This window comes from Heterodontus francisci, chromosome 2, assembly GCF_036365525.1.
Source record: "Heterodontus francisci isolate sHetFra1 chromosome 2, sHetFra1.hap1, whole genome shotgun sequence".
Lineage (NCBI taxonomy): Eukaryota > Metazoa > Chordata > Chondrichthyes > Heterodontiformes > Heterodontidae > Heterodontus > Heterodontus francisci.
Window position 1 is genome coordinate 15144871 of NC_090372.1, and position 144179 is coordinate 15289049.

General features: G+C 44.7%; 1 protein-coding gene and 1 long non-coding RNA gene across 2 annotated transcripts in view; one reads left to right on the forward strand and one right to left on the reverse strand.

Annotated features, from left to right (window-relative positions):
- The first annotated feature begins 8507 nt into the window (after positions 1-8507).
- pxdc1b (PX domain containing 1b) lies at positions 8508-70403 on the forward strand. Its single transcript, XM_068049953.1, has 5 exons — positions 8508-9167; positions 34737-34828; positions 37323-37440; positions 52083-52194; positions 69282-70403. Exons 1-5 carry the CDS (start codon positions 8918-8920, stop codon positions 69394-69396), a joined length of 687 nt encoding a protein of 228 aa, XP_067906054.1. The 5' UTR covers positions 8508-8917; the 3' UTR covers positions 69397-70403.
- Positions 70404-136020: 65617 nt separating this feature from the next.
- The window catches only part of LOC137382560 (uncharacterized), a 10464-nt gene continuing 2305 nt past the window's right edge, over positions 136021-144179 (reverse strand). Inside the window, exon 3 of the long non-coding RNA XR_010977220.1 lies at positions 136021-137458. This is a non-coding gene — a long non-coding RNA (uncharacterized lncRNA). The remainder of the gene's footprint in view (positions 137459-144179) is intronic.

The window sequence follows — 144179 nt, forward strand, 5'->3', positions numbered from 1 at the left end:
TTCAGTATCTGAGGAGTCACAAATGGTGCTGAACATTGTGCAATCATCAGCGAACATCCCCACTTCTGACCTTATGATTGAAGGAAGGTCATTGATGAAGCAGCTGAAGATGGTTGGGCCTAGGACACTACCCTGAGGAACTCCTGCAGTGATGTCCTGGAGCTCAGATGATTGACCTCCAATAACCACAACCATCTTCCTTTGCGCTAGGTATGACTCCAGCCAGCGGAGGGTTTTCCCCCTGATTCCCACTGACCTCAGTTTTGCTGGGGCTCCTTGATGCCATACGTGGTCAAATGCTGCCTTGATGTCAAGGGCAGTCACTCACACCTCACCTCTTGAGTTCAGCTCTTTTGTCCATGTTTGAAACAAGGTTGTAATGAGGTCAGGAGCTGAGTGGCCCTGGCGGAACCCAAACTGAGCGTCACTGAGCTAAGCAAGTGCTGCTTGATGGCACTGTTGATGACACCTTCCATTACTTTACTGATGATTGAGAGTAGGCTGATGGGGTGGTAATTGGCCGGGTTGGACTTGTCCTGCTTTTTGTGTACAGGACATACCTGGGCAATTTTCCACATTGCAGGCTAGATGCCAGTGTTGTAGCTATACTGGAACAGCTTGGCTGGGGGCACGGCAAGTTCTGGAGCACAGATCTTCAGTACTATTGCTGGAATATTGTCAGAGCCCATAGCCTTTGCAGTATCCAGTGCCTTCAGTCGTTTCTTGATATCACACGGATAGTCATCAGAAGGGTTACATTTTGAGGTCAGGATGCTTGAGCCTCCCTTGTGCTTCCTTAAATTTGGACGGTTGTAGTGCGTGGATGGGGGGGGGGACGGTTGGGGGGGGGGGTTGTTGGTGGTTGCTGGTGATCTGATCAAGGTGCTTAAAACGATAAGCAGATTCCATAGGGTAGATAGAGAGAAACTTTTTCCTTTGATGGGGGAATCCAGAACAAGTGGCCATCATTTTAACATTAGAACTAGGCCATTCAGGAGTGTAGATGAAAAGTAGTGGAAATTTGGAGTTCTCCCACCTCCCACCCAACACAAAAGGCTGTGGTAGCTGAGACAATTGAAAGTGAAAGCCTGAAATCAATAGATTTTTGTTAAGTGAGGATATGGAGAGATATGGAGCAAAGGTAGGAGAATGGAGCTGAGGCACATATCTGCCATGATCCAATAGAATGGATCTTTACTTAAAGACTGGAGGGAATCTATTTGAGGCTAAGTAGTTTGCCAACTTATATCCATGATGTAAATGTACTGAAGACTGAAGCGTTCCATCTGGCTCAAGGGGCTGAATGGCCTACTGTTCCTATATATGATTCTACCAATATCCTGATTGCAGTAGAAAATGCCACACGTGAAAGAATTGGCAAGGCACCTTTGTCTCATACACACCATGTTGTCCGTGTTCAGTGTTTGGGTTCAGGTCTCATACAGCATATGTGGCTGTATTGTAAAAGCTAATGAGGAAATTATATTCCTTTAGAGTTTGAAGATCATTCCTGAGGTAGTGAATTAGTTGGATCTGTGTTCAAATTGTCCCAGATTGTTACGTGACTTAAACAAGGTAATCGTGAAAAATTGCCCCAATGTTTTCAAACCTCTGGTCTCACGAGGAACTGCCTTGGTTCATACTGACCTTAGTCAGGACGGAATCTTTTTGAGGATAGATATTTTGTATACCTATCCCTACGATCTAAATGTACAGAAGACTAAAGTGTTTCATCTCAGATTAATATCTATTCTGTGTAGTTTGTGTTGAATGTGTGTGTTTGTAGGGCCCATTCTTCTAGCCTATGTCTATTCAGACTCAAATACTGGTATTATGCAGTGTTATTTTCAATAATGCATGCGTCACTGTGCCAACTTCACAAGCTTACAACATGAACACAGGTTAGGAAGGCCATTCAGACCATCTTAGCTCACTTGTTCAAATAGCTCTTTTAAGCCTGTAAGGATTTTGCCTCCAAATTAATTTTGGAACACCAATTTGAGCCTATACCCCTTCATCCTGCTGTCATGGTTTACTTTAAAGTAATAGTCTGGGTTTACCTTTTGGAAGCTACTTACAATACCTCTTAAGCCTAAAACAGAACAGTTGCCCTAACTTTTCCTTAGAGGTCAATCATCTGATGCTTTGTTCTTTTTTCTTCCGAAAAGCAGTCAGTAGATTCAAGCCTTGTTCATTTTGAAGTTTTCTATTTCTTGTAAACTCTGTATTTACCTGGCGAGGGCCTTTCTTGATTAACCTTTCTGTCTCTGGAATTCACTGTAGCTGGTATCCTGCTTAGTCCTGCCAGCGGAGGTGGTAGACGCGGGCACGATAGCGTCTTTTAAGATGTATCTAGACAGATACATGAATGGGCAGGAAGCAAAGAGATACAGAGCCTTAGAAAATAGGCGACATGTTTAGATAGAGGATCTGGATCGGCGCAGGCTTGGAGGGCCGAAGGGCCTGTTCCTGTGCTGTAATTTTCTTTGTTCTTTGTTCTTTGTAGTCTAGCCAGTGGCATGTTTCCCACCAGGTCTGGACAGTATTCCTGGCTCTGGCAACAGAGTCAAGAAAAAGAACAAGTGAGCCGAAAGTGTGATTAGAAAATGGCAGATCTATTAAATGTTGAAAAATATAACTGTTAGCTTAGTGTTGGGGGAGGGGATTGGGGAGCAAGATTCAAAATGCAGGTAATTGCATGACAAACTAAAAATGATTTCCATATATCTAAGAACCATATGGAAGCAAACTAGCTTAAAGAATGTTCTGGTAGCAATTAATGACAACTTACTGCATTGTATGATGGCAGGGATCCAGACAGAAATGGAGCCTGACATGCACCCTGTACAATGTGGTAATCTCCTGAAGCAACAGCTGATTTGCTGTTCAAAGGAATCTGGCCAGGAAGTCACTGTCCCATCATTCCTTAATGATCTTCTCACTGCTGATCGTCACACCAGTACATACCTGTTCACTGTGGCTGCAAGTGGGAATTTCTGGTCTTGTCATAGGATTGGAATTTCCACCCACAGCACAGAGTCTGCTCTCAGAGTGAAACAAGATCATTAGGGTAGGAGGTGTAGCTGGGACTGGCAGAGAGATCAAGGAGGAAGTGAGCTTCTGCACTAGGAGCGTTCAGAAGGGGGAAGGGCGCCTGTGTAAACTGGGACGCTACAGGGAGTGAAGCGTCCCTGTGAACTGTGGTGGTGGGTGGTGGGGTGGTTGGCAAAGGGCAGAGTAGAGATTGTTCCTGTGAACCAGAGGCTTGGATGGGGAAAGTGCCTCTGTGAAATGGAGGGGGGTAGCATGGAAGGAACAGGTTAGCCACTGTAAATGGGAAGGTGGCTGTTCAGATAGCTTTTAGGGAAGCAGTGGTCTTGTTTGTCTACTGGATTAGAATAAACCCAAATGCCATTGATTTTTCCTATCATTTTAATTTTAAAATCTATCAATTGTGAAGTTAAAAAAGTATTAAATTAATGAGAATGCACCATTTTTACAGTAAAAAAAAACCTCCATTTCTGCAGTCCATGCCCCTGACACCACCTCCATCCCAGAAATTCATGCATCAGCGGGCATGGGAGAAGGGTTTAGAAGGAAGGCGTCAAATTTTCAATTTGCTCGCATATGACCCTGAATCCAACTACAATGTGAGTGTAATTTCAAGCTCATTTCTCTTTGATCCTGGTGGATTCAGCAACAGCAGTCATGAGAAACACAATTGGTGAGAAAAGTTCTCCATTGGCATGACTAGGGGAAGCTAGGTTGAAAGGCAAAGGAACACGATGAGACGCACCTTCCACAATATTACAGCCCTTGCTGTCATTACTTGCAAGAGGGATTTGCAGACTCTGGCTTACCCAGCAGATTGTTATCTGGGCTGTTACAGTCTGTATATCATTTAGTGGGTGATACTGTTTAGATTTGGTTGGATTCTAAAGATAACTGGCTTGTTTACATAATTTTAAGCACTAACATGTTTAATTATTGGAGACTGTGGATATCACTTCTATCTGTGCTCTCTGTGGCCAGTTTCATCCATTTAAAGCTGTGGTTATAATGCTGTACTGGTAGCTAGAAATTGCACTTGATAACCAGCTGGATTTATATTCAGGCAAACAGGCCAGAGTTCTGTACTTATGTACAAACAGACCAGCTAGAGTTCTGTACTCATGTACAAACACACCGGAGAGAGTTCTGTACTTGTGTACAAACACACCAGCTAGAGTTCTGTACTCATGTACAAACACACCAGCTAGAGTTCTGTACTCATGTACAAACACACCGGAGAGAGTTCTGTACTCATGTACAAACACACCGGAGAGAGTTCTGTACTTGTGTACAAACACACCAGCTAGAGTTCTGTACTCATGTACAAACACACCAGCTAGAGTTCTGTACTCATGTACAAACACACCAGCTAGAGTTCTGTACTCATGTACAAACACACCGGAGAGAGTTCTGTACTCATGTACAAACACACCGGAGAGAGTTCTGTACTTGTGTACAAACACACCAGCTAGAGTTCTGTACTCATGTACAAACACACCAGCTAGAGTTCTGTACTCATGCACAAACACACCAGCTAGAGTTCTGTACTCATGTACAAACACACCAGCTAGAGTTCTGTACTCATGTACAAACACACCGGAGAGAGTTCTGTACTTGTGTACAAACACACCGGAGAGAGTTCTGTACTTGTGTACAAACACACCAGCTAGAATTCTGTACTTGTGTACAAACACACCGGAGAGAGTTCTGTACTTGTGTACAAACACACCAGCTAGAATTCTGTACTTGTGTACAAACACACCGGAGAGAGTTCTGTACTCATGTACAAACACACCAGCTAGAATTCTGTACTTGTGTACAAACACACCGGAGAGAGTTCTGTACTTGTGTACAAACACACCGGAGAGAGTTCTGTACTTGTGTACAAACACACCAGCTAGAATTCTGTACTTGTGTACAAACACACCGGAGAGAGTTCTGTACTTGTGTACAAACACACCAGCTAGAATTCTGTACTTGTGTACAAACACACCGGAGAGAGTTCTGTACTCATGTACAAACACACCAGCTAGAATTCTGTACTTGTGTACAAACACACCGGAGAGAGTTCTGTACTTGTGTACAAACACACCAGCTAGAATTCTGTACTTGTGTACAAACACACCGGAGAGAGTTCTGTACTTGTGTACAAACACACCAGCTAGAATTCTGTACTTGTGTACAAACACACCAGAGAGAGTTCTGTACTTGTGTACAAACACACCAGCTAGAGTTCTGTACTTGTGTACAAACACACCAGCTAGAGTTCTGTACTCATGTACAAACACACCGGAGAGAGTTCTGTACTCATGCACAAACACACCAGCTAGAATTCTGTACTTGTGTACAAATACACCGGTGAGAGTTCTGTACTTGTGTACAAACACACCAGCTAGAGTTCTGTACTCATGCACAAACACACCAGCTAGAGTTCTGTACTCGTGTACAAACACACCAGCTAGCGCCCTGTACTCGTGTACAAACACACCAGCTAGCATCCTGTACTTGTGTACAAACACACCAGCTAGAGTTCTGTACTCATCTACAAACACACCGGAGAGAGTTCTGTACTTGTGTACAAACACACCGGAGAGAGTTCTGTACTTGTGTACAAACACACCAGCTAGCTTCCTGTACTTGTGTACAAACACACCAGCTAGAGTTCTGTACTCATCTACAAACACACCGGAGAGAGTTCTGTACTTGTGTACAAACACACCAGCTAGCATCCTGTACTTGTGTACAAACACACCGGAGAGAGTTCTGTACTCATGCACAAACACACCAGCTAGCGTCCTGTACTTGTGTACAAACACACCAGCTAGAGTTTTGTACTCATCTACAAACACACCGGAGAGAGTTCTGTACTTGTGTACAAACACACCAGCTAGCATCCTGTACTTGTGTACAAACACACCGGAGAGAGTTCTGTACTCATGCACAAACACACCAGCTAGAGTTCTGTACTCGTGTACAAACACACCAGCTAGCGCCCTGTACTCGTGTACAAACACACCAGCTAGCATCCTGTACTTGTGTACAAACACACCAGCTAGAGTTCTGTACTCATCTACAAACACACCGGAGAGAGTTCTGTACTTGTGTACAAACACACCGGAGAGAGTTCTGTACTTGTGTACAAACACACCAGCTAGCTTCCTGTACTTGTGTACAAACACACCAGCTAGAGTTCTGTACTCATCTACAAACACACCGGAGAGAGTTCTGTACTTGTGTACAAACACACCAGCTAGCATCCTGTACTTGTGTACAAACACACCGGAGAGAGTTCTGTACTCATGCACAAACACACCAGCTAGCGTCCTGTACTTGTGTACAAACACACCAGCTAGAGTTTTGTACTCATCTACAAACACACCGGAGAGAGTTCTGTACTTGTGCACAAACACACCAGCTAGCGTCCTGTACTTGTGTACAAACACACCAGCTAGCGTCCTGTACTCATATGCAAGCAATTCTAATTCAAATTTCCGTTTCCAGCCAGTTTTTCTTTTCAATGTTTTCAGATTATGGGTAATGCCTCAGTTTGTAAAATACCTAAAAGGTCCAGTGAAACCTCGGAGCTTTTTTTTTTACAAAAAGTACCTTGATATCACACTGGAATTACACGCCATGTCATTCCACGTGGAGGCCTCCTGCCCTTGGAGTTTCACCCTGATGAATTCTGAGGTCAGATTCCAGAGTTATACTGCCGGTTGTTTTGTGACTCTGTGAAGTGGAAGTAAATATTTAACTGTACTAGGCGATAGAAAATGAAGTATTGGCCACACTCAACCATTACTTTAACCTTTTCTAAATTGCTGTTTGTCTTTCCAATAATGAATGGGGGAGGGGTGTGAAACTGGTAATTGAAGGCTTTAATACAAACATACTTTATCTTTTTCATTGGAACCATTTTAAAATGTCATTTTTCTTCCACCCAGCAATATCACTGTAACCCCGGTCAGAATTACTTCACTGGCCTATTATGGGTATTCCCCATCATTGGGTTGTGTACACAAATCTCCTCTCCTACTTTTGTCTTTTTCCAAAACATCCAAAACTGCTGATTTCATAATGTAACTTGTTTAAAGGGATTCAAGTATAACTTCTCTCTCCATGTCACAACTAAAGATATCAACATCCTGGGGGTCACCATTGACCAGAAACCGAACGGACCAGCCATATATAAACTACGGCTACAAGTGCAGGTCAGAGGCTAGGAATTCTGTGGCGGGTAACCCACCCCCGACTCCCCAAAGCCAGTCCACCATCTACAAGGCACAAGTCAGGAGGAGTGTGATGGAATACTCTCCCCTTGCCTGTTGTTTGGGGCTTCAACAACACTCAAGAAGCTCGACACCATCCAGGACAGAGCAGCCCGCTTGATCGGCGCCACCTTCAACATTCACTCTCTCCACCACCGACGCACAGTGGCAGCAGTGTGTACCATCTACAAGATGCACTGCTGCAACTCTCCATGGCTCCTTCGACAACACCTTCCAAACCCATGACCTCGACCACCTGGAAGGACAAGGGCAGCAAATGCATGGAAACACCACCACCTCCAAGTTTCCCTCCAAGCCACACAGCATCCTGACTTGGAACTATATCGCCGTTCCTTCACTGTCACTGGGTCAAAATCCTGGAACGTCCTCCCTAACAGCACTGTGGGTGTACCTACCCCACATGGACTGCAGCGGTTCAAGAAGGCAGCTCACCACCACCTTCTCAATGGCAATTGGGGATGGACAATAAATGCTGGCCTGGCCAGCGACGCCTACATCCCATGAAAAGATTTTTTTAAATTCTCTCTCCCTTATACGCCAGGGTTCCAGACTACTCTTTTTATTCGAATTATTCCCAGTGTGAAATGGGAATCCCTTTAAGCTGGAATTCTATGGTTAAGAAATTTGCAACAAAAAAAAAATGCTTTTAAAAGGCGGACGGGAGGATATCATTCACTTCTGGATTTCAGTTTGTTTACATCGGTCCACGTGTACATTTCCCACCTTCCAGAAAAATGATTCAGGTTTTGAAAATAACAGAATCTTTCTCCCGGGACGATTACATCGGATTCAAGACTGAGCGTTACCTGGGTAACCTGATATAAACAAGTAACAATTCATTCCCAAAACTGCTTTTTTGGTGTTTCCAGTTGAAATGAATGAAGAGGTGTTGCGACGAAGACTGGGGGGGGGGGGGGGTTGTCCACTTTCGGGAGAAAGCAGGAGCCTGGATTTATTTGCAGGATATTTTGTGGGGATTGTTATTCCCTTTGCTGCATTTATTGTGCATTAGTTCTGATTGGCAACCGCACAGGCACAGCATTCATAAAGAGAAAGAGAAAGCTGGGGGAGGGAGGGAGGGGAACATTCTTGGGAATGATGTCAGGGATCCTGCGGAAGGTAACTCACTTCCCTGGAAGTACGTGCTGGAGGAAAAGTTGAAGCACTCGGGACGGGGAGGGGAGAGAGATCTGAAAGGGGCTGGACGTTGTTCCAACCGACAGCAGCACCTTGTGACAGGCAGGGCAGTGTTGACAGCTCGACTGGGTTGCTGGACGTGAACAGGGCTTCCCATTCTTAACAGTGAATTAAAGGAGTGTGACAGAGACAGAGAGAGAGAGAGAAGCGAGGGGAAACAAGGAGCTTTTTCTTTGCAGAAAGTCTTCGGGAGCAGTGCCTGATTTGGACAATCTCCGGAGTGTTGGACACTCAGTGCTCCCACCAGACCAGCACTGGGGATCTATTAAAGAACAGGGGCTTGCAGGGGTTTATCCCCCCGCCATTCTCTCTCTCTCTCTCTCTACAATAGAAGTTGCCTCTGTCTCCCTCTCCCTCCAAACATGCTGGGTTGATGTAGCATGGCGTCAGCTGTGTTTGAAGGGACCTCTTTGGTGAATATGTTCGTGAAGGATTGCTGGGTGAACGGAGTCAGGAAGCTCATTATCAACCGGAGGGAGGAAGAGTTTTTCGAGATCAGGACGGAGTGGTCAGACAGGAACGTGTTATATTTACACCGGAGCTACAGCGACCTGGCCAGGGTTTTTAAGAGGTTAATCGACGCTTTTCCCGAAGATCAGGCGGAACTCTCCCGGTCTTCTCTAGTCGAAGGTTTGCTAACTTTACACATCTTATATTCCAAACAGTTATAAAAGCGACAGACCCTGCTGTCTGTAATAGCTGAAACACACAAACTACTGGGCGGGGTGATCCACAAAGTGCAACGTTTTGATATAATAATGTTACTTGCCTAATAGAAACTGGATAGAATAGAAACAGAAATTTGATATGAATTCACTAATAAATTTACCCCCTTTCCTTCCCGGTATTCATAAATTTTATGTAAGTTAAGTTTGAAAATCTATTACTGAATGAGAAAAAAATAGATGAAGCGCCCAGGGTGAATAGATTTTAAAGACTAATAATTCCTTTTTTTTAAAAATACTAAAATGGCTTGCTTCGATTTAAAGAACCGTGCTGAGAAGGTCAGTATATATAGAGTCAGATAGTTGTCACTGTGTGGGTGAAGCTATGATTAACTTTAATCTGGGTCTTTTTTTAGCAACCCACAGTCAGCTGAGTTTCTGTTACGAAAGGTTAAAGAATTCGCAAACTCCAACTCAACTTTTTAAATGCAACTTTTTATTAAACAAACGGGCCCATTTCTAATCCTTCAAGCAAGAAAGTACTGGTCGCATGAAACAACCCGACTCTCCGATTCGGGCTCGACCTTTAAAAAAACATTTAGAAAAGTACAAATTAATTCTGAAATGATTATATGATTGTTTTAACAGTGGGGGAGCAAAACGCGGTGTAAAACTGGCGGTGCTGTTGCAGAAACTGTCCTGAAGATTCTGCACTCTGGCTGAAGTTGCTGTTTATTTAGATTGGGATAAGGAATACGGATTTTCGAGCTGGCGGGGTTTTTTCCTCCCTCTGGAAAGGAAATAGGGCTGCGTGGCAGAATAGCTTTTCCGGTATAAAGTTACCAATTAGGCCAGCCTTCTAGTATTGATATGTGCACATGCTAGGCTGGGAGGAAGACGATCCCTTGTCTTCATTTTCTGGTCCTCTGCTTGCTAATCGTTCACTATTGCATTTCAGTCTGGTCCAAATGTCACCTCTGTCATTTATGAACATTTGAAGGGAGCTTTGTGCGGCTGCCACACACACACAAGCCTTTCTGCTGATCCCCGCCTATCTATTTTACTCATCTTCTCCTGTTGCGAAAGTTGAGTTGCTTTGGTGCGATTTTGTCCCCTTGTTCTCTCCCCCCCTCTGATTGAGGCTTGCCGCCCCTGCCAGGCTGCTGGGAGAATTACATCAAAAAACAGTCATATTTTAAAACGTCACCCTGCCCTCTACAACAGCCCACTTTTTTTTTTAAAACCTCAGATCCAAAAATAGCTTTCCCTAAAATCTGTGTGTGTTGAGGAAGGGGTGAGGGAGAGGAGTGGGTTATTCCATATTAGTTCACGGATATTAAAAGGGCACTGTCTTGATGGAAAAGTAATTAACAAACTTTTTATAGTTTGGAGAGGGAGAGAGGAGCCAATGCCATTAATCATTTTTATCATGATCACACACACAAGGGATGCAGTGATGCCTTGATTTATGACAGTCTATTGAGGGTTTGAAGGCAAACGCTTCTTCCTAAAGGACGTTGCCCCTTCAGTAGAATTGTAGGATAGCACAGACAGCAATACTGTTCCCCCATCCCGCACATCAGCTGGTGTTCACAGACATTTAAAAAAAAAACATCTTTGTGGTTTTTGCCCCGACAGCACTATTACTAATATAAAAAGAGTGCTGGAAATATTCAGCAGGTCTGGCAGCATCGGTGAAGAGAGAAATAGAGTTAATGTTTCGAGTCGGTTATGACTCTTCATTTCAGATTTCCAGCATCCACGGTATTTTGCTTTTATTTGAGCACTATTGCTCGGCTTGGAGAGGGCCAAGTTGATGGGACTGTCACCTGCCATCTCCAACTAGCTCCTGCACAGTCAGTCTTGCCTTTAGCTGCTCTTCGTGTGGCAACTACCCCCCCACCACCCCCCCCCCCCCCTCCACAAAACCCTACCCATCGCACACTCCAACCTCTTCAGCACTCCCATAGAGTTTTCTTTGTTTCAGCCCCAAGCCTTTGTCAAAAAAAGTCTTGATAAGGTTGTCCACAGTTGAAAGAGAACATCCAAGAATAAATCTGTTAGCCTCTTATTTGTGTCAGCCATGGTTTTTGACAAATTTTAATTTGGCAATGATCCTGAAACTTGAGTCAGGATATTGAAAGATTCTGGAGGCTTTTCCAGGCAGCAGTCATGAGGAGATGAGAACCCAATAGATTCCAGGAACGATCATTGATCAAAGTCATTGGTGCAGCATTCATTGTCCTTCAGTGAGTTGTTTTTAATTTGAGTTCTAATGCACAAGACAAGGCAAATTAATAAAACATTGAGGTAAATGAATAGAAAGCTGACAAAGATACAGCTCACTGGAAAAAAAATTCATGGCACTATATTTTGTCTAATGTAACAAAACAGCTTAATATATTGTATATCTATTGTTTTCTTTCTCTCCTTTTCTCCTGAAGATGTTGATTGCTTATTTGGGTGTAATTTCAAAGGCACTGAATGCTCTCTGCTCCCTTATCCAAATGGCTGGAATTCAAGTTGGAGTCTTGTCAGTCAGTGACTGCTGGCAGGCTGACTGCTGGAATAAAGCTGATCTTATCCTCACCTCCGTCCCTCTAACCTTTTCTCTCCATTGGCGGCAGGGCCATCAGCTGCTTGGTAGCCATTCTCTGGAACTCCAGCCCCAAAGCCCCTCCGCCTCTCGTGTTCTCTCCTCCTTTAAAAGCCTCTCAAACCTGTCTTTTCAATCCAGGCTTTTGGTCGTCCTTCATAATCCCTTTTTGCACAATTTGCCAGCCTATTTTCATTTGTGAGATTTCATAGTATTTTCTTTGTTGCATTAAGTTGCTATATCAGTGCAAAATGTTGCTATTGTTGAAGTCCACACATTTCCAGTAGGGGGTCTCTGATAGCAATGACAAATGGGAACACTGCCATGATTTCTCATTAACCCAGGTCAATAGTAGCACCTTTGGCATTACTCTATCTGATATTGACCAATTAAGGTCAGACTGGGGATTAAACATGGGACTTTCTTAGTTTGAATGGCTCAGCTGCTCACTGAATAAACTCAATAAGCCACCAGGTGAGCAACTCGAACCTTTTCATATATCTCCTTATCGACATCCCCTAAATTCCTCAACATTCCAGCATTGAAATTCTGATCTCTGAAGATAACATACAAAGGTTTAATGCATTCGTACTACATTCGTACTACATTCCTGTGCATTACTGCTACACAGGCGCTAACCCATTTAAAGAAACAGGCTACCGACTGGAGATTAATAGCAGAGACAGGAATTCAGTAGGAGCACGCTAAGCATTAGTACATGAACTTTGTCGACCGGAAGTTCTACCCTTCCACCACCACATTTTTACCTTACATTCCAACTCTATATATTTCAGCATGCAAATCCTCAAATCTCATTTCCTAAGGAACCACCACCAGTCTTCATCTGCCCTGACCAGAGCTTCATATATGTCCTCAGTCTCGTACCAACTATCTGCACTGGAAGGCCTGCTGCCAGCTTGCAATCTTTTGAGCTACTTAACAATCCAACTTCGCACTCTGCTTCTGCTGCCTCTCCAATTACCTGCTGCCCTTCCTGGTCCCCTATTTGTGCTCCATCTGCTACAGCAGCACATTCTTAACTATCTTCGATACCTAGAATGCAATAATGAAAGGTGTTAAGAAAAATCAGAGCAGAAAAGTAAAGAATGAAATAAAGAAATCATTAGATTTCATTCTCTAGATTGCAGTCCCTTATACAAAGGAAGAGGAGTGAAATCTGTGCTGTGTTGTGAAACAAAGGCAAGGGTTGTAGAGAGATAAAAGGAGGCTAAGGCTAATCCTACTTTCCGGCTCTTGGTCCGTAGCCTTGTAGGTTACAGCACTTTGTGCATATCCTAGTACTTTTTAAATGTTATGAGGGTTTCTGCCTCTCTCACCCTTTCAGGCAGTGAATTCCAAATCCCCACCACCCTCTAGGTGAAAAGATTTCCCCTTGAATCCCCTCTAAATCTCCTACCTCTTACCCTAACTCTATGCCCCCTCATTATGGACCCCTCAACTGAGGGAAATTGGGCCACTCTATCTAGACCCCTCATAATTTTATACATTTCAATTAGGTCTCCCCTCAGCCTCCTCTTAGCCAAAGAAAACAACCCTAGCCTATTCAGTATTTCCTCACAACTAAAATTTTCCAGTTCCAGCATCATCCTCATAAATCTCCTCTGTACCCTCTTTAGTGCAATCACATATTTCCTATAGTGTGGTGACCAGAACTGCACACAGTACTCCAGCTGTGGACTAACTAATGTCTTATCCAGTTCCAGCAGAACCTCCCAGCTCTTACATTCTATGCCTCAGCTAATAAAGGCAAGCATCCTGTATGTCTTCTTGACCATCTTATCCGCCTGTTCAGCCACTTTCAGGAGTCTGTGGACATACACTCCAAGGTCCCCCTGTTCCTCTACACATCTAAATATCCTACCATTTATTGTGTATTCTCTTGCCTTATTAACCCTCCCCAAATGCATTATCTCACACTTCTCTAGATTGAACTCCAACCTACGTAGCAATGGTTTACTAAGAAGAAGCCAGCATGGATTTAGAGAAATCTCTTGAATTCTTTGATGATATAAATAAAATAGTGGTGGAGCTCCCGATGATATAGTTTGCTTGATACTTTGAAAGCCTCAAGGGAGTTCAGAATAGAGCATGGGACTGGAGAAATTGTTGAACAAAAATAAGAACAGCGTACTCACAAGAGATTCGCGGGGTAAATGATGGATGAAATACCAAAGATGTCAGTGTTTGGAACCCTGTTCCTTCTTAGACACTTCTATTACCTGGATGCAGATAATTATTTTAAGCATTTAAATTGCCAATGGACACTGACATAGGGAAAAGAATGGGGATTGAGAAGGATGCAGTTAACGAGAAGAGATTTAGATCACATGCAGCCTGACAGACAAATAGCAAATGAAATTTATAAAAATATTTCTGGAATATTGGTCAAGAAATGAGTGATATAGAAGTAATTAGCATACAGAGACGAATGCTGCATTTATAGTGCAACTGTCAACGTCAGAGTACTGCTGCAGTATGGGTGCCTGATTGGTACTCCAATCCTCATACAGTCATAGAGTCATAGAGTTATACAGCACAAAAACAGGCCCTTCGGCCCATCGTGTCCATGCTGGTCATCAAGCACCTATCTATTCTAATCCCATTTTCCATTCTCTCCTGTGCAGGAGAGAGCTCAGTGCACGTGTGATTGCACACACTCATAGACCTCTGTTCCCAGCAATTATAATTGAAATGTTTAGAGAATGCAGGCATGTCCACTCTGTCTGAACATATAAATTAGCTTCAGCTAGATTTACAAAGTGTTCAGGAGGGCTAATGTGACACGGCACTGGAATTAGACTCCATGTGATGCCAAACCTAAGTAATGTGATGCTACCTTCCACAGCCAGTGTCGCTTTTCTCAAGTCAGGTTGAACCCTGACTGTGGATTTATACAATAAACTTACAGCAACACTGAAGTTCCCTGGTAACTACATCATTAAATACATTAGACTGGTCACTGATTGTTTGAGATAATGTGGAGAAGCAATCAAAAGAGTGTTGAGTTATATCGCCAGAACAATAGAGTCGAAATCTGCAGAGGTTATGATGACCCCACTTGGAATGCTGTGTACAATTTCAAAAATACATGTTTTGAAAAGGGTACAACAAGAACAAAGGATAATTGCTAATGTAAAGGGAGTGTGCAATGAGTAACAAATAGACAATTTCTACAGTCTAGAAAGAAGGGTTCTGAAATTCCTTGGGCTGTAATCCCAGCTTAGTTTCATGCATGTTAGGCACTGCCCACCTGTCCCATGCACTTGCAAAATGGACAGTCACTCACCCATGGAAGGGGTTGCCCAGGTACCAAAACCCACACCTCACCCCCCCCCTGCCCCCACCGTAACATGCTACAACTGCCACCACTCCTCATAGCCACTGAGCAAGAGGATCAATCCACAATGTGCCTTTTCTTTACATGTTGCCTTCTTTGGAGGTACAGGCCCTTTGCCAGGCCTGTTTTCCACTGTTGCGGTCCACTTGTGTGCTTGTGGAAGCCAATATGTTTCATCTTTCTTGCCATGCCAACCACCACTCATGCATCAGGACTCCATTCAGTGCCAGGAGCATGAACTCTCGGCCCCACCTTCAACCCATCATTTGCTACGTGAGGGGTGGGTGGAAGCTCTGTCCCTTACAAGTCAAAGTGGAAACTGGCAGAAATGTCATAACCAGTCAGTTTCATTTCCCGGGGGTTTCCGCCTGTCACCCAGTATAGTTACGGCAGGACAGCAGTAAAACCTCCAGGGAATTTTGGGTCTATGAAACTTAAAGTAGGAACAGAAACAAAAAATGCTAAACACACAGAGCAGAAACGAGAGAAAGGATAAGTTAACATTTTTGAGCAGGCAAATATATGAATAGAATTAGAAAAAAAAGCTCTAATGGAGCAAGTAAGACTCTAGAGCAAAGTCTGTGCCTTCACAAGGTCTGTAAGGAAAACCTCCATGTGTGGGGGGCGTGGGATCAAGTGAAGGATCCACTCACTCACACCCTGCTGGAATTTAAATGGATACTTTGGTTGGCACAGAATCATGATGAAACTCGATTCTGCCCCAAATTTCTTACCGTCCACCAACCACCCCACCCCCAACCCCGCCTGGACCCCACACCACCACCCCCCAGGGTGGAAATTTTCTTTTCCAGTTTCCCTGAATCCAGAAATTTTGGGATGCTGGAATTCATCGGGATATTCCCAGTTGCCATGAGTCTGCAATCTTTTAGGGAGTGTGTTTACCCACAAAGCCATTTTGGAAACTTAATTAAAGCTTCTCATAGGAACACTGGGAATAGATTGCTCTGGGAAGCCCAGTCCTCAGTGCATAAATCAAAATTCACAAGACAACATTGATGCAAGTGCAGATACTCTCTTGAAATGTACTTTCATATAATTTGAGTTTTCCTTTTTGAAAGTTGGCTTCTGTCTGTTACCATCTCAGAAACAATAGATGGGATGGAGCAGTTATCCACGGTCACTGTTAGTTACCTCAGGTATATTTATTTATTCTTGCTTTTGTACCTTCTTTACTGGTTCAGTCTATCAGTGTAGAGGAGCCTATTCAATCACTTCTGATAATAAAAACTAGTCATTTTTTTAAGCAGTTTCCAGTGTTATGAAAGTCAGTTTGAATCATTAGGCAGAATTACATTTATCCATGTATAAGTTTTCAAAAAAATGATTAGTGCATCTTGTGGTGAAAATGTAAAACTTATTTAAAATAGTTTCTCACTTAAAGATTGTTCACTTCAAAATAATTTGTACCTTGATAGAATGTCCCCACATTGTTACTTGTTTACTTTCACACTTCCAGCTTCCTCTTCATTCCAAGCAATGGCCTTAGCACTTTGAAGTACAGTAGACTGGCAATGATATTTTCATTTAGAACCATGCGAAGAACTAGTTATAGAAATAACACTTTCTGTGATTTCTTTATTGCGTTTCTTTCCCCTGAAAAGTGATCCAAACTCTACTATCCATGTCCTAACGCACCAAGTCCCATTCACCCATCACCCCTGTGCTCACTGACCTACACTGGACCCCGGTTAAGCAACACTTCAAATTTAAAATTCTCATCCTTGTTTTCAAATCGCTCCATGGCCTCACCCCTCCCTATCTCGGTAATCTCCTTCAGCCCTCGTCCCCTCAGATATCGGCACTCCTCTAATTCTGGCCTCCTGACATCCCTGATTTTAATCCCTCCACCATTGGCTGCCTTCCCCTTCAGCTGTCATGATCCAAAGCTCTGGAATTCCCTCCCTAAACCTCTCCACCTCTCTTCCCTTCTTTAAGACACTTCTTAAAACCTACCTCTTTGTCCAAGCTTTTGGTCATCTGTCCTAGTATCTCCTTATCTGGCCTGGTGTCCCATTTTGTTTGATAATTGCTCCTGTGATACACCTTGGACTATCTGACAATGTTGAAGACCCTATATAAATACAAGCTCTGATTGTTGCTGTTATGGCCATATGCCATTTCACCATAAAGAGGATTTAAATATAAATCCAGCCGTTATGAGTGTCACTCATTTTGCTTGCAAGTAAATGCAGGAAAGCAGCATTAGGTGATCCACTCTCCAATTTCCCCTTTCCATTCCCGGAGGAGGAAGCCCGAGCCTCTGCTTAGTACCTTCCAAATTGTGCAGCCACAAGCCTTAGAACTTTAGTACAAGAGCTTCAGTACAAAGCATTGCAGTGCCAGTGTCCACCAATGTTCAGGCAAAAGGAGGGAATGCATAAGGGACAAGTGCAAATGGAACAGAGCGTTTGAAGGAAGTCACAGAGTTAGGGAGGAGCTCGGGCTAACAAGTGATTTAAACGTGAGGATGAGATTTTTCACTTGGAGCCATTGTGAGTTAATATGTCAGTCACAATCCCATACCTGATCTACCATCTTGTGCCAAAAACATAATGCAGTTAAAAGTGGCAAGCTGCATCTGTCACATGGGATGCAGGGGATGGTCAAGTGGTATTAATGTATTCTCTCATTCATTTTTCTTTCTTGCCCTATCTATCTATCTGATCAAAGCCAGAGCATCTCTATCTGGCATGGCTTCTCTTCCCACCCCTGCATCATTACCTCAGGAGGATCAAAGCATCAAATCCTTATCATCCTCTTCCTTATCTACAAATTTTCTTTTGGTAAGTTATTTTCTTATTCCACCCCATTTCCATTGTGTCTCTGTGCCATACTATGCAATGCTCCAAGCTTTCACCTTTGCTGCTCAGTAGTTAACGTCTGGCACATGAAGAGGAAAAGGCTGGGCTGACTAATCCTATAGTTTACCCCCACCCCTATCTCCCCTTAGCAGAAAGGCTGGGTTACTGAACAATGCACAGGGAAACAAAGAAGCATTTTTTTTTATATATGTTTCTTAGTTGAACCACAGCTTAACTTGCTGTGATTAAACAAAAACATTGTTTACTTTTTCGAGATTTCTATTTGACCTTACTGCTGCAGTTAGGGTAGAAACATTCCCAGTTAAAACGGCCACTTGACTACGTTCTTATTTAGAAAAAGAACAGACTTCTAAACAGAGCCATTTTCCTTCTTAATTCACCATGTTTGTTACATTTTCTACGCTAGAATTAGCTGTTATTGTGTTACAGCCCTAAAACATGTCAAATTCTGATGTGTATCACTGAGAGCTCCTGCATATAAACACGTACTTTACATTCCTTTTATTGTAAAATATTTATTATTTTCACCCTCCTCTGTAGTCTCCTCACCATATGCCAGCACAGACTAAGAGAAAAAGCAGGTGGAGTCTCCCAGACCGGTTGCAAAGTTGTAGTTTAACCAGCTACTATTCGGGGAAGGGAATGTTAGGTTGGAGCAGTGTTCCCTCTCATTTACCTCCCCTTTCTGCAGAACAGTGCCCGACTTCTAATGAGTGACTGCCCATGATGACACAGTTGAAAATGGTAGTTTGCCACATGGGGAGATGTTGGACTCTCTGACATTGGAGCACAGGCTGTCTAGACCATAATACCATCCTACAACCACAATCTTTATTTTTTGCTCACCACTTTTCTGCGTCGACGGGAACATCAACAAGTTATTTAGGGACATAGATAGACTAAACAAATGGTCAAAGTGATGGCAGATGAAGTTCAGTGTGGGGAAATGTGAGGCCATCCACCTGGGATCTGTGAAAGACAAATTGGACTATTTTCTTAATGCTGAGAGACTAGGAGCTGTGAAGGAGCAGAGGATTTAGGTGTCCTTGTACACAAATCACTAAAAGTTAGTGCACAGGTTCAAAAGTAATCAAAAAGGCTAATGGAATGTTGGTCTTTATCTTATATAGTTTAGGGGGGTTAGAATTCAAAAGTGAGGAAGTGATGTGTCAGTTGTACAGAATTTTGGTCGGGGCCATCTGGAATATTGTGCTCAGTTTGGGACACCTGATCTCAGGAAAGGTGCACTGGCTTTGGAGGAGGTACAGTGCAGATTCACCAGACGTTACCGGGGCTTAATGGGTTAAATTATGATGTCAGGTTGCACGCACATCAGTTGTATTCTCTTCCGTTTAGAAGTTTGAAGGATGATCTCACTGAGCCATTTAAAATGATAAGGGGATTTGTTACAGATACAGAGAAACTTAGATGGAGAAATCCAGATCAAGGGGGAACGATTTTAAAATTCGAGCTAGGCCATTCAGGAGTGGAAACAGGAAGCACCTTTTCACAACAAAGGATAGTGGAAAACTGAAATTCTCTCTCCCCCCCCACCCCCCACCCCCCCAATAGGTTGTGGATGCTGGGTCAACTGAAATTTTCAATACTGAGATTGATAAATATTTGTTAGTGAAGGGTATTCACCTGTGAGAAGTGTACCCAACTCCAGCTCCTCACAGACCGCGTTAGGGAACTGGAGCTGGAACTGGATGAACTTCGGATCATTCAGGATGCTGAGGGGGTGTTAGAGAGCAGTTATAGGGAAGTAGTGACACCTAAGTCACAGGATAAAGGTAGCTGGGTGACCGTCAGGGGAGGGAAAGGGAATAGGCGCAAAGTGCAGGGATCCCCTGTGGCCATTCCCCTCAATAATAAGTATACCGTTTTGGATACGGTTGGGGGGAACGACCTACCAGGGGAAAGCCACAGCGGCCAGGTCTCTGGCACTGAGCCTGGCTCTGTGGCTCAGAAGGGAAGGGGGGAGAATAGGAGAGCGATAGTGATAGGAGATTCAATGGTTAGAGGAACAGACAGGAGATTCTGTGGTCGCGAACGAGACTCCCGGATGGTATGTTGCCTCCCGGGTGCCAGGGTCAGGGATGTCTTGGATCGAGTCTACGGGATTCTTAAGGGGGAGGGGGAGCAGCCTGAAGTCGTGGTACACATCGGTACCAATGACATAGCTAGGAAAAGGGATGAGGACCTGAAATGCGAATATAGGGAGTTAGGTTGGAAGCTAAAAGGCAGGATGAGCAGAGTAGTAATCTCAGGATTGATACCGGTGCCACGTGCTAGTGAGGCTAGAAACAGAGAGCGAGTGCAGCTGAACACGTGGCTACAGAGCTGGTGTAGGAGGGAGGGCTTCAGATATGTGGATCATTGGGATACCTTCTGGGGAAGGTGGGATCTGTACAAGAAGGACAGGTTGCATCTGAACTGGAGGGGCACCAATATCCTGGGCGGGAGGTTTGCTAGAGCTCTTCGGGAGGGTTTAAACTAGTTTGGCAGGGGGATAGGAACCGGAGCTACGGATCAGTGGATGGGGTAGCTGTTGAATAGGCAGATACCGAGTGCAGAGAGTCTGTGAGGAAGGTTAGACAGTTGACAGGGCAAAGTTGCAGCCAGTATGATGGGTTGAAGTGTGTCTATTTTACTGCAAGAAGTGTCAGGAATAAGGGTGATGAACTTAGATCAGTACTTGGAGCTACGATGTTGTGGCCATTACGGAGACTTGTATATCACAGGGGCAGGAATGGATGTTGGATGTTCCGGGGTTTAGATGTTTCAAAAGGAATAGGGAGGGAGGTAAAAGAGGTGGGGGAGTGGCATTGCTAATCAGGGATAGTATCACAGCTGCAGAAAGGGAGGTCGTCGAGGAGGGTTTGTCGACTGAGTCATTATGGGTGGAAGTCAGAAACAGGAAAGGAGCAGTCACTTTATTGGGAGTTTTCTATAGACCCCCCAATAGCAACAGAGACACGGAGGAACAGATTGGGAGACAGATTTTGGAAAGGTGCAGAAGTAACAGGGTTGTTGTCATGGGTGACTTCAACTTCCCTAATATTGATTGGAACCTCCTTAGTGCAAATAGTTTGGATGGAGCAGTTTTTGTCAGGTGTGTCCAGGAAGGTTTCCTGACTCAATATGGAGATAGGCCGACTAGAGGGGAGGCTATGTTGGATTTGGTGCTTGGCAATGAACCAGGCCAGGTGGCAGATCTCTCGGTGGGAGAACATTTCGGTGATAGTGATCATAACTCCCTGACCTTTACTATACTCATGGAGAGGGACAGGAGCAGACGGGATGGGAAAATATTTAATTGGGGGAGGGGAAATTACAATGCTATTAGGCAGGAACGGGGGAGCATAAATTGGGAACAGATGTTCTCAGGGAAATGCACGACAGAAATGTGGAGGTTGTTTAGGGAGCACTTGCTGCGACTGCTGGATAGGTTTGTCCCGATGAAGCAAGGAAGGGATGGTTGGGTGAAGGAACCTTGGATGACAAGAGATTTGGAACAGCTAGTCAAGAGGAAGAAGGAAGCTTATTTAAGGTTGAGGAAGCAAGGATCAGACAGGGCTCTAGAGGGTCACAAGGTAGCCAGGAAGGAACTGAAGAATGGACTTAGGAGAACTAGAAGGGGACATGAAAAAGTCTTGGCGGGTAGGATTAAGGAAAATCCCAAGGCGTTCTACACTTATGTGAGGAACAAGAGGATGGCCAGAGTGAGGGTAGGGCCGATCAGGGATAGTGGAGGGAACTTGTGCCTGGAGTCGGAGGAGGTAGGGGAGGTCCTAAATGAATACTTTGCTTCAGTATTCACTAGTGAGAGGGACCTGGTCGTTTGTGAGGACAGCGTGAAACAGGCTGATATGCTCGAACAGGTTGATGTTAAGAGGGAGGATGTGCTGGAAATTTTGAAAGACATGAGGACAGATAAGTCCCCGGGGCCAGACGGGATATACCCAAGGATATTACGGGAAGCGAGGGAAGAGATTGCCGCGCCTTTGGCGATGATCTTTGCGTCCTCAATGTCCACTGGAGTAGTACCAGATGATTGGAGGGTGGCAAATGTTATTCCCTTGTTCAAGAAAGGGAATAGGGATAACCCTGGGAATTATAGACCAGTCAGTCTTACGTTGGTAGTGGGCAAATTATTGGACAGGATTCTGAGAGACAGGATTTATGATTATTTGGAAAAGCATAGTTTGATTAGAGACAGTCAGCATGGCTTTGTGAGGGGCAGATCATGCTTCACAAGCCTTATTGAATTCTTTGAAGATGTGACAATACACGTTGATGAAGGAAGAGCAGTGGATGTGGTGTATATGGATTTTAGCGAGGCATTTGATAAGGTTCCCCATGGTAGGCTCATTCAGTAAGTAAGGAGGCATGGGATACAGGGAAAGTTGGCTGTCTGGATACAGAATTGGCTGGCCCATAGAAGACAGAGGGTGGTAGTAGATGGAAAGTATTCAGCCTGGAGCTCGGTGACCAGTGGTGTTGTGCAGGGATCTGTTCTGGGACCTCTGCTCTTTGTGATTTTTATAAATGACTTGGATGAGGAAGTGGAAGGCTGGGTTAGCAAGTTTGCCGATGACACGAAGGTTGCTGGAGTTGTGGTTAGTGTGGAAGGCTGTTGTAGGTTGCAACGGGACATTGACAGGATGCAGAGCTGGGCTGAGAATTGGCAGATGGAGTTCAACCTGGAAAAGTGTGAAGTGATTCATTTTGGAAGGTCGAATTTGAATGCAGAATACAGGCTTAAAGACAGGATTCTTGGTAGTGTGGAGGAACAGAGGGATCTTGGGGTCCATGTCCATAGATCGCTCAAAGTTGCCACCCAAGTTGATAGGGTTGTTAAGAAGGCGTATGGGGTGCTGGCTTTCATTAACAGGGGGATTGAGTTTAAGAGCCGTGAGGTTATGCTGCAGCTTTATAAAGCCCTGGTTAGACCACACTTGGAATATTGTGTTCAGTTCTGGTCGCCTCATTATAGGAAGGATGTGGAAGCTTTAGAGAGGGTGCAGAGGAGATTTACCAGGATGTTGCCTGGACTGGAGGGCATGTCTTACGAAGAAAGGTTGAGGGAGCTAGGGCTTTTCTCATTGGAGCGAAGAAGGATGAGAGGTGACTTGATAGAGGGGTACAAGATGATGAGAGGCATAGATAGAGTGGATAGCCAGAGACTTTTTCCCAGGGTGGAAAGGGCTATCACCAGGGGGCATAATTTTAAGGTGATTGGAGGAAGGTTTCGGGGAGATGTCAGAGGTAGGTTCTTTACACAGAGAGAGGTGGGTGCGTGGAATGCACTGCCAGCAGTGGTAGTAGAAGCAGATACATTAGGGACATTTAAGCGACTCTTGGATAGGTACATGGATGATAGTAGTATGAAGGGTATGTAGGTAGTTTGATCCTAGAGTAGGTTAAAGTTTCGGCACAACATGATGGGCTAAATGATCTACTCCTGTTCCTATATTCCGATGTAATGGAAAAATTGGGTAATTCTTTAAAGGGCAGAGAATTTCCTCCACCAGGCAGAAATTTTGGAAAATTATCCTCCATGTTTATGAATTTGGAAATTTTGATGTAGATTCATTTGCACTATCAGTCCTTATGGGTGGAGGTACAATTAAAATTGTTTTGTTGCAGTCTAATAACCTGAGTAATTCTGATCCAAACGTAATTCTTCCCAATGCAGTTTAGATTTTAGAGATACAGCACTGAAACAGGCCCTTCGGCCCACCGAGTCTGTGCCGACCATCAACCACCCATTTATACTAATCCTACACTAAGTTGTGTGTTATTCCTACCTCAGCTGTATCCTATTCAGAATGTAATAGAACTAAGCTTGCAAGGGAAGTAAGTGTCTGTGTATAAACCAGGAATATGTGCTCTCTTGATGGGTTAGTGATTAAATGCACCATTTGAAAAAGAAAGTCTTGCATTTCTATAGCACCTTTCACAACCAGAGGAGGTCCCAAAGTACTTTACAGCCATTACTATTGTAATGTAGAAAACATGGCAGCCAATTTGCACACAGCAAGCTCCCACAAACAGCAATGTGATAATAACCAGTTAATCTGTTTTTGTGATGTTGATTGAAGGATAAATATTGTCCAGGACACCGAAGATAACTCTTCTTTGGAACAGTGCCATGGGATCATTTACATCCAGTTGAGAGGGCAGATGGCGCCTGAGTTTAACATCTCATTCAAAAAATGGTACCTCCAACAGTGCAGCACTCCCTCAATACAGCATGGGAGTGTCAGCCTTGATTGCTGTGCTTAAGTCCTGAAGTGGGACTTGAGTGCTACCAACTAAGCTAAAGCGGACACTGCTCAGTACGAAGCTATACAGGTTGAGAAGTCTCAAGTGCACCCCATGGTCAGTGTTTGAGTCAGCTGATCAGAGATGGACCAGCAGTTGGGCTGCTACAATTACCCTCAGTTCCTCTGGGTTAGAGAGAGGAATGTTCCCATTCCTGAACACTTTTCTACGACTTTGCTGGAAAGTGCATATGTGTAAATGTCAGTTTAGAACACAGAAACTGCTGGAAACTCCCATCAGGTCAGTTAGCATCTGTGGAGAGAGGAACAGAGTTAAAGGTCCCGATCGTATCTTAGCAGTGCATACACTGCAGGGAGGGAAGAGTTATGGAGGGAAAACCTGGAAGTCCGGGTTTCCAAACATCTTTTAATTTTTTTCTCTGGATTTCCAGCCTGTTAGCCAGCCTGATTGACTGTCTGATGGTCAGGTGGGAAAGCCTGCAGTAGAAAGAAATAGAGGATCAGAAGGTAGGGAGAGATCGCAGTTGGGGATCCTGTTTGGTTGGGGGGGGGGAGATTGCAGGGGCCGAGGAGATGGTGGTCAGGAGGGTCCAATCATGGGTGGGAGGGGGTGGGGAGGGGAAGATGGTGTCGTGGGGAGTGGATCGTGGTTGGAGGTCCAATCATGTCGGGCAGAGATTTTACAGGTAAGACCTGGAGGAAATATTTCTGTTCCTCTTGGCCCACAAACAGGCACTTACCTTACAGATCCAGCCCTTTGTGCCTCCTTTTAGCTGCCAGGCTTCCCAAGGCCTGGTCCATAGAACCATAGAAAAGTTACGGCACAGAAAGAGGCCATTCAGTCCATCGTGTCTGCGCCGGCTGAAAAAAATAGTCGCCCAATCTAATCCCATCTTCCAGCACCTGGTCCATAGCCTTGCTGGTTACAGCACTTCAGGTGCACGTCCAGGTGCCTTTTAAATGAGTTGAGGGTTTCTGCCTCCATCACCGACCCGGACAGCAAATCCCAGACACCCACCACCCTCTGGGTGAAAAAGTTTTTCCTCATGTCCCCTCTAATCCTTCTACCAATCACCTTCAAACTGTGCCCCCTAGTAACTGACCTCTCTGCTAGGGGAAACAGGTCCTTCCTGTCTACTCTATCTAGGCCCCTCGTAATTTTGAACACCTCAATTAAGTCACCCCTCAGCCTCCTCTGTTCTAAGGAAAACAATTCTAGCTTGTCAAATCTTTCCTCATAGCTGCAACTTTCAAGCACTGGCAACATTCTTGTAAATCTCTTCTGTGCTCTCTCCAGAACAATTATTTTCTTCCTGTAATGTGGTGACCAGAACTGTACACAATAGACCAGCTGTGGCCTAACCAGCGTTTTATGCAGTTCCAGCATTACATCCATGCTTTTGTATTCTATACCTTGGCCAATAAAGGAAAGCATTCCATATTCCTTCTTCACCACTTTATCTACCTGTCCTGCCACCTTCAGGGACCTGTGGACATGCACTCCAAGGTCTCTCACTTCCTCCACCCCTCTCAATATCCTCCCCTCCATTGTGTATTCCCTTGCTTTGTTTGCCCTCCCCAAATGCATTATCTCACATTTCTCCGGATTGAATTCCATTTGCCACTTTTCCGCCCACTCAACCAAACCATTGCTATGGAGTAAAGGCACCTCTAGGTAGCAGCAACCACAATATGATTGAATTTTACATCCAGTTTGAAAGAGAGAAGAATGGATCTAAGACTAGTATTTTAAACTTGAATAATGGCAATTATGCGGGCATGAAAGCTGAGCCAGCTGAAGTGAACTGGGTTACTAGGCTTGGAGATAGGTCAATAGAGAAGCAGTGGCAGACATTTAAGAGGATATTTCAGAATACTCAGAATAAGAATATTCCTACTATAAAGACAAATACTGAAGGGAGGACCCACTATCCATAGTTAACTAAAGAAGTTAAGGAAAGCATCAAAGTTAAGGAAAAGGCACGTAATTGCACAAAGATGAGTGGCAGTTCAGATGATTGGTCAGAATATAAAGAATAGCAGAGAATGACAAAAAGGTTAATCAGGAGAAAGAAATTAGAGTATGACAGGAAGCTAGCTAGAAATGTAAGAATGGATAGCGAGAGTTTCTACAGGTATTTAGAAAGGGAAAGAGTAAGTAAAATGAGCATTGGTCCTCTAGAGAGTGAGAATGAGGAGTTAATAGTAGATAATAAGGAAATGGCAGATGCAATGAACAAATATTTTGCTTCTGTCTTCACTATAGAGGATACAAAAAACATTCCAGTAATAGCTGTAAATCAGGAGGTGGAAGGAAGAGAGGAACTTGGTGAAATTACAATCACCAGGGAAGCAGTACTGACCAAACCGATGGAGCTGCGGGATGACAAGTCCCCGGGTCCTGATGGACTTCATCTTAGGGTCTTAAAAGAGGCTAATGAGGGAGTCGTTGTATTGGTGTTAATTTTTCAAATTCACTAGATTCTGGAAAGGTTCCATCAGATTGGAAAATAGCAAATATAACACCTCTATTCAAGAAGGGGAGGTGGGGGGAGGCAGAAAACAGATAACTGCAGGCCAGTTAGCTTGTTGTCTGTCGCGGGAAAGGTGTTAGAGTCAATTATTAAGGAGGTCATAGCTGGGCACTTAGAAAAACTCAAGGTAATCGGGAATAATCAGCATGGTTTTGTGAAAGGAAAATCATGTTTAACCAATTTGTTGGACTTCTTTGAAGGAGTGACATGTGTTGTGGATAATGAGAAGCCTCAAGGGGCCTCAGCCTTTTACAATTTATATCAATGATTTAGATGAGGGGAGCGATGGCATGGTAGCTAAATTTACAGATGACACATAGGTAGGAAAGTATGTCGTGAAGAGGATATAAGAAGGTTGCAGACCGATATAGATAGGTTGAGTGAGTGGGCAAAGATCCGTCAGATGGAGTATAATGTGGGAAAATGTGAAGTTGTTCACTTTGGCAGGGAGAATAAAAAAGCAGAGTATTACTTAAACGGAGAATGACTGCAGAACTCTAAGGTGTAGAGGGATCTAGGTGTTCTAGTGCATGAGTCACAAAAAGTTAGTATGCAGGTACAGCAGGTAATAAAGAAGGCTAATAGAATGCTTTCCTTTAATATGAGAGGAATTGAAAATAAAAGTAAGCATGTTATGCTTCAATTATATAGGGTATTGGTGAGACCACATCTCGAATACTCTGCAGTTTTGGTCTCCTTATTTAAGGAAGGATGTAAATGCGTTGGAGGCGGTTCAGAGGAGGTTTACTAGATTGATACTTGGAATGAGCTGGTTGTCTTATGAAGAAAGGATGGACAGACTGGGCTTGTTTTCACTGGAGTTTAGGAGAGTGAGGGGAGACTTGATTGAAGTTTATAAGATCCTGAACGGTCTTGACAAGGTGGATGTGGAAAGGATGTTTCCTCTTGTGGGTGAGTCCAGAACTAGCTGGCACTGTTTTAAAATTAGGGGTTGCCCTTTTAGGACAGAGATGAGGAGAAATTTTTTCTCTCAGAGGGTTGTGCGACTTTGGAACTCTCTGCCTCAGAAGGTGGTGGAGGCGGGGTCATTGAATATTTTTAAGGCAGAGGTAGATAGATTCTTGTTAGGCAAGGGAATCAAAGGTTATCAGGGGTAGATGGGAGTGTGGAATTCGAGACACAAACAGATCAGCCATGATCTTATTGAATGGCGGAGCAGGCTCGAGGGGCCGAATGGCTTACTTCTGCTCCTAATTCGTATGGTTGTATGTTCGTATATCATTCTTCACTATCAAATACACGACCAATTTTTGTGTCAACTGCAAATTTCCCAATCATGCCTCCCACATTTAAGTCCAAATCATTAATATATACCACAAACAGCAAGGGACCCAACAGTGAGCACTGTGGAACACCACTGGAAACCGCTTTCCATTCGCAAAAACATCTGTCGACCATTCCCCTTTCTTTCCTGTCACTGAGCCAATTTTGGATCCAACTCACCACATTCCCCTGTATCCAATGGGATTTTACTTTTTTGACCAGTCTGCCATGTGGGACCTTGTTAAATGCCTTACTAAAATCCATGTAGACAACATCCACTGCACTACCCTCAACAATCCTTCTTGTTACTTCCTCAAAAAATTCAATTAAGTTAGTAAGACACAACTTTCCCTTAACAAATCCATGCTGACTATCCCTGATTAATCCGTGCCTTTCCAAGTGGCAGTTTATCCTGGTCGACTGTGGTTAAAAACAGAATAATCGTTAAAATGGAGACACACAGCCTTCTTAAAAGTTTTCAACGACTGACCAGCCTCCTGCGAACGGGTTGGTCTCCTGCCCGTTAAAACTAGGTAGGGGGGATTTGAGGCGGGTTGGGTTCCTGTTTCAGATTTTAAATTTTTTAACATCCCACCTGACCCAAACCCACCCATTTTTGGGAGTTAAAATTACCTCCAATGTTTCAGGTCAATGGCCTTTCATCCGAACTGGTAGAAATTGGAGATTTAACAGTTTTAAGCAACTACAGAGCCAGAGAAAAAGGCACGAGTTGAGTGGGAGGTGTGGAAAGAACAAAGGGAAGGCCTGTGATAGGGTGGAGGCCAGGAGAGATTAAATGACAAAAGGGATGATGGTGCAAGGCAAAAGGGGCTGGTAATGAGATAAGTAAAGAAACGTGCTGGAACATAGCAGGCCTGGCCGCGAGGCTCTCTGTGGTTAAGTATCTCACTGGCACTCTTTTCCAGGTCCACACGTAAAGAACACCATTTGGTAAGTCACTGGAAGCCTGCTGGAAACCATAGAATAGCATAACCCTTGTGTTTAAGAGAGGAGAAGAAAGAGAAAATGTGTGTGTGTGCGTGTGAGGAGGGGAAAAGAAACCCAACTTACTCTGGGGACTACATTCAAACAGCATGATGTGCTTCCAAAGTTGGTTTTGCTTTTAATCTGGCACTCCGCAACAAATTGATTGGTGGAACAGTTCAGCAACTTGTCAAAATCACTGAAGAAGATATGGAGTGGCACCAAAAGAGAAATGAAATGGCCAGTAAATACTTAATGATCTGAAGAGTGAACTCAATGTTGTATTGCTGAGGTGAGCCACACATATCCAGAGATAACTGCAAGTCAGGTTTTGTATCATTCCACCCGTGTATTATTCATCCCATTAGAAGAAATAGTGACCTTGGACAGTGCGATCCAATTTCTAGGACAAAACAATGATCAGCAATAAATTTGCAACCTCTCAGGAAGACCATACTAGGTTTGGGAAGTGATTTTTTTTCGTTCATAGGATGTGAGAGTCACTGGCAAGACCAGCATTTATTGCCCATCCTTAATTGCCCTTGAGAAGGTGGTGGTGAGCTGCCTTCTTAAACCACTGCAGTCCATGTGGTGTAGGTTGACCTATAGTGCTGTTAGGAAGGGAGTTCCAGGATCTTGACCCAGCGGCAGTGAAGGAACGGTCATATAGTTCCAAGTCAGGATGGCGTTTGGGTTGGAGGGGAACTTGCAGGTGCTGGTGTTCCCATGCATTTGCTGCCCTTGTCCTTCTAGTTTATCTCCAGAACAGCCAGGCTCTGTGACTCTCACTATTTAAGCAATATTTATATATAGAAACAAATGCAAAACAAATTAATATTTACCGCAGTAGTAGATTTACGAAGCCCTGATTTAAACTTGGGACATGCATATGACATGTATGGGGGCTTGGAGTGATTTTAACTCCTGGCCCTCAGTACCATGTTGGAGGTGGGTCTTCCAGTGGGAATCACTACCTGGGGAACAGATGGGAGCGGGATTGCACTTCTGCTCCTCCTGGCCATCAAGGAAACCAGAATACAGATTTAGAAAAGCTTTTCTTCCAGCGCCTCTTCTGGGACCCTGATCCTGTTTGCCACCAGGCATCTGTGACATGGGCTGAGACTCCTGTTTGGAATTGCCTTGGGACACGCCTTGTGTCATAAGACCCCGGTGTTTGCATATTTTAGGAGGTGCTCAGCTGCCTGAGGCTAGTTTTTTTTCTTTACTCTGTATCTAACCCGTTTTTTTTTTCCTGGGAGGGATAGTGTAGAGGGAGCTTTACTCTGTATCTAGCCCCTTTTTATTTGCTTCTACCTCCCGAAAACCAGGAGACACTAACAGTATTAGAAGTGTGGTGCAAATGCTGCCCTAATTTTAACTCCCCTGCATATCTCAGTCTTGTTAGGCATGAGTAGGGAGGTGGGCAGGGGATAAAACTGAGGTTCAGGTTCAATTCTTTTTACTGGTGCCATATGGTTGAATCGTTATCTTTCAATTAGTTCATTTTAATACAATATAAAAATAGAAATTGCAAATGAAGATGACTGTTTGACAGTGTTTCCATAGCAGCCAGTCCTGGTGAGGCCATCAGAAAGCTCCCTGAGGAGGCAGCAATAAATCTTTAATAGAGCCACCATTAATTTGAAACTTGTAAGTGAGGATTGCACTTGAAATATTTTAATTACATCACAAAGAACACTTTGGACTCATGGTTCCACATCATCTGTGTTTGGGCAGATCAACAGGTTTGTTTACACAGTGGAATTTCGGACTGCAAGCCAGACATTCCAGCTGCTGTTGGTCTTTTCAACAGTCAGCTGTGGGTTGTGCTATTGACCGATACGGTGAATGCAGCAAATGGTTGGCTCTTTACCATCATAATGATAGCAAGACTGTTTTTGTGATCCACGTGAAGTATTTTCGTCAAGTGGCCCTCACATGAAGAATCATTTGCTAAGCTGACTTGTGAGTTGTGGTCCAATTGAGTTTGACAGGCATAGTAAGATTGTGCTACTATCTCCCAGCTAATTTCAGCCCGATATTTATTCCCTTGTTTGAGTAAAGAGCGAATCATAAGGGATGCTAATACGAGGAAATAGAACACTTTTCCACTTTTGTATCCAACATGAAACTCTTCCGGATTTGGAATAGTGAAAGGTTGGATATAAATCATCCTCTCCCTCTCCTCCCATTTTACCCTTCTTTCTTCACGCTGTTATTTCACTCACATTCCAGGATACACCAGCACTGGGCTATTCCAGAGCAGCTGAGCCTGGTCCTGTCCTCACTCAGCAGGTACGTGCAGGCACATTCAGCAGAGATCAGCGGACAGCAATCAGGACTGGGATTTCTAGCTGATTTTCTTTCACCCTCCCTGTTGCTGCTTGTCTATCTTAAACCAACACTATGTATGGGGCACGCAGATTAAATCTGCAACTTTTTTACACTCTGGCATTCTGCTCACTGTCAAGTATTTTATTTATATCAGAAGTTGTAGCATACAAGAGTATAAAAGCAAGGAAGTTATGGTGAACCTTTAAACACACTGGTTTGGCCTCCGGTAGAGTATTAGGTCCAATTCTGGGCACCACACATTAGAAGGAAGTGAATGCATTGGAGAGGATGCAGAAACGATTCACGAGAATGGTTCTGGGGATGAGAGACCTCAGTTACATGGATAGATTGGAGAAGCTGGGGCTGTTCATCTTAGGGAAGAGAAGGTTAAGAGGAGATTTGATGGAGGTGTTCAAAATCATGAAGGGCCTGGGCAGAGTAGATAGGAAGAAACTGTTCCCATCGGCGGATGGGTCGAGAACCGGAGGACACCGATTTAAGGTGATTGGCAAAAGAGCCAGAGGTGACATGAGGAAAAGCTTTTTTTTACGCAGCAAGTGGTTAGGATCTGGAATGCACTGCCTGAGAGTGTGATGGAGACAGGTCCAATCGTGGCTTTGGAAAGAGAATTGGATAATTATCTGAAGAGAAAAAATGTGCAGGGTTATGGGGAAAAGACAGTGGAGTGGGAATAGGTGAGTTGCTCTTGCAGGGAGCTGGCATGGACATGATGGGCTGAATGGCCTCCTTCTGTGCTGCAACCATTTCATCATTCTATGAAAATATATCAAAATAATTTTATGATCATTTTTCAGATTATTTTAATTTGATTTTTAGGAAAACTATCTAAACAACAGTTGCATTTACATAGCGCCTTTAACATAATAAAATGTCCCAAGGTGCTTCACAGGAGCGTAATCAAACAAAATTTGACACCGAGCCACATTAGGACAAGTGATTCTCGGTACTGAGTCAGTAGTTACAAATGGTCTCAGAGACCCACAGTTAGAGAAGTGAAAACTGGCCCAAGTTTCATTATCAGCATCAATATGACCAAAGGCTTGGTCAAAGAGGTATGTTTTAAGGAAGTCTTAAAGGAGGAGAGAGAGGCAGTGCGACAGAGATGTTTAGGGAGAAAATTCCAGAGCTTAGGATCTAAACAGCTGAAGGCACAGCCACCACTGGTTCCAGGGATGAGGGACTTCAGTTATATGGATAGATTGGAGACGCTGGGGCTGTTCTCCTTAGAGAAGAGAAGGTTGAGGGGAGATTTGTTAGAGGTGTTCAAAATCATGAGGGGTCTGCATAGATTAGATAGAGAGGAGCAATTAAAATTGGGGATGCACGGGAGCCCAGAACTGGAGGAACATAGAGTTCTTGGAGGGTTGTCGGGCTAAAGGAGATTACAGAGGTAGGAAGGGGAAAGGCCTTGGAGGGATTTGAACACAAGTGTGAGAATTTTAAATCGAGGTGTTGCTGGACCAGGAGCCAGTGTAGGTCAATGAGCACAGAGATGATGGGTAAATGGGATTTAGTGCAATTCAGGATATAGGCAACAGAGGTTTGGGTGAGCTCAGGTTTACAGAGGGTGAAAGGTGGGAAGTCAGTCAGGAGAGTATTGGCATCATCAAGTCTGACAGTGACAAAAGTATGAATGAGAATTTGAGCAGCCGATGGCTGAGGCTGAGGTGGAAACGGGCAATATTACGTAGATTGAAGTAAACGGTCTTGGTGATAGAGAGAATATGTGGTTGGAAGCTCATCTCAGGGTCAAATAAGAAGCAGAGGTTGTGAACAGTCTAGTTTAGTTTCAGACAGTAGCCAGGGAGAGGGATGGAGTCAGTGGCTAGGGAACAGAGTTTAGTAGTGGGGTCTTCCAGATATTTAATTGGAAGAAATATCTGCTCTTAGAATATTTGATGTTGGATGTGACAAATGAGATGCAGTGGAGGGGTTGGGATAGATGGTGTTGAGGTAGGGCTGGGTGTCGTCAGAGTACATATGGAACCTGACATGGTGGCCGGAATTTTACGCCGCTCCAATGGGTCGAATGGTGGCGTGGGGGCAGCGTAAAATTGAGCGGCAGGCTTCAGGAGGCCTCACCGCCCCATTTCCGCCTCCGACCAACTTTATGTTGGTCCGATGGGGGGGTGAGAGACGGCCCGCCTGCCTGATGCCAATCAAGACCCTGAAGTCGCCGCCCTCGCCCGCCTCCATTGGTATTTTACCCGTGGCAAGTGGGTGTGCCGGGGATGTGAAAGGCCTCCCAGCTACAGCTGCTGGCCTTTCCGCACCCCAGGTGGGGGCGGTGGCCTGGCAATCGGGCACAGGGTACGCGATTGAGGGCCGCCCCCACTTCCCACCCTAACCCCAGGAACCATGACGGCCCCCCTCCCTCCAAAAGACCACCCTAACCTCACCAGGGCACGACCGATTCCCCTGGTGAGGCTGCCCGAACTTACCTTCTGTCCCGGTTCCATTGTGTCCTCGGTCGGCTGGGCTGCAGTCTCAGCAGTGGCCACCGCTCCGGGTGGCGCTGCTGAGACTAAGAGCTACCGGCCCGCTGATTGGCCGGCAGCTCACTGAGGTGGGACCTGCTCCCTCAAGTGGGTGGAAGTCCCGCCTCGGGCCAATTAAAGCCTGGGGATCCATAAAATACGGGACGGATCCCCAGGCTGGGTGGGAGCGGGATCGGCACCGACATTTACATCGGAGTCCGGCGTCCGCCCAGCGTAAAATTCCAGCCGGTGTTTTCTGGTGATGGCATCGAAGGGCAGCATGTAGATGAGAAATAGGAGGGGGCCAAGGTGAGATCGTTGAAGGACTTCAAAGGTAACGGTGCGGGAGCAGAAAGAGAAATCATAGCAGGTGATTCTCTGGCTACAACTGGATAGGTAGGAACAGAACCAGGTGAATTGACAAAATTAATACAGATTTTACAATCAGGGCTCTATGTGGCAGTATTGTGACATCGTGCAACTGCAGCAAGAACTCCTGTCGCTATTTCAGCTAAACAGTTATGCAACGAGTGACAGGGAAGAGCCATTAGGAATGGGTTCAGAGAAAAGTTGTTGAAGGACGAGATGAGAAAGCAGGTTGATGGGATTAATCAGAAAAAAAAACACAGGCTTGTTTGGTCCTAATGGCCTTTTCCTGATCCTAAAATTTCTACATTTGATATCTAAGTTGCTTACCCAAGTTCATTTGCTGCAGGATTGCTGCCAACTAATTTCACAGAGTTAAAATGAATGCAGATATAGCATTTGGGAACAGTCCGTTTTGTAATTCTTATGTTATCTGTTTTTTTCTAGGATTAGTTGCAGTGAAAGAAGCCCAATACATTGAAGCAAGACTGAATGAAATTGAGAAGGTTCTGAAGATTATAATTAACTTGCCCTGCAAAGTATGTATCGCTATACATTACTCACTGTTACGTAACTGCTCCTTTCCCTCAGAGTGCTGAAAGCATCTTTATAACTTTCCAAACACTCCCATGCTTTCAATCATGTGAGAGCTGGAAAAATAAATTTACTAACTTCTGTGCATTTCAGAATGCTGCTACTGATCACTGAAAACATAATAACGTAAGAGCATAAGAAATAAGAGCTGGACTAGGCCTTCAAACCCAAAACCCCCCCCAACCCGAGCCTGCTCCACCTTTCAGTACAATCATGGCTGAACTTCTATCCTCAGCTCCACTTTCCTGTCCTATCCCTGTGTCCCTTAATACCCAAAAATCTATTGATCTCAGTCTTCAGTAAACTCAACCACCGAGTATCCACAGCTCTCTGGGGCAGAGAGTTCCAAAGATTCACAACTCTCTGAGTGAAGACATTTCTACTCATCCCAGTCCTAAATGTCTGACCCCTTATTCTGAGATGATGATCCATCATTATAGTCTCTTCAGCCAGGAGGAAACAGCCTCTCAGCATCTACCTTGTCAAGCTCTCTAAGAATTTTATATGTTTCAATGAGATCGCAACTCATTCTTCTAAATTCCAGAAAATATAGGCCCATTCTACTCAATCTCTCCTCATTGGATAGCCCTCTTATCCCAGGAATCAGTCCAGTGAACCTTCGTTGCAGCCTCTCTAAGGCAACTAAATCCTTCCATTAGGCAAGGAGATCAAAACTGTACACAGTCCTCCAGGTATGATCTCACCAAAAGCCTATATAATTGCAGCAAGACTTCTTTACTCTTATACTGCAATCCCTTTGCAATAAAGGCTAACATTCTGGGCACCACATTTAAAGAAAGATGTGAAGGCATTGGCGAGAGTGCAGAAAAGATTCACGAGAATGGTTCCAGGGATGAGGAACTATATTTACAAAGATAGATTGGAGAAGTTGGGATTGTTTTCTTTGGAGAAGAGAAGGCTGAGAGGAGATTTGATAGAGGTATTGAAAATCATGAGGGTTTGGACAGAGTAGATCGGAAGAAACTGTTCCCACTTGTGAAAGTATCAAGAACGAGAGACCACAGGTTTAAGGTAATTGGCAAAAGAAGCAATGGTGACATAAGGAAAAACTTCTTAACGCAGCGAGTGGTTAGGATCGGGAATTCAGTGCCAGAGAGTGTGGTGGAGGCAGGTTCAATCAGGGCATTCAAAGGGGAATTAGATAGTTACCTGAAAAGGAAGACAGGGTTATGGGGAGAAGGCGGGAGAATGGCACTATGTGAATTGCTCATTCGGAGAGTCGGTGCAGACACGATGGGCTGAATGGTCTCCTTCTGTGCTGTAACAATTCTGTGATACCATTTCCATTTGCCTTCCTAATTTCTCGCTTTACCTGCATGTTAACTTTCTGCAATTTGTATACTGGGACCCCTAAATCTTTCTGACTACCAACATTTACTAGCCTCTCACCTTTTAGTGTCAATAGTGGCTCAGTGATAGTTCTCTTGCCTCTAAGGCAGAAGGTTCTGGGTTTAAGTTCAGGATTAACTTCAGGATTTGAGCACAAAAACCAAGGCTGACACTCCAGTATAGGACTGAGGGAGTGCTGCACTGCCGGAGGTGCTGACTTTTAGATGAGATGTTAAGCCAAGGCCCCTGCCTGCCCTCTCAGGTGGATGTAAAAGATCCCATGGTACTATTTTGCTGCTGAACAGGGGAGTTATCCCTGTTTTCCTGGCCAGTACTCAGGGAGGCCAGTTGGGTGATTGGTATGGGAAATGGAAAGAAGTTGAACTGGTGCAGTTGTGGAAGTGCTTCGGGGGTTGGGACTGATGTATATTGTTGTGGCAGGCTAAGGAGACCTTTACTCTGCATCTTAACTGTGTCCCACCCGACCTGGGATTGTCTGAAATGGAAAATGTCCCGGTTCCAGCACTCATCTCCCTCAGTTTGATGCACACATAGAAATAATTAAAAAGCAGGGAGAGTAAACAAACAATAGACTAATCCACCCATGGAAGATAGGATAACAAAGAATAACCACAAATGCATGTTTATGCCAAACAAATTGGGGAAGCCATAAAAGCATTGGATTACTGTCATCAATTATAAACAAAGGCCCAGGAACTACACCAGATGGGACATTAAACCAAGGTCCCATATGCTGGGTCCGGTTAAATTAAAAATCACACAGCGTTATTCAAAGATGAGCAGGGAGTTTTTGTGCCTGAGCCAACACGTTCACCACAGAAAAAGATTCACGACCATTCAACCACTTGTTGTCTGTGGAATATTGCTGATATATCATTGTGTTGTATTTACCAACAATAACAACAGTCCCCAAAGAATTTCTAAAGCAATTCATTGTGCCAATCCAAAAATGCCAAGTTAACAATCGTGATAGGGAGAAAGTTCAATAAATTGCATAAACCTAGTATTTTGCTTACAATAGCTGAGTTTATCCAATCTCATGCGCTCACTTTCTGCCCCTTCATTCAGTATTCTAGGTCTGAAGTTGTTCTCACCTTCTTTGAAAGATCATCAATAGACCAAGTATTAAAAAATGACACCATCCAGAAAGTTCAGATGAGTTTTCAAAGCCCTGTCAAAATATCAGGTGAGTGAATGAATCATTTGACAACTCTTCCAGCTTCACAGAGTGGGCCAGGTAAATTTTACAAAGGATTTATTAATTGCTGGTTTGAAGCCGCACAGCCAATCACCAAATGGAAGAGACTGTTATTGTGTGTGTGTGGGGCTCTACTTTGAGAAATAGATTGTGTGATTTTGTGCAATCAAGGATTTAAAAATAAACTCTTCAGAAGTCACGCCCAGAACATTCTAGCTATTACAAAGCATTTTCAATGCGGGGATTATTAAAACAAATGAAATTCCGATTGTGTTCATGGTGGTATTAATTGAATCGTACATGTAATCAGTGAATGCCCATCTGCTGTCAGGGGTTCCTGCCAGAAACATTCTAGTTACCAAGATTCATTCTGTGCTGAGTGAGTTGCTAGCTGCAGCAAAAGGGAGCTCAAGGCCCATTCAAAATCCTACCTTGACTGTCATTGAGGTTCAAGTACTATTTGTGGGGGAGTGTCTGTAGTTCTTAACTACGCGAGGTAGTAGTTAATGGTAACAGAGAGCCATGTTACAAAGAAACCATCAAGGAGTCCTGCTGCACCTCATGAATTGCTCTTTCTGTAATTGGTGCAAGGCCCGGTCTATAGATGAGGGATTGGATTTGGATGTGATTATTGATCATTGACTGAAAGTACCAAGCCAATGTTCTCAACAATTCTCAACAAGACTAATCAAATAAGTGGCCTATCTCAGTAGCGTTTGATTACATTATCAAAATAGGTTATTTTCTCCATGTATAGGTCATCAATGAAGGAACATTTGGAAAGTTGTGCCCATCATTGGGTAGGTTGTATATAATCTGTGGAAAGAAAATGGGCTGAATAGCTTTTCTCATCCTATACTTTGTCTTGAGAGCCCACAGATAATGCATACTGTTGTGCTACTGACCTGGCAGGTTGCACACTGTTCCCTACAACAACAGCCTTCACCGTTCCACCTGCAACAACAAAAAGCATCAAACAAAATGTGTTCATTTTCTATGTTGATAGATCGAAGCCTCTGTGCTGCAGGCACATGTATAATTTCACCATAGCTGCAGGCAGCTCCAATCTTGGTGTTAATGTTTTCAGCCCCGCCCCTGACTAAACCAGTGCCTTGTGTCAGCCGTGGCTCAGTTGGCAGTCTGAATCTGAAGGTTGTGGGTTCAAGTCCTACTCCAGAGACAAGAGCATAAACATCTATGCTGAGGGAGTGCTGCACTGTTAGAGGTGCTGTCTTTTGGCTAAGATGTTTAAACCGAGGCCCCGTTTGCGCTTTCAGATGGACATAGAAGATCCCTTAGCACTATTTTGAAGAGCCGTGAAGTTATCGCTGGTGTCCTGACAAACATTTATCCCTCAATCTACATCGCTAAAACAAATTATCTGGTCATTATCACATTGTTGTTTAGGGGAGCTTGCTGTGCGCAAATTGGCTGTCACATTTCCTACATTACAACAGTGACTATACTTCAAAAGTACTTGATTGGCCTTAAAGCGCTTTGGGATGTCATGAAAGGTGCTATATAAATGCAATTGAGCAAGTCATACTTTTGGTAATGCCTGGAGCAAAAGCTGCTGTGATGAAATTACATTATTAAGGTACATAGGCCCAAGGAAGTGCAGTTACAGAGTTGCAGCCATACCGAATGAATTTAAAGTAAAAAGGAGACACAGCTATTTGTATTTGAGTGTAAATGGTTGCCGGTTCAGATCTCGCTGGTCCTAGCCCAGCCTGCCATTTATTTATAATCCCCTCCCATTTCCACCCCTCCCCACCACCCCCCCCCCCCCTCCCCCCCCAACTTTTCTGTCTGGACAGTGGCCACCTGTACTCGCAAACCCCTTCAGCAAAATGACACTTTTGTACCAACTTCAAATTGAGCATCACAATTTCTTGCAGCATTAATTGCTGGGGGAGAAAAGGCATCAAAGAAAATAAAGACCGGTCTTTTTTTATGGACAGTTTCCCACATCAAATACTCACATGCATTCACAAACATTCATCCCATCAGCTAGGTAAACGGAGCAGCCTTTCACCATATTCCGCCCTTGACATATGGGGCAGAAACCTCTCGCGAAATAGCCCTTTTCATTTGCATTCTCCCGTGGTCTAGAAATAAAGATTTCTCTATAATTTTTTTCACCTGAAGAGACTTTTTAAAAAATGTGCCGAAAATATAAACAATTGGGAGCCACAAGACAAAATTTCAGCACTTTGAAACCAAACACTTGGCAAATATCCAAGTGTCTCTGGTAGAATGCGTAATTTGCATATATAATAAACAAAATACATGTATCGAATTTATCTATCAATAGAAAGAAAATTGAAATTAAATAGACTCAACTCTGAATTATCACATTTTATGAGTTTTTTAAACTAGAATTTTGTCAGTAAAGTCGTCTTTAAAATAAACTATAACTTAAGATATGCAGAATTAAGACAATTTTTTCAGCTATTGATTCTTGTGATACAAAGATTCGCTTCTAATAGCACATTCATCTCAGCTATATTACTATCAATAATGGTCGTAATTGTAAAACCTGTTCCCTGAATCACAGGCGTTATGTATAAGCATGGTGTAGCAGTACCACTCAAACAGGTTTATTTAGAGAACGATGGTGGTTTTTTGTTAAAACAATTATTTGAAACTGTAAGGTGCAACATAATGATGAGCCCTTTATTCCCACAATAAAAAAACGGCTCTTACTTTTCTAGACTTTTTTTTAGGTTTTTTTCATGTTAATGCAATCCAACTGGAAAAAGGTTGGGAGCCACAAATGAGATGTTAAAGAGCTGCGTGTGGCTCTGGAGTTGAAGGTTGCAGGCCCCTGCCCTAGCTGTAGGGGTTGGCAAAACTGACAAGGGTGGGGGAGAGGGGAGGAAGTGCAAGTGGAAAGGGGAGGGGAAGGAATGGATGGAGAGAGGAAGGGAAGGGGAGAATTTTGCATCCCAGTCTGATTATGGGGCCGGAATTTTATGCCCCCCATACGAGCGGGCTGGTGGTGGTGGTGGGGGAGGGTGGTAAAATGGAATGGGAGGCTGGGAGGGCCCTTCCCGACCCGCTCCCACCCCTGTTGCAAATTTACGCGGGGTGGCGGCAGCGAGAAACGGCCCGCCCACCGTAGGCTCATCAAGGCCCTTAGGTGCCAATTAACTGCCATTTAAGGGCTTGCGCCCACTGCCGCGGGTATTTTACCCTTGGCTGGAGAGCGGCTGAGGCCTCAAAAAGCCCACCTGGTGAAACCAGGCAGCCTTCTTGCGGGCTGGGAGGGGGAGGGGGGGGGAAGCCCTGTGCTCAACGGAGGGCCGTCCCGGAAGCCCCAACTGCCCTCAATGAGCAACATTCCCCGCACCCCCCCAAGCCTCGCAGGGGCCCAACTGATTGTCCCCGGCGAGGCCCTAAAAACCTATCTTCGTTCCGGGGCCGTCCTTCATCTTCATTCCGTTGGCTGGGTGTAGTCCCAGCAGTGGCCACCGCTCCTGGTGGGGCTGCTGGGACTAAGAGCTGCCAGTCCACTAATTGGCAACTCCATTAGGCGGGACCTCCTGCCTCAAGGAGGTGGAAGTCCCACCCAAGACCAATTAAGGGTCTGGGGAGCATAAAATTCGATCTGGCTCCCCAGGCCCAGTGGAGGGAGGCTCACCACAGACTTTTTGGCTGGTGGACGGGGTTCCACCCAATGAAAAATTCCGGCCTAGGTGTTTTTCTGTATATGTCAGTTCCAGCATTTGTGCTGCTGCCCTCCATCATTCCTACCATAGAGCTAGGAAACAGTAATCAGGAATTGGCATCAAAACAGAAAAGGTGGGAAATACTCAGCAGGCTAGGCAGCACAAAGTGAGTTAACATTTCAGGTCAATGACCTTTCTCAGTTTCTCTCTCCACTCATGCTGTCTGACCTGCTAAATGTTTCCAACCTTTTCAGTTTTTATTTAAAATGTTCAGCATCCGCAGTATTTTGCTTGGTCAGGTTATAAGAGGAGTGTGCTCCAGAACTTCAACCTTTCCTGAAAAGCAGAAATAGTCAAGGCGGAAAGAAAAATATTATCCAAAGTACATTTCTTTAGATCTCAACCCTACAGAGCAACCAGGCATATAAAACTGGCAGGAATCGTTAACACCAACTGCAAGGTCCTTAGTGGGTCTTCGAGTCCTAGAAAAGTCTGTGATGTGATGACCCACACCTGGGGAGAATCTAGCAGCAGTAGTGCAATATAAAAGTGGCTAAAGATTGTGAAAACACTTCATTGATCAGGCCTTGTTGGATGATTGTGAGAGCATGATCCTCACAGTTTGCCCTCTTGTTACTGCTACATAACATTAAACGTAACTGAAAAACTTGCCATCGCCAACAGCAAAGCAATGGAAGCCCAGACAATGGTTTCTGGCTTTGCAGGGTGGCTAGTCAGACTAAAAGGGGTTCACTGCATTTCAAAGGCAGATCTAAAGCACTGGTCTAATATCAAACTTTTTCATAGGCAGCATCCTGTGTGTCTGTGTGTTTGTTTCGCATTTGACAGGGCGCTACTGTAAGTTGATTAGTTTATACAAATTGTCTCCTTCATTGGGTTGTGGTGCTCCCTCAATTGATTCTTGGTCTGCGCTGGTCTTTCTGGTCTATATTAGGGACTGCAGTTGGACGTTACAATTAACCTGAACAGCCCTGGGAAAGTAGAGAGAGAGGAAAAATCAGGCAGCTCCCAGTTCTGACTATTATCCCTGAATTCTGACCCCTACTGGAAACTTTGCACAAGTGACAGTAGGAAGAGCTGGGCATCTTGTGATGCTTAATGTGGTCAAGTAGCCTGTTGATACTCATTGGCTGGGATCACCCACAAAGAATGATTATTCAGGTGTAGAATCAGAGGACAATCGGCATCTTTACCAATATATTGAGAGACGGGAATAAAATTGGTGGGAAAACCCTTTGTCATCCTTCAGAGTGAAACTCTCACGTTTATCTCATTTCATATCAATCTATTAAAATTTCACTGCAAATTCATCTCTACAGAAATCAGGACCCACTTTAATTTCATTCATTTTCCCCCACTCCATTTTTCCTTTACTCGCCCATCGTCCCCGCTCCAGATGTAATTCCTTGGCCAAGAGGGAGCTGATAATCTCCTCCCAGGCCTCTGCTGATACAACACTTGAGCAAACTGCAAGAAAAATGCACCTGAAGTGAATGACCTTCCCAATGTTCTCTCTTTCCCTGTGGTGAATGTGCCATGACTCCATAGGTAGCTCCCCCTGGCAGCTGAGGTGAGGAACACACCCTATGGGCAATGCCAACATGAATCTATGCTCTGCCATCCTGGTTGACACATTGGACGAGCAATAGATTATGATGCCACCATACAACTTCAGTGATATTTATTTTTACTCTCCAGTATTTTTTCTGTGCCTCCTCTCCTGAAGATCCTGAATCGTGCCAGTGTGCAGCTCCACAGGTGTCAACACATTCTTCAGATGGCCCTTCTTCATGTTTGAGGGCAGGCAGTGATTGCTGGCAACTTGTGAAGAGTCATCAGAGCCTAGCTTGATCCTGTTCATATCTGATGTCTCCTCATGTGCACTTTCCAGTAGGTGCCACTGCACAGTAATTAGCATTGGGAGCTTTTGGTACTTTTTCCCTCCCTCGACCAGAATCACTCGAGCCTCATGTAGAACCTCCTTCCACCAAGAGCTGAGACCAGCTGAATTCCAGCATTCTTTATCAAAACAAAGAATTGAACCTTTTCAGGAATTTAAAATATCAACTTACCTAAAAGAAATTTCAAAGTGTCTGCCACAATCCAGCATTTCAAGAATATAAAAATGGAGAAAGGCAATTATTTCAGGCTGTGTTTCTCTGAACTGAGGCAGAAAATTACAAGGACCTGTAAATATCCAGCACCAAAGAGCCATGACTGACCCCACAGCCTATTTACATCACCTCTCCCACACGGAGTACTTGAGCAGTGTCCTTAAAGGGACACAACAGATTCACCTTAACTGTGCTGTGGACTTTAGGCTACCTGTGAGCAGTGCCATGGAAGATTAGCTAGAGCTTTACAAACACCTACTTACTGTGTGCTGTGGCTCAGTTAGTAGAACTCTCACCTCTGCGTCTCAAAGTTCTGGATTCAAGTCCCATGCTGGGGCTGGAGCACAAAATTGAGGCTGATATTCCAGTGCAGTACTGAGGGAGCACTACCCTGTTGGAGGTGTTGCGTTTGGATGAGACATTAAACTGAAGTCCCATCTGCCTGCTTGGGTTGATATAAAAGATCTCACATGGCACTATTTTGAAGAACAGCAGGGGAGCTATCACTGGTGCCAATATTTTTATCCCTCAGCCAACACCACAAAAAAAACAGATTATCTGATCATTATCATATTGCTGTTTGTGGGAGCTTGCTGTGCACAAATTGGCTGCTGCATTTCCTGCATTACAACAGTGAATACACTTCAAAAAGTATTTAATTGGCTGTAAAGTGATTTGAGACGTCCGGTGGCCGTGAAAGACGCTATCTAAATGCAAATCTTTCTTTCTTCCATATTGCAAGCATTAACATTTACGTAGCTGAGCTTGTCAGAACTAAACCCTATGTCCATCTTTGCAAATTATTTTCATTTGGAAGTGACGTGCACTTTACAGAATAAAAGTCCTCTCTCAGAGCACTATTGCTCTGTTTAGATACAGACAATAGGGAAGGTTCGCTGACAATAAATCACTGGAAATATTTCATTCCCCGTTAAGGGGATGCAGTACAAACACTTCCGGAGCTTTCTTCCTTCTGACTTTGTATTTAATTGTGCCAGAACGCACTTGTTAATGTGGCTTGCAAACAGAATGGAACCAGTCTCCTGATTTCAGAAGATACAGCAGAAGTATTTCAAATTCTCATGTTTTCTCACAGTATGAGGCAGCCATCGATGTGAAGTAGGTGATCCTTATGGCACGGTGAAATGAAGCACTATAGCCATAAAAATATCATGAGTTTAACAGTTTACATTAACAAAACAAAATCCAGTTTGGTTTTGTTGGGCCTCTGCTTTCTGGAGGCCAAGAATCAGTGTTTATTAGGCGTACTTTACTGCCACCTTCTGGCTGAACTTGCAACAGTGAAAGTGATTCAGAACCTGGAGAGTATTTCTGGCAATGAATTTCAGCAAAATAATGTCAGTCAGTGTGTGAAATGGGGGCTATTCTCCTCAAGCTGCCAGTATCAGAGGCCCAAATTTGCTCTTTTTTTAATCTCTCTGTCATTGGTGACACACAAACTAAAATGAGGATGTCACTTTGACCTATTCGATTTTGTTAGCAGATTAACTATGCAGAAAAATTGGCCTTTTGCCACCGTCCGCTGAATGACCTGGTCCACTGTGTTTTGAAGCTTCGTAAACATAAAACAAAGCAATAGAAAGTGGATAACAGAAAGAATATATTTTGTGAAGGGAGCAGTCCCTTTAACTTGTAGGATCTCTTTCATCATGAAAGTGTGTGGCAAATGGCAAAGCTTTCGTTAATTCAGGGAGGGAGGAGCATCAAAGAGCTATTTCCATCACAATCTCAAAGAAGTGAATGAAAAGTTTGGCAACACTTTAACCCAGATTTTAACGCAGGGAGAGTTGGAGGGCATGGGCAGGTTGTAGGACGGGTTGTAAACCCTGCAGGCAGCTGAGCACAATACCTCAGGCCATTTTAATCCCCCGACCTCATTCACATTCCTCAGGATTGTCTACCGAAGCTGCCAGGAATAACGTAGGAGCTGGCTGGCAGACAGGACCTGGGAATGGTGGGGGGCCTGAAGTCACTGGGGACCCCAGGGGATGGTAATGAGATGAGGGGGAGTGCGTCCGAGCCAATTGAGGCCAGAAAAGAGGAGGTGGAAGGTTGAAATAAAAACAGAAAGTGCTGGAAATACTCAGCAGGTGTGGTAGCATCTGTGGAGAGAGAAGCAGAGTTAACGTTTCAGGTCTGTGACCTTTCATCAGGCGGAAGGTTGCCTTGTTAGGCCACAAGGAACCTGAAGAAAATATAAAATATATATGTATATATTTACCTGGACCTCTTCTGGCCTGAGGCTGATGATTGGCAGCTTTTGTTGATGTGCTTGATGCTATCTGGGCCTCCAGATTCCTGGTGTTAAAATTGCGTTGTGGTGTCAATGATGTCATCAGGCTGCAACTTCCCTATTTTAATTAGGCCCCAACCTGTATGGGTCGGGCAGCCTCCATTCTGCCAGAATCTCAGCTGGAAAAATGGCGGGGGACAGGAAAGCATTGTGAATGCAGTTTGAACTCCCACCCTTGCAACATTCCCAGCAGACAAGTGGGGTTAAATTCCAAGCCTATGGGGCGAATTTACCGACCCACCAATATCGGGGGTAGTGGCGGTGAGAGCTGGAAAATGCCTCTGGGAGAGGCCCGCTACAGACCTCAACGCGGGACGACCCAGCCCCATATTGCCAGTGACAGCGAGGCCTTACTGCGCCCTCCCCCCGCCATACAAGGTACATTTTTTTGGGGGGGGTTGAGGGCAGGTAATAAATTTGATGGTCTTTGGGCGTGGGAATAGTGACTCATGTTTCTTGAAAAATTTAAATTAAACTGAAGGGCTGGAAGCCAGCATTTTGTACAGCCGCACCGTAGCCCTATATACTGAAAAACCGGTGTCTTCCTACATAGTAGTTTCCTTTCCCCTATTTGTGGCTTAGGCCAATCACCAGGAGCTGTCTATCTCTGTCCATGGCCTGGTGTGCCTTACCTCATGGTGGGAGAGAGCCATGTCTTCAGTTTACTACTTTCCCATTCAATGCAGCTGAGAATTCAGTGATGCAGTGGGACTGCAGGGGTGAACCCCGATCTTGTTGATAAAATGGACAGTATCAGCTCATCAGTTGGATGGTTTTCCCTCTCCTTAATGTAGGAGTTGTGAGATGAACTCTTCCACCCTCACTGCTGCCCTGGCAGTGACTTGCTAACCCTGCACAAACTTGGGATTTTCCCAGTCCATATGATTCAGTACACGATCAAACGGTGTATTCATTCACTGAGACGTAAGGTCCTGATAGAATTACGACACAGATTTTGTGGTCAGCGCTCGTCAAACACTATGCTGCCCATTTAGTTTTCATAGGCTTTTGTGCATAGACTTGCTGTCATTAGGTGTCTGGTCTAATGCAGAGCCCTGTACAGCGAATCTATGGTGTGTGAGCAGGGCAAGCAACAGCAAGGCTCTTCAAACAATTTGATTGAAGAATCTTCACTGAGACACACAGAGTCTAAATCAGGAATTACAAATTATATTTAAATCATGTACAGACCCCTGAATAAAATTTGGGAAAGATAAATGGAGTTTAGAGGGAGAGAGATTAAAAGAAATAGGCAGAAATACTAAAAAAAAAATTCATCTTCAACAGTAATTAAATAGTGAAGGAATGAGACTCCGCACCTGTACAATTAAATTTTCAGAGCCAGAGAGGTTGTTCATTTGTAATTATGACTTATCAGGCTGTTAAAAATTCACTAGCTCCTGAATGCACTAGGCCCTAGCTTTTTCTGCTGTGTTTAGTGGGTAACTAGTGGGAAAGTACTGGAGCTTCACAGTTTTACATGGATTTCAATGCCAAGTCTATTGGTGAGGTATCAGCAGAACACAGCCTGTGGAGGAGCAGAGTAATTCGAACCAAAATTTTGGGATTTCTGTGTTTAACTGTACATGTGCGCACGTCAGAAGTTGATAACCTGGCCGCAATCTCAATGTGAAATCAAAACCATTATTTAGGGAACCCAGTTTCAAAGTATGAGGAATATGTTGCTGTTGATATAAAGGAAGACCTGATTGAAGTCGTCTTCTTCTTCTTTGGCCTGCTTGTCTCGAGAGACAATGGGTATGCGCCTGGAGGTGGTCAGTGGTTTGTGAAGCAGCGCCTGGAGTGGCTATAAAGGCCAATTCTAGAGTTACAGACTCTTCAACAGGTGCTGCAGATAAAATTGGTTGTCGGGGCTGTTAAGCAGTTGGCTCTCCCCTTGCGCTTCTGTCTTTTATCCTGCCAACTGCTAAGTCTCTTTGACTCGCCACACTTTAGCCCCGCCTTTATGGCTGCCCGCCAGCTCTAGCGATCGCTGGCAACTGACTCCCACGACTTGTGATCAATGTCACAGGACTTCATGTCGTGTTTCCAGATGTCTTTAAAGCGGAGACATGGACAGCCGGTGGGTCTGATACCAGCGACGAGCTCACTGTACAATGTGTCCTTGGGGATCCTGCCATCTTCCATGTGGCTCACATGGCCAAACCATCTCAAGCGCCGCTGACTCAGTAGTGTGTATAAGCTGGGGATGTTGGCTGCCTCGAGGACTTCTGTGTTGGAGATACGGTCCTGCCACCTGATGCCAAGTATTCTCCGGAGGCAGCGAAGATGGAAAGAATTAAGACGTCGCTCTTGGCTGACGTACGTTGTCCAGGTCTCGCTGCCGTAGAGCAAGGTACTGAGGACACAGGCTTGATACACTCGGACTTTTGTGTTCCGTGTCAGTGCGCCATTTTCCCACACTCTCTTGGCCAGTCTGGACATAGCAGCGGACGCCTTTCCCATGCGCTTGTTGATTTCTGCATCGAGAGACAGGTTACTGGTGATAGTTGAGCCTAGGTAGGTGAACTCTTGAACGACTTCCAGAGTGTGGTCGCCGATATTGATGGATGGAGCATTTCTGACGTCCTGCCCCATGATGTTCGTTTTCTTGAGGCTGATGGTTCGGCCAAATTCGTTGCAGGCAGCCGCAATCCTGTCGATGAGTCTCTGCAGACACTCTTCAGTGTGAGATGTTAAAGCAGCATCGTCAGCAAAGAGGAGTTCCCTGATGAGGACTTTCCATACTTTGGTCTTCGTTCTTAGACGGGCAAGGTTGAACAACCTGCCATCTGATCTTGTGTGAAGGAAAATTCCTTCTTCTGAAGACTTGAACGCATGTGAGAGCAGCAGGGAGAAGAAAATCCCAAACAGTGTAGGTGCGAGAACACAGCCCTGTTTCACACCAGTCAGGATAGGAAAGGGCTCTGATGAGGCACCACTATGCTGAATTGTGCCTTTCATATTGTCATGGAATGAGGTGATGATACTTAGTAGCTTTGGTGGACATCCAATCTTTTCTAGTAGTCTGAAGAGACCACGTCTGCTGACAAGGTCAAAGGCTTTGGTGAGATCAATGAAAACAACAGAGGTGCATCTGTTGTTCGCGGCATTTCTCCTGTAGCTGGCGAAGGGAGAACAGCATATCAATGGTGGATCTCTCTGCTTGAAAGCCACACTGTGCCTCAGGGTAGACACGCTCAGCCAGCTTCTGGAGCCTGTTTAAAGAGACTCAAGGGAAGACTTTCCCCACTATGCTGAGCAGGGAGATTCCATGGTAGTTGTTGCAGTCACCCTTGTTCTTATAGAGGGTGATGATATTGGCATCGCGCATGTCCCGTGGTACTGCTCCCTCGTCCCAGCACAGGCAAAGCAGTTCATACAGTGCTGAAAGTATAGCAGGCTTGGCACTCTTGATTATTTCAGGGGTAATGCCGTCCTTCCCAGGGGCTTTTCCGCTGGCTAGAGAATCAATGGCATCACTGAGTTCCGATTTTGATGGCTGTTCGTCCAGCTCATCCATGACTGGCAGAGACTGGGCTGCATTGAGGGCGGTCTCAGTGACAACATTTTCCCTGGAGTACAGTTCTAGGTAGTGCTCCACCCAGTGGTCCATTTGCTTGCGTTGGTCAGTGATTGTGTCCCCTGATTTAGATTTGAGGGGGCTATCTTCTTGATGGTTGGCCCAAAAGCTCTCTTAATGCCATCATACATTCCTCTGATGTTTTCGGTGTCAGAGGCCAGCTGAATATGACTGCATAGGTGATGCCAGTAGTCATTTGCGCAGCGCCTGGCTGTTCTTTGTGCAGCGCTTCTGGCTGCTTTAAGTGCTACGGATGTTAACTCGCTGGGGGCTTTCTTGTAGTTCAACAATGCAATGCGCTTAGCGGCTATGACAGGTTCCAGCTCTTCAAAGTGAGATTGAAACCAGTCTGCATTCCGCTTCACACATTTGCCATAGGTGGTCATTGCTGAGTCATAGATGGTGTCTCTGATGTGGGCCTACTTGGTCTCTGCATCCCCTGTAGGAGTGTTCTGAAGGGCTTTTTCAAGTGAATTTAGAAACTTATGTAACAGCTGTGGATGAGAAATTCTGTTGGTGTTGATGCGCGGCCCTTCTGCTTGGAGTGATGCAGCTTCTTTGGTTTGAGTCTAACTTTGCTGCACACCAGGGAGTGGTCGGTGTCGCAGTCCGCACTGTGGAAGCTGCGTGTGATTTGAACGCTGTTTAAAGAGGCTCGCCTTGTGACGATGAGGTCCAGCTGGTGCCAATGACGTGATCTTGGGCGCCTCCAAGAAACCTGGTGACAGGGTTTAGTGTGAAAGAACGAGTTGGTGATGCGGAGGTTATGATAGGTACACAACTCAAGCAGTCTCTGTCCATTCTCATTCATCCTTCCAATGCCATTGTGCCCAAGGCAGGAGAGCCAAGAGTCATGGTCGGCCCCAACCCTAGCATTATAATCATTTATTATCATGAAGTATTTGCCTATTGATCATATTCTGAGTTGGTTCCATTTAATACGTTCACCAATCCTGACCCTCTTATCTTTACACATCAAAGTGCAATTGGAACAGCAAATCTTTCCTTAATATCCTTAGAATATAATTTAAAAATACTCCGTCGCTGCATTTGTGCCATAAAGATAATTTAACAGAATTATTTGTTCAGAATTAAATATATTTGGAAAATTACGCTTCAGTACTTTAAGCCAGAGAAGAATTGGGTTCAGCTGTTACTTTAAATCAGTTAAAACTGCAAGCAGGGGACTGTCCTCCGAACAAGAAGGCAGCTCTCCACCACCTTCTCAAGGGCAATTAGGGTTGTGTAACAAATGCTGGCCTGGCCAGTGACGCCCACATCCCATGAAACAAATTTTAAAAACTGTTCAGCTGCTAATATCAGTGACAATAGTTTCTGGTATCAATTGTGCTACGTTACTATCCCCACAGTAACTTACTGTGGTCAATGGATCACTGTTCGCTTATTTAGCTAGTTAAACAATTATTAAAAACATATTCTGTTTTGTCATCTTTGCTGTCAGTGTTCAATTGCCAGGTGGAAATATGAACAATACTGTACCTATGGAGCAGTGCTAAAAGTATGCTGTCCATCCAAAATTCACTACTGCCAAATTGCCCTATGTTCTTAGACAGAACAATACCCCAGGAAGTTCCCATTTTCTGCATTTAAAGGACCTCTCTGGAGCTCATGCCAGCTAAGAGCTGCTGTCTCTTTGAGGCCTTTCCTCAAACCTTACCTGATTTAAGGTAATCAGTTCTCGGAGGAATCAACTACCTTTTGATTATATTTTGAGGCAAAATGGCTCATGGAAGAGCCTTGGTGCATCTTAGCTGTAGACTCCACCATCTCAGTAGGCCACACTGGGCTAACACTGTTGAAGTGTCCTTGCAGTAGTTGGTATCCTCTGTAACCATGACCAACTGCATAGGTGGATGGAAATTCTGCTCCACGACTGTTGAGCCAATGGAGTGGTTCCTGTTGCTATTTGCAGTACCCATTGTGGGTATAAGCGATAAAGGCACGGAAGGTACTAGGACAATCTCCAGTCTGTGCTGAGTTAAGCTGATCTCAGACAGGAGAATTGTATGTGTGCCTTTACATATCTGGGCTAGGTGCAAAATATCAGCCAAGATTCCTGCTCTTGGTCGCCATCCAGTGGATCCTGCTGAATAGTGTTTATGTGTGTGTATTGGGTGAATCGGGCCTGCGATTAGCCCATGGTTGAACAGTGCTTCCACCTGCTGGTTAGGTTCACACCTGAGGTAAAGAAAGACTTGCATTTATATAGCACCTTTCACAACCTCATGATATCCCAAAGAGCATTGCAGCCAATGAAGTATTTTTGAAGTGTAGTCACTGTTGTAGTGTAGGAAAATGCGACAGCCAACTTACGCACAGCAAGCTCCCACAAACAGCAATGAATTAATGACCAGGTGACTGTTTTCAGTAATGTTGGCAGAGGGATAAACACTGGTCGGGACACTGGGAATAATACCCCTGCTCTTCTTCAAAATAGCGCTGTGGGATCTTTTACGTTCACCCAAGAGGGCAGGGGAGGCCTCGGCTTGTCTCATCCAAAAGACAGGATCAATGACAGTGCAGCACTCCCCCATCACTGCACTGGAGAGTCAGCCTCGGTTATGGGCTCAGGTGGGACTTGAACCTACAACGTCTGACTCAGTGGAGAGAGCTACCCACTGAGCCGAAGCTGACCCCCTGGACTAGCAGCCTGGGTGGGGTATCACAGGTGAAACGCAATCCAACAAAAGTCAGCACCTTCAGAAGAGCGTGAGAGTAAACTGCAGGAAGGGAGAGGAACATTATGAGGGAACCACTACTCTTCCAAAAAGTCCCTTCCACTAGGCTAACTGTTTACAGCCCTCATCTGTAAACTTCACCATGAAATGTCATCTAGACGTGCAGAGGACCCAGATGTACACTTGTCATTTACCTGAAACAAACCAGTACTGCTCTTTTTCCCACAGAAATTATGCGTTCAAATGGGTTTTGCTTAGCAAACACTGAAACCATCGTCTTTGACCACAGTATTCTGAATGGGAAAGACCAGCACATAGCAGCGGATTCCACAGAAAATCTGTGAGTATATCTTTTCATGACTTTAGTATAAATGTTTTTTATAATGTGGTTTTAGAATAGATTGAAGTAGGTTTGATAGAGGATGCCTGATAGGCAGCAGTCGGGCCCAAAGCTGTAATTGAGTCCAGACGACGAGACTAAAGCAATTTATGGACAGCAGCAGAACCCACAAGGTTAGATTATAGTCCTCAGCTCACCACCAGCCATTTAGTATTCTATTTATAGTTTATACATGATTACTTTTCTAAAATAAAAGACTAAAAGGAATCTACTTGCTGGTGTGCAGTAAGTAAGCTGAACAAGGTCATAAGGTAGGGGGAGTGGACTGTGGGAGAAAGGGAGATGATGCTGATTGGGAACCTTGACCTGAAAGTTTATGGCAGGTTCTGTGGTTTTATAATCTGATTACCAGTTAATCAGTATTCTGTGTAAAACTGTTCAAGTATAAAAAAAAAACTAACCATGGTTAATGTTAATTTTCAGCTGAAATAGAGGATAGAAAGGACATTACAGCCTATTTAGTAGGCTAATGTGAATTAACTCTGATCTAAATTCTGCCAAAAGGAGACAAGTAGATGACAGCAATTTTATAGGGCCTTGTTTTTGAAGGTAACGTGCCCCAACAGACGCGTCATCTTGTTGAGCTAAGATTGTTCTGTTCACCCTCCCCAATTTCCATCCTGAAAGTGCTGACTCCCATTGGGTTACTGTTTCGTCACTGTTACCTTTTCCAAGTGGCTATCCTTCATGTTTGGGGTCTAGAAAGTGTTTGGCAAGTGACTATTCCACCATGAATGACATCACAGCTGAGTCCATTTCAGTCCTGACTTGGAGTCTCCAAAAGTGCATTTGAACCAGAAGTCATTGGAAAGTCATCAGGAGCAAGAAGCGTGGCCGAATTCTCTTCCCAGCCTACGGTTGCCGATCTCTTGAATTAGCTGAGTTAGCTGAACTCAGCTGCGGCGGAAGTTGGGACATGCTCTTTGGGGTCAATGGAGCTGGGAGAGGAACAATGGAGTCGGCTCCTGTTTGCCCTCCACTAGAGAGCGAGTGTGCGTGTGTGTACATCAGGTGTGGAAAGAATTGAGCTCAGCTGTGAAGCCCCTGACTTGGACATCATTCCCAGTGTGTATGGAGACAGGGCAGTTAGCTGGTGCACTCGTGAGCTGGCAGTAGTGGTAGTGCCATATCCCAGCCGCCACCTTCAGGAGAGGAAGGGGGGAGTTTTTAAGGGCAGAAAATTGGCAGGAGACCGAAAGCAGAAATAAAGTACAGCTTGAAGGAAGGGATGGTAACCGCCAATAGGCTTTAAGTCAAAATGGTTGTATATCAGATATTTTATGCTATCTCGCTATGATTCACCCTAATTATGGGAACATTTAATTTCAAATTTCATTTCTAAGCTGTGATTTAAACACTTGTGTGTAATTTATGTGACTGGTGGCTGCAAGGACTGCGTGACCTTGTTGTTCTCACTACCTGGGAGCAGGCTAGAGGTTGATATCGCGCGGCTGTTCCAGTAGTTTAGAGAAAAGCTGCGACCACCTGTACTCAGCTCAGTACAGCAGTGCCACATCCTCAGGCGTTTTTCTTTTGCTTTCTTCCCCTCTTCTCATTGGGATATGTTTTCTTCCCGGATAAGTTTCCGCTTATTTTCTTTCTCCCTTGCTTTTGGCCTGGCATGCCAACTTGAAACGGAGGAGCCTGGCCACAGCCCTGCTCCCAAGGCTGCCCTCTACAGCTGCTCACTGCCAGCCTCACAGAGTATCCATGCCCAGCACTCCCCACTCCCTGGGGAATAGCGAGCCAAGAATCAGCATCGGATCATCTTAGGAACTGTGTGGATTGGAGCTCAAACTATGCTCCCACTTCAGCTCATGGCTCCCTTTTATTTCACATCTACATGCTGCCCCTCGGCGACATCATCCAAAAACACGCCAATTTCCACTTGTATGCTGAGGATACCCAGCTTTGCTTCAGCACCACCTCTCTCAGACCCTCCACTATCACTGATGTGTCATGCTGCTTGTCCAATTTCTTGTACTGGATGAGCAGAAATTTCCTCCAATTAAATCTTGGGAAGACCAAAGGAATTTTCTTCAGACCCCAACACAAGCTCTGTTCTCTAGCCACCAACTCCATCCCTCTCTCTGTTCACAACCTTGGCGTCCTGTTTGGCCTTGAGCTTCCAACCCCATATCTGTGCCATCACTAAGACCACCTATTTCCACCTCCATGACATCATCCAGCTACACCCCAACCTCAACTCATCTGCTGAAACCCTCGTCCACCCCTTTGTTACCACCAGACTCGATGATTCCAATGTTCCCCTGATCTTGCATCATCTGCAACATCAGCTTATTCAAACCTCTGCTGCCCATGTCCTCTCAGCAGATCCCACTCAATCATCACCCCTGTGCTCGCTGACCTACGTTGGCTCCTATTCCAGCAGTGCCTCAATTTTAAAATTCTCATAATAATTTTCAAATCCCTCCATGTTCTCATCCTGCCTACCTCCACAATCTCCTTCAGTCCTACAACCCTTCGAGATCTCTCCACTCCTCCGATTCTGGCCTCTTGCACATCTCCCGATTTTAATTGCTCCACCATTGGCGGCCGTGCCTTCAGATGCCGAGGCCCTAATTGGAATTCACTCCCTAAACCTCTCCACCTCTCTTCCTAACTCTCTTCCTTTAAGATGCTTCTTATAACCTACCTTTTTGACCAACCTTTTGGTCACCTGTCCTAATATCTCCTTATGTGACTCAGTGTTAAATGCTCTTCGATAATTGCTCCTATAAAATGCCTTGGGAGATTTGAATATGCAAAAGGTGCTATATAAATGCAAGTTTTTGTTGTAAATGTTAGCATGCTGATACTCAGTGGTACTCCATCTTATGTGATCAACAGCTTTGAGTGTGAGCCTTGGCTCACTCTGTGTGTAAAGATTGTGGGTTCAAGTTGCAGTCCAGCACAAAATCCAGGTTGGCTTTCCAATATAATACTGAGTGTTGCACTATTGCAGGTGCTGTCCCTCGAGTGCGTCATTAAACCAAGGCTCCACCTGCTCTCTCAAATTATCCCATGACGCTATTTCCAAGAGCAGGGGACTTTTCCCTGGTGTCCTGCTCAATATTTATTCTTCAACCAATATCACTAAAACAGATTATCTCGTCATTATCACATTGCTGTTTGTTGGAGCTTGCTGTGTGCAAATTGACTGCTGCATTTCCTACATTACTACAGTAACCACACTTCAAAAGTACTTCAATGGCTCTGAAGTGCTTTGGGATGTCCTGAGGCTGTGAAAGGTGCTATATAAATGCAACTTCTTTTAATTCTTTGAAGTCACTGTTCCAGGTTGGGGCAGTAACACTGCACGATTTGCACTGGGGCACACAATGGTAGGATGCAAGGTTGTGCTCCAGATTCCTAAGAATGGCTATGAATGGTTTTTGGGGAGTCACAGAATGGGAGTTAGGCCTTGACAAGGAGGCAGAGAAGGTTTGGTACATCACAGTGAATCAGTTATGGACCAGCATTGGCCGAGCCTTGGAACCAGCTCCTCCTGGTTAAGAATGGTGCATGGATTAAGTGAGATAATAATTCAGACTAAGTTTGAGTGCTGAGCTGTATGTCCTGGTTAAGTACGCTTTCTGCTCCACTCCATAGTAATTTCTCCAAGGCAGCACTGGGAGTGGAATATCAGTCCTCAAACGTCTTTGTTAATCGCTCGGCTGAAGCTGTGACAGATTTAGTTGTTTGATTTTTAACCTGCTTCATCCCATTGGCTTTTAATATAAAAGGGAAACTGTTTAACAGCAAACGAGCCTTTCTCTGCTGAAGTGTGCAATGTCTGGTAATTGCACCCATCCGTCATTGGCTGGCATTTAAAAAACCTGCAACGCAGCAAATACCGGGAGCTTCATTTTTCCTCCCTTTCGTAATGCTGTGAATGGATTGTCAATGTGCTCCCACACCACTGCTAATCTTGCTCTGAGGTAACTGCTAAGATGGTGCAATCTATTACTTCAGAGATGGGTCATAATAAGGAAGAATGTCTCCCTGTCTGATTGCACTAACCTTGCTCAGTGGGAACAATCTTGCCTGCAAATCTGAAGGTTGTGGGTTCAAGACCCACTGAGTCACCAACTAACAATCACTGTCAAAGCTCATACATGAATAATGGCAGTTTGGGGTAGGTCACTAGAGTGAGGCCAACACTTGATGAAACTTATCCCAACAGAAGTCAATGCCTTTAAGAAGTTTGCAGATGATACAAAAAATGGCCGTGTGGTTGATACTGAAGAAGAAAGCTGTAGACTGCAGAAAGATATCAATGGACTAATCAGGTGGATGGAACAGAGGCAAATGGAGTTCAATCCAGAGAAATGTGAGGTAATGCATTTGGGGATACTGAGAAGTATAGAGGAACAGAGGGACCTTGGAGTGCATGTCCACAGATCCCAGAAGGTGGCTGGACAGGTAATAAGGTGGTCAAGAAGGCACACAGGATAATTGCCTTTATTAGTTGAGGCATAGAATACAAGAGCAGATTATGCTGGAACTGTATCAGACACTAGTTAGGTCACAGCTGGAGTACTGCATGCAGTTCCGGTCACCATACTCTAGGAAAGTTGTGATTACACTAGAGAGGGTACAGAGGAGATTTACGAGGATCTTGCTGGGACTGGAGAATTTTAGTTATGAGGAAAGATTGGATAAGCTAGGGTTGTTTTCTTTGGAACAGAGGAGGCTGAGGGAAGACCTAATTGAAGTGTGTAAAATGATGAAGGGTCTAGATAAAGTGGATAGGAAGGCCGTATTCCCCTTAGTTGAGGGGTCCATAACCAGGGGGCATAGATTTAGGGTAGGAGGTAGGAGATTTGGAGGGGATCAGAGGGGAATTTATATCACCCAGAGGGTGGTGGGGATCTGGAACACACTGGCTGAAAGGGTGGTAGGGGCAGAAACCCTCATAACATTTAAAAATACTTGAATATGCACTTAAAGTACCATAACCTACAAGGCTATAGCCACTCCAGGCGCTGCTTCACAAACCACTGACCACCTCCAGGCGCGTATCCATTGTCTCTCGAGATAAGGAGGCCCAAAAGAAAGAAAGAAGTGTATGGACCAAGAACTGGAAAGTGAGATTAGGCTGGATGGCTCCTTGTTGGCCAGCACAGACACGATGGGCCGAATGGCCTCCTTCCGTGCTGTAAATTTCTATGACTCTAAAGAAATGGGGGAAATTGGCAAACGCACCAAAAAAGTTCAGGAGGTTTGGTAATGGACCTTACAAAATAGAAAGTGCGATAACTGAGAGCTTTACAATGAAGTTTTGAGAGCATGGATTTGTGGCCATGGAAACAACAACAGCAATTTCACTCCATCACCAATTTCTCACCTACTGTTACTTCCTTGTTTTCTTTCCCCAAACAGCTTTCTCCATTGCAATTATTTTGGAACCAGTATATGGTGGCAGCAGTCCCAGTTCCTGCTGTTCTGAGTCATAATGCTGTCAGGTGACAACAACCATTTAATCTCCCTTCACCTTCAAGTGGAGCGTGCAAATTAAGAAATGCATGGGGATTAAGTTACCCCATTGAATTAAATTCTTTCATCATCAGACTCGGCAGAGGCTTTGAGTCCAGTTTAGACGGTCAAGTGTGCAAGGTGTGAAGCAGCAGGAATTATTGAGGAGCAAATCAGTGCTATTAGAAGATTGGTGTCACCCGGTAGCATTCTCCTAGTAGACTGTGGCCTAAGGAGTCAACACGTTCAGTATTTCGGTGGTGCTCCTGCCGTGTCACGCATGGCACGCAGAGACTGTCAGGTGAGCTGGGCGCAAGATTGTCAGGTGTAAGAGACAGGCTGCTGGCCTGCTTTCTTTGAAATGTTGAGGAAACTTAGGTCCTCTTGCAGGTATTTGGTTGCTGAAGGGAAAAGGCAAACAGGAGCAAAATAAATCCCCACCCGGCTGTCCTGTCACCAGTTGTTGGCAGCCCTCGATCAGAATCTAACATTTTTCATGTGGCTGTCATCTGTTTCGCCTATTGAGAATCAATGCTGTGCATAATGGGAGGCCTCCCAAGTTGCATCATGTTTGGTTTCTTAATAGGTGCAATCTCTTTGCAGGTTCACAGCACGTTTAACAACAACTTGTATTTATATAGCACCTTTAATGTAGTAAAACAACCCCCCACCCCCACCCGAGGTGCTTCACAGGAGCATTATCAAACAAAATTTGACAACAAACTGCATAAAGAGATATTAAGACAAGTGAGAGAAGTAGCTTTTAAAGAACGTCTTAAAGGAGTAAAACAGAGATAGACAGGAGGAGAGGTGTAGGGAGGGAATTCCAGTGCTGGGGCCTAGGCAGCTGAAGGCATGACTACCAATGGTGGGGCGATTAAAATCAGAGATGCTCAAGAGGCCGGAATTAGAGGAGCGCAGATATCTCAGAGGGCTGTAGGGCTGGAGGAGGTTACAGAGATAGGGCGGGGCGAGGCCATGGAGGGATTTGAAAACAAGGATGAGAATTTTAAAATTGAGGTGTTGCTTAACCAAGAGCCAATGGAGGCCAGTGAGTCTGGGGGGTGATGGGTGAATGGGACTTGGTGTGAGTTAGGGAATGGGCAGCAGGGTTTTGAATGACCTCATGATTACAGATTGTAGAGTGTGGGAGGATGGCCAGGAATGCATTGGAATAGTCAAGTCTAGAGGTAACAAAAGTATGAATGAGGCTTTCAGCAGCAGAAGAGCTGAGGCAGTGATGGAGTTAAGTGATGTTACGGAGGTGGAAATGCACAAGGAATTGTAGAACAGAGGAGTTTTGCCTGTGTACTCTCTGTATAAGACTGTCTGTTCTAATGCATTTCGAAGTAGAGCATTTCTGGCATATAGTGGACCTGAGGTGTTCATGGCCAATAATATTGGGAGCTTGCCATAGGACTTTCAATCCCAATGCATTGGTTACAAGCTAGGTAGATAAAGTATCGAGGTAGAAAATGGAATGGGGATCAGGTAATCCCATGGATCTCAACATCAGATAAGGTATTTTTACTTTTTGTGCTTGTTTGGTTTGGATGGTCGGAGACTGGTGCCTGTGCCCTGGCTGGTCTTGTTCACACAACTGAAACCAGCTCCATTAACCAACAACAGAATCATAGACCCACCAAAACATAGCTCCACAATTCCACAGTTGTGATAAGGGAATGGGTTTCAGCAGTGTAAACATGAGCAGCTGCCACACTAAGCAAGTGCTGATGCAAAAACAGCCAAACATTGGAGCAAATTCCAAACAAGAACATGGCCCTGAAATTCTGCAGAGATTCTCCTATTCTCCTGCCCTAGCTTTGGTAGGAGACTGGCAGAATTCGCCCCAGGGAAAAGTTGTTCATAGGGTTCTAGCCAATATTTCCCACCAGAACTATAGCAGGAGGCTGTGAGACCCCCGAGAAGCATCAGGGCCCATCAGTTTAGCTAGCTGCTACTTATGTTCTATTCTGGAAAGCTAGTTGATGATACCGAAGCCAATCTTTACTCAGTCTTACATTTATTTACAGTGTGAAACATTACAAGCATGTACCTCCTAACTCAATCACAACACAGATTCACTAAGTGTTTCTTTATATGTGCTCTAGTGAAACTCCAGTTATTGCCTGCCACCTGCATACAATTAAACATTATAAATAATATAAACACATTAATATACAATTAATGCTTAACAGCTATACTGCCTCACCTGCAAGATTAGATAGGCAAGTGTCAACTATCACTGCAAACTTCACAGCAGTGTGTGAAAAACTGAACACAGTCGACTGACTTTAAAGTGCTCAACTTCACTAAATAAAAATCACTAGTTTGGGCCATTTTGTATTGTGTTTTTTTAAAGCAAGTATTTGTTATACTCAGATTGTGCCACATCCTGGGCAGATGTGCAGCAGAATTCACATTCCCATATAGGAGAATTTCTTCAGACTTGCCACAGCAATTGGTCTTGAAGTGTAACAGAATACCCGGGGTTTCTGAAAGTGCCCTGCTGACACTTAAGCCAGGAAACCCCTCCCAGCTCCTCCTGCTTTGCCGGTGTCACTTCACCGGAAGTCCGGCCCTGCTTACACGTGTAGATGGGGGTTTCATCTGCACCTCCAGTGAGGTAATGCTGGCAGAACAGGAACGGCTGTGAGAAATGGTCCACTCTTCATTTCTGGACTGACATTTGAGGGATGGCCTCCTGGGAAAGGCACTGGAGAGCTACTGGCATAAAAGAAGCAACGCCACGGTATGAATCCGCACCTGCAGGAGGAACAAAACATGAGAAAAAGACAAGGAATTGCTTGCGAGTGGTTGGGACAGGTGCCAGTGGCCCTCCAGTGTCGTACCTACATGGCTACTTGTCATGAATGGGTCTTAACAGTGAGTGCCAGTAGGTTATCAGATCGTGATGAACTCAATTCTGTCATTAACTGACACGCACATGCATGCACTTCCCCAACAGGAAGGCACTGAGGCCAATTCCGACTGCCATTCTGACTGAGATCATTGTTGGTTGCATAAATCAGGGGTCCAACCTGGGATCTTTCTGATCCATTTTTAAGCTTCCATTGGGGAAACTGACTGAGCCATCATGGGGGGTTGTGGTGGGAGGGAGTGGGTAATGAATAACTGTCCTGTGTGTGCTGAAACAAAGGCCGGCTGAAGCTAGTATTGGAAGTGGAGCAAGAGGATACAGCAGTCATAGTAATGCAGCATATTCTCCTAACAGATGGGCTGCCAGCTCACCAACCTATCAATCCACGAAATATGTCACATTAACACCAGTGACAATAAGAGAGTCTGTTCAATTTATCTGCTTGGCCCCTGGTGACACGCTGTGTGCTGGAGTTAAATGAAGGTGGAGACAGAAGCCCGGGTTTTCCTTTTCTTCCTGCCCATTTTTCGGGTGCTATTCCAGCAGGCAGAAGTGGGAAAAGGGGCAAGTGACATCCCCATCTCACTGCTGTCTCATTTACGTCCAATTTTTGTGTTCGGCCAATTATTCTCTGGTCACTCCCAGTCGATGCTGGAAATATTTAAGACGGGGAATAATGTCTTAGTGATATCATGGGCTGAATTTTAGAAGACCATTGCCAAAATTGGACATGGGTGAAAAAATGGCGGCTCACCCATGCAGGCTGCACGCCAAAGAACCTGCCGCGATTCCAAGCTTGGCAGCTCAATTAAATAGCCGGGTGGGCCCCGCCCAATTAAATAGCCGGGTGGGCCCCGCCCAATCACAGAGGGGGTGGGGCTGTCCGTTTCCGGCAATGGCGTCAGCTGCCTGTGCACAGGCGCCGACGCCATTTTTAAAGGGTGTTAGCACTACCAAAAAATTTAAATATTTAAAGAAAGATTGACTGAAAATGAATACATTTCTTTTGCCCCCTCCCCCCAATAACAATTAAATTAATTATTTGCCTTTCCCCCCCACAAAACACTTACCTTTACCATCTGACCATCCCCCCCCACAACTGCACAAACTTTGAACTATAACCCTTCCCACTATCCCCTACACCCATGACACTAACTTGATCCCGTTTCCATCCCCCCCCCCCACACCTGCAATGAGAAACTCACCTCCCCCCCCCCCCCCACCCTCCCCACCAGTGTTGCGCCTCGTTTCCACAGACGGGGATCCGAAGGCGCAGCAGTGCCGGCCGTCGGCGTGAAGATCACAGCGGAACATCAGGAGGCAACGGGAGAGTAATTAATTCAGGTATTTTAATTTATTTAAATGTTTAAATTGCAGTCCCGACACTGAGCGGCGGGGGTGGGGCGGGGGTGACGCCTTGAGGCCTTGGCGCCATCAGCAATATCGGGCCGGGCCCTGCTGGCATCGAGGTCAAAGGGGGGCCTCATCCGGGGCCATCTTCAGGCCCCCTCCGCCACGGGTCCCGACATCGAGGGCTCCTTAAAATCCAGCCCCATAAGTCCTATTTGCTGTCATTACTGCCTTGTCTGCGCAGCATCAATAAACCCATTTAAAGACAGAAGTTGATTCAAAAGGATTGGCAGAAAACTTACATCTCTGCCAATGTGATCATAGTTTTGTTTCTTCAATGCAGACAAATCTTTACCATCTACCTGCCTGTCTTGTGCTGTGGATCTCCCATTTCTGCCAGTCTCACAAAACTAAAGTGGTCACAGTGGATCTCTGAGGCGTTGCTGACCAGCGGAAAGCAGCTCATCCACTGGATAATCATCAGCAGCAGCATGATAGGGCAGTGCTATTTTACAGAGTGGCCGGATTGCCAAAGGCATGGGTTCTCAAACTTCTTTGGTTGAAAGAGCCCTTTTCAAATGGATTAGTAATCACGGGACCCATCTAAATTATACAACTATATAATACTCATAATATGGAAGCGTTGTAGGTAGAGAGTGTTTTAATAATGCTTGAGAGAAAAACAGGCATTCACCTTATAGATATGAGTATGATGGGTGTTCCTGTTTCTCGGTGTCTCTGCTTAGACAGCAGGTGCCCAGGGAGACCAGAACACAAAGAAAGCTCCAGAGGAGCAGGGGGAAAGCAGCATCAATGGGAAAGCACACCATGGTGAGAGCAGAAGCACGTGGAGCACAGAGCACGGATGAATCAGCAGCCTAGTGGACCTGGAGCATGGAGAGAGCACACGAGGAGCAGAGGGAGAGAAGGATCCTGAGGGGAGCAGAGTACACCTCCAGCCGCCGCCCACTCATTTATTCTTGCCCACGGTGCCTTGGGCCATTGTCCCCCTGTGGGCGGTTGCCCTGTGTCGCAGACCCTCTGGAAGGTATCTGTGGACCCCAGTCATAAAGTGCTCTCACAGGTGCGCCCTTAATCAACCCCCATCAATCACACCAGAAGAGGAATTCCACTCTCAATCTCCAGCTCATTTGTGACCAGCAACACTGTAGCAGGCAAATGCATGCTCACTTTCCTGGTAGCTGCCACAGTACCTTCATTTTAAGGCAGTTCATTGTGCCAGACCATTTTCACCCTGGAAGGCAGGTTTCTGGGTGGATCCTGGAAGAAAAGGTCCACCCTCTAAAGCCATGGCTGTTGACACCTCTCCATGTCCCAGGACATCAGCTGAGCATCAGTCTCATTAGGTTCATTTTTCCACCAGACTTATCTTAGTGTGTATCAGGAAGGTCAAAGGTCTGGGGAAGTATCTCTGTAATATAGTCTGACCAGAATCTCATGGATTGTGGTGGTGTGCTACATGCTGGGCCTCAACATGGAGACCTCAGAGAAAGAATGCCACCTACCCCCTCCTCCCCACAGTCGGCAACAGGGGGAACCATCCAATGGAGCAGCAGGAGCGTCAGAAGGATGTGGTGAACAAGTGGGCAAACATCTCACCCCCTTAACACTTCCTGCATCAACCACACCACTGAAGCTGGCTCTCTGTACTGCGCCAATTCTGGCATCTTGTGCATCCCTGATTTTAATCGCTGTGCCATTGGTGACCGAGCCTTCAGCTGCCTTGGCCCTAAGTTCTGGTATTCCCTCCTTAAAACTCTCCTACATTAAAGGGGCTATATAAATGCAAGTTGTTCTTGTTGAAGAAATTCCAGGCTAACATTCTTTACTGATCTCTGTCCAATAAGCATGTTATGCAGTTTAATTCCCTCCAATCGTGCACCAACCAAGATGTTCAATCCCTTAGTACGCCATTTTAACACAGTTGCAAAACTGGCACAGACATGATGGGCTGCATAATGGGCTGCATGACCTCCTTCTTTCTGTGTCATTATATGCGTTAAAATAGAATAAAAGAATTCTATGCAAACATGCAAATCAATGTTGTACTATAGAAAAATTAAACCTCCATGTTAATTGTCAAATTATCCATCACCTTGAAAATTCTGGCCTAATTCATAATATCCTGAATGGTTTCTGGTATGGCTAATCCATTGGTGATCTTATTGTCCATGCTATGTGTGTGTGGGTCTCTGTTCTTGGACATTTAGCTGAAACATCTGCCACTGTTTGGACATTCCAAAGTCTTTGACAAGGTATGGCACCATGTACGTTGAAACAAATTACCATCATACTACCTCCCTCCAAATCCATCTTCATGGCGGTCAGGTTTCTCTTCAATTGCTCCGTTCTCTGGTTGTTAGCTCAAACGAATGTCAGCACGCTCAGTATGTAGCACTACTGAGTCAGAAAATTATTCAGGTTGACTTTCCCATGCAACACTGAGGGAATGCTGTATTAGACCTGGCATTCTCTGGGTGAAGCATTAAACCAGGGTCCAGTCTCTTTGTTACTGTGGTTCAGCTGGATGTTAAACATCCCATGGCACTTTTCTAAGAAGAGCAAGGAGCTCCTCCAGTATTTGGCCAATTTTATTTCTTCCACCAGCTACACTATAAACCTGGCCAACAGGTCATTATTGCTTTGAGATCTTGTTATGTAAACACATGTGACAGTCATTTTACATATAACAGTAACTTCACTTTAAAGTAAGTCATTGTATGTGAAGCCTTTGGAAACATGTTTGAACAGTGAGAGGCTATATGAGTACAAATTCTGAATCTTTTCATTAACTCAGGAGAGTCCCCCATGGCTGTGATTTTCTCTCCCATTTAGTTCCCTTTTGCTCTCCTTACCTAAGGAAAGATGTTCCTGACTTAGAGGGAGTGTAACAGACGTTTAATAAACTGATTCCTGGGATGAGGGGAATAGATTGGGCTTATATTCTCTTGAATTTAGAAGAATAAGAGGTGATCTCATTGGAACATAAATTCTTAAAGGGCTTGATAGAGTAAATGCTAAGAGGATTTTTCCCCTGGCTGGGGAGTCTAGATCATGGAGTCTTAATCTCAGAATAAGGGGTTGGCCATGTAGGACTGAGATGAGGAGAAATCCCTTCACTCAAAGGCTTGTGAATCATTGGAATTCCTTATCCCAGAGAACTGTGGCTGCTCAGTCGTTGAGTATATTCAAGACAAGGATTGATAGATTTTTAGATACTGTTATGAGAGAAAGGTGCCTAGGGGTCCCTTTCAGCCTTCACCTGGTCTTACCGTAACAGGGTTTCATTTTTAGACACATTGTGTTTTTAGCTCTCCCTTGGTGAATCCCTGTTCACCGCTTTTTATTTATAAGGCAACGAAACCAGCACAAACAGGCTTTCTTAGGTTTAAAGCAGAAAAGTTGAAATTTATTAAACTTGAACTTAAACTCTAATTTGGTTGACGCCTACAGATACACAACGCGCCCACGCTAGCATGTATATGTGATACACACATGCAAATAGAGACAGAAAAGAGCAGAAGAAAAATAAAGTGGAAAAGTTTGTGGCAATATCTGAAGAGTTTTTGTTATGGTTCTTCGAGCTCACTGTAGAGCCCTTGATTGTAGGTAGATCTTGCTTTTCGTTGGGGCCCAGTATTCTTCTTAAACCTTGTTCACCGTAGGAGACTTTTCTCCCTTGGGGTTCATGTGTCTTCAGTGGATTCAGAGGCTTGTGAGAAAGAGATGGGAGCAGACGGGAAAGATCTTCTCAGTCCAGGAGCAAACAGACTTTCCCGAGTTCAAACTCTCTGTGGCCAGTTCAAAAAACCCTGGAGCAGCCAGTTAGTCATGTGACCAGCTGGTCTAACCAGTCCTGGATTTTATCACCTTGGCAGTCTCTGGAATGTTCCTCTTACACAAAGTACCTGGTGATCAAGGTCCACTGTGGGTTGAATGTGTCAGGGAATGGTCCTTTGTCCTTCCAGTCACCATCTGTTAATAAGCAAATGTCTTTTCCAGCCATGGCTGATCTGTTTAACAAGCCATTTTCTCGCTCCAGCAACAGTTTAAAATCAATGTTCATGACAAAATTAATGTGCCTCATTCTTGGCAGGTGGGGGCCTAGCATGACTAAGGGAATCAATGGTTGTGGGGATAACGCAAGAATGTGGATTTGAGGTTAAAATCAGCCATGATCTTGTTGAATGGTGGAGCAGGCTTGAAGCGTTATATGGCTTACTTCTGCTCCTGTATCTTATGTTTCTTATGTTGCTTCATATAAAAGTTGCCTCCAAGAAATTTGGCTTCATCTTTTATGCCAAATATTTATTTTTCTTTTAAATACTCTTAACTCCTACTAAGGCCAAGTCCATTCAAATCTATTTTATTGCCACTATGCCTTCTCACTTTTCTCTAGCACTCCTCGACAGGGTAAAAAATGATTATCTGATGGACAATCCCTCGCTCATATCTAGGCTCCTGCCTCTCTTCCTAGCAACCTTTCTTGTCTTCATTTTATCAATGCTTGCCAGTGCTCCTCTGAACTTTCCTCCGTTCTTTCTTTGAACAGTTTCTACTACACCAATCTGCATACATTTCCTCTTACCTACATTCCCATTGTCTTAAATTCAAGACTCATTACAGTGTTATGACTGAAGTGGGAGGAATACACTGTCTTTTCTTGTTCCACTTCTCCACAGGTCAGAATATATATGTAAATGTTTGTCTAGTTACCAATAAGGTCAATCATATACTCTACTCTTTATCCCAGAATAAAATACACCAACCAGGTTTCTTTAAAAAACAAAATTATCAGTTTATTATAAAACAAGACATATCCAGTAATGAAGCAATGTGTTAACACACAGATTGAAATATGAAAGTTCCCTTTTACCTTAGGCCCCCCACATGCACACACACACACACACACACACACACACACACACACACACACACACCAGTTAAATGAAAAATAGAGATTTTTCTCTTTAGAGCTCTATTACAAAAAAAAAGAATACTTTGGCCAAATACTTGCTGATTCTTGAAGAAAAAAGAAAAGATATGGAAAGATGCCAGATGTCCTTTTTTTGGTTTGGCGTCCCAAATATGCATAGATGGCTGTCACGGGGATCCCTTTCTGGAGCAATTCATTTAGGCGGCATTGAGGATTTATCTGGCAGGTTTTTCCAGAGTCTCAGGAGAAATACAACAGGGGCTTCAAGCAAGCCTTTCAGGAGGAATGTAGCATCAATTTCTCTATTTCTTACATTTGCTTGTAAGAGCTTCTCAAAGAGATGGAAAAACTGGCAGACTTTTCAAAGAGATGGAACAGGCTGAGCTAGGGTGACTGCTCTTCAGGTTGATTTTTAAAGTTCCAACTCAAAACACTGTCCATACCCCAAATGTCTGTCCAAAGTGAAACCAAAACAATATCTCAAGTATCAAACCTCCTGACCCCTATAAATCTCAACCTGTCACTTCTCCGTAAACATCTCCCCCAAATCAAAAAACCCCTGCTGGGTAATTATTTAAGACAGGTGACTTCCAGTAAGGGCTGTTTACAAACCAAGTCCAAAAGACCTTATGATGACCTCTTTTAAAGAAAAACACAAAGTCCAGCATCTATGGAATTCTTTTTTTCAGTTTCAAAACACAAGTCCTCAAAATTTAACAAAAAATTGAAGTACTTTCGTAACAACAGCAGCTTTTAAGCACTCTTTTCCAGGACCTCAAATCTCTGGAACTCCTTAGCTCCCTCAGTCTTTCCTTCCCCTTACAGATCCAAGGCTCTTAAAATCCAAGATTGAAGTCATATAACCACTAAGTCTGATTTACTTCACCTCTATCATTCTTTTCAACCTTGGTGTTGTCAGCAGTATGTGCCTTGACCTTCACCTTTGGTTCCTCAATATAATAAACTGTGAATATTTGACCTTATAAGAATGAAAGGTGCAGAGGGAGGAGGGAGAAGTATGTTATATGAGGAACAGCACACTTGAGAAAGAATTTTAAAGCCTTATAGGCTTGCTGACACATGATAAAGAGTGGTCAGAGGATGAGATTCCAGAAACCACCCAGCATCTCTGGAACGGTGCTCCAACAAGAGTCAGTGTTTTCAGGAGTGGAGAGAAGAAAATAAGATAAAATAGAGTGAATTTAATACTTTGAAAACAGCCAATTTATATGCTAATACTGGGGAATGAAATACTTTCCACAAGAGGACAATTTGTTCCTCATTTTGCCATTAATATTGTTCAAAGATTTTGTTTTTAACTACATTGTTTGGACAATAAAATATTCCCCAGAACTAGGTAGGAATTTTGAGTGGAAAGGTAGTTTTAACTGATACTGCTTTTCTTTGGAAAGATATATCAGGGTAGTACATATGAATTAGCACTAACCAGTGCGAAACTGAGTATAGCCGGTGCGTGATCCTGTGTGACTTTCTGTCTGTGTTGGAAAGAAAAGTGTGTGAGTTACAGAAACACAGGACATGAAAAGACCAACTGGGTCTATTTAGCCTGTCAAGAGATTCCTGGGTGCCTGATAGTCTGCTGGGATTTGCTGAGCTCAGTGGCACATTTGCTGATATGTATCTGTCACATGACGCTCCAATTCATTAAATTCACCCCAATAGCTGGCACTTCTTGTTGAACTCAAATGCCATTTTGGAAATTATTGAAATAGTTTATAAATCTTGATTAATGAATGGGGTTGCACCAAACATTGGAGCTGTAATGTCCAGCATGCTTGAGCGTTGAATCACATCCATCATTCCACATTCCCCCCACCCAATACTGAGTCAATTCTGATCATGTGACTGTGATAAGATACTGAGTGAAGGCGAGGCACTTTCATATCTGGGGGTGGGCGGGGGAGGGGAAAATTGGAGTAAGGTTTATTTCTGAATTGCTGTTGCGCCTGATTCATGAATTGCAGAGACAGATTCAGAGGAACAAATATCTGAAAAGTAGGGGGAGAGAAGATGATTTAAATGATTTAAGTAAAGAACTTGCATTTATTGATATGACCTCACTTGTCAGAAATGTCCTAGAATGGTTCACATGCAATAAATTACCTTAAAATTAAGTCGCTGTTGTTTTAAGTGAAAGGCTAAAGCCTTTACCAGAAAAGAAGGAAAATGCTTAAAGTCATTTTTTGTATGAAATAAATAACTGTTGTGGTTTGATTGCAACATGTCCTCTGACACACTCTGCAAGCTTTGTTATTTAGCTGGTACCATTGTGGTTTGTACGCTTGTCACATGCTTCCAGTGCACACTGACTCCCACTGACTGAAATGTGCTCTCTTGCAGATTTGAAAATGGAAGTGAGTTTATGGAAGAAGCTGAGAACAATGATCCCAGCGCCTACGTTACAAACTTATCGTACTACCAGCTAGTTCCTTTTGAAACGGATATCTTGGAGTGATTCGAGCATGGGGCATATTTACTCAGAGGTTGACTTTTCCCCCTGTCCCATTCTTTCCACCCTCTCGTTCCCCACAACCAAACATCAGTTGGAGCATGAACGTTCACCTTGTTCACCGCTGTCAGCAGGCTGGTCCAGTTTGTGAAGGATACTTGAATACAGTAATCATCAGTTTCTCACTTAAATGTTTACAGAAGACAAAATAAAGTGACATGTGAAAAGCTGCTTTGACAACAAATCCCCATAGTCTGGGTTGCCTTTGGCTAGTTCTAACAATCTCAGAAATCCACACAAGCAAGTTCAGGAAAAGCACAAGACATTTCCTTCATTTAAAAAGAAAAGAAATTAATAATCACCATGGTGAGCAAATAGTCTTAAAATAGGCCGTCTTGAAAAAGCAAGTTCAATCCAATCATTTTGAAGAAGAACTGGTAGAGAAGTGTTCTGAGCCACAATATTAACTTCTGTGGATGTGTTTGCTTTTTGCAAGAACCACAGCTGCATCTGGGAAGGCTTCTATCTCAGCATGCCGGTCTGGACAATCTACAGGATTTACTTTTCCATCGGGAATGGAAACCATTGAGGAAAAGTAATTACCTCAACTAAGAGTTGTTGCAGCATCTGGATGGATCTCTCATCATGACCCCTGCTGGTCTTTTAACACACTCTGTTAAAGCTTTTGTTGCGAAGCCAACACAAAAAATACCTATCAGTATTCATGCAGACAGCATCAGCAACAGAAGGCACTAATGGAAATCAAGGACTGGAGCAATTTGATGGTTTTGATAAGGCCCCAAACTAAGATGCTGTGTCTGCACCTTGCTGCTTCTCTATGGAGTGCACCGTCACAGGTTCTCTTGTGCAAGCGTCTTTTAAACAAATATGTACTAACTTACTATTTTTGGCTTATGTAAATAGTAAATTATTAAAGTCTAGATTGTTTTATACAGTGTATCTTAAAATGCATTTTATTGGAAGCAGTATTAATCAATTAAATGATATTTTAATCAGTGCACCAGTCTTATGGCTATTATTTATTTCTGAATAACGGATAAATATTGACCCAGAACTTGCTGTCAAAGTAACGGTGAGACTAATGGCGCTTACCAATATTTCTGGGTACAATAGTATTGCGGCTTCGGGCGGGGAGCAGATGTGTAGTTAAATGTGAATATCCACAGGTTGCTGTTCGAGTTAGGCCACGTCACAGTTAGCATTGTGAAAACAGCATGTTGCCATTAGTATTCCCATTTTTGTTTAGGCACTTACTGTAATTTAAGGTGATTGGCAAAAGGACCTGAGCTAACATGAGGAAAAAGCTGTTTACACACCAAAGGGTTAGGATTGGAATGCACTGCCCGTTGGGGTAGTGGATACAGATTGAATAGGTGCCATCAAAAGGGAATTGGATAAATACTTGAAGGAGAAAAGCAGCTAGAATATGGAGGAAAGAGTGGGGGAGTGGAACTAGCTGGGTTGTTCTTCAAAAGGGCCGGCACAGACTCAATGGACCGAATTGCCTCCTTCTGTGTTGTTTTATTCTATGATTGCCCACTAAATTCACCACAGTAAGTTAAGTTTTGTCATTACAAGCATAAGTACCTTCAGGTTTTGAATTTTTCGGGGAGATTATATATATTAAAAATTAAATTTTAAATAATATTTTTCTTCCTTTTTCTTTTGCCTCTTTTTCCTCTCTCTCTTTATCCAATCTTTCTTTCCCCCTCTCTATTTCTCTTTCTGTACCTGATTTAATGTTGAATTCACCCCCAATTCACCCTCCTTCTCAGTGCTTCTGCTGTTTATTTCCCAAACCTTACATCTCATTGTTTAAGGAGATACTATCTCTCCCGTCCTTCCTGCCATTTCTCTCCTCCTCCCTGTGGAATCCGCTGTTCACTTAGGTCCCAGATGCTGTTGGAGTTTGTGGAGGGTGGAAAATGGGAAGCCACCTATGCATTTGTTGGAATAGTCAAGTCAAGATGAGGGTCCCAGCAGTTGATGAGCTGGGGCAGGAGCAGAGTCGGGCAATGTAACAGAGATGGAAGTAGGTGATTTTAGTGATGGTGTTGATATGTGGTCGGAAGCTTGTCTCGGGGTCAAATATGATACCAATGTTGTGAACATTCTGGTTTAGCCTCAGACAGTTGCCAGGATGGAGTCAGTGGCCAAGGAACAGAGTTTGTAGCAGTGATCAAAGACAACGGCTTCAGTCTTCCCAGTATTTAGTTGGAGGAAATATCTGCTCATCCAGTTCTGGATGTTGCAGCAGCAGTCTGATAATTTAGAGACTGTGGAGGAGTTGACAGAGATGGTAGTGAGGTTGAGCTGGATGTCATCAGCATACATGTAAAAATGGACATGTTTGCAGATGATGTTGCCGTGGGGCAGCATGTAGATGAGAAATAGGAGGGAGCCAATGGAGGATCCTTGGGGGACACCAGAGGTAGTTGTGCAGGAGTCATTGTAAGTGATTCTCTGGCTACAACTGGATAGACATGAATAGAACCAGGCAAATACAGTTCCATCCAGCTGGATGACAGTGGAGAGATGTTGGAGGAGGATGGTGTGGTTAATCTTATCAAAGGTATCCAAGATAGGTCGAGAAGGATGAGGAGGGATAGTTTACCTGTGTCACAGTCACATAGGATATCTTATATGACTTTGAAGAGGTGTTTCGGTACTGTGGCAGGGATGGAAACCTGATTGGAGGGATTCAAACATGGAGTTCCGGAAAAGATGGTTTTCGGATTTGGGAGGCGACAGCACATTCAAAGACTTTGGAGAGGAAAGGGAGGTTGGAGATGGGGTGGTGGTTTGCAAGGATGGAGGGGTCAAGGGCTGTTTGTTTGAGGAGAGAGGCGATGACAGCAGATTTGAAAGAGGGAGCACAGTATCTAAGAAGGAAAGTTGGGTGGTCAGCAGTTTAGTTGGGAATAGAGCCAAGGTAACAGGGGCTGGATCACAGAGAGAGAATGAGCTCAGAGAGGGCATGAAAGGAGATAGGAGAGAAACTAGAGAAAGAAGGTGCAGGAGGCAGGGGAGAGGGGTTTTAGAAGACACTAACCAGTTACTATTGTTGGAAATGTTGTATCTGGTGTTGGATGAGGACCCAATTCAGCTCAGCTGTGATGGAACTCCTTCCCTCCATTTGACTCCCTTTCTATTCTCCACATTCTTTTAAAACCTAACCATTATCTCTTGTGATATCTTGTTTGTTACTCTTTTCAACCTTGGTAGTGTCCTGCACTATAGGCTGTACACACTAAATAATACTCTCTAAAAACTACTGGACTCTTACTGACATCATCAAATGAAATTAGTAACTAGTCTGCCTCCAGGGAAATACTATATATATATACACACATATTTATATCTATCTGTATTTTTAAAAAGGTAATAATATAGCTAAAATCATCAAAGCTTCCTTATAGTTCTCTGCTAAAAACAGAATAAGTGGCACAAGAACTGTTTAAATCTGAAAAGTCTTCAACTCGTGATCTTTGTCACAACCTACTTTAAAGTTATTTGTGGTTTATATGGTCAAATCACTCACTAAATAATGCTTTCACAATTTTGAAGGAATTGCATCATTAGGATAGGCTTTGCACTATATATGTTATCCACATAACATTTATGTTCGTAGAATTTGTACCTCCACAGAAGCAAGGCATGATGTCACTACAAAACTGATGGAAGCCACAAGGATAAACATATATTGCCTTTTCTTTACTTGCCTTTAGCCATCCCAGCCCTTCAACTCTCTCAAAGGGTTGCTGCGACCTTCAAATGGTTATTGCTTCAATCAGCCTATGCCTCACTGTCACTTCCCAAAGGAAAATACACCCATCGCAGCATATTTAAATTATTTGATGCATCACAGATTTTTACCTTTGTTTGTTTCCTTCTTTCCTAAAGATGTTGACACATTGCTGGGACACAAACCCACATGTCAGCTGCTCTATAATGTGAATGTTGACTGTGGGTATTGGCAGGCTATTAACCAAAGAGGCCATTCCACTAAACCTGATCCAGCCATCAGCTCATTCCCACACATATACACTTTTCGGCAGGAGCCATTGGATGGTGATTTGTAACAGAAACCACTCCACCAATCACTGACAGCACCACCCACTCCCACCATTGCTCCACCAATCAATCAGCAACACCAATCTCACCATCTGCCCAAGTGGCAAAATACATTTGCCTGAAAAAGATTTTTAAAGTTGCTTTAACATGAATTGAAAATATTTTTCCTACAATAAAAACGACTGTGATATGAGTAGCAATTTCTTGTGACCTCCAGTGCTACATGATGCTTATACAACTTATGGTGACAGACCAAGCAGATTGCATAACACAATAGCTACACATTATTAATGTATTACATTAATCGCCTTTGGACATTCTGTGTATAAATCTCAATGCAGCAGTATAAACATTCTGAAACAGGAACAGCGTGTAGAATTTTCCTCCATTGGATGTGAACAGATGAATATATTGCAGCCAGTAATTCTTTAACATTTTCTGCAACTGCCTGCTCTCATATATGAGAATTTTCAATAGTTCCAAGGAGGATGTAAAATACTGCTACCAATTTGCTCTGGTAAACATCATAATGACCCCTGTAAGACTGCTGTCCTCAAGAATTTAAGCCTTGGAATTTTCCTGGACAAATACAATTCGGCTCTGCCCATCAAGTGCAGACAGTACGTTAAATCAATTTCCTGTAGGAACTTCTTTTCTATCCCTAATAACTTTTATAAATTAGGATTTCAACAGATTCAGGTCTCATCAAATCTTAGGAACTAACAGTTGTATAACTCATAATTAAATCTCTTTTTTTGGGTCAAAAGGCAGGGTAGAATCAGATGAGGTTCTCCAGACTGAAAGTCATTTTCAAGGTACATTATTTATTACTGCAGACTTACAACTGTACAGAAAAATATAACGGATTTTTTATTAAATCCTTAAAATAGAGTTCGCGATGTCACAGGCTTCAATGCCCCTGTGTTTTTTCCTCCTTTCTAAATGTGGTTGAACTAATGTCCTTTGGAATAAATATTAGCATTTTATGGTGTAAGGTTTGTTACTGGTCCACTATCAGAAATCCCATGAAGACCAGTAATTTTAATAACGTGCATGTACAATTCTTCCCTTTCTTAATTTCTCTCATCACATTGCTCCTCTCTCCCTACCAAACACAACGATGCAAACTTGAGTTTTGCTGAAAACAGACACAATTAGTCAAAGCTTTTCATCTTGCACTCATCAGGACAATTCGCAAGAATACCGATGTAAGGGGAAGCAACAAATTTATACGATATGAGAGGACAGTGCTGATTGGTTGGCAAGTGGACTCTGATTGGTACAGGAGTTGCCATGGTGAATGCACCAGTTTATGGTGACTGACAGTTAACTGCCAAGCTTTGTTTGAAATGTAAACCGGCAGCTTGACTCTAATTGGTCAAGGCAGGAAGAAAAAATTGTTCTTTGGCCAGTTCAGCAAATCTAGCCCACCCCCTCCCACTAGGAAATTCTTGACATTCCCTTGAGGTGGGCATTCAGGGATCACAGACATCCACCCTTTTTATGCCAATGAATGTTCCCCTGAGGCTCAGGATAGGATCACTATTCGGGAAGACTGGATGGCAGAAGTCCTTTTCCACTGGACTTCAATTAACATAGTGACCCACAAGGAATTTCTGGGCCTTGGAATTATCTAGTTACCGAAGACCGCGATCTACTGCTTATTCCACAAAACCAGTGAGCTTCATTTACATTCATGTAATGGATACAATTGAGAATTACCTTCTTTGTCTGGTAAAGCTACATCAAATGGGCTTGGGATCAGATGGACACTGCAGGTGATAAGAACAAATTACGGGTGTAAATTGGATCATTGCTATGTAAATTAACCAGTTACTGATTTTCAGTTTGGGCACACTCTACTTTTTATTGATTTTTCTTTTTATATATGTTATTTGTAGATAGTCTGGTGTTCTGGGGCTTTACCTGATATCACTGTTTATATAGTCTATGCGAAACAGTACACTCATTGGAACTGTTCGCACTTTGCTGTATTTCTCATATCTCATGAGAGGTCCCTCAGCTTACCCATTTTGAGGGTGAAGTGGTAACTTCGATTTCAGACATATCAGAATACTATATTCGATCTAACTCTGAAATCTGGCTGCTGGGAGATAAATTGAGTAACTTACAGCTCCAAATTTATCAACAAAATGGCAGTCACTGAGAACTAAGCAGCTGCTACTGGATTCCCAATACCTCAGTTGATAAGTATGTTTCTTAATGTACTTTCTAAGTAGATCAGGTTTGATCTCTGATCTGTGGTGAGTTAAATGATCTTAATTTGGATGTTCAAAGGTGATTACAAATCTCCTTTGCACCTCTGGACCAAGCAAGGGAAAAATTAGTCAGGATTCCCATTCCTGATCATTATTTAATGGCTACTGCTTGTGAGGCCTTATGTTGACATCAGGTGAGGGTAGGACCCGGTCCTACTGTCTTCCTCGAATAACCTGCCCACAACCGGTTTACACTCGCACCTGAATAATAGATAACTAGACAAGGTCCAGGAGGAAGGTTAGTGTGAGTCAAGTGTCTGAAGAGGGCAGAAGATAAGAGGGAAAGAGCTGTTAAATTGTACATGGCCAGTATTCAGCCAATCCGATTCACTTCATGTTATATCAAGAAACGGCTGAAGGCACTGGATACTGCAAAGACTATGGGCCCTGACAACATCCCAGCAACTGTACTGAAGACTTGTGCTCCAGAACGAGCCACACCCCAGCCAAGCTTTTCCAGTACAGCTATGGCACTGGGATCTACCCGGCAATGTGGAAAATTGCCCGGGTATATCCTGTACACAAAAAGCAGGACAAATCCAACCCGGCCAATTACCGCGCCATCAGTCAACTCTCAATCATCAGCAAAGTGATAGAAGGTGTCATCGACAATGCTATCAAGCAGCACTTGCTCAGCAATCACCTGCTTAGTGACGCTCAGTTTGGGTTCTGCCAGGCCCACTCAACTCCTGACCATATTACAGCCTTGGTCCAAACATGGACAAAAGAGCTGAACTTCAGAGGCAAGGTGAGAGTGACTGCCCTTGACATCAAGGCAACATTTAAGCAAATAAGTAGCCCAAGCAAAACTGGAGTCAATGGGAATCAGGGGAGAAACTCTCCGTTGGTTGGAGTCATACATAGCACAATGGAAGAAGCTTGTGGTTCTTGGAGGTCAATCATCTCAGTCCCAGGACATCACTTCAGAAGTTCCTCAGGGTAGTGTCCTAGGCACAACCATCTTCAGCTGCTTCATCAATGACCTTCCCTCCATCATAAGGTCAGAAATGGGAATGTTCGCTGATGATTGCACAATGTTCAGCATCATTCATGACTCCTCAGATACTGAAGCAGCCCGTGTCCAGATGCAGCAAGACCTGGACAACATCCAGGCTTGGGCTGATAAGTGGCAAGTAACAGTCGTGCCACACAAATGCCAGGCAATGACCATCTCCAACAAGAGAGAATCTAACCATCTCCCATTCAATGGCATTACCATCATTGAATCCCCCACTATCAACATTCTGGGGTCACCATTAAGTAGAAACTGAACTGGAGTAGCCATATAAATACTGTGGCTACAAGAGCAGGTCAGAGGCTAACTCACCTCCTGTCTCCTCCTGTGTGCCTGGCCACCATCTGCAAGGCACAAGTCAGGATTGTGATGGAATAATCTCAACTTGCCTGGATGAGTGCAGCTCCAACAACACTCAAGAAGCTCAACACCATCCAGAACAAAACAACCTGCTTTGGCACCCCATCCACTACCTTCAACATTCACTCCCTCCATCACTGATGCACAGTGGCAGCAATGTGTACCATCTATAAGATGCACTGCAGCAACTCACCAAGGTTCTTTCGACAGCACCTTCCAAACCCACGACCTCTACCAACTAGAAGGGCAAGGATATCAGATGCATGGGAACACCACCACCTGCAAGTTCCCCTCCAAGTCACACACCATCCTGACTTGGAACTATATCGCCGTTCCTTCGCTGTCGCTGGGTCAAAATCCTGAACGCCCTTCCTAACAGCACTGTGGGTGTACTCACACCCCAAGGACTGCAGCAGTTCAAGAAGGCAGCTCACCACCACCTTCTCAAGGGCAATTAGGGATGGGCAATAAATGCTGGCCTAGCCAGCGATGTTCACATCCCCCGAACGAATAAAAAAATGACAGAATATGACCAAGAGGGGACAGATTTATAAGATCATGTAGGTTTGGAAAAGGTTAGTCTCACCTGCCAAATTTAGTGGCTGTGGGAATTACTTCATCCATTGAAGGGAACAATGACATTTGGCTCTCATTTCCATTATCATTTATTTTTTAACATCCATTGTTGTGTTGCTATCAATGTCTGCTGAGAGTCTATACTGATCCATATTGTGTGTTCTTGAATAAACATTTTACATTCAATATGGGCCGATATTTAATAATTAAATAAAGATTCATATTTGACAAATGGGTCAGATTGTGTGATCCCAGCTGCATTGAGGCAGAAAGCAAATTACATCCACCTAATACCATGGGCAGAATTTTGTGTTTTGGGTCAGGACCTCCATTGCAGTGTCAAATGGGGTCCTGACCCTGCACTGTGTTGGGATCAGCAACCCGACATCACCAACAAGAGGCCCTCGATGGCGGAAGGAGCTGCAGCCTGCCGTTGCAGGTAAGGGAAAGAGAGGGCACCTCCATTTTGAGGCCTCTTCTCAGCACTTTTAAAACATTTGGGAAAAGAATGGCCAGGGCTTCTGGACCACCATCGTGGAGGGGAAACCCCTCCACAGGGCAGCCTGTAGCCACAGCTGTGGTCAGGTAGGAAGCAGGGGGCCACAAAGTCAGCCTGGAGCAGTGGCCCCCCCCACAAGGGGCAAGCAATGTGGACATGCTACTAGATGATGGCCCGATGAAGGAGTGAGGCTGTGTTTGGCACTGAGCAATACAGGTCCCTGAGGAAGGCTGTGTAGGGGTAATGGAAGGAAATGACTAGGTCATGGAAGCTGACCATCACATGCACAGGTACTCAGCACAACAAAAGTTTAATATCCTTACAAGATCAACTGAAGTGAGAGGAGGTCGCCATGCTTACCGAGAATACAACGTTCGAAGCCTGTCTGCCATTTAAAATGACCATCCCCTCACAATGGGCTGAATTTTACTAGCCCTCCGACGTCAGGGGTCATGGCAGGGGGGCTGGGGAAATTCTTCCGGGGGAGGCCTGCCATGACCCCTGACACCAAGAAGTCCCCGCCGCATTTTACCAGCAGCGGCGAGGCAGTGGCGCGTTCATTTTAATATTAAGATTAAGTTAAACTCATGCAAATTTACTTACCTTGTCCCGGCGGCCATCCCATGCCGATATTCCGGCTGCTGGCTGAACCCCTGCACATTCGGAACTCCATTTGGAGTTCCAGGGCATGTCACTAGTGAGGGATGAGGAGTGAAATTATCAGGGTTGGGTGGGGGGGAGGTGGGAGCGGGGAAAACAGGGCTGAGGGGATGGTGGGAAGTGGTTGAAGGGCAAAGGTAATGAGGGTAATGGGGGGAAAGTCCGAGTTAGGAATAATGTTTCTTTTGGTTTCTATAGGCCCAACATTGGGGGAGGTGGGGGGGGGTGGGGGGGGGGGGGGGTGGCGTGGGAAAGGGCCTCCAGCTTTTATTTAATTTTTTAAAGACAATTTTCAAAACTGTTCCTTTAAAAATTCAAATTTCTTTAAGGGCTTGAAGCCCTTTAAAAATGGCGCCGGAGCCTATCGGGTGGCGCCGGACGTCATTGCAGGGGATGGAGCGGCCGCCCCTCTACATCATCGGGGGCGGCCACTCCACCCCCTCCATTTAAATGAGCCCCCATGCAAAATATTGCGGAGGCTCAGCGTCGCACGTGTCGGGTGTGCATCGTGCCTTCTACAAAGCTCAGTATCATCATCAGCCATTATGGGCCCCATGCTGTGTGACTGCATATCACAGAAAGCAAAGGTAATTTTATCTTTCTTCAGAGATGAGGCAGCCTGCAACAGCTGGGTGGCACAGTGGTGCAGTGGTTAGCACCACAGCCTCACAGCTCCAGTGACCTGGGTTTGGTTCTGGGTACTGCCTGTGCGGAGTTTGCAAGCTCTCACTGTGACTGCGTGGGTTTCTGCCGGGTGCTCTGGTTTCCTACCACAGCCAAAGACTTGCAGGTTGATAGGTAAATTGGCCATTGTAAATTGCCCCTAGTGTAGGTAGGTGGTAGGAGAATGGTAGGGAATATAGGATTAATGTAGGATTAGTATACATGGGCAGTTATTGGTCAGAACAGACTCAGTGGGCCTGTTTCAGTGCTGTATCTCTAAAAAAAAACTCTTGACAAGTGGCAGACACCAAACCACCAAGTTCTTGTCTCACTTCCTTGAGGAGGAAGTGATGCACGTCCAGGGAGGGGAGGCTGGATATGGGGAAGTGAAAGTGTTTGTGGTAACTTTGGGTTCATGCTTTGCTTTCCCTCTTATCCTGCAGTAAGTGTCTGTTAACCATATCCTGAAACATTCATCACACTCCTACTGTAAGTGATGTGTGCTACACTCTACATAAAACCATTCTAAAGCCCTTTTCCACCTGTAGATGAAGCTGAGGTAAAAGGCACAGGCCCCATCGCATCTGATGCTGCCCACTCTTCACAGCCTGCACCATCACGCACTCTATCTTTACCAAGCACCAGTTCAGACATATCCTGTCCAGGGAAGTGAGAAAGTGAGTCAGTGTTAACTGCCCTGAGATAAGGCTTCAACAAGTTTAGCAGCTAGTGTTAGACAGCCATGAGGCAGGACGTCACTGATATCATTTAGCCTACTTTTCTGCAGATCAGAGACCATGTTGAGCCAATGGCCAGGAAAGACTTGCATTTATACCACGCCTTTCATGATCAGCAGATGACTCAAAGCACTTTATAGCCAATGAAATACTTTTGAATTGTAGTCACTGATGTAATGTAGGAAACATGGCAGACAATTTGCACACAGCAAGCTCCCACAAACAACAATGTGATAAATGACCAGATAATCTGTTTTTGTAATGCTGATTGAGGGATGAATATTGGCCAGGACACTGGGGCGAACGCCCCTGCTCTTCTTCAGAATATTGTCATGGGATCTTTTGTGTCCACTTGAGAGGGCAAGTGGGACCTCAGTTTAATGTCCCATCCAAAAGACAGCACCTCCGGCAGCGCAGCACTCCCTCAGTACTACACTGGAGCATCAGCCTTGATGCTTGTGCTCAAGTCCTAGAGTGGGGCTTGAGCCCAGAACCTACTGCCTATGAGCTACTGACTGAGCCACTACTGTCACTGACAAGAGAGGTACAGTGGACTTCAGTGAGAATCACACAGACCACCAGACAGTAGGAGCAGCCACTGATGACACACAAGGAGGAAGACATTGCAGACTAGAGGCACTGTCACTCAGCTTGGACAATGCTGCAATGCTTTAGGATAGCAGCACATGCATGCCCTCCCACTGGCACCCTCCAATGCCCATGAAGCAGTTCAAGAGGTGCAACAGATCCATCTCAGAATTTAGCTGCCTTCAAACAAGGCCATCTCATGCTCAGGGGCCTCCATATGCAAAAGAGAAGCTAGGCACCATGGGATTAGAGTTGGTGGTAGCATGTGACATAACAAAGTGAAGGATTTGCTTGTATGGCTTGGTCACCTGAGGCACTGCTCCTGTGACATATGCAAATACATGCACCTCTACTTACTGGTGCAGCAGGAAAAGTGGATGAGTTTCATATACGTCCAGTTGTGTTTGACTGGCCTGACATTACAGCTGTTCCCCCTATTCTGTTTCTTCCAACAAAAAAAGCAAAGGTACAGTGAAATTCACATTGTATCCTGTGTGAAATGGTGGGGGCAGAAGGATGGAAATGACAGCTCCACAGCAAATAAAACAATTGGATACAGCAAAGCTAAGCTCCTCCAAAAGTGAGTCATAAATAAGCTCAGAACTGACGCTACAAGCTCAGATGCTGCATCCTTTACGTCCTCTCTTGCCTGCTGTCAAGTGCCAAACAATTGTGTTTGGTATTTAAAACGAGTGAGATGAAACAGAGCCAATGGGGCATAGATGACAACATGGCAGCAATTGGTGTGAGTGCAAATGTATGTGGTGTTCTGGCCCCCAGTTTTATGACCAGGTCTGCTCAATTTACATATGTATAAATCAGAAAATTCAAGCTGTGCTCTCTTTGGTAAGCAGTAGAGAGTTTCATTTCCTTATCCTCCAAAATTAAGAAATAGATAGTAACACAAAGAAATAAAACATTCCTTTAAATTAAACTTTTTTCAGTGCATAAAACATGACATTGAGAACAGATAGTTTGGTTGTCCACGGTGTTGCACCAACATTCAGCATCAGGTACAGTAGGATAGCTGAGTCTGTACCTGCAGTTCTCTACACAGGTACAGTAAGGGGTTGAATTTATGCGGCAGTTCACTCTGGCCCTACCTTTATTGTTATGCTGGACAAGCGGAGGAACCGCCACAGAAATTTACCCCCTAAGTATCAGGTCAGGAAGAGTAATGAATGGGGAAATCAGAGGGAGATAAATCTTTCCTCTCTGAACTATTGTCATACACTTTATGAAAAATACACCGGGAAAGGCAAGGGGTCAGTTGTCTGCCTGCTTTCATGGAATGGTAAGACTGAAAGAGAGTAGAATAATTTTTAAAATAACGGTATTATAATTCCTGAAGGTTCCTTTGGGATAAGTGATCTCATTCACAAAGTAGATACAGCTTGAGATACAAGTAAGTGCACTTCACTTTGTTAATTCTGACTTTGGCTTTCCTTGGGACACTCCAATAGAAGAACGTTTTTTGATCCTGAAAATCCACAGGTGCGAGGATACACCAGCTTCCGTTCCTAACCCTACCAGAGGCTAAAGGGCCTTGGGGAGGTCACCTATTTTTAAAGCAGTTGGCCCCTGCCACTAGGAGTGCTTGTAGGGTATTGCTTGTAGGGGAGGATGGTAATCCTGGTGGAAGCTGCCACTATTGGTGGTTGCCAAGGGCCCCCTGGAAACATTACACAAGGGTTCAAAAAAAATAAACTTTGGAAAATAGATTCATGCGGGAGGGTGGTAACTGAGCCACAACTCAGGTTTGGACCCTGGGTGAGCCCAAGTTGAGCCCCTGCTATAGCTGACATATCTCCTATCATGAGGTCTATCAGCTGCTGTGACTCAGGAATGAGGAATTTCCTGGCCTCGGACTCATCTTCCCCCGGCTACGTTCTCTCTGACAGGGATGCTGTTCTATAGAGCAGATGGAGGTTCTGCCCCAAGGCTCTATGGAAACTGGTGGGGGAGGCAGGAATCTGGTATTTCCAGGTCGTGACCTAATTCCTGATCATTTGGCTGCAGTTGCGCCAGACCTACAGTGGGAGTGCACCAGATGGTCATGTATTTTTGGGCTACCTGAATTGTCAAATCCATCAATGTGTGTCTGGTGTCAGTTCTCTTCTTCCTCATTGGTTAAAGTGTTTCAATCTGTTTGCTATTTTTTACCATTACTTATGCGTAGCTTCTAGGCATCACTGTGACCTATCACTGTGCACCATCTGTCCTACAAAAAGTGCTAACTTTCTTGAGCCAAGGAAAACATACTAAAAGGCTTATCAGGCAAAAAAATGTTCCTGGGACATAAGCGTGGTATATCCACGCATAATCCTGTAAGTCTCTTGCTCATAACCTACTTCCTCGTCTCATTTTCCTGAATTGTGTTATTGACTGGCGAGCCTCCCCTTGGACAGTGTGGATTTGTATAATTGCACCTCCCCGCAACATCTCTTCCATGTCCTTCAACTCCTCTCCCTGCTCTCTTCTCCACCATATGTTAGTCGGGTGCTTTCTGACTCCTTGTTTTATTTCATTACAAAGAAATATTGCCTGTTTACTCATTTACATTGTTGAGCACACCATGGCAAATCTCAATCGGAATGACAGCTATGGAGGTAATTACTACAGAGGATGAACAAAGCCCTCTGTCAAAGTTATGCGAGATTCAATTGACTAAAATTGCTATTGTCCTACCTTCAGCTTAATGACAAAATGAAGTCTTGAGAATTTATGTTGTTATCATTTCACAGCAAGAACATACTGAGTTTATCTGTATCTGAACATAAACGAGCTGCATGTTGGCTCGGTGAAAGCAATACGACCCACGCTTGGATAAAAACTGATTCTGGGCCTGAATATACCCTCTCCCTACTCATCACCTGCCTGCAGGTGTTTGATCTATGTGTTTGATCTGTTACTATGTGTTTGATCTGTTGCCTGAATGGCACATTAAAGGATCAGTAAAACAAATGTATTGGAGGAATATGAAATCAGAAAAAAAATCATGCCACAAAAGCAAGCTAGAAACAGCCTTTGCAACTAACAGCCTGAAAGAAAGTGACTCTTATGTTTCTGAATAATACAACTCAGCATGCCAGTAATGTTCAGACCCAAGTGATCAGCAACATCTAGCCTCTTTAAAGGGATGTGAATGAGAGGTCAATCAGGTTAGCACAGCTACTTGATTGTACAGGCATTTGTAGAATGTAGCATCGCTGTGTCGGGTACTGCATATTGCAGTCAGTCTAATCCGCAAGGGTATTATCTGAAAAGATGCCAGGACTTGGAAGAGACGATCTTCAAAACATAAACCATGTTGAAAAGCTAATTTAGGTGTCTGTCACCCACCAATTTTACAATATGGCTCCCATAAAACTTAAAATATCCAAATAGCTCCTATAATTTTACCAATGTTACATTAATAAAAACATCACAGCAGTCTGGCAGAGCTGTCCTTTATGATAATGTCAAGCTGGAAATTGTTAAACTACTAAATTATAAAAATTGAAGGGTGGAACTATGAGAATACTAAAAGCATCAAGGAGTACTTCAGTCTATCTCAGCCATTCTGAGTTAGCAATTACATCTGTAATGAAACAGTTGCAATAGGGATGTTTGGAATACAGTAGTGAGACTGATTCTTTAAATGGTTAGTTACTTTTCACAGGGGCATGGGTACTTCTGCTGAGGGCCATTACAAATGGGAATATAAGTGGCCACAATTTTAAGCAATAACCTGGTTTGTGCATTTAATTAGATGCAATTAAGTGGGCTATTGTTTACATAGAAAATGAGAGGGCATCAAGGTATTGACTTTAATGTAATATACAATGAAATGAAATGTGTAATTCATTAGGGAAAATTGAGGGATCAGTTCAGGGAAGCCCTTCAGTTTGTGTTCATTGTTTTTGTGGTGTACAGATTTCTTGCTAAAAGCTCATTTTCATGGAATTCATGGCCATTATTTTGTCACTTCTTTCTAAAGGCTAATTCAAGATTTTTCTTCTCTATTTATGATTAATGTGGTTCCTGGCGCCAGTATATAGCCACTGTGGCAAGAAGGAGACGAGGTATATACTGGAGAGATGTCTGGGCTGGCTTGTATTTAGTTTTATATATTTATTATTCTCCTGTGCCAAATTATTGCCACAGATATGGTTCCAAAATCAGCATTATTCTAAAGATGATGGGGACAGTTTTCAATGTTACTGTCTGGTTGGTAACCTGGCAGAATGGATCACTCATCCGTTACAAAATTCTAACTTCACTCCAGTGAAATCAATGGAATATAAATTGGGTGGATTCTACAATAGGCAGGTTATCCACTCCGCCAGGTTTCCCACGCAGTTGGCAAAGTTGAAAATTACTTCCCAGTGACTCACATAGCTTTGCAGCTGCTTGGCCAAGCAGCTGCTCTTGAAGTGTTGGGTTCTGATGAGTTTCTCAATCATGGGAGTCTTCACGACAAGCTACCATGATGTCTGCATCCCAACGTCTGCATGCGCATACTTTTCAAGAGGGATCACCATCTGGCCATTGGGAGCAGATATCCTGGTTCATTTTTCTCCTCCTTAGCTGAACAATTTATAGTGCAGCCATTGCCAATGAGAGTAGAAATTGAACCTGAGACCTTTCTGGTCAAGCGTAGAATACAAAATTACTGCACAGAAACAGACCAATGGGCCCCATCAAGTGAGTGTCAGTGCTTTGTTCCCACCTGAACTATTAGATCTATTCTCATTCACCTTCGCATCCCTATAACCTTGAATAGGCTGTATAGGAGGTGCAACAGGTAGAAATGGGCATTTAGTTACAAGTCTTACACCATTAGCACCTTTCCCACCAATCAAGCCACCATAGCAATCATTCACTTAGCAACACCCAAAGCCATTTTTTGGGTTACTAATCCTTTCCTCAGGAGGACGACCTCCCACTAGATCAGCTACCCAAAGAAACAAAGACACATTCCTAGCCTCTGCTGCACTTCCTAATTTGCCAACAATTATTGAATGAACGTTCATGAACTCACCTACATCAATAGAAAATAGGTTAATGCAGTAAGTGTATAAGTGCCAGGAATATCATCTCAAATGCATAATTTAGTTTCTTCTGCATCTCCAATTATTTTTTAATCCTTGACAATTCTGGATACGCCAGGAGATTTATGAAGGGAGGAGTGACTAGTGGCAAGCTTTGTAAGAGAAGAGATTGCAGATGCCATTTTCTGAATTCTGCTTACTCATGGCCATTCACATTTCACAGATGAAGGCAGCAGTGATCCAATACTGTAGCTTTTTATTACAATGTGGATTCCAAAATCTGCAACACAACTGTAACAAGCATTAGCCATTTAAAAATGCAATGTAGATGTTATTTCTTCATTATGTACATATCTTAATATACATAAAAAAGTAGAAAGTGATTAATACGACAATTTAACTTTTGTCCCTCCAACAGACCAGGTAGAATTTACACTGTTGAGGGCTCTTCCTAATTTAGTTAATTTACTGATGGAGGCGAGTTAGTAGTTCGAAAGCGCAATTGTGAGTGAGTTTGGGGGAAAGTTTTTTTGAGGGAGGACACAGAAGCAAGTACAGTTGGAGAAGGGTAGGGAGGAGTGGGCAGCGAGGGATACAAGGAAGAGATTGGAAGTGGCCATTTCTGTAATCAAGATCATGACAGTATCAAGCCTGCAAGTTCGAATCACGGCACGACTATGGGCTGGAAAATTTATAAAGGGAGGAAAAGGTTTAGGGATGACAGGAAGATGTGATATTAGAGGAGAGAGAGCAAGGTGAATTGAGATGGAGATTGAAATCACCGAAAGTGAGAAGTTAATCAGTCCAGAAGCTGAGGAAGATAGGGAGTGGGAGAGGAAGGATTCAGTTGTCATAGTCCACATTGGTACCAATGACATAGGTAAGACTAAGAAAGAGATTCTGCTAATGGACTATGAGCAGCTAGGGGCTAAATTAAAAAGCAGAACCACAAAGATTACTACATGATCCATGAGAAAATTGGCAGAGGGTAAATAAGGTCAGAGAGCTGAATGCATGGCTCAAAGATTGGTGTGGGAGAAATGGCTTCAATTCATGGGCCACTGGCATCGGTACTGGGGAAAGAGGGAGCTATTCCGTTGGTGCAGGCTTCACTTGAACCGTATTGGGACCAGTGTCCTGGCCAATCGAATAACTAGGGTTGTAGAGAGGGCTTTAAACTAAATAGTGCTGGAAGGGTAAGAATGGGGGAAATTTAGAAAGTTAAAGAGAAAGGACAAGACAATAATGCTGAGCAGCAATATGGGTAACGATAACCAGAGTGAGACAGAAAGGGATAGAGTGTACAAACATAAGAGAGCACCAGCAAATAGGGTTAGATGAGGGAAAATGGTAAAAAAGAGAATTAAAGGCTCTTTATCTAAATGCACACAGCATTTGTAACAAGATAGATGAATTGACAGCACAAATAGAAATAAATGGGTATGATCTGATAGCTATTACAGGTTGCAAGGTGACCAAGGCTCAGAACTGAATATTCAGGGGTATCTGACATTTTGAAGGGATAGGCAGAAAGGAAAAGGAGGTGGGGTAGCTCTAGTAATAAAGGATGAGATCAGTGTACTAGTAAGAAGTGATCTTGGGTCAGAAGATCAAGGCGCAGAGTCAATTTGAGGGGAGATAAGAAATAGCAAGAGAAAGAAGTCACTGATGAAAGTAATTTATAGGCCCCTAACAGTAGCTACACTATAGGACAAAGTAAAAATCAAGAAATAATGGGAGCTTATAAGAAAGGTACTGCAATAATTGTGGGTGACCTTAATTTTCATATAGACTGGACAAATCAAATTGGCAAAAGTAGCCTTGAGGATGAGTTCAAAGAGTGTATTCAGGACAGTTTCATAGAACAATACATTGTGGAACCAACCAAGGAACAGGCTATTTTAGATCTTGTGATGTGTAATGAGACAGGATTAATTAATCTTCTTTGGCCTCCTTGTCTCGAGAGACAATGGGTAAGCGCCTGGAGGTGGTCAGTGGTTTGTGGAGCAGTGCCTGGAGTGGCTATAAAGGCCAATTATAGAGTGGCAGACTCTTCCACAGGTGCTGCAGATAAAATTGGTTGACAGGGCTGTTACGCAGTTGGCTCTCTCCTTACGCTTCTGTCTTTTTTCCTGCCAACTGCTAAGTCTCTTCGACTTGCCACACTTTAGCCCCGTCTTTATGGTTGCCCGCCAGCTCTGGTGATCGCTGGCAACTGACTCCCACGACTTGTGATCAATGTCACAGGACATCATGTCGCGTTTGCAGACGCCTTTAAAGCGGAGACGAGGATGGCCGGTGGGTCTGATACCAGTGACAAGCTCGCTCCACAATGTGTCCTTGGGGATCCTGCCATCTTCCATGCGGCTCACATGGCCAAGCCATCTCAGGCGCCGCTGGCTTAGTAGGGTGTATATGCTGGAGATGTTGGCTGCCTCGAGGACTTCAGTGTTGGAGATACAGTCTTGCCACCTGATGCCAAGGATTCTCCGGAGGCAGCGAAGATGGAATGAATTCAGACGTTGCTCTTGGCTGGCGTACGTTGTCCAGGCCTCGCTGTCGTAGAGCAAGGTACTGAGGACACAGGCTTGATACACTTGGACTTTTGTGTTCTGTGTCAGTGCGTCATTTTCCCACACTCTCTTGGCCAGTCTGGACATAGCAGCGGATGCCTTTCCCATGCGCTTGTTGATTTCTGCATCAAGAGACAGGTGATAGTTGAGCCTAGGTAGGTGAACTCTTGAACCACTTCCAGAGTGTGGTCGCCGATATTTATGGATGGGGCATTTCTGACATCCTGTCCCATGATGTTCGTTTTCTTGAGGCTGATGGTTAGGCCAAATTCCGTGCAGGTAGACGCAAACCTGTCGATGAGTCGCTGCAGACACTCTTCAGTGTGAGATGTTAGCGCAGCATCGTCAGCAAAGAGGAGTTCCCTGATGAGGACTTTCCGTACTTTGGTCTTCGCCCTTAGACGGGCAAGGTTGAACAACCTGCCACCTGATCTTGTGTGGAGGAAAATTCCTTCTTCTGAAGAGAGAGAGAGAGCAGCAGGGAGAAGAAGATCCCAAACAGTGTAGGTGCGAGAACACAGCCCTGTTTCACGCCACTCAGGATAGGAAAGGGGTCTGATGAGGCGCCACTATGCTGAATTGTGCCTTTCATATTGTCATGGAATGAGGTGATGATACTTAGTAGCTTTGGTGGGCATCCAATCTTTTCTAGTAGTCTGAGGAGACCGCGTCTGCTGACAAGGTCAAAGGCTTTGGTGAGATCAGTGAAAGCAACGTAGAGGGCCATCTATTATTCACGGCATTTCTCCTGTAGCTGTCGACGGGAGAACAGCATGTCAATTAATTATTTATTAATTAATGATCTCATAGTAAAGGATCCTCTAGTGAAGAGTGATCATAACATGATGGAATTTCACGTTCAGTTTGAGGGTAAGAAACTTGGGTCTGAAACAAGTGTCTTGGACTTAAGTAAGGGCAATTAAGAATGTATGAAGACAAAGTTGGCTAATGTAGACTTGGAAAATAGGTTAAAAAGTAAGACAGAGGATAAGCAGTGACAGACATTCAAGGAGGTATTTCATACTTCTCAACAAAGATATATTCTATTCAGAAAAAAAGACTCTATGAGAAGGATGAACCATCCGTGGCTCATTAAGGAAGTTAAGGATGGTATCAAATTGAAAGGAAAGATGTAAAATACTGCGAAGATTAGTGGTAGGACTGAACATTGGGAAAGTTTTAGAAACCAGCAAATGATGACTAAAGAAAAAGAGAGAGAAAGTAGATGATGAGAGTGAATTGGCAAGAAATATAAGAACAGACAGTAAGAACTTCGACAATTATATAAATAGGAAGAGAGTAGCTAAAGTAAAAGTTGGTCCCTTAGAAGATGAACTGGAGATTTAATAATTGGAAACAAGGAAATGGCAGAAACTTTGAACAAATATTTAGATCTGTCTTCACAGTAGAAGACACTAAAAGCATCCCAATAATAGTAGAAAATCAAGCGGCAAAGGGGAAGGAGGAACTTGAAACAAATACTATCACTAGAGATAAAGTACTAGGAAAACTAGTGGGACTAAAGGCTGACAAGTCCCCCGGACCTAATAGCCCTCATCCAAGGGTCTGAAAAGAAGTGGCTGCAGAGATAGTGGATGCATTGATTGTCATCTTCCAAAATTGTAATGTCCCTTTTCAAGAAAGGAGGGAGACAGAAAGAAGGAAACTTTCGGCCAGTTAGCCTAACATCTGTCATTGGGAAAATACTGGAATCCATTATTAAGAAAGTAATAGCAGGACATTTAGAAAATCATCATACAATCAAGCAGAGGCAACATGGTTCTATGAAAGGGAAATCATGTTTAACAAATTTATTAGAGTTCTCTATCAACATCCCGGGGGTTACCATTGACCAGACACTGAACTGGAGTAGCAATATAAATAGCGCAGCTAAAAGAGCAGGTCAGAGGCTAGGAATCCTGAGGCGAGTAACTCACCTCCTGACTCCCCAAAGCCTGTCCACCATCTACAAAGCACAGGTCAGGAGTGTGATGGAATACTATCCACTTGCCTGGATGGGTGCAGCTCCAACAACACTCAAGATGTTTAACACCATCCAGGACAAAGCAGCCCGCTTGATTGGCACCCCATCCACAAATATTCACTCCCTCCACCACCAGCACACAGTGGCAGCAGTGTGTACCATCTACAAGATGCACTGCAGCAATGCACCAAGGCTCCTTAGACAGCACCTTTCAAACCTGCGACCTCCTAGAAGGACAAAGGTAGCAGATGCATGAGAACACCACCACCTGCAAGTTCCCCTCCAAGTCACTCACCATCCTGACTTGGAACTATATTGCCGTTCCTTCACTGTCGCTGGGTCAAAATCCTGGAACTTCCTTCCTAACAGTACTGTGGGTGTACCTACCCCACATGGACTGCAGCGGTTCAAGAAGGCAGCTCACCACCACCTTCTCAAGGGCAATTAGAGATGAGCAATAAATGCTGACCTAGCCAACGATGCCCACATCCAAGGAATGAATAAAAGAAAGGATGTAACAAGCAAGGTGGATAAAGGAGAACCAGTAGATGTAGTGTATTTGGATTTCCAAAAGGCATTCAATAGGGTGCCAAATAAAAGGTGTATGACCAGTGAGAAAGAGGTTTAGGGTTCAGCCTTCACCTGGTCTTACCGTAACAAGATTTTAATTTTAAACACACTGTGTTTTTAGCTCCCCCTTGATGATTCCTTGTTTACAACTTTCCAACTATAAGGCAAAGAAACCAGTACAAACAGGTTTTCTTATGTTTAAAGAAGAAAGGTTGAAATTTATTAAACTTAAACTCTAATTCGGTTGGCGACTATGGATACACAACGCGCCTACGCTAGCATGCAAGTAGAGACAGAAAAGAGCAGAAGAAAAAATAAAGTGAAAAGTTTGAGGCAATGTCTTAAGAGTTTTTGTTATGGTTCTTTGAGTCACTGTAGAGTCCTTGATTGTAGGTAGATCTTGCTTTTCATTGGGGCTCAGTATTCTTCTTAAACCTTAAAATAAAAGCAAAATACTGCGGATGCTGGAAATCTGAAACAAAAACAAGAAATGCTGGATTCACTCAGCAGGTCTGGCAGCATCTGTGGAAAGAGAAGCAGAGTTAACGTTTCGGGTCAGTGACCCTTCTTCGGTTCCGAAGAAGGGTCACTGACCCGAAACGTTAACTCTGCTTCTCTTTCCACAGATGCTGCCAGACCTGCTGAGTGAATCCAGCATTTCTTGTTTTTGTTTCTTCTTAAACCTTATTCGCTGTAGGAGACTTTTCTTTCTTGGAGTTCATGTGTCTTCAGTGGATTCAAAGGCTTGTGAGAAAGAGATGGGAGCAGACAGGAAAGATCTTCTCAATCCAGGAGCAAACAATCTTTCTGAGTTCAAACTGTTTGTACAATTCAGAAAACCCCAGGTTGCCAAGCAGGTTAGTTATGTGACTAACTGGTCTGACCACGTCTCGGATTGCAGCACTTTAGCAGTCTCTGGAATGCTTCTCTTACACACAATTCCTGGTGATCAAGGTCCATTGTAGGTTGAATGTGTCAGGGAATGGTCCTTTGTCCTTCCAATCACCGTCTGTTAATATTTTCCAGCCACAGCTGATCTGTTTAACCAATCCTTTCTTCACTCCAGTAACAGTTTAAATTCAACGTTCATGACAAAATTAATGTGCCTTATTCTTGGCAGGTGGGGACCTAGCATGACAAATGTTACTACACAAATTAAGAGCACATGGTGTTGGGGTAATATATTAGCATGGACAGAGGACAGGCTAACTAACAGAAAACGGAGACTCGGGATAAATAGGTAATTTTCAGTTTAGCAAACTGTAGTAGTAGTAAACAAGGATTTTAAAGGGGAGGTGAAGGTTGTGGAACAAGATGAGATGCTCAAAGGAGGAAACTCATGTGGAGGGGAGGGGAAGTACTTTGCAATGTTGCTTGTAAATTTGCCGTCACACATTTGCTGCAATGAACCCTCAAACATTTTTGGAGTGCGCGGGCAATTTGTTTAAGTGCGTAGCCCCTTTAAGTTTTTTGGTAATTTAAAGAGGCTGACATGTGCGTGCGAAGTTTTGGATTGCTGTGTGGCCATACAGCTTAGAGGGAACATTGATGTTATGAGTTACATTTAATGCTATTGTGTTTACCCATTTAATTTTTAGCAAGTCTTGCAGTTTGGAAAGTCTGCTGATAGTGCCTCACCATTGAAATTCATTGAATGACGTGAAGTTGTGGTACTTGCATGACAGATAAGAACTAACCTTGCTGCAGAAAGTTAAATCAAGTCATTTCAAGTCTAAGTACTCTGTTAATGACATGATAATTGTTAATTACTGCCAGTGAATATCTCTGGCACTGAAAGTTAACTAGTACAAGTGTCAAGTCTCATTCCTTCAGGTTTTAATTGTTGTTGGAGATTTTAAAAATGTCAATTGAAAATTAATAAAATATATTTTACTTTTCCTGTCTAATATTTCTCTCGCTCTTAATCCAGTCTTTCTTCCCCTCACTTTACTTCCTTTGACATTGAATTCACCCGCTGTAATCTATACTTTGACAAAATGTCATAGATTTGAAACTCTGTTCTTTCTCCACAGATACTACCTAACTCGCTTAACATATCAGTATTCTCTGTATTGATTTCAGATTTCCATCATCCGCTGTAATTTGCTTTTGTTTCTAATTTGCACTCCCTTCTCAGGAACACAAGCTGAAATCTTTAAAATAATTGCTTGGCCCAGGGAGAGAGCAGATCTTCCTGGAACAGCTGGTAGTTTAAGTTCTTTCACAAAGTATGCATTCAATGTTTCTGAAAATCAAATATTTTACACATTGTTCAAGAGGGTGTCATTTCTGTTCTCTCCCTATGCTCTTGACAAAGATAACATTATAAGGGTATTGGTATCCATTGTCTCTTATAAAATATAATTAACCTTCGATAGTATTGAGGAGACATGCCATTTTGGGTTCTGTTTCCTCATTGGTTATTCATTACGAAGATGGGTTTCATCCAGAGCAATTTCATTCATTTTGATGGGATTTTGGAAGACAATGCAGAATTGTGCCCAACTAGAAAACTTTCTAATGTTGGACTTGGTTCAGCGGTAGCACTTTCATCTCTGAGTCAGACAGTCATCCGTTCAAGCCTCATTCCAGAGATTTAAGCACATTGTCCAGGCTGATACGTCACTGCTACAATGTCTTTATGATGAGATGGTTAACCAAGTCCCCATCTACCACCTGAGGTGCATATTAAAGATTCAAAGAAAAGCAGCAGAGTTCTCATAATGCCCTGGCAAACATTTATTTCTCATCTGTTACCACTAAAACAGACTACCTGGCCATTTTTCTCCTTGCTGTTTGTGGAGCCTTTCTGTATGCAAATTGGCTGCCACCTTTTCGTGCATTACAACAGTGAATGCTCTTGAAAAGTAATTAATTGGCTGTGAAACACTGGGATATCCTGAGGATATGAGAGGTGCTATATAAATGCAAGTCTTCTTTAAGCCTGAGTATGCAGCAGCGCACAGTCAGTGATGAGTATTGCTATATCTTTTGGGAATACAGATGAGGAAATTTTGCTGAGACAAAAGTTTCCCTCTAGACTTCCTTCCACTCCAGATAACTGTTGGGGATCAATAATAGGGATAAGAATCAATTTTACAAACTTGCACTCCTGATGTAGGAACAGGAGTAGATCATTCAGCCCCTTGCGCCTATTCCATCTTTCAGTGAGATCATGACTGATCTGTATCTTAACTCCATCTATCTGGCTTGACTCCATTTCATTTCATAACCTTGGTTAGCAAAAAATCTATCAGTAATCAGATTTAAAATTATTAATGAGTGAGCATCTATTGCTTTTTGTGGGAGAGAGTTCCATACTTCTACAGCCCTTTGCTGTTACATTGCAGGAAGTCAGAATGGAGGTCAGCAGGTCCCACAGGATTTTCACTCCGTTCATTTTAATGGATGGGAAATGCAGAAGGACCCATTCACCTCTATGTGGAGAGCACAAATTTGTAAAATTATCCTATGACCTTAAATAACATCTGCAAACAGCTATATGACCTACCTTCACGGCTCAGTTAGCAGTGCTTGTGCCCATGAGTTACACGGTTCTGGGTTCAATTCCCACTCCAGCTCTTAAGTACAAAAATCTAGGCTGACAGTGCAGTACTGAGGGAGTGCTGCACTATTGGAAGTGCTGTCTTTCAGATGAGATGCTAAACTGAGGCTCAGTCTGTCCTGTCAGGTGAATGTAAAGGATTCCACAGCACTATTCTGATGAAGAGCAGGGGAAGTATCCTGCCAATATTTACCCTTAACAGATTATCACATTGCTGCTTGTGGGAGCTTACTGTCTGCTTGATTGGCTGCTGTATTTCCTACATTACAACAGTGAATACCTTTCAAAAATACTTCATTGGCTGTAAAGCACTTCGAAATGTCCGGTGGTTGTGAAAGGCACTATATAAATACAAGCTTTTTTTTTAATATACGGTACTACTAGCAACTGCTGGAGACAGAAGCATTAGTGTTATTTTTGTTGTAATCACAGCAATCCAATGAGCTCGGGTGGAATTATCAAGACGTAGTTCCTGCCTGCTGAGTCGAAGAGACTTAGTAGTTGGCAGGAAAAAAGACAGAGGCGCAAGGGGAGAGCCAACTGTGTAACAGCCCCGACAAACAAATTTCTCTGCAGCACCTGTGGTAGAGCCTGTCACTCTAGAATTGGCCTTTTATAGCCACTCCAGGCGCTGCTCCACTAACCACTGACCACCTCCAGGCACTTACCCATTGTCTCTCGAGATAAGGAGGACAAAGATGAGTTCCTGCTGAAAGGCGGGGACCTGCAGCAGGTCAGGAACCCGAATGGTGAATGAGTGGGCTTTGCCGTGTCTTTTTAACTAAGCCATGGCATGAGCATCCCACTTCCGCGTTTCCCGGCCAATCAGAGGAAGATGTGCAGAATCATGCGCAGGATCTGTCAAAGGAAGGATTTCTAATTAAAGGGACCACGGTGTGGGTTCCAAGGGCTCAACGGGACATGGATTTTTCAGGCTAGAGCAACAATAGAAATGGAGAGGAGAGCTGGGAAGGCTGCTCGCTCCCCCAACCCGCCCAGTCTCTCGTTCTTACCTGGAGGTTCTGCTCCGGGATCTGAGGGGCTGCAGTGAGGTGATCATTCCCAAAGACAGGGGAAAGAGGACGACATTTCCAACCAGGCAGGCTTGGATGGAAGTAACAGAGGAAGTCAGCTACTGAAGCATGGTCACTCCAGCCTAGAGACAGTGCTCCAAAAGGTTGAAGAACCTTAGGAGGGTGGAAAGGTGAGTGGTGTAACACTTTCAGGTGCCATGCCCCTCATTCTGGCTTTCCCAGCATTCTCTTGCACAGCACTCTTCAGAATAACACACTTTGCAGCTCCACTCATTCCCCCTCTCTCCAGGCATCTCCACGCATCCCATCTGAACAGCCAACGCTCACACTCCCCCCTCATCCTATTGCCCTTTCACACCCAGGCCTCACAGTTATCCTCCACAAATGTTGTCCTTCCCGCCTCTCCACGTAAACCACTGCCAACACTCATAACTCTGCTTTCTGTCAGCAATTGCCCGCTGTGAAAACCTAAGCCTCCTGAGACACTGGTGCTCACACATGTCGAGAGAACTGATCCTCTGCCTACAGACCCAGGCAAGGTTTTTGGGCCTCACTGAGGTCAGTAACGCGGCAAATGGGGCTTGAAAATACCTGTCCAAACCAGCGTGCTGGTTTCCCGACTCCGTTCCCAGGGCCAGCCATTTTTGCCGAGCCGAGTTCGGGTGCCCGGCAGGGCAGTCCCATCTCCTGTTTCCTGCCCCCTATGGGAAAATTCAGCCCCCTGTGTAGGGGGGCTCACCTTCTAGCTGGATCTCAGTGTCCAACCCCTCTGCCCTATAAGGCGGCATGTGGTTGAAGAGAAGGCACCAGGTGCTGGTGCTGTTGGTGCTGGTGTTGCTGCTCCTCTTGTTCTTCATCAGAGGTGCAAGGTAGAGTTGCATAAGATGCTCCCAGGCCATGGTGAAGGCTCGCAGCAGGGAAGTGCAGCTGAAGGTGGGTGAAGTGCAGGACAGGTGAAGTGGCTTCCAAGAAGTTGGCAACCACCTGTCAAACAGTGAAAACTCTCTCATTGGAGAGCTGTGAGCAGCAGCCTCTCACCTGGACATGGCTGGAGATCTTCAATTTCACTGATCAAAGCCTTCCCAGCCTGTCAGGTTCACTGAAGAAGCTCTCCTCCTGTGCACTCATCTTGTTGACCCTGGAGAGTTGCAGATAGCTCAGGTAATAGGTGTTCTGGCTGTTAAAGACAGAATGCAGAGTTAAACAGGCACTTAATTACCTGTTTGCATTACATAATTAACTTCCCGACAGAACCAAGGGGGTTCCCTGCTCACTGTCAAATCCGCATGGGTGAAACCGGACTTGTGCGGGATGATGTTGGGATCCTGACCTGACTTTTAGGGGTTTTAACTCCTGCATGCACCCAAACCCGGCTCCATTTGACGTTAAAATTCCCCCATAATAACTTTATCAATCAGGAATTTTTGTCTTGATCACAAAGCCTCTAAAACACTGCTTCAAGATTCACATGAGTTGATCTTTCTGGTTGGTAACTTCAGCAGCTGTCATGGATTCCAAACTGTAGGGTCCATGTTTCAATCCTGGTTACCTTCTCCTCCTCCATCCCCTCCATTACAATATGCAATTATACAGCATCTCTAATATAGAAAAAAACTATCCAAGGTGCTTCATAAAGGTGGAAGGAAGAAGAAACAATCTGGTTGGACTCATCGATGAGCTAGGTTCCGCCCTGCAGCCATCTTGATACACGTAGTCATCTACCTGGACTAAGTGGAAGCCAAGCCTGGCATCTAAATCCTTGCTGATTTTGCACCACTATCTCAGCTCATGCCTACCTGTCTTCCCTCAGTTTATCTTCTTACTAGTTTTCCATAATATAATGCTTTTAAACAAATATGTGCACATTACATGCATATACAACAGCCAATGTTCAAACTCGCACACAATTAATTAAGTTATCTTTATAGTAGGAATACAGTACAAGCCACAAGCATGACAGAAGACGGGAGTGAATTGATGTTTGTAGAATGAAGCATCCAAGGTATTTTTTGGAGGACATGCTCACAGTATAAATAAGGAATTACAATATAAATGCTGTCGACAGTACCAGTCTTATTCTAAACATAGGAAGATAGGAACAGGAGTAGCCCATCAGCCCCTTGAGCCTGTTCTTGTACTCTGTTATTCAGTAGAAGTTCTGTTCATACAGTATTACCTATTGGTCAAAGGTGAAGGGGAAGAAGAATATACATCTATATGGGTCTCACTGTTTCAATTCTATTTTCAACAGTCATTCATTCCCTGGGTGAATCTGAGAATCGATCTAAGGTAATGAGCTGGAAGTAAATGCATGATGTAATACTGAACCATACAAAACAGGAAGGGACCCGGCTCGATCCCACATCTACCTAAGATGTCAGCAACTGTGCCGACCTCAATTGTTGAATCAGCAGATTGCCTGGGCTCATACCCAAAAAATGGCCACTTGAGTGAGGCATTGGAGAGATTCTAACATCTGTGGAACTGTAGCCCTGGACCATGGAAGGAAACTAGGAAAAACTGAAATTAATAAATGTTCACCGTAACGCTCCCTGAATAAATTTGAAACAGGTTATATTTTTATGTTATAAAACCAAAAAATGCTGGAACCACTCAGCAGGTCTGGCAGCATCTGTGAAAAGAGCAGCAGAGTTAACGTTTCGGGTCAGTGACCCTTCTTCGGAACTGACAAATATTAGAAAAGTCACAGGTTATAAGCAAGTGAGGTGGGGGTGGGGCAAGAGATAACAAAGGAGAAGGTGTAGATTGGACCAGGCCACATAGCTGACCAAAAGGTCATGGAGTAAAGGCAAACAATATGTTAATGGTGTGTTGAAAGACAAAGCATTAGTACAGATTAGGTATCAATGCACTGAATATTGAACAGCAGCAAGTGCAAACCTGAAAAAAAAACAGTGGGTAAGCAAACTGAACAAACTAAGATTAAATGAAATAAATGCAAAAAAAAGATTGTAAAAAATGTAAAAAAGAATGTAAAAAAAAGAAGAAAAAATAACTAAAAATGAAATAAAATGGGGGGCTGTCATGCTCTGAAATTATTGAACTCAATGTTCAGTCCGGCAGGCTGTAGTGTGCCTAATCGGTAGATGAGATGCTGTTCCTCGAGCTTGCATTGATGTTCACTGGAACACTGCAGCAATCCCAGGACAGAGATGTGAGCATGACAGCAGGGGGGAGTGTTGAAATGGCAAGCAACCGGAAGCTCAGGGTCCTGCTTACGGACTGAGCGGAGAAGTTCCGCAAAGCGGTCACGCAGTCTGCGTTTGGTCTCCCCAATGTAGAGGAGACCACACTGTGAGCAGCGAATACAGTATACTACATTGAAAGAAGTACAAGTAAATCGCTGCTTCACCTGAAAAGAGTGTTCGGGGCCTGGGATAGTGAGGAAAGAGGAGGTAAATGGGCAGGTATTACACCTCCTGCGATTGCAGGGGAAGGTGCCATGGGACGGGGACGAGGTGGTGGGGGTAATGGAGGAGTGGACCAGGATGTCGCGGAGGGAACGATCCCTTCGGAATGCTGACAGGGGAAGGGAGGGGAAGATGCGACTGGTAGTGGCATCACGCTGGAGGTGGCGGAAATGGCAGAGGATGATCCTTTAGATATGGTGGCTGATGGGGTGGAAAGTGAGGACAAGGGGAACCCTGTCACGGTTCTGGAAGGGAGGGGAAGGGGTGTGGGTAGAGGTGCGGGGAATGGGCCGGACACGGTTGAGGGCCCTGTCAACCACAGTGGGGGGAAATCCTCATTTGAGGAAAAAGGAAGACATATCAGAAGCACCGTCATGGAAGGTAGCATCATCAGAGCAGATGCGTCAGAGACAGAAAAACTGGGAGAATGGAATGGAGTCCTTACAGGAGGTAGGGTGTGAAGAGGTGTAGTCGAGGTAGCTGTGGGAGTCGGTGGGCTTATAATGGATATTAGTAGACAACCTATCCCCAGAGATGGAGACAGAGAAGTCGAGGAAGGGAAGTGTCAGAGATGGACCATGTAAAGGTGAGAGAAGGGTGGAAATTGGAAACAAAGTTGATAAAGTTTTCCAGTTCGGGGCGGGAGTAGGAAACGGCACCGATATAGTCATCAATGTACCGGAAAAAGAGTTGGGGGTGGGGGCCTGAGTAGGACTGGAACAAAGAATGCTCGACATATCCCACAAAAAGACAGGCATAACTAGGACCAATAGCAACACCTTTTACTTGAAGGAAGTGCGTGGAGTTGAAGGAGAAGTTGTTTAATGTGAGAACAAGTTCAGCCAGGCGGAGGAGGGTGATGGTGGATGGGGACTGGTTTTGGGCTGGTTGGGCCTCTGTATTTTATGTTTTAGATTTTAGATTTTTAGATTTAGAGACACAGCACTGAAACAGGCCCTTCGGCACACCGAGTCTGTGCCGACCATTAACCACCCATTTATACTAATCCTACACTAATCCCATATTCCTACCACATCCTCACCTGTCCCTATATTCCCCTACTACCTACCTATACTAGGGGCAATTTATAATGGCCAATTTACCTATCAACCTGCAAGTCTTTTTGGCTGTGGGAGGGAACCGGAGCACCCGGAGGAAACCCACGCAGACACAGGTAGAACTTGCAAACTCCACACAGGCAGTACCCAGAATTGAACCCGGGTCGCTGGAGCTGTGAGGCTGCGGTGCTAACCACTGCGCCACTGTGCTAGCCAAAATTCTCTCATAGCCCTCAAAGTCTTAATGACCTACAGTCACATAACAAAGGTTATTTTATTTTCACTTGGTGTCCTGCTTTTGGCCCATATACACATAACAAAGGCTGTTCTATTTCCACTGAGAGAAGCCCTGCTAATGGCTAATATTCACATAACAATGATCATTTTGTTTCCACTAGAAAGCTTATTAATGAGCCAGAGTCACATAACAAAAGGCTACTGATGTCTTAGTTGTCATTAAAAGGTGAGATGACTCAGGCTCAGCAGTAAGTGTCAACATCATCACGCCATATCACAGTGTGATAGACACACCTACAACTCCCTATACAGAGCTCTCGAGATTTCAGCAGTGCCAAAAGAGATAGAGCCGAGTGAAATTCAAGTGTATCCCCAACGACAGGGGCGAGATATTGGGCTCACTTGCAGCCATTTTCTGGGTGCACATGCACAGCTATGAGGCAAGTTGTGCCGGACAGCATACCTGTTGCATGTTTGGCGAATCTAAGTAAGAGAAATTACTGAGTCTTCAATAAGTTTTAACAACAACTAGTTTATTACATATTAGAGAAAGATATATACAGCTTTATACAAGTATGTCTAACTCCACTGATGCCATACTGTCTCTCCTTCAAGTCACTCTCTCATGTGATCTCTTACATCATCATAGTGGGAGATATTACTCACACTGTCCCAGACATTAACCCTTTCAAACCCTTATACTACAATACTGGTGAGGGTGTTAGCGTGCATGCAGTCAGCTGGAACTACACACTAGGATGTCAATCAACATGCAAAAAGAGAAAAAAAAGGCTTGTATTTATATTGTGCCTTTCCACGATCACCAGACATCTCAAAGTGCTTTACAGCCAATTAAGTACTTTTTGAAGTGTAGTCACTGTTGTAATGCAAGAAACATGGCAGCCAATTTGCACACAGCAAGCTCCCACAAACAGCAATCCGATAATGACCAGATAATCTGTCTTTGTGACGTTGATTGAGGGATAAATATTGGCCCAGACACTCTCTGCTCATCCTCGAAATAGTGCCATGGGATCTTTTACATCCAACCGAGCAAACACTTGGGCCTCGGTTTAAGGTCTTATCTGAAAGACGGCACCGCCAACAGTGTAGCGCTCTTTCAGTACTGCACTGGAGTGTCAGCCTAGATTTTTGTGCGAGGCCCATTTGACGCCAGCACTGCCACTTTGGAGCTCAAACCTTCAGCTAACACCCTTTTTTAACCTTGTACAGCTGAACGTGTTGAACAGCAGGAAGGATCTCCTACAATTGCAATTTAAAGGGATCACCAACTACTTGCAGATTAGTTACTGGTTAATTTCCTCTGGCTGTTGCTCGGTTCTCCAAGTGTTTGCTGCTTTGTGCAGTTCTTTCAAGTTGCAGAAGTCTACAGTGAGTGGTGCAGCAGGTCCTGAAGGAACTTTTGTTGAGTTCAAAGCTTCTGCACAAATCAGTTGCTCCCAGACATGGATCCATTAGTAAACATTAGCAGTGGAATGCAGCATGAGTTGGAGAATGAATAGAGGTCATGCAGAGCAAGATAAGCTGCTGAAAGATGGAGGAGGAGGGGATGGTGGAAAGCAGCTCTCAGCAGGAGGCCACCCAGGGTGTTCAGGGAACAATTCTACCTGAACCTTGGCAAAGAACAGCGTGTGAGATTCTTTAGGGTGTCCTCACTGAAATTGGTCACATGCTAGAGCTACAACTGCAACCACAGAACAGGTAAAAGATGACATTGCCAATGGCTCTGAAGGTGACTGTAGTGATGACCTTTTATACATCTAGATCCTTCCAGGCTGGAGCTGGAGATATTTGCAACTGTTGCATAAGGGCCAATTTGCCACTCTATTCATTCTTACCAAGGATGAGCAGACCTGTCCTAGTGCTCCTATGCAATGCTACCCCAGAGGCTGCAACATCGCTGGTGAAAGGCTGCTGACTTTCAGTGGACTGCATACGGCTTTGGAGGATGACCTTGAGTAGCTCTGGGACTAGAAGGACCAGCTGTGGACTGCACCATCTTGGCATGAGTGGCAGCAGACTGGGCTGGCTGACAGGCAACAGCAAGGGACTTGGCAGAGTGGCAGGGGTAGAAGGACGGATGCTGTCTTCCTGAGAGAGGGCAGCAGGTTTGTGCTCCATGGAGCCAATGTCACTTCCCCAGGGCAGGGTCTCAGCCATCCAAGTAATCTGTTGGAGGACAAATTACTGTATTGCTGTGACACCCTGTCCCATCCAAGAGCTCATCTGATTCCTCTGCCGCAGAGTTCACATGTGACCTTGGCCTCCAGCAAGCTGGAAGCTGCACCACTCTTGCCCCGGCCCTGGCTGCAGGTCACTCAAGCCTGGTTTCTCATCACGTGCAGATTCTGCCTATATGGAATCCTCCAAATTGCTCGCAGTGTCAGTATTTGAGCTGGTAGCTGCGAGTGTGTGAAATTGAGTGATGGTGAGTCTTCACCTGGCCAGTTTGCATTTCTCTGGCATCTGAAAGGAGAAAGGCACGAGGGTAAGGTTGTGGTACGAGGAAGAGAGGAAAGTAAAAGGTGCATGCGCACTCCATCTGTGTAGGTTCAGGCAACCTTGTAGGAGTTTAGTAAAGTTCGAGAAGTGAAGCATGATTGTTAGCCCTGCTTAAAAGATGTCGATACTTGCATGAGTGATTGTGTCTGTCTGAAGGCTGGAAAACATGTTTTCTTGTACGGACCTTAGTGTATAGAACAATGGGATAATTGTAAAGCAATTAAGTCGGAGCTGTGGGTCATGAGGGATGTGCAAGTTTGCTGTATGCTTATGGTGGACAATGGGATAATTGTAAACTAATTAAGTCAGCTCAGACAAGGTTTACCCAATATGGCAAGTGGCCAGAGATAGAGGGGTTTAAAGGAAGAGCCCCTTAAACTCTGAGGCATGCATACTAAGACCATGACTACAGTCAACGGAACACAGCAAGAGACAGTGCCGCAGTTGATCAGAACCTCGCGGACCTATGTTCAGCTGAACAGACTACATGCCACTGCTTTTGTTAAGTATCAAGTTTTGTACTCACATGTATTAACTTGATAAATCTGTCTAACCTGATTCAACTCACCTGTACCTAGAGTGCTCTTTGGTTGGTCATGATCGGGTCACAAATCTGGATTCCAGCCAGAAACTTGCATCTGCAGCTTGTAAATCAGAAAATAGTGCGGGATATGAGGAGGAAGATTATGTAAGGGGATACCATTCAATGATTTCAGCCCCGCAGCTAGCCACAGCCCCAGCAATAGCCATCCCAAAATTGGCCAACACCATCTCCTCCATGAGGGTTCAGAGACACAGATGGGCCTGTCCCTCTCTGGTTAGTTCCTTCTGCCTACAGTTGTGCACCATTTTGTCCTTCAAGAGAGAGGGAAACATGCCAGGGAGTGTCAAGCAATCTGTTTAGGTGGTGTGGCTGCCATGATTGAATAGCTGGCAGTGCGAGATGTGGGTGTGAGACTTGCAGCAGTGTGTGAGGGTGAGGTGAAGCATATGAATGTTAGCTATGAGTTCTGATTGACAGAGATTATTGGTAGGTGATCAGTGGGGTGTGGTGATTTGAGCAACATCTGAGGTTAATGGAGTAGTTGGTAGGTTATGGTATTTAAATTTGCATTCACTGACCTTGACCACTCACGTAAGGTCATTGAACTTCTTGCGTCACTGAATCCAGGTCCTTGACTCCAGGCATTGCTATCCAGTCCCACAGCCTTTTGACCATGTTTCTGGAGAGCCTGCTGGCCTCCTGTGGATACAGGACATCTCTCCTCCTTTCCACCTCCTTCATCATGGCTTCCAGTGCAGCATCTTAGAGCCTGCTCTCTTCCATGTTGTGCATTCCTCAGTCTTTCCTAGGTCAGATTCACTTCCTGCAAGGCTGCCAGTACCTGCTTCAGCCTCAATGCACTTCCCCATGAAGAGGTACATGATAGCTTCAAGTGGTGCTAGCTACTTAGGATTTCTTGCTGCTGATTGATGCAGCCAATTAACAGTGCGGTTAACACTGGCTGCCCGCAGTGACTATTCAGCTGAGCAGGTGGAATGAAATTGGATGCTGAATCTCTATCTTTGTCTGCCTTTCTCTTTTCCCTCTGTCTCATAGACATCAGCAACTGAAATGCTTTTTTAAAAACATTTCACCAAACTCGTAATAATCAGGTGAACATCAGGGGATGCAGGAATAGAGATACTGTGGGTTCACATGCACAAATCTTTGAAGGTGGCAGTGCCAAACCTTTCTAAATCACTGGTTAGGTCTCAGCTAGAATCTGGTGTTTAACTCTGGACAATGCAGATGTCAAAGCCTTGGAAAGGGTGCAGAGGAGATTTACCACAATGACAGCAGTGATGAGGACCTTGTTCTGCAATAACTGTCCAAGCTCAGTAGCTTGCTTCCTGATACATTATCAGGGCTTCTCAGCATATTAAAAAATGGAAATATGTCCATATTATTTTCTGTTAAGATAATGCCAAATTAACCCATTGTGCAGCCAGTGGCAGTCCCATCTTCAGCAGCATCATTGTAAAGCAAATCAAGTAATGCTGCTACCTCCAGAGAATCAGGAATTCACCAAAACAGGGTTACTGCAGGCACTCTTGGCAGTAGTTTTTGGCTGCCTTCTAAAGAGTTGTACTGCAGTCACAAGTGATCTTGCAGGGCTGCTGTTGGGACTGGAGGATGAAGGGGAGCAGCAAAGAGGAGACAGCAGGACCAGCCGCAATGAGGTAGGTCACAGCAGAGAAGGCCACATCCACAGCGGTCTTCAGCAAGCGCTTCCCCCACCTCAACTTCTCAGACGAGTGATGTCCCACACACCTCTGCTTCACAATAGAGGCTGTCACTGGGCTGTGTCCACCTGCTGCAGCCGCCACAAGCCTTGCCCAGGGCATGAACAGCACTATCTGTAGCTGCTAAGGTCACCGTGGCCCTTAACCTTTATGCAACAGGCTCCTTTCAGACAGCAGCAGGTGACATCCTAGTTTGCAGTCCACCGCTGTATGAGGGAGTTAAGTGAGGGTCTCCACATCAAGGGGAATACCTGCATCTCTTTCCCCATGAACGGAGCAAAGAAGGATGAGCAAGTATTAGGCTTCATCCGGATTGCAGGCTTCTGCAGGGTCCAAGGTACCGAAGATGGCATTCACATTGCACCCCATCACCAGCCTGGCACCTTTCTCAATAGAAAGGGATTTCATTCCCTCAACATCCGGCTGTTTTGCGACCTCAGGCAGCACATCATGCATCAATGCCTGGTATCTTAACAGCAGTCATGGCTCATTCATGAGTAGTGAGGCTGGAGGTGTGAGCAGAGACTGAAGAGAGCAGTATTCTTACCTTAATGACTCTGATGAGGTCACTGAATTTTTCCCGGCATTGCGGCTATGTCCTTGGAGCTAAGCTCCTGGCAGTCACCTCCTCAGCAATCACATCCCACTACAGATGTAAGTGTTGACCAGAGGGCTTTCTGCCCCCTGTTGGGGGATGGTGGACAGGATCTCCTTCCAAAGTAGCATTGGAGAAAAAGGAGGAGTGACCTGCTGTTTCTTTCCTTACAAGAACAGCCCTTTTAAGAGGCGTCAGCTGCCTTTAAGTGGCGCCTGAAACTTCTGGTCACCCAAACAGACGTGCAGTCAATGAATAGAGTAGGTTGTACTGGCTGCACGCCTGAATCATTTTAATGAGGTCCTAGAACAAATTTAATCTGCTGTCCTAGGACCACACAAACAGGCACTTCTGCGTTTCTGAGTGTGATCAAATTTTTAGGCCGCTGTGTTAATTAATTCCTTCAAAATAGAAGTGGATAAAAATTTGATCAGGATTAAAGTTTATAGGAAAAGGCAATGGGTACAGAAAAACACATACTGAGGGATATTTTCATCCACATCTTTATCGCATCCAATGTTTGACTTTTCAAATATTCTCTTAGCCGGCCTCTGCCCTCCATTGATTGCAGTTAATTTTTAATTCCATGGTCCATGTCCTCTGCAATGTAAAGTCCTGCACTCCATCACTCACGTCCTTGTTGAGCTCCGCTGCCTTCCTGTGCTCCAGTGAATCCATTTTCAGATCGTTGTCCTCATCCTCATAACCCTTCATAGGCCTCCCCCACTATAACTGAGCAATCCTCTGCAGCCATTTGTCCTACCCATGCCCTCTCTCTCCTCTTGTTTCCTCTGATTCCAGATTACTGCCTGTCTCTTGCACACTCCATTTCACTTTTGAAAGTTGATCATTCAATCATTGTGTCCTTGGGCTCTGGAATTCTCTTCCAAAATCAGTCAGCCCTGTTACTTCCCTCCTTGCTGTCAAAAGACCCCCATGAATACATGGACAGAGAAAGACCCATCGAGCCTATCCCAGTAACAATGCAACAAGGCATTGTGACTTGCTGTGTTCCCTTCCACGAGTGGTCATGCAATCTCCAGGGAGAACGAGACAAGCAATTTTAAAAACCCTAGGGCAATTGAGGGTGGGGAAATTTGGAAAATTACTTTCTCACCCCATAAGGCAATGGAGATTGCAGCGACCATGAGGAACAAACCCAAGTCCCATCTACCGCCTTCACGCAGTGAAATTAGCCACTGCAAGAAACTCATCCAATTCCTTTTGAACTGTCACAGCAAATCTGCCCTCACCACTTGATCTGGCAATTTGTTCCAGCCTTTGACACGTCTCTGTGTAAAGAAAAACCTCCTGTCATCTAAACTAGTCCTACTTGCGTAGCTTATAGGCATAACCGTTCATTATCCATAACTAGCTCATAAACTCTATCCACACAGACACACCTAGTCCATGCAACATGTTCAATTAAATCTCACTGAAGTCTACACTTTTCTACAGTAAAACAAACCCAGGCCACTAAGCTTATCATGATAACTAAAGCTATTTAAACTAGGAATCGTTCTAATGGCCCTTCTTTGAACCATTACCAGAGATTCTAAATCATGTACTATGTGAGGGGACAAAAATTAGATGAGCCCTAACCAGAACAAGGACCCGAAGTTCCGAAGAAGGGTCACTGACCCGAAACGTTAACTCTGCTTCTCTTTCCACAGATGCTGCCAGACCTGCTGAGTGATTCCAGCATTTCTTGTTTTTGTTTCAGAACAAGGACCCTATGGGCTGGATTTTACCAGTCCTCTGGGGATGGGCTTGGAGGTGGGGGAAGCCTGTAAAATGACGAGGGAAGGCAGGGAGGGGGTGGAATGCACCTGGCTTTCCTGCCGCCATGGCATTTTGCCAGTGGGGGAAAGGTGGAGCATGACCCTCCCACCCAGAGACCAATTGAGCCACTTAATTGGCGAATTAAGGGCCTCTTCCTGCCACTACTGGCATTTTACCAGTGGCGGGAGGGTCCACTGCCACACGGGGATGAACCCTGGAGGCCTCCCTGCAGGCTCAGTTGGGCCCTCCTCCTTGGGCACTCTTTGGCTCACAGAGGGCCCCCACTAGCAATGGCCACCCCTGTGGCAACGGCACCATTTTCCCTCACCAACACCCCCCCTACCCCTCTCTGGGGTCTGCTTTACTGGCAATTATGCCCCTAGACCCCACTTACATGGTTGGGAGGGCGGTGTCCTTCAATGGCATCCTCTTCTGTCAGGTGCAGTCCCAGCAGTGGCCACCACTCCTCAAGGCGCTGCTGAGACTGCTGAGCTGCCAGCCATCCAATGGGCTGCAACTCCTCCGGGCGGGTAGCTGTCCTTTAAAGGACAGCAGCCCCGATGGCAACCAATTAGTTGCCTGACCCCCGTAAAATGCGGCCCATTGTCAGGACCCCCACCGCAAGAATAAAATTCAGTACTACGGTTCTTTTTGTTTCATACTGAATTGTCTTAGCTATGCATCCCAGTACGCTATTAACCTTAGAACTAGTCTCTCAGAAGTGTTTTTCCAGAGGTTCTTGTAGTATAATGCCTCACTCTCTCTCCCCAGGAACAGACTTTAATTTCATGTCAAGCCTGGTATATACATGCTTAGTGTTAGCTTTATTCATGTGCATGACACTTCATTCATCTGCACTAAAAGACATCTGCCAGATGGGGCTCATTCTCCCATTGCATCTAGATCAGGTTGTAGCCCTCTTTTCTCTGTGACGGTCATGACACTGGTTCAGATCTTTGTGTCATCTGCGAACATGCAGACAGTAACCACAACATCTTCATCATTAAAATAAATCTTAAAAAAGCATTTGTTTGGCTGTGCCTTTAGACCTCCCTAAAATGCCCCATTTTCTGTCCCCCGTGTTCAACTCTCCATTTTGTGAAGTTTCTGTGGACAGTCTATTGAGGGTTAGATCAACTTAAGTTTTTGTTGTTTGTCTTTAAAGGCCTAGTGAGTAGATTTTCTGAAGGAACAATGCCAGCACAGCCTTTGCGTGGTGGATGCGTGTAAATTGGGAGCTCAGGTGCAGACGTCAGTGCATTCTGGTGGCCTCCCCACATAAATTTCAAGTCACGTGAAACTCTCCACCTGACTCATTCATAGAGGTTAAGCTTCCATGGGGGTTCTCCCAATGGTCTGTCATAACTTTGTGGAAACCCCCGGATGGTGTATCTCTCTGGATCTGCTGAATCAGATTGGGAAAACCTCCTTGGAAATTGAATCTCATAAAATCCATCTCTTGATTGCATGTGCAATAATGCTGTGCACCTCCGATTCTCCTTTCATCTACTCCACCTGCCTCTGAGATCCATTCCCTAATGTCCCCTGATATATTTTCTCCCTCTTCCACTTGCCTCAGCTTCCCTTGCTGACATCATGCCTCTGACATCCCAGGCCTCTAATGCTCCCTTCCAATGTGCCTCTCAGTCCACCCTCCTTAATGTGTTTGGATTGCTTTCTGCTGCCAACATTTGAGGTAGATTCAAGGACCACAACTGGGAAAACCCTGCCTCCCTTGAATTGTGAGTCTGTTCACTTGGCAATGTGAGGTGCTGGAAAGGAACTGGGAGCTTCCCCACAGAGAGGGAAGGGATATCAGAGACTGAGTCGCTCAGACTGCTGTGACACCTCCCACAGTTGATTATAGAGTTGGAAATAACCTTTATATAACCATAGCCTTGCTATAAAAACATTACATCGTATTACTTAGTGTTTATATCACTGAAACAGGTCATTTGGCTCAACAGGCACTTACCAGTGTTTATACTCCACATGAACCTCCTCCCACCCTTCTTCATCAAATCCCATCAACATATCCGTCTATTCTTTTCCCCCCTCATGCATTTCTCTAGCTTCCCCTTAAATGTATCTATGCTAGGCGCCTCAACTACTGCATGTGATAGCAAGTCCCACATTCAAAACACTCCCTGGGTAAAGATGTCTCTTCTGAATTTCCTATTAGATTTATTATTACCCAACTTCTATTTATGGGCTCCTAGTTCAAGTCTTGCCCACAATTGAACGCATCTCAACATCTACCCTATCAAACCCTTTCATAATCTTAAAGACCTTTATCAGGTCACCCCTCAGTCTTCTCTTATTTTATTTTTATAGAGATACAGTACTGAAACAGGCCCTTCAGCCCACCAAGTCTGTGCCGACCAACAACCACCCATTTATACTAACCCGACAGTAATCCCATATTCCCTACCTACACTAGGGGCAATTTACAACAGCCAATTTACCTATCACCTGCAAGTCTTTGGCTGTGGGAGGAAATCGGAGCACCCGGTGAAAACCCACGCGGTCACGAGGAGAACTTGTAAACTTCGCACAGGCAGTACCCAGAATTGAATCCGGGTCCCTGGAGCTGTGAGGCTGCGGTGCTAACCACTGCGCTACTGTGCCACCCTTATCTCAAGAAAAGAACCCCAATCCCTTTCCTGATAGCTCTTATTTCTAATATCATTTCAGTACATTTTTTCGCACCTTCTCCAGTGTCACTATAGCCTTTCTCCTCACTGTCCAAGACCCCAAACACTTCTTTCAGGTGAAATAGCGATTTATGTGTACTTCTTTCAATTTAGTATGCTGTTTGTAGTATATATAAATGATTTGGAGGAAAATGTAGCTGGTCTGATTAGTAAGTTTGTGGACGACACAAAGGTTGGTGGAGTTGCGGATAATGATGAGGATTGTCAGAGGATACAGCAGGATATAGATCGGTTGGAGACTTGGGCGGAGAAATGGCAGATGGAGTTTAATCCGGACAAATGTGAGGTAATGCATTTTGGAAGGTCTAATGCAGGTGGGAGGTATACAGTAAATGGCAGAACCCTTAGGAGTATTGACAGGCAGAGAGATCTGGGCGTACAGGTCTACAGGTCACTGAAAGTGGCAACGCAGGTGGATAAGGTAGTCAAGAAGGCATACGGCATGCTTGCCTTCATCGGTCGGGGCATAGAGTATAAAAATTGGCAAGTCATGTTGCAGCTGTACAGAACCTTAGTTAGGCCACACTTAGAATATTGCGTGCAATTCTGGTCGCCACACTACCAGAAGGACGTGGAGGCTTTGGAGAGGGTACAGAGGAGGTTTACCAGGATGTTTCCTGGTCTGGAGGGCATTAGCTATGAGGAGAGATTGGAAAAACTCGGATTGTTTTCACTGGAACGACGGAGGTGGAGGGGCAACATGATAGAGGTTTACAAAGTTATGAGCGGCATGGACAGAGTGGATAGTCAGAAGCTTTTTCCCAGGCTGGAAGAGTCAGTTACTAGGGGACATAAGTTTAAGGTGCGAGGGGCAAAGTTTAGAGGGGATGTGCGAGGCAAGATTTTTACACAGAGGGTGGTGAGTGCCTGGAACTTGCTGCCAGGGTAGGTGGTGGAAGCAGATACGATAGCGATGTTTAAGAGACATCTTGACAAATATATGAATAGGAAGGGAATAGAGGGATATGGGCCCCGGAAGTGCAGAAGGTGTTAGTTTCGGCAGTTTATTCATGTTTTTCTCTTGCTTTTGCTTTCAAGCAACAGCTGTTCATCGTTCTGGCATTCCCACCTCCTCTGTACACATCTTTTGTTTGTTTACTTGTCCCATTACCACTCCCATTGTCCTTGCACAACCAACTCTTTGTCACAAAAACAAGAAATGCTGGAATCACTCAGCAGGCCCGGCAGCATCTGTGGAAAGAGAAGCAGAGTTAACGTTTCGGGTCAGTGACCCTTCTTCTACTCTTTGTCATTTAATCTCTCCTGTCTGCCACCCCCTCACAGACCTTCCCTTTTGTTCTTTTTCCCACCACCCACTCCCCCTCATTTGCTTAAAACCTATTACATTTCTAACTTTTGCCAGTTCTGATGAAAAGTCACACAGACCTGAAAACGTTAACTCTGTTTCTCAGTCCACTGATGCTACCTGATCTGCTCAGTATTTCCAGCATTTTATGTTTTTATTTTTGCTCCTTAATTATTTCTGTTAACTTTTCACATAGAGGTGCAATTGAGTTGATTGATAAGTTTGTGTTTTTTTCCGGATTTGGTGGGGATGTTTATCTTTGGCACGAAATGAGGGCAAGACCCATGGGTTTGAATCGAAGTAAGGCAATCAGATGGTGGTTATAAGGAAAGTGGTAGGGACTGCGGCACTGTTAGTGTATTGGGGATGGGGGAGCTGATTTAGGTAGTGTTCCTCAGTGAGCTCTGGTAAAGAAGGGCACTGGCGGTTTTCTTGCTCTCTTCCTCCCCCTCCTCCTCTTCTAGCTTCTCTTTCCCCTGTCTTCGTGTTCCTGCTTCTCCTTCTGCACGTTGCTACCCAGGTGGTCTTAAAGGCACATCCTTCATGACTGCAAAGTTCTGCAGTATGCTCTTTAGATAGCACAGGTGAGGGGGCCTTCCTGCTGGTTAGTGCCATGTTGCGGCGAGTGAGATCAGTACATGGCGAGTGAAGCGCTGGGGCATTCAAATATTGGCAACGCATCATGCAAGAAGTGCAAACCCTTATTTACTTAAATTATTAATAACCTGAAAAGCAGATGCTGCATTGCCAAATTTCTATGCTGATTGTAGCGTTTGGTTGATCTGAGTTTGATGGTTTTGGTCTGTTCGCTGTGTTTGTTTGCTTAAGCCTCCAGGTGGAGCTAGAGAGAGCAGAAGCTTCCAGAAGACAGACAGTTTGAATCTGCGCTGGTGTCAAGACATGTGCCATATTCTGTAAGACTTTTTACTGTTAATGTTAATGTGCTTTAAATAAATCAGTTGGTTATTTAACACAGTGTGATATTGGCATTGCTCAGAGTTAAATCGTATATCGGAACTAAATCTCATAAGCAAGTGTAAATATAACCCTGATTTCTTTAATTACTTCAGTTTCAGATTAGACTGGGAAACCAATGAATCAGAACATCAAAACATCCTGGAGGATTTCCCAAGGAACAGTTATGACTGTGAGGCACCAATGTTTTCCAGTAACTTGAACTAATCAAATGATTGGCACCAGATTTAAATTGCCCTTGTAGTGAGTTGTTCATAATGCAGGTACTAATTTACAAGATTACCGGAATATTGAGATAAGCTAATCGACAGTTTACAGCAAGATCGGTCGGGGGGAGTCCTTGGCACAAAGCCTTGGATGAACAACTTAAACTTTTTTTGTGTCCACATTGCTACATTTCAGGGTTTTCACTCAAGATACGTTTCTTGGGCATGTGGTTTCAGTCTGCTTCCAGAGGCAATCCCTTTACCCACCTATTAGCTGGCTAAATTATGACATATTCAGGGATCGAACAGCAAATCCTTGTTATCTGTTTTAGTTTGCCAGTTTTATCACACACCATCACATGACTTTCTTCTTTTGGTAGAAGAAACAGTTCATGCGACTGTGACTTAGGCCCTGACTGTCAAATCAAATTTTAAATGGTAGATAGGTAAGTGAAGATTTAACAGTGACTCACTGTACATTTTATAGTCATTATAAGCTTTGGAAGTAACAGTTACGCCTGCTAGCTAAACTGTACCATAATTAATAACCTTACATGGCAGCTGTTTTGCTGACTTTCCAAAGTTTCTTTGCCTTTTCCATTTCTTATAGCTCACACAGACTCTTCAATCATATAAGAAAGGCTGAGAATTACTTTCAAAAAGGACTGTGACAAAAAAAATCTAAACATATGCTCTTAAGCTTCGAAAGAGCTGCCGACCAAAATTGTATACAAACAGGATACAAACCTTCTGATGATTGTGTTTGAATTCAATGGCTATCCCTCCCATCCTCATGCCTGGCCCAGACAATAACATCTGGTTATGTATCAAAATGAGCTTGGCCTTTAATGGATTAACTTTGTTTTTAACTCCATGTATACCATGACAGAAAGAAGGAACATGTATCATCTTGCTTGATTATTCTTGCATGTATATTTTTTCCCTGTTTTTCTAGCAATTGTCTCCTTCCTTCTCCTGAAGGCATTGACACCTCACTGGACACAGTTGTATGAATACCCTAAAATAAAAGCAAAATACTGCGGATGCTGGAAATCTGAAATAAAAACAAGAAATGCTGGAACCACTCAGCAGGTTTAGTTTAGTTTAGAGATACAGCACTGAAACAGGCCCTTCGGCCCACCGAGTCTGTGCCGACCATCAACCACCCATTTATACTAATCCTACACGAATCCCATATTCCTACCACATCCCCACCTGTCCCTATACTGCCCTACCACCTACCTATACTAGGGGCAATTTATAATGGCCAACTAACCTATCAACCTGCAAGTCTTTGGAATGTGGGAGGAAACCGGAGCACTCGGAGGAAACCCACGCAGACACAGGGAGAACTTGCAAAACTCCACACAGGCAGTACCCAGAATTGAACCCGGGTCGGTGGAGCTGTGAGGCCTGGCAGCATCTGTGGAAAGAGAAGCAGAGTTAACGTTTCGGGTCAGTGACCCTTCATCGGATTGTCCTGTCGGTTTCTGCCTGTTTAGCTGCAGCTGTCCTGTCGGTTTCTGCCTGTTTAGCTGCAGCTGTACTGTCGGTTTCTGCCTGTTAGTTTTCCGATGAAGGGTCACTGACCCGAAACGTTAACTCTGCTTCTCTTTCCACAGATGCTGCCAGACCTGCTGAGTGGTTCCAGCATTTCTTGTTTTTATTATGTATGAATACCCTCTTTGGTGCATCAACTAATACTCCATTATTCATGTAGGCGCCTGAGTGTTAGGGGGCATTTGATTATGAGTGATGCTAGATGCCAAACTCACCAACATTCATGCATATGTAATTCCAGCAGTGATTGCCGGACAGTGATCAGGAAGACGAATCATGGTAAATTTTTCTCTCCCTAAACCACTGAGGGCTTTTGGAGCATTACTAAGACTTCTATGCTGGCATCAGTTAAATTAGTTCAGGCCAGAAATCAAAGCTGGCACCTTTAGTCATATGGTCATAGAGTCATCACGGCACAGAAGGAGGTCATTCGTCCCATCAAGTCTCTGCTGACTTTCTGTACAGCAATCCAATCAATATCACTCCCCTGCTCTATCCCTATAGCCCTGTAAGTTTATTTCCCTCACGTGCCCATTCAATTTCCTGTTGAAAGCATTCATTGCAGTTAACAGCAGGACTGCTCCTGAAAATAACATCAGCTGTGGTATATGACTGTGGGTCATTACGACTTTGAAGGTTATCATTGCAATTAGCCACCACCATATCAACAACGGCTCACAGAGTAAACATGCTGTGCCATCAGATAATCGTGTGCCCTCATTTTCTGGTAGTCTCTTTCAATTATTCTCCGGTACTAAATGCTGTTCGTAGCCTGACAAGGCAACCAGGCACCCTCCTAAAAATCATGACCAATATCTGCTTTCGTCACTGAAGGTTACAAAGAACCTGAACTGATATTTCCTTTGACTTTCCTTCCCTGGGGGGCTAAATTTGATAGCACCCGAAAACAGACATGGGGATTGTGATGCACGATTAACCTGCGCCTGTTGATTGCTAAGGAGGCAGCAAGCCAACTTCCTGTAGCTTGCTCATTTCAATGACTTCAGCCATCAGTGAGCGCTAACTGTGCTGATGATTGGCTGGATGTATGAGCAGCAGAGCAATTTTTAGCAATTTTAAAACGAGCCTGCATTGCCTAAATTGGATAGGCTCGGAAATGGGCGCGGGAATCGTGATTAACCTGTGCCTGTTCAAAATAATGCATGCAGCAGAAAGGATCAGGGGCCCCAAACCTGCCCTGCTCTGAGATTTCAGTTGTGGCTGTAGCAGGAGGCAGATTTTAGTGAAGACAGACTTACTGAAGTGCAGACGTCTCACACATTGCTGAGGTTCAGATGAGAGAATTGCTTCCTGAACAGTTTGGACAGATATGGCCTCCTGCTGAAAGCCCTTTAACCACTGCTCCTCCTCCCTCTTCCAGCATCTTGCCCTGTTCTAGGTGGCCTCTATTCATTCTCGAAGTCATGCTGTATTCCAAGGGGAGTGCCTCCTAGTGCACCCATGCCTGACAGCAACTAGCTTCTGCAGAAGCCTTAAAGTCAACAGAAAGTCCTTCAGCACCTGCCACACCACTCCCTGTAGACCTTTGCAACATTAAAACAACTATAGCAAGCACCAAACCTATGTAGAACCATAGAAACAGCCAGAAGAAATCAACTAGAAACCAAGCTGTAAGTAGTTGACGATCCCTTTGAATAGAGCTGGTGTGGGGGAGTCCTTCCTGCTACTGAACAAGTGTTCAGCTGTGTGAGATTAAGAGAGGGCATCAGCTGGAGAGTCGAGCTCCAAAATGGCATGCAGATTGACATCCTGAACTGCCTGCTCTGTATTCTTCTGGCAGATGGCGCGCACGCTAACGTGCACAGCAGTGAAACATTGTCACAATTCACCCTCCAAGTGCGCATGCACTGCAGAGACCATTTTGGAGCTCTAAGGGCTCGTAGCGCCCAAAAAAACAGGCGCTTACAAGACCAATTTCTCGCCCGAAGGCTCTATTTACCACCTATAGACTGCATTTTGTTGATAGTTATAAAATGTAAACATTCTGAATTCTGACACATATGAACAACGTTCCCCTCAATTTTTTTTTGTTATGCCCGGCCTATTAATTTAAGCGCACGGGCCCTTTCAATTTTTTTGCACAGCCGCGCACAAGCAGTGACTTAAAGAGGCTGACTTGTGTCCAGCCTGCATGGGAAATTCTGGGTTCCTGCACAGCCATGCGGCCACGCAGTCCAGAGGGAATATTGCCTATGAAGCACATAGAGGGACAGTGAGAGCAACGGAGAAACAAAGAAAGAGTCAGACATCAGATATACGTTTAATAATCAAGCACAAGTATATTTTATAAAGTTAGAAACCAGAGCTGGGGCACACCCTCCCCCAGCACTTTCAGGCCCATGTCCTCCCCTCACTGCTAATAGACCCCAGAAATCTACCAGTGAGCCAAGTCCCACATTTCATCCCCTATCGCAATCCTCAGTTTTCTGGGATAGTGAGGAGAGAAGAGGTAAATGGGCAGGCATTACACCTCCTGCGATGGCAGGGGAAGGTGCCATGGGTAGGGGATGAGGTGGTAATGAAGGAGTGGACCAGGGTGTCGTGGTGGGAACGATCCCTTCGGAATGCTGACAGGGGAAGATGCACTTGATAGTGCCATCACGCTGGAGGTGGCGGAAATGGCGGAGGATGATCCTTTGGATATGGAGGCTGATTGGGTGGAAAGTGAGGACAAGTGGAACCCTGTCGCGGTTCTGGGAGGGAAGGGAAGGGATGAGGGTAGACGTGCGGGAAATGGGCGGACACGGTTGAGGGCCCTGTCAACCACAGTGGGGGGGAATCCTCGGTTGAGGAAAAAGGAAGACATTTCAGAAGCGCCGTCATGGAAGGTAGCATCATCAGAGCAGATGTGTCGGAAACGGAGAAACTGGGAGAATGGAATGGAGTCCTTACAGGAGGTAGGGTATGAAGAAGTGTAGTCGAGATAGCTGTGGGAATCGGTGGGCTTATAATGGATATTAGTAGAAAGCCTATCCCCAGAGATGGAGACAGAGAAGCCGAGGAAGGGAAGGGAAGTGTCAGAGATGGACCATGCAAAGGTGAGAGAAGGGTGGAAGTTAGAAGCAAAGTTGATAAAGTTTTCCAGTTCAGGGCGGGAGCAGGAAACAGCACCGATACTGTCATCAATGTACCAGAAAAAGAGTTGGGGAGGGGGCCTGAGTAGGACTGGAACAAGGAATGTTCGACATATCCCACAAAAAGACAGGCATAACTAGGACCTATGCGGGTACCCATAGCAACACCTTTTACTTGAAAGAAGTGAGTGGAGTTGAAGGAGAAGTTGTTCAATGTGAGAACAGGTTCAGCCAGGCGGAGGAGGGTGGTGGTGGATGGGGACTGGTTGGGCCTCTGTTCAAGGAAGAAGCGGAGAGCCCTTAAACCGTCCTGGTGGGGGATGGAGGTGTAGAGCGATTGGACGTCCATAGTGAAGAGGAGGCAGTTGGGGCCAGGAAACTGGAAATTGTCAAAATGACGTAGGGCGACAGAAGAGTCATGGATGTAGGTGGGAAGTGACTGGACCAGCAGAGAAAAGATAGAGTCAATATAGGAAGGAATAAGTTCAGTGGAGCAGGAGCAGGCTGAAACAATGGGTCTGCCGGGAGAGTCCTTTTTGTGGATTTTGGGAAGGAGGTAGAAGCGGGCTGTCTGGGGTTGTGGGACTATGAGGTTGGAAGCTGTAGAGGGAAGATCTCCAGAGGAGATGAGGTCAGTGAAAGTCCTTTGGACAGTAGCTTGATGTTCGGTGGTGGGGTCATGGTCCAGAGGGAGGTAGGAAGAAGTGTCTGAGAGTTGGCGTTGAGCCTCTGCAAGGTAGAGGTCAGTACGCCATACAACAACAGCACCACCCTTGTCAGACGGTTTGATGACCATGTCGGGGTTAGACCTGAGAGAACGGAGTGCCTCAAGTTCAGAGGGGGACAGGTGAGAGTGAGTGAGGGGGGCAGAGAAATTGAGATGATAATGTCTCGCTGACAGTTTTCAATGAAAAGATCAAGAGCGGGTAAGAGGCCGGGGGAGGGGTCAGGTAGAGGGAGAATGCTGGAGGCAGATGAATAGGTCTGCTGGTCAGGGGGAGGACTCCTGGTCAAAGAAGTGAGCCCGGAGACAGAGGTGACGGAAGAAGAGCTCAACGTCATGCCCAGCACGAAATTCATTGAGGTGGGGACATAAGGGGATAAAACTGAGACCTTTGCTGAGTACAGAACATTCAGCATCAGGGAGGGGGAGGTCAGAGGGTATAGTGAATACACGGCAAGGGGCCAGATCAGAAGGGATGGGGTCAGAGGGAAGTGAAGGGAAAGAAGGATCTGGAGGGGCATTCGTCCCCATCAGCTGCTGGAGCTTGCGTTCCTTGACACCTGAAAGGAAGAAAAAAAGTTTTTTGTTAATGCGTCGGATGAGATGAAGGATGAAATGAAACTGCGGAGTAGAACAGCTTTGAGATAAGGTGAGGCGGTGCTGCTGGAGAGAGAGGTCCAGTGTGTACATGTGGCGGCGCATAGCACTGAGTGTGGATCTCAGGATGCGGCGAGAGTAGCGGTCCGAGGAACGTTGTATTTCTCGGAGTTACCTGTAATCCTGGGTGGATTCAAAACATGATGGGTGAAAATGCAGTTGAAATCCACGTGGAATAAGTTGGAGCCGGAGACAGTCAGGATTGATAATACAGCTTGATCAAAAGCTTTCCTTTTTAAATCAAAGAGTGAGAGAAACTAAAAATAAGAGAGGCCATATGCTGGGCTGCTGGGACTAGGAAAATGTTATCTGTGAGAGAGAACCAGTCCTTGTCGCATAATGGAAACTGTCGACACAGGTTCATATGCTGGAGCTTTGTTTGACAACCTGTAGGGGTCAGACAGAAATTTTGCAGACCTTTCTCTGGGCAAATCAGACTTGTGGTGAAATCTATCATGGGGCAAGTTGCACCTGACCTATGGAAGGAATGGACTAAATGGACCAAATTGCCATACGCATGAAGAAGGGTCACTGACCTGAAACGTTAACTCCATTTCTCTCTCCACAGATGCTGCCAGACCTGCTGCGTATTTCCAGCATTTTCTGTTTTGATCCGCCATATCTTGGCCAGTTTCTATGACGACAATGTAGATGGCACACTGACAGATGTGATAGACTCACTAACAGCACTGTTACTATAAGTTCATAAGAAATAGAAACAGGAGGAGGACACTCGGCCCCTCAAGCCTGCTCCGCCATTCAATAAGATAACGACTGATCTGATTGTGGCCTTTACTCCACTCTCCTGCTGGCCCCCCATAACCCTTGACTCCCTTGAGAACAAAAATCTGTCTAACTCACCCTTGAATATATTCATTGACCCAGCCTCCATTGCTCTCTGGGGAAGAGACTTCCGAAGATTAGCGACCCTCTGAGAGAAGAAATTCCTCCTTATCGCCATCATAAAAGGGAGACTCCTTATTTTACTGTGCCCCCTAGTTCTAGATTCCCCCATGAGGGGAAACATCCTCTCAGCATCTACCCTGTCAAGCCCCCTCAGAATCTTATATGTTTCAATAAGATCACTTCTCATTCTTCTAAACTCCAATTATAGGCCCAACCTGCTCAAACTTTCCTCATAAGAAAACCCCTTCATTCCAGGAATCAGCCTACTGAACCTTCTCTGAACTGCTTCCAATGCCTGTACATCCCTTCTTAAATAAGGAGACCAATACTGTACACAGTACTCTAGATGTGATCTCATCAATGCCCAGTATAGTTGTAGCAAGACTTTCCTACTTTTATACTCCATCCCCCTTGCAATAAATGCCAACATTCCATTTGCCTTCCTAATTACTTGCTGTACATGCTAACCTTTCGTGTTTCATGTACAAGGATACGCAGATCCCTCTGTACCACAGCATTCCGCAGTCTCTCTCCATGTAAATATTATTCTGCTTTTCTATTCTTCCCGCCAAAGTGGACAACCTCACATTTTCCCACATTATACTCCATCTGCCAAATATTTGCCCACTCACTTAACCTATCTATATCTCTTTGCAGTCACTTTGTCCTACTCACAACTTGACTATGGTACTAAGATTATCTTCTGCTCTTCTTCTTCTTTGGCCCCCGTGTCTCGAGAGACAATGGGTAAGCGCCTAGAGGTGGTCAGTGGTTTATGGAGCAGCGCCTGGAGTGGCTATAAAGGCCAATTCTAGAGTAACAGACTCTTCCACAGGTGCTGCAGATAAAATTGGTTGTCGGGGCTGTTACACAGTTGGCTCTCTCCTTGCACTTCTGTCTTTTATCCTGCCAACTGCTAAGTCTCTTCGACTCGCCACTCTTTAGTCCCGCCTTTATGGCTGTCTGCCAGCTCTGGCGATCACTGGCAACTGACTCCCACGACTTGCGATCAATGTCACAGGACTTCATGTCGCGTTTGCAGACGTCTTTAAAGCGGAGACATGGACGGCCGGTGGGTCTGATACCAGTGACGAGCTCGCTGTACAATGTGTCCTTGGGGATCCTGCCATCTTCCATGCGGCTCACATGGCCAAGCCATCTCAAGTGCCGCTGGCTCAGTAGGGTGTATATGCTGGGGATGTTGGCCGCCTCGAGGACTTCTGCGTTGGAGATACGGTCCTGCCACCTGATGCCAAGTATTACATTGCATGGAAACAGAACTATTCCATTATATGTATATATTCAGTTGGCAACTGCACTGTTTTTTGTGTAACTGAGCTACACAGACAGAAGCCTGCCACATTCAACTGTGGTTTAGTGCTGATTTAGCTGATCTCAGTTGTTCACTATCCAGTCACTCTTGGTGAACCAGGTCACTGTGTGAGACTCAGGAAGAATCATGTGAGCAGTCAAAACCTGTGGAACCACACCCCAGTATGGGTCAGTGACTTCAGGGGAGGAGGAGGAGGGAAAATTAGAAGGGAAAACATAATCGTACAGAGAGCTGAACAAAGGAAATTATCCACTCTTTAATAAATGTAGTTACAGGAAAACCCCTTTAATGTAAAATCAAGTCATGTTTGAAAAGAAGCAAGCAAAGCAATGACAGACAGAAAAAGCTACATCAAACAAGGTTAGCTTTAGATTAGAGACCACACATGACCCTGTCCAAATGAGGAATACCAATACCCTGGGTGAAGACCCAGAAAGGCCTCCACTTTAACACCTCCTGACATGGAGATAGGTTCAACTGGCACGAAACACTGAAGTGCATTACTTAATTAAAAAGGGATCCCTTGTTGTAAATGCCCTGCCCGACTTGGAACTGGACTGTACAAACCAAGAAAATCCCATTATTTTCAGTGTTGAGTTACCTGATTTCAACTCAAGGGACTGTTGATTTGTCACATTTGGCCTGGAGTGGAGAGAAATGAGCCAGAGTTTTTTAAAAATTCATTCATAGGATGTGGGCGTCGCTGGCCAGGTCAGCATTTATTATGCTTCCCGAATTGCCCTTGAGAAGGTGGCGATGAGATGCCTTCTGGAACCGCTGCAGTCCATGTGGGGTAGGTACACCCACAGTGCTGTTAGGGAGTCCCAGGGTTTTGACCCAGTGACAGTGAAGGAATGGCAATATTGTTCCAAGTCAGGATGATGTGTGGCTTGAAGGGGAATTTGCAGGTGGTGGTGTTCCCATGCTTCTGCTGCTATTGTCCTTCCAGATGGGTGAGGTCGCGGGTTTGGAAGATGCTATTGAAGGAGCCTTGACGAGTTGCTGCAACCATCTGGTAGATGGTTCACACTGCTGCCACTATGTGCCAGTGGTGGAGGGAGTGAATGTTGAAGGTGGTGAATGGGGTGCTAATCAAGCGGGCTGCTTTATCGTGGATGAGGTGGAGCTTCTTGAGTGTTGTTGGAGCTGCAGCCATCCAGGCAAGTGGAGAGTTTTCCAGTAGACTCCTGACTTCTGCCTTGTGGCCGGTGGACAGGCTTTGGGAAGTCCAGCTCTTAATCACTGTTCACTGTCTCCAGTTGGAAAGTGTGTAGGTATCAAGTGAGGATGAGACTGAAGCCCTGTGTGTGTTCAAATAACCATCCAGCAATCAGTCACCTGAGTGATCATGATGCCAGGAAATCATACCTCAACAGGAATCTGTACTGTCAGGACAGGAGGGAAGAAAACTGAAATTGAATCCTTTGTCTCAAATGAGTAAAAAATGAGATGTTACTGAAACATTCAGCCCTGTGAGGCTGAAATGCACCTATAGGATTCATTTACACAACAGAACCTTTTCCAGCATTGTGGCAAAATAGTTAAATTTTAACACAATAAAAATCTGACTTGTGGAATGTAACAAAATAAGTTTGATTTAGTAAACATGCTGCAAGGACTGAACTAGCTGAGTCCAGCCAGACAACATATTTCATACTCCAACACACAGGGACCGGATTTCAGACCTACAAAAGCAAGACTTGCATTTATATAGTGCCTTTCACAACCACTGGATGCCTCAAAGCACTTTACAACCAATGAAATACAGTAATGGTTGTAATGCAGGAAACACAGCAGCCACTTTGCAAACAGCAAGCTCCCACAGTCAGCAATTGTGATAATGACCAGATAATCTGTTTTTGTGATGTTGATTGAGGGATCAATCCAGGACACAGAGGATAACACCCCTGCTCTTCTTCAAAATAATGCTAAGGAATCTTTTCCTGAGAGTGCAGATGGGGCCTTGGTTTAATGTCACACCCGCATGACAGCACCTCCAACAGTGCAGCACTCTCTAGGTACTGCACAGGGGTTTGATCCTTGATTTTTGTGCTCAAGTCCTCGGTAGGTCTTGAATCCACAACGTTATGACTCAGAGCCAGGAGCACTACAGCTGAGCCTACAGTAAAAAAAACATTATATATACCCCACCCTTCTTCCTTAATCTCAGGGCAACCATTCTCAGTTGAAAGGCCTCTACAATGCTAATAGGCAGACGGAGCATGACAACAGCTGAAGATAAATCACAATCTGGAGATTCCCTTCCACTTTCTGATTACTACCTTCCCGTAATAGCACAATGTGAATGCAAGCACTTTCTATGAGAAATTGACACCATCTTGGTGCAATGTGTTGGAGTCAGAGGAGTAATTTTCCAACTGTAAGCAGGAGGCAGAGAGCCTCACCCAAGGCAGCATATATTGGAGAACTCTTTGTGTGATTTTCCAACCATTTACGTAGAATTACATAAGGTTAGAAATTTGTGTGTCCGGTTTGTTTGGGTGTGAGGGTTGCGAATCAAGGTGGGGACGTGCAATTTTGGGTGCACCCACCTCATTTCCCCCATTGTGCCGCTGGGCTAAGTAGCTGCCTCACTGCTTCCACACGGCTGCTCTGATTTCAAAGCTGCCTCTGCGCACAGCAGGAGGGCCCATCAGCATAGTTTGCCGGTCGCATGATCCAGGCAGCCTGCTCCTCTTAAAGGTACGCTGCCTATTAAAGGGAGGCTGCACACCTGAAATCATGCCTGACCCAAAAATATTTCTGAACATTTCAAGGATGGCTCAGCAGGTACGGGAGAGGTTTCCCCGGTTCAGCGACACTGTTCTGGAGGCTCTAGTCAACACGGTGGACTCCAGGAGGGAGGCAATGTTTCCCCAAGGCAGAAGAAAGCCCTCAAGGTACAGTCAGTGTAGGGAATGGGAGCACATAGCCCCGGGAGATGAATGCCTGGAGTCTGGCGCCAGGAATGTGGCAGCAAAGCAGAAAAAGGTACAAAGGCCTCACACGGGCAGTCAAGGTGAGTGAATGCAACATCACAGTATATCTCATGCCCACCACACCAACAACCTCTCACACTGCTCAAAGCACCACACCCCATCACTCACATTGCAGCAACCCCTGGCACTCAGGACTCACCTAACATTCACATTCTGCACATCACCCACATCTACCAATGCTATCAGCATCACACCCACCTTTCCCTGCTTCCAGCTATTCAGCTACGGCAGGCACATCACCCAAACACTTTGCCACACGATTACAGACATTCTCTCTCTTGCAGGAGAAGATTGCCCATAACAGCACAGTGAGGCAGAAGTCTGGAGAGTGGAGGCTCCATGAATCCATGTGCTGAGCCCCCTGGAGGAGATGGTGTGTCTTGGGTTAGGTGGCAACACAGCCTGTGGCATCTAGCACAGCAGAGGCTGTCCAGGATGATAGCCTCATGCTCCTTTTCAATTCCCTCCTCACCCTGTGGCATCAATTAGAAGCTGAAGATGGTGTCCCCATCAAACTCCTGCTTTCCTCCTCACCTCCACCTCCCCTTACCCAAACCCTCCACGTCAGTTTGTGTGCTTTCAGATATGGAAGAGTTGCCCCCTGGACAGCCCCGGAGGAAGAGGAAGAGCTACCTCACAAAATGTGATGAGGATTCACTGTCACTTGATCTTACAGCCACCAATACTGATACTAGCACTGCAAGGAGCTTAGAGAGTAGTATAGAGTCAGGATTAGTGCATAGTGAGTCATTGGGCACAAGTGGGCTTCAGCCAGGCTGGGGAAAGGGTAGATCGTGTACCAGCTTCCCGGAAGGCGAGGTCGCAAATAGGGACTCAGGTGAGGACGTCTCTGTACAGCATACAGGAGGAAGCTGGTGACAACGCACACATAGATGCCTGGGGCATTGCCAGGCCTGCCAGGCAGCCTCCTGTCACTGGCAAGGAGCATGGAGGAGTCTGGCTCCAATGTAGCAGAGGGCGTTGTGCAGAGTTTGAAGCCCATCCTTTCCAGCACGGAAGTGATGGTCAACTCTATGACAACACTGTCGGACTGACCCATGATGGAGCGTCTGGTGGCGGCTGTCTTAGCTTCCAGTGCAGGACAGGCGGAATCCTCCTGACGTCTCACTGATGCAGTGGAAGCTCAGACGGAGGTGATGAGATCCAAGGCTTCTTCCATGTAGGCTCAGACTGCTGCCATCATGCGTGGAGCAGTCCAGCAATCTGTGCTTGAGCAGATTACTAGGACTGCTGAGGCACTGCCCCGGGGGAGTGGCAGTGGCTCCGTGGAGCATGAACCTGCTGTCCTTTCTCAGGTTGACAACATTCCTGCTCTCATCGCTGCCACTGCACCAGTGGCCTTGCTGGTGCCTCTCAGCCAACCAGACCAGGGTAAGATGGTGCAGTCCATAGCCAAGCCCTCTAGGCTCAGAGCTGATCAAGGGCGTCCTCCAAGGCCATGTGCAGTCTCCCCCAGTGAAGGTCAGCAGCCTTCTACCCACCGTGCTGCTGGGGTAGCACTGTGTAGGAGCACTAGGACAGTACAGGGAACCCACAAGACAGGCACTAATGGAATGCACAAGGGTGATTAGTTGAGTAAGAATTTCTTATCCACAGCTGTTACATAAGTTTCTAAATGTGGCGCAGTGGTTAGCACCGCAGCCTCACAGCTCCAGGGACCGGGGTTCAATTCTGGGTACTGCTTGTGTGGAGTTTGCAAGTTCTCCCTGTGACTGCGTGGGTTTTCCCCAGGTGCTCTGGTTTCCTCCCACCGCCAAAGACTTGCAGGTGATAGGTAAATTGGCCATTATAAATTGCCCCTAGTGTAGGTAGGGAATATGGGATTACTGTAGGGTTAGTATAAATGGGTGGTTCTTGGTCGGCACAGACTCGGTGGGCCGAAGGGCCTGTTTCAGTGCTGTATTTCCAAAAAAAAAAATTCACTTGGAAAAGCCCTTCAAAACATTCCTGCAGGGGATGCAGAGACCAAGTGGGCCCACATCAGAGACGCCATCTATGACTCAGCGATGACCACCTTTGGCAAACGTGAGAAGCTGAATGCAGACTGGTTTCAATCTCACTTTGAAGAGCTGGAACCTATCATAGCCGCTAAGCGCATTGCACTGTTGAACTACAAGAAAGCCCCCAGCGAGTTAACATCCGTAGCACTTAAAATAGCCAGAAGTGCTGCACAAAGAACAGACAGGCACTGTGCAAATGACTACTGGCAACACCTATGTATTCAGCTGGCCTCCGACACCAGAAACATCAGAGGAATATATGATGGCATTAAGAGAGCTTTTGGGCCAACTATCAAGAAGATCGCCCCCCTCAAATCTAAATCAGGGGGAAACGATCATAGACCAACGCAAGCAAATGGACCACTGGGTGGAGCACTACCTAGAACTGTACTCCAGGGAAAATGTTGTCACTGAGACCGCCCTCAATGCTGCCCAGTCTCTGCCAGTCATGGATGAGCTGGACGAACAGCAAACAAAATCGGAACTCAGTGATGCCATTGATTCTCTAGCCAGCGGAAAAACCCCTGGAAGGGACAGCATTACCCCTGAAATAATCAAGAGTGCCAAGCCTGCTACACTCTCAGCACTACATGAACTGCTTTGCCTGTGCTGGGATGAGGGAGCAGTACCACAGGACATGCGTGATGCCAACATCATCACCCTCTATAAGAACAAGGGTGACCGCGGTGACTGCAACAACTACCGTGGAATCTCTCTGCTCAGCATAGTGGGGAAAATCTTCACTCAAGTCATTTTACACAGACTCCAAAAGCTGGCTGAGGCACAGTGCACCTTTCGAGCAGAGAGATCCACCATTGACATGCTGTTCTGCCTTCGCCAGCTACAGGAGAAATGCCGCGAACAACAGATGCTCCTCTATGTTGCTTTCATAGATCTCACCAAAGCCTTTGACCTCGTCAGCAGACGTCACACTACTAGCAAAGATTGCATGTCCACCAAAGCTACTAAGTATCATCACTTCATTCCATGACAATATGAAAGGCACAATTCAGCATAGCGGCACCTCATCAGACCCCTTTCCAATCCTGAGTGGCGTGAAACAGGGCTGTGTTCTCGCACCTACACTGTTTGGGATCTTCTTCTCCCTGCTGCTCTCACATGCGTTCAAGTCTTCAGAAGAAGGAATTTTCCTCCACACAATATCAGATGGCAGGTTGTTCAACCTTGTTTGTCTAAGAGCAAAGACCAAAGTACGGAAAGTCCTCATCAGGGAACTCCTCTTTGCTGACGATGCTGCATTAACATCCCACACAGAAGAGTGTCTGCAGAGACTCATCGACAGGATTGCGGCTGCCTGCAATGAATTTGGCCTAACCATCAGCCTCAAGAAAACGAACATCATGGGACAGGATGTCAGAAGTGCAGCATCCATCAATATCAGCGACCACACTCTGGAAGTGGTTCAAGAGTTCACCTATCTAGGCTCAACTATCACCAGTAACCTGTCTCTCGATGCAGAAATCAACAAGCGTATGGAAAAGGAGTCCGCTGCTATGTCCAGACTGGCCAAGAGGGTGTGGGAAAATGGCACACTGACACGGAACACAAAAGTCCGAATGTTTCAAGCTTGTGTCCTCAGTACCTTGCTCTACGGCAGCGAGGCCTGGTCAACCTATGTCAGCCAAGAGCGACGTTTTAACTCATTCCATCTTCGCTGCCTCCGGAGAATCCTTGGCATCAGGTGGCAGGACCGTATCTCCTACGCAGAAGTCCTCGAGGCGGCCAACATCCCCAGCATTTACACCTTACTGAGCCAGCGGCGCTTGAGATGGCTTAGCCATGTGAGCCGCATGAAAGATGGCAGGATCCCCAAGGACACATTGTACAGCGATCTTGTCACTGGTATCAGACCCACCGGCTGTCCATGTCTGCGCTTTAAAGACGTCTGCAAATGCAACATGAAGTCCTGTGACATTGACCACGAGTCGTGGGAGTCAGTTGCCAGCGATCGCCAGAGCTGGCGGACAACCATAAAGGCGGGGCTAAAGAGCGGCGAGTTGAAGAGACTTAGCAGTTGGCAGAAAAAAAGACAGAAGTGCAAGGGGAGAGTCAACTGTGTAACAGCCCCGACAACCAATTTTATCTGCAGCACCTGTGGAAGAGTCTGTCACTCTAGAATTGGCCTTTGTAGCCACTCCAGGCACTGCTCCACAAACCACTGACCACCTCTAGGTGATTACCCATTGTCTCTCGAGACAAGGAGGCCAAAGAAGAAGAAGATTTGTATAATTGGATGTGTTGTGGCATAAAGATGTTCTGTGAAGGTTCTTGTTGCTGGCCTTTATTGCCGGATGTTGGGTGAGGGGACGTTGTGATGGTGAGTGTGAAATGGATGAGAAGATGGTGATTGGTGGCTCCACGTTGGGATGGGGAAGTGGAGCCTCACAATCCACTGCCTGACATTCTGAGAGGGTCCAGGATGCTTCCTCCCTGCCTCCTCTGGTTCCTTCTCCTCCTCCTTCGCTTCCTCTCCCTCCCTCCTTGTACAATTTCCCCTCTCTGTCTTCTCTGTCCCATTCCCTTGTGCTGCTGCCAAGCAGGAGGTAATGAAAGAACTGGGTCAGGTAGTCGATGCTCCTCGTAAAGTGGCAGGAACCACCTCCAGGAACCCAGCACCGAGCTCCCACCAACTCTGTGTAAGGAAAGGTTACTGCAAATCTCTCCTGTAACTTGTGGAGTGGCCTTTAACTGAGCACAAGTTCAGGTCCCATCTTGCAGCTGCACACCTGATCTTTGGTGAGTGATGTAGGAATGCGTGGGCTGGACTTCTGTCAAGGAAGATTCCAATCCTGATGTTTAGGGCCGTATCAAACTCACTGTCAAATTTGACAAATTTCACGGTTGCGGCATTTTAAGAATCATGAATTTCACAATTTCACATATCTAAATCATAAATTTCACAGTGTCGCAACAAACCATGAAAAGTATCTATTTAAAACAAAAAATAAACAAAGGAGGTTTCTGCTTTCAAATGGTATTTATTGTATACTCAAAAACTATTATAGAAAGCTGACTATAAACAGGTCACATTCATTTCTCACTGAAGTCAGTAGTTGAATGTGAACATGGAGCAACCTGCGACTATCTCTCTCTTCATTCCCTCTCTCTGTGCTGTGAGCCCCTGCCTGTGTTTCAACAGACACCCACAGCTTTGGCTGATCAGGTTTTTCCAAAGGTATTTTGGTGCTTGCAAAAGCATCCACAAGTTCCATTTTAACCAACTAACGATTTTCTGAGCTCTCTGTCACTTCTTAAAAAGAGATGAAATTGTAGCTTGTTTTTTTGCATGTTTGTTTTCCGACAGTGCAGTGTCGGATGCTCTCTTTCTGCTGCGATGGCTTTCGGACTCTAAGTGGTGCTGAACCATTTCCCTGCCGTGTGTGATCCAATGGAACATTGCGGCTTGTACAAAACAGTATTCCACCATCGGCATGCAGAAGTTGCCTTCCAAATTCTTTCACTCGATTTGTGCAGTAATGGTTGTGGCCGTTTTTGATTTGCTCCTTCTGGCATTCACACTTGTCTGCTCACACTTGAGACTGCTTCTCTCAAAACTGCATGGGAAACCCTCCCTCATCTACCAACCAGAGAGTTGAGACTCGTGTCAATCGGTAAAATATGCAAAGTACACAAAATGGCCAATTTCACGGCGAACCCGAGATTTCATGGAGGATCCTGTATGTCATGGTCCGTGACGTATTTTTCACGGCCGTGAATTTGGTAGGGGTGCCACTGACATTGCATCGGGAGATTGGGCGGTGTGACATCAGCATAGCCCGGATCAAGATATTCCCACGTATGCAGGGGGTGAACGTCTGTGCACCTTTCCTCTGTCCTCATGCTGCACAACCCCCATAGGAAGCAGCCAGTGGTATAGGCTACATCTAGTAAGCAGTGCAATACGAAGCAATTTCTAGCTCATAGTCTATAGCACAGGAAAAGGTCATTCCGCCCAAAGGGTCTATGCCAGCATTTATGCTCCACACGAGCCTCCTCCCACCCCTCTTCACCTAACCGCATAACCTTCTATTCCTTTCTCCCTCATGTGCTCATCTAGTTTCTGTTAAATGCATCTGTGCTAGTCACCTCGACCACTCCGCATTTTCACCACTTCCTGGGTAAAGAAGTTGCTCCTGAATTCCCCATTGGATTTATTCTCGACTATATTTATGCAGTGGCAAGTGAAAGCAGGTGAGGTAGGACCAGAAGGTGGTCCGTGGGGTCTTTTGCTCCACCTACGTGGTTCATGGGCAAAAATAAATTGAGAACCAATTTCCTAGAGAAGCCGTGTTCTCGTTCTGCCTGCTTCTCTCTGGTAAGAGAGAATGAAAGGTCGCTAGTTCTCGTTGAATAGAGAGCCTCAATGACCTCTCTCAGGCAACAGTGGCAGACAAACTGTGAAATGTTACAAATATCTCCAGCAGCTGCCTGGAGGGAGCCAGATGCATAAAAGTGCATTGCCCCAGGCACCTTCACAGCACTGGAGTTAAAGCTGAAAAGCTGAATGACAATCAGACTCGCAACTTCATTATCATATTTAAAGTACCAAACTGCCTCCTTGGAGAGGGTTGGTCTTCCTCCCACCTTCCCGTTTAGTTAAAGCTGGAAATGGGCTGGTTAGAGGCGGGTTTGGGTCAGGAATCTGATTTTTAAAATTCTAACCTCCCACTCAAGCCAAAGCTGCTTGTTTTTTTTTGTTTAAAATTCCCCCTGTCCCCGAGAGTCTAAGTGGAGTTGAGGAACAAAGAGGTCTAGGTGTACAGATAGACAAATCACTAAAAGTACCAATACAGGGTAATAAATTGATAAATAAAGATAACCAAGCACTGGGTGGATCTAGAGGGATAGAACTGAAAAGCAGAGAAGTTATGTTAAACTTGTAGAGGACCCTGGTTAGACCACACTTAGAATAATGTGCACAGTTCCAGTCTCCATATTATAAAAGGATATAGAGGCACAGGAGGTGCAAAAAGATTCATGAGGATGATAACCAGAATTGAGAGGATATATTTATCAGGAAAGGCTGAACAGGCTGGAACTCTCTTCTTTAGAAAAGAGAATACTGAGGGGTGACTTGATAGAGATCTTTAAAATTAAAAATTGACACGGTAGGTTTCCACTCATGAGGAAGAGGAGGAAGTGGAATTGGAGGAAGCGGAGAGGAGGAGGGAATCTAGACAGCCCCTTTATGGCTGGGCTGTCTGTGATGAACTCATCCAAATGCATTATCAGTAACTAACTACAATCGCAATTCCCTATTCACCAATATCTTACTCTTTACCATCTCTCTGTTCCTGACCATCACAGCATCTGCTTGGCCACAACGTGGCAAATAAAAGTCACCACAAAATAAACATTCTAAACCACACGTATAAATGATGTCATGCCATTTTGCCTATAAAAGTCAACTATTCACCCTGTGCATTCCCTTAGTGCCTGTCTTCCCTGTGCCTTTACCTGTCCCTTGTGCTCCTACGCAGTGCTACCCCAGTGGCTGCAGCACAGCTGGTGGAAGGCTACCGACTTTCAGTGGGGGAGACGGCAGATGGCCTTAGAGATGCCCTCGGCCAGCACTAGGCCTAGGGGGCCAGACTTCAGACAGCACCATCTCGGCATGGGCAGTGGCAGTCTGGGCTGGCTGGCTGACAGGCAACAACAAGGGCACTGGTGGAGTGGGAGTGGTGGGAGGATGCACGCTGTCTTCCTGAGACAGGATGGCAGGTTCATGCTCCGTGGCACCACTGCCACTCCCCTGGGGCAGCGCCTCAACAATCCTGTGTTGCAGGACAGATTGCTGGGCTGTTATGAAACCCTGCAAGCCTCATTTAGCACTGGGATCCATAGCCATGATGGCAGCAGTCTGAGTATGCACAGCAGCACCCAGGCATTTGGGTAGCTGCTGCTTGTGCTGCAATGGAAGCTGCAACATTGGCCATCAGATGCTGCATCATCGTTGGGTATATAAGTGTATGAACGCAGTTGGCCGTCACTTCCATGCTGGACAGGATGGGCTCCAAGCTCTGTGCAAAGCCCTGTACCAAGTTGGTTCTGGACTCCGCCATGCTCCTTGGCATTGACCGCGGGCTTTCTGGCCAGTTTCTGTATGCACCAAGCATTTCATTGTGCATACTCTGTGTTCTTCTGTAGTCTGCCCCATTGAAGTCCTCATCCGACTCCTCTGCAGCAGAACCTCTGTGAGACTCTCTGGTGAGCTGGCATCTGCCCTGGCTGCAGCCCACTGCTGCCCAGCGTCTCACCAACTGCAGATCCTGCCTCTAATCTATATACTAAGGTACGCACAGTGTTACTGTCAGGTAAGAGAAGGAGCATTAAGTAAGAAGATATCATCATCTTTGATGGTTTTAGCCCCACCACAGACCATAGCCTCAGCAATGGGTGTACCAATAATGGCCAGCACTATGTCCTCCACGGAGGTGGAGGGGGTGGTGGGGTTCGGACATACAGGTGTGCCAGACCCCCTCTGGTCAGCTCCTGCTGCCTCTGGTTGTGTGCCACTTTGTACTGCAAGTGAGAGGGAAGTTGGTCAGTGGGTGTTGTACTATCTGTTTGATTGTTGTGACTGTCATGGTTGTATAGCTGGCAGTTCATGTAACCTGTGAGATGCATGTGTGAGGCTTGAGCAGTGCTAGGTGTGTGAGTGTGAGGTGAGGGATATGATTGTTAGGTATGAGGGTTGATTGCTAGAAATAGTTGGTAGATGAGGTGTGGTGAATTGAGTAAGGGCTGTGGCTACTGCTGCAGTTGGTAGGATATGGCATTTGAAGATGCATTCAATGACCTTGACCACACACCAGGTCATTGAACTGCATGCAGCACTGCATCCAGGTCCTCGGGGCTTGACTGAGTACGGCAGTGTGTCTGGAGGGTCTCCTTCCCCCCTGCGGATATAGGACATCTCTCCTCCTTTCCACCTCCTCCATCAAGGCATCCAGTTCGAAAACCTTACTCTTTCCTGGGTCAGATTCTCTTCAACCACCACTCTCAGCACCTGTTCCAGCCAAAATGCACCTCCCCTTTAAGATATTCAGCCTAGCTTTAAACAGCTTCCAGTGGTGCTAGCCACTCATAGTATTGCAACCCCACCCACCAACCCCCTGCGGCAGCATCCAGCCAAGGAACAGCATAGTTAGCCCTGAGCGGATGCAGAGATTGTCCAAATGAGCAGGCAGTGCGAAGTTGGCGTGCTGCCTGCATTGCAATCAACAGACGCGGGTTAGCTAAGCATCACGTTTCCCGGGCACATTTTCTGGGCTATCCAATTTATCCTCCCTTATATATATATTGAATGTTGCACTGTCCAGCAGTTTGCTTGTATCATAACTGCAGCAATGAAAAGGAGTCTGGAATGTGCAGCTTCTTGTCAGTCAAGGGGATGGGTGGGGTGCAGGAGTGGGGGCTACCCTGAACACACTGGTGTATTTGATGGCAGATGTGATCCAGCTGCGAAACAGAAGCAACAAAAGCTTGTAAATAAGTTGTTGTTTCCATTCAAATCCGGCGTGCTTAGAATTCAGTTACAACATGAAAACACCTTTTTTTAATGTTTGTTGCTATGGTTGCTATGCAAATAAACACAAGAATTGATTGATGCTTATTAAGGGGTGAAAAGATTAGCATAGCTCTTGTAAGCCTTTAACATTTAGAAAAAAAGCATTGGTACAAAATCCGGGAATATTGGAAAAAATACAGCATGGTTTGAAACAGGTACAGAGTTGTGTTCTGTGTGAGGCAGAGAAAACCATGTATCTTCAGTATATCAGACTGGTGGGTGAGCTGTGAAGCTGCATTCATAGCTTAAAAGCTACATTTTTGACAAAGGTAACAACTGATCTGAAGTTCGGAATTTGGATGCAAAGTCTTTGATGCTGTTCCAAAGAAACTTAAAGAGCTTTAAAAAAAATGTTTTTTGACATTGCATTAAGCATTACTTTTGTTCCCTTCCTGCCATCTCAAATTAATCAACATTCAGACCAGTGGTGTTCCACAGGGATCCGTGCTGGGACCACTGTTGTTTGTGATATACATAAATGATTTGGAGGAAAGTATAGGTGGTCTGATTAGCAAGTTTGCAGACGACACTAAGATTGGTGGAGTAGCAGATAGTGAAGGGGACTGTCAGAGAATACAGCAGAATATAGATAGATTGGAGAGTTGGGCAGAGAAATGGCAGATGGAGTTCAATCAGGGCAAATGCGAGGTGATGCATTTTGGAAGATCCAATTCAAGAGTGAACTATACAATAAATGGAAACGTCCTGGGGAAAATTGATGTACAGAGAGATTTGGGTGTTCAGGTCCATTGTTCCCTGAAGGTGGCAACGCAGGTCAATAGAATGGTCAAGAAGGCATACGGCATGCTTTCCTTCATCGGATGGGGTATTGAGTACAAGAGTTGGCAGGTCATGTTACAGTTGTATAAGACTTTGGTTCGGCCACATTTGGAATACTGCGTGCAGTTCTGGTCGCCACATTACCAAAAGGATGTAGATGCTTTGGAGAGGGTGCAGTGGAGGTTCACCAGGATGTTGCCTGGTATGGAGGGCGCTAGCTATGAAGAGAGGTTGAGTAGATTAGGATTATTTTCATTAGAAAGGCGGAGGTTGAGGGGGGACCTGATTGAGATGTATTTGTTTTGTACAAAACAGAAGAAAAAGCAAAATCTGCAAATAGCTCAGTGGGCAAATGATCTACATGATGAGGTAGTGGGCAATACAGACCAGCAATATTCTGGGTTAAGCTCCTGAAACTGCTTGTTGTCACTAAAGTTAGGGTTGCCATAATTGGCTTCATTAACTCTTTATCTTGGGTGGTTATAAATAAAAATCATTCAAGTTTCCCACTACAGTGAATCCTGCTGGAAAACTGGGAGAGGCCACGATTAGACCAGGCAGTGTCACCCTGTACGGTCGACTAGTCTGATAATTCTCCCTGCCAGGGCTCACTTGTGAATCATGACGATCTTGTGAAGCATCAGAGAGCTATCACAAGTTGTGGACTCATGGAGTATAGTAACATGGTGGTTATGTTAGTGGACTAGTAACGCAGTGGCCTAGACCAATAATCTAGAGATAGGAGTTCAAATCTTGCTACAGCAGCTGAGGAATTTCAATTCAATTTATGAAATAAATCTGGAATAAAAAGCTAGTCTCAGTAATGATGACCATAAAGCTACTGGATTGCGGGTAAAAACCCATCCAGGTGACCAATATCCTTTACAGAAGAAAATCTACCATGCTTACCCTTTCTGGTCTATATGTGGCCACACCTCCTTCTGGAATGTGCCTTTGCAAAGCAGGTGTGGAAAGAGATGCAGTGGTTTTTGTCGAGGTTCATCCTATGCAGCTCTGTAACGCTGGACCCAGTGCTGTACAGGCTGTTCGCAGGCATGCACTCCGAGATAAACATCAACTGTTGCTGAAAGACCATCAGTTCATTGAAAGACGCTCTTTGGTCTGCCCGAAACTTGCTGATCTTACAGTGCAAAGAGTTGTCCGCGACCAAGTGTTGCAGACTGGCACATTCCAAAGTCCAGGCCAACATGCTGAGGGACGAACTAAAGCTTGGGGCAGCTGCAGTAAAGGCTCAATGGGGAAAGACCACTGTGTAAGGTCCTCCCGCCATAGTATAGCGAGGAGTTGGAACCTGTGTAAAACCCCTCGGGCTGTATGCACCAAAAATGTTTTTGCTATGTAATGCAAATGTACATTGCATATAAAATGGAATGGAAAGAGTTGTGAGGCAACGGAATCTGATCTCTATTGCACTTTCTGAAATGTCAAATTTGAATTGCTTTGTAATGTATTTTTTTTTACAAATTTTTATGAATAAAGTATATTTTTGGGAAAAAAAATGTGACTCTAGACCCACAGCGAGGTGGTTGACTCTGAAATGTCCTAGCAAGGCACTCAATTGCACTCACAAAGGTGGCTCATGGGCAATAAATACCAGCCTTACCAGTGATGCCCAGATCCCATAAATGAACAAAAATCAATATTCCATTACGATTTACTGACTTCAGGAAAGGGGAGGAAAAAAAAACACATGAAGGTTTACACCAAACTTTATTGAACTTGTGTGAAGACGTGTGTTTTGGGACGACAAAGTAGCATCGTAGAGTAGTTTCGGTTGGCTGGAGCTTCAAAATTGCTCCATTGAAAGCATACTGCTCTAAAGGTGGGTCCAAATTCAATAATTCTAGCTAATAGGGTCCTTTTGCACAAGCCTCTGCACCACTGGTTTGTGGAGTTTACCGTGTCAAATTCAGTAAGATCAGCTCATGGATATAATTTGAAAATTCTCCCTTTATATCTTTCATGAGTGCAGGGAGCTCTATGATTGGCAGGAGGCAGGATATCTGGAGTGCTGCTGTTCCCACCTCCAGGCAGCTGGATTTTTCACCCTAGGAAATTGTCCCAGTCAGCAATGGAAAGTAGACAAGGAAATGTGACCAAAACTGGCTCCTTTGATAAAAGGAAGTTTGTCTGCTCTGTGGGAAGAAGTGCAGCAGAGGACGGTAGCCATAGGTGGGGCTGAGGGGAACACTTGAGTGTAGTACAATGTGCAGGATGCATTTCACAAGTCAATGCTGTCCCTTATGTTCCTAAAACATGGGGGAAAAAAGCGGTAAACCAGCCTCTGGAAGGGTGCCAAGGTAAGGCTGGTCACAGTTTATCAATTTGAATACAGTCTCTGGCTATACTGCAAGTACTGTGCTCCAAACGTGGAGCAACACCTCGGAGAGAGCATTGAAAACACTGAGACAATCATTCACAACCACACCTCTATGTATCTACTGCTGCAAGTTGAACTTTGTAGCTGACAGTCAAAAATGTTTTTAATATCTCACCTACTATTTGCATAATATAGCACCATTCAAACTAGCGCATACAAATAACTACTTGTATTCTGCTTTGTCATGCATTCATAGGAAGAGAGGTGGAGCTAAAACTGGGATAGCAGTCTCTGCTCACAGCTGCATCTATTCCTTGGCTTTAGGCAAAAGGCTGCCCACAAACATAAGGAGACAATGAGACCTGGTAGTAGACGCGTTAACCAAAGAGGCTCCCTACAATGGTAGATAGTTGGTTACCTTTCAACTGAAGACAGTACATTTTTAAAAATTTGTTCATGCAATGTGGGCATCGCTGGCTCGGCAAGCATTTATTGCCCATTCCTAGTTGCCCTTGATGAGGTGGTGGTGAGCTGTCTTCTTGAACTGCTGCAGTCTTTGAGGCGTAGGTACATTGACAGCATTGCTGTCAAGAAGTAAGTTCCAGGATTTTGACCCAGCCACAGTGAAGGAACGGCGATATAGTTCCAAGTCAGGATGGTGTGTGGCTTGGAGGGGCACTTGCAGGTGGTGGTGTTCCCATGTATCTGCTAGCAAGACTAAGGAGGAAAGGAAAAAACAGATCTTAACAAAGGGACATGATAAAATAAGATTATGAAAAACTAAGGTTATCTCTGGCACAAATGACAAAGTTAACACTAGCTGAGGAGGCTACTGCACTAAAACTTCCTAAATAAAATCTCAACAGTAAAGATCAAACAGCGGGATACATTTCATTGTGAACTGTTTCCCTCCTTATTCCCAACACCAACCATCACGGCAAACTTCTGTCAAAAGCTGTTCCCAACTTTCTATAGAACAAGTCCTACCAAAAAAGCAGTCGAACAGGAAAACTCATACAACTGAACATGGGTCAATACTGAATTCATGAAAGCTTGCAGCTACAGAATATTGTTTACCAGAATTGGATTGAAATTCACATTACATTATGAATATAGATTGCAGAAAACTAAGCCTTTAAACAACTGTCCACATAATATTTGAATTATCTGGATTTAAGCATTAATATTTAAATATTGCCATTGATCGGAACCTTTTAAGTAACAGTAGTGGCGATCTAAGTAAACTACCATTGGTACACATTTTGACAGGCTTGCATCTGTATTTATAGTACTAGGCAAAACCTCCAACTAATGCAGGGCACACAACTTCAAAGAAAAAGGATTTATCTTATGCTATATCAGACCTCTCAGAAACATCTCAAAACACTAGCCATACAATGAATTCCTTTGACGTACAATGACTTTTTCATACATCAAAATTGCACATACAACAATTTGATGAATCCATTTTTGGTAGAGATGGCCAGGACATTGGGAGAATTCCCTGTACTTCTAGAATTAGTGCCATGGGATCTATCCAAACTACTGGAATAGCTAGACCGGGCCTCAGTTTAACATCTTTTCCATCCAAAGGATGGCACGTTCAGCAATGTACCTCTCAAAGTTGCTCAGGAGGGTCAGTATATTTTACACACAAGGCCCAATGTGGGACTCAAAGAAATAACCTTCAGATGCAAAAATGCTACCAACTGAACGAAGCTGACATTTGAAAGACTACTCAACGAGCAACCATCTGGATCATATGTAATATGAGGCCTCCTTGATTGCTGATGATTGACTATTGCTTGGGTTTCATATTCTAAGATTGATTGACTGAGATGGGGCAGATAATGAGGCACAGCACAAACAAGGATATTGTAACAGGTTGCTCAGATGAATAAACTATCTTTTGATATTTATGCCATGTTTGAATACTCTAAGTCTGATTCACATTTATCAGTAAGCATTGGTATGTGATGAAATATAGGTATAATAGGCTTAATTAGGTAGAATTTAGATATAATTAATAAATTATACCTTTTAGAATTAAAGATTGAATAAATGGTCAGTTTCCAAGACTCACTGAAATTCCCTTTAAGGGCAGAGTTAAAAATCCATGAACATCCCTGTTACAATGGAATGTGAACCAGAAACACCTTTTAAGTTAAATGAGACAGGCTATACATGGTCTGTACTGATAACTATAATCCTAATTAGTTGATAATGTTAATGATATAGACAGACTGACTTAAGGAGGTGGTGCAAGGTACCATCAAAGAACCATCACAGATGATCAATCACAAAATGGAATGTTACCTACAAAAACAATTACTGCACAAATTAAATTAAAAATCTTTTAAGTATAAAACACATTTATAAAGTTAAGTCTTAGTGTTACTATAAAACACTACAAACATTTGACCAGATAAAAGCTCACAACACCATGAGAAGGGAACGCTCAGCAGATAATTAATTGGGAATAAGTAGCTAATGATATTACCATATATGGATAACGAAAGCAGGAAAAACACGCACAGAAAGGTAACACCTACATTCCAAAAGATGAGTTAATAGATTAGGAACAGTATAAACATAAGAGTTTTGAATTGAAATTCCTCATCAATGCTTCTCAGCCTATGGTCAGAACGGCTGACTGCGTGACAAGAGAATTCTGCTCTTAACCGAGAGTGTTTTGTTTTGTTTTGTTAAGCAGGAGGTTTACTCGGGGAATTTAAGGTAACAGTTTACTTTGAATTTTAATGGATATTTTAAGATATTTTGCTGTAACATTGTCAAGGTTGAACTTTTGGATTCTATTTTAGAAATAAGATTATGTTTTTTATCTCTTAGTAATCTTTGATATTGTAGTATACTTATGCACTTAAAAGTGTAATGCATGTTAAATTCTTTAATAAATATATAAAAGTTAATAAATCATCTCATGTAGCATTCTGTATACAACTACAAGAACCCCCACTGTGTCTCTTAAAGTGGAGAGATACGTATTGAAGAGAGTTTCCCAGACCCTTATAACATTTGGGATATTTATGACTTAGCCATAATTATTTTAAAAATAGGCTATCTGAAAGATGTAATATTCTCTGTTAGTTTTCTTTCTTTGTGGGAAAACTAGTTCAATTCTTTGGACCCAAATAACTGTCTATAAGAGTTTGTCCGGTTTGAACTTAATTAAAGAAGATTCATAGGGATGTACTCCTGATTTGGTTTAGTGCCTAAAAGGGGTTAAAGTTATATGTCACTTCAGGTGTACGTCAGAAAACTTGCCAGAATATAATGATAGTACCCTGATGACGTGGTTGGTAAAATGCGAGGTGTGGCATATTACAGGGTCGAGCAGATTAGGTTGATTGCCAATCTGTGATGTTATAATTGCTGGTAACATTGAAATCAACTGCAAAGTATCAGGAGCCATAGTTCCTTCTCCTGATTGCTATTCAGTGACTCTGCAAGAAGTATGGACATCGGATGAGGTTGGAATCAGGTTAACCTCTGGTATCTTCCATGATCATATGATCAGTCAGCATTTCTGGGCTAGTTTTTCTGATGCTCTGCGTACATACTAGCTGCAGGGAGCTCTGCCCATTGCAGGCTGAATTTAGTGAGTCTGCCACAGGTCCCGGCGGGCAGACCCGGAAATTGGCACCATTTCCACTGGTCATGTGGGCAGCCACCCCACCCTGATCACGCAGCCATTTTGCATAACGGAAGCACGGCTCCGTCCAACCACGCAGCAAGGCAGGATGAACTTTTTGGCCAATTTTCAAATGAATAACTTTCTGCATATGAACTCACCATTATTTTTCCAAGAAGAATCCCCCCTTACAATATTGAATTTATATGGTTTTAAATGTTGATTCCTATGAAAATGGATATTTTTAGAACATGTTTGAAAAGGCAGCAAGTACATAATTCTGGAATAACTGATTATGAAATGAAACTGATTTATGGTACCTCTTTTATGTTTTTGAAAATACCCGACTTAACAGAAAAAGAAGCACATTTTATTTTTGCTTTGTCATTTAGATTAGATTAGATTAGATTAGAGATACAGCACTGAAACAGGCCCTTCGGCCCACCGAGTCTGTGCCGAACATCAACCACCCATTTATACTAATCCTATATTCCTACTGCTTCACAAACCACTGACCACCTCCAGGCGCGTATCCATTGTCTCTCGAGATAAGGAGGCCCAAAAGAATATTCCTACTAAACATCCCCACCTGTCCCTATATTTCCCTACCACCTACCTATACTAGTGACAATTTATAATGGCCAATTTACCTATCAACCTATCAACCTTTAATTCTAGTATATACTGCTATGTTGTCAAGGTATCAATTAAGGGGATTTTCAAGGTGATGGCTTTACATACATCTCTTCAGAGAAATTAAAGTCAGATTATGCTGCGATACTAAGCCATATAAATCAGATAGGTCCCAGATCTGATCACTGGTCTTTGCTGGTTAGCTGTTCTCAGTGAGGCCAGTACTGGAGACAAGGCAATTTGTCACGTTGTCTCTTAGCTGGGCTGGGGGAAGGAATTACCAATATTTCTACCCCCAATAATGATTCAGTGGCCCTGTGGTTTACCTCTGTGCGGATGTTACACAGGGACAAGATCAGGTCTGGCTGTAATGGTCTTCATAATTCAATAACTTACTGTGGCTCGGTGGTAGGACTTTTGCATAAGTCAGATGGTGATGGGTTCAAGGCCAGTCCGGGACTTTAGCACATAATCGAGGTTGACACTTCAATGCAGTACTGAGGAAGTGCTGCACTGTTGGAGGTGCCATCTTTCAGGTGAGATGTTATATGGAGGCCCTCTCCAATGGACATAAAAGATTGAGTTGCATTTTTTGAAGAAGAGCAGGCGAGTTCTCCTGTTGTCCTGGGTAACATTTGCCCTTCAACCAATACCACCTAAGACAGATCTGTTTGTGGGATCAAAACAGAAGGTGCTAAAAATGCTCTGCAGGTCAGGCAGCATCTGTGGACAGAGAAACAGAGCTAATGGGCTGAAATTTATGAGCGCACCGCAAATTGCAGAGGCCTGCTCTGATCCGGGCGGTCTTCAGGCGCGGATGCACCATCGCTGAGCCCCTGCGATATTTCGCGCGGGGGCTCATTTAAATGGAGGGGGCAGAGCGGCCACCATTTTTAAAGAGCTTCAAACCCTTCAGCTTCAATCAAATTTTTGAAGGTGCTCACACCCAGAAATGACAAGTAAAATTTCAGAGATCCTTTCAATCCCCTTTCCACCCCCCCCCCCCCCACTGAGTTATCAATTAATAAAATAACCCATCCCCTGGAAAACCAATTTATAAAATTACAAACTTTCACCTCCCCCCCCCCCCAACTTCATCACCTTTGACCCTCAACCTCTTCCCACCATCCCCACTACCTCCCACCCTGAAATTTCACTCCTCCCCCCTACCCACCAGCATCACACCTCAGAACACCAGACGGATTTCCGAAGGCATGGGAGTTCTGGCCAGCGGCCGGGATATCGGCGTGGGACAGCCGACAGGTCAAGGTGAGTTATCTCACATTTACTTTAATTCATTTTAATATTTAAATGAAGGCCCCGCCACTTGGCGGTGGGGGAGGTGGGGCCACACCGAGGTCTTGCCACCGTTAGTAAAATGCAGCAGGGCCTTCTTGGCATCGGATCGTGGCGGGCCTCTCCTGGAAGAATTTTCCGGGCCCACCCGCCATGACCCCTGACGCCGAAGGGCTCATAAAATTCAGGCCAACATTTCAAGTCGATGACCTTTCATCAGTCCATGGGACATTGCTGTGCACAAACTAGCTTCTGCATTTCTCTATGTTCCCAGAATGACAACAGTTCAAAAGTATTTATGGTTGTTGCCCTTTCACCAGAGCTGGCAAAAGTTAGAGATGTAAAAGGTTTAAAGAAAGAACAGAACAAGGAGAAGTGGGGGTGGGGGTGGAGAAGGGAAGGAAAGTAGAAAAGGCAAGCTCTGCGATAGGGTAGAAAGCAGCAGAGATTACATGGCAAAAAGGATAAAGCTGCAAACCTTATCACAGACCTTCTCTTTTGTTCCTCCGTCTCCTATCATGTTTCCATGCCTCTGTACTTGCTTAAAACCTGTTACATCTCTAACTTTTACGAGTCCGACAAAAGGTCACAGACCTGAAACATTAACTCTGTTTCTCTTTCCACAGATGCTGCCAGACCTGCTGAGTAGTTCCTGCATTTTCTGTTTTTATTTCAGATTTCCAGCATCCGCAGTATTTTGCTTTTGCATCAAAGGTATTTCATTGCTTGCAAGACATTTTGGGGATGTACTGATGTTGTGAAATGTGCTATAGAAATGCAAGATTTTTCTTTAGTAACACAAATTGTCGAGCCTCATATAAACAATGGTCACTTTGGTCAGGTGTCAACGATCTACTGCCCGTGACAAAGGGAAAAGGGGGAAAAATAGAAGAAAATATGAACATATTAATGTATTAATCACTGTGTTTGTTATTATTGCTTCTAATAGTCCCTACTTAAATCCAGCAACAATTACATAAGAAAATGAAATTATTACTACGTCTGAGCATTCCATGTTTGTAGTTATGATAAAAACTAATACTTGGTGAGTTCCTGCAATACCAATAACAGCCCACTCATACAGTGATCATCATAACTCAGTCATGAGTTATTTGTGAGTCATGAGCCCATGGGATAAAATGGTATTACTATTAAATATCACTTTTAATACTACAGATGACACTGGCAATAGTTGAAATCTGTTACAAACTCCATCCCCTGCCACTGATTCCATCCCTCTCCCGCTAACTGTCTGAGGCTGAACCAGATTGTCCGCAGCCTTAGCGATTTCCAACATTTCCTGTTTAACCTCAGCAAAGGACTGAACTTCATCCCCATACACCTCCCCCGCAATGAATTTCGAGCTCGGAATGATGCTAAGCTCTTCTGTCAACTCCATCTCCACGCCCACTTCTTTATCCAGGAGTTATTCCCCCACTCATCGGACCCTTTTACTCATCTCCAACATCCTCTCTCCACCCGGACCCCTCCCTCTGACCTTTTACCCTCCCTCAATCTTTTAATTGAGAACTGCCGGCGTGACATTGACCGTCTCAGTTTCTCTGCTCCCCTCAAAAAAAAACCAGTTCTGATGAAGGGTCATAGACCTGAACCGTCAACTCCATTTTTCTCTCCACAGATGCTGCCAGACCTGTTGAGTATTTCCAGCATTTTCTGTTTTTGCTTTACTAAGACCACCTATTTCCATCTCAGTAACACTGCCCGATTATGCCCCTTCCTCAGCTCATCTGCTGCTGAAACCCTCGTCCATGCCTTTATCCATTAGACTTGGATATTCCAACGCACTCCTGGCCACATTTACCCTCCACACACTTTAGTTCATTCAAACTTCAGCTG

Bases quoted from the DNA above. Each gene is read 5' to 3' on its own strand.
- pxdc1b (XM_068049953.1), top strand. From the start codon at position 8,918: ATGGCGTCAGCTGTGTTTGAAGGGACCTCTTTGGTGAATATGTTCGTG. The intron at 34,829-37,322 runs GTATGTATCGCT...CCCTTCATTCAG, and splicing joins TAATTAACTTGCCCTGCAAA to TATTCTAGGTCTGAAGTTGT. The intron at 37,441-52,082 runs GTGAGTGAATGA...TTTTTCCCACAG, and splicing joins AAGCCCTGTCAAAATATCAG to AAATTATGCGTTCAAATGGG.